The sequence below is a fragment of the Misgurnus anguillicaudatus genome, chromosome 9 (assembly GCF_027580225.2).
Source record: "Misgurnus anguillicaudatus chromosome 9, ASM2758022v2, whole genome shotgun sequence".
Lineage (NCBI taxonomy): Eukaryota > Metazoa > Chordata > Actinopteri > Cypriniformes > Cobitidae > Misgurnus > Misgurnus anguillicaudatus.
This window is the reverse complement of record NC_073345.2, coordinates 34,944,961-35,075,923: the sequence shown is the minus strand read 5'-3', so window position 1 is coordinate 35,075,923 and position 130,963 is coordinate 34,944,961. Positions and strand designations below refer to the sequence as shown.

At 37.0% G+C, this 130,963-nt stretch overlaps 1 protein-coding gene and 4 long non-coding RNA genes across 14 annotated transcripts; 3 read left to right on the top strand and 2 right to left on the bottom strand.

Annotated features, from left to right (window-relative positions):
* The first annotated feature begins 11,741 nt into the window (after window positions 1-11,741).
* LOC129424010 (uncharacterized) lies at window positions 11,742-12,281 on the top strand. The gene is made up of 2 exons (XR_008637943.2): window positions 11,742-11,875; window positions 11,955-12,281. It is a non-coding gene; the product is annotated as an uncharacterized lncRNA (long non-coding RNA).
* A 10,913-nt stretch (window positions 12,282-23,194) lies between these two features.
* LOC129424008 (uncharacterized) lies at window positions 23,195-39,609 on the bottom strand. Of its 4 annotated transcripts, none has more exons than XM_055180551.2 (9): window positions 39,471-39,609; window positions 35,599-35,698; window positions 33,754-34,110; window positions 33,160-33,441; window positions 31,281-31,388; window positions 30,051-30,122; window positions 29,526-29,579; window positions 26,614-26,746; window positions 23,195-24,125 (listed from the first exon to the last, which is right to left on the bottom strand). In XM_055180551.2, exons 2-9 carry the CDS (start codon window positions 35,678-35,680, stop codon window positions 23,645-23,647), a joined length of 1,569 nt encoding a protein of 522 aa, XP_055036526.2. In that variant the 5' UTR covers window positions 35,681-35,698; window positions 39,471-39,609; the 3' UTR covers window positions 23,195-23,644. The 4 variants fall into 4 exon arrangements, with proteins under 4 accessions (XP_055036526.2, XP_055036527.2, XP_055036528.2 ...); XM_055180552.2 differs by having other exon boundaries at window positions 35,599-35,662; XM_055180553.2 differs by having other exon boundaries at window positions 35,599-35,659; window positions 39,471-39,599.
* Window positions 39,610-39,666: 57 nt separating this feature from the next.
* On the top strand, window positions 39,667-111,267 carry LOC129424009 (uncharacterized). The gene is made up of 3 exons (XR_012371269.1): window positions 39,667-39,751; window positions 110,071-110,179; window positions 111,171-111,267. It is a non-coding gene; the product is annotated as an uncharacterized lncRNA (long non-coding RNA).
* Window positions 56,822-61,295, bottom strand: LOC129414938 (uncharacterized). Of its 7 annotated transcripts, none has more exons than XR_012371266.1 (11): window positions 60,457-61,295; window positions 59,974-60,072; window positions 59,830-59,884; window positions 59,658-59,729; window positions 59,438-59,531; window positions 59,133-59,173; window positions 58,810-58,982; window positions 58,426-58,504; window positions 58,204-58,267; window positions 57,693-57,793; window positions 56,822-57,311 (listed from the first exon to the last, which is right to left on the bottom strand). It is a non-coding gene; the product is annotated as an uncharacterized lncRNA (long non-coding RNA). The 7 variants fall into 7 exon arrangements; XR_012371262.1 differs by having other exon boundaries at window positions 59,464-59,531; XR_012371268.1 differs by having other exon boundaries at window positions 59,658-59,702.
* Window positions 72,730-73,709, top strand: LOC141366251 (uncharacterized). Its single transcript, XR_012371354.1, has 2 exons — window positions 72,730-73,052; window positions 73,425-73,709. It is a non-coding gene; the product is annotated as an uncharacterized lncRNA (long non-coding RNA).
* Window positions 111,268-130,963: the final 19,696 nt, after the last annotated feature.

The window sequence follows — 130,963 nt, the reverse complement described above, 5'->3', positions numbered from 1 at the left end:
ACCAAATACTGCGGATTTGATCTAATTTTGACGATCATAAACAAACAAGGCCAACATGAGAGCCAGGGAATCCCTGTCAGAGATGTAGCCCAGAGAGGGCGGTGGTCAGCGGGGCGAGTGAACACTGACGTCCGCTCATGCTTTGGTTCTCATTCGTACCGAATCTCACTAAGCAAACGTTCAAACAGGCGCTATCTTTACTAATCGACTGCAGATTTAAATATAATACATATACATTCTCGACTGAACTAATCTTAAAACTACACTTTGTGACCAAGAAACGGTAATATAAAGAAACAGCTTTTCCGTCCATTGAGTTAATATGAGATTCAAAGCAGCTGAAAGTGTTACCTGTCATTCTGGCCGCCCTCAAATCCGTGGCAGAAGAAGTAGTTCTCAAACAAAGAGGCTTTTAAAATAACTCCATTGTTGTTCTTAAGTTTTCGTTTTTCAAACGTGTGCCGTCGAACTGTTGTATAAAAGCAATATCGCTCTCGGAGTCATGTGATATAGCTCTTTATCATCACGGCTGTGATTGCCTCCGGTACTCAGCCTACGGCCTCGTGCCTCTGGCCTAATCACAGCCGTGATGAGCTATATCACACTCCTACTCGAGCGATATTGCTTAAATATCTTAGCTGTATAGCTACTGTAGTTATTTCTGATGAGCTTTCTCTGTTAATCTTTTACTTGGTCATAGTTATGTTTGAAATGCAATAATATCAAAATAAAGAATTATTTTATAAACTTTGTATAAAAATTTCACACATGCTGAATTGAACTTGATGTGTTCTCAGAACAGAGAAGATAAATTCCAGTAAATCAGTGTAAATGACAAACTTTAGACTTGAAATGGTCATTTGGGCGGTCTTTGATTGAGATGTGGATTAATCATTAAAGCTTTGGACTCAGTGTAATGTGGTATATAAACATGTGCTTTAATTTTAGCAGCGGTGGAGTGCGAGTACTAAACCTGAAATGTAAACTGCATCAGGAAGATAAACGTTAAAATTAGTGAAGGGAAGTTAATGTTTGAAATAATGAAAAGTAGCTAAACCAGTTGAATCTCTTTCTCCAATTACTTCATTGTCAAGAAGTTTGATTTTTCCTTTTATCCGGATGACGCAAACAATCTCTTCTGGGATTACAGGGAATCAGGTTTGAGATTTCAGTCGCTGTTGTTTGCACTGAAGTAGTTTTAGGAGCAGAAATATTAACATCTCTGTCAACTTTAAGGTGAGTTTTTATGAAAATGGAAATGCAGTTCATAAGAGTTCATTAATATAAAAACAGTTTAAGATTTGGAGAAGATGTTTGTGATTATATACAGTAAGTGATTTCTCTTATTATTCGTGTGTTTTAAGTTCTGGTGTAATGCTGTTCAGTGAGAGATGTGAAGTTAAGACATGAAGATGACGAGACACATTAAAGAGATGAAACTGAGAGAAAATCTAACAGAAGAGAAGCTGAAAAAGAAACCATTGAAAGATGGAGAGGCGGTGGAGGACCGAGCTAAATATGTCTGTGACTTCAGTGAACATTTAAAAGTGCTCCAGAAGAACAGCATTGATCAATTTCAACCAAATTGTAAGTCATTTGTTCACAGAGTTAAACACAAGTAACTTATCCTTGACCATCACCAACACTTTACTTGAATACAGAATACATAGAAAAGATTGAGACTGTTGTACAATAACACTTCTGCTCCAGTTATGTATTATTTAGGTTTACTTTTAAAATTGTGACATTGCCAACATTATTGTCTTCTTTATAGAAATTGCTTGTGATTTTCACATCAGTAAGTTGCAAAAGTTAAATCAACAAATTTAAACAAATTATTCTGCAATGCACTATAGAATATAGAAAATTTTACCTTATTGTGTTCATGTTTTTAAACGAGAGAGTTAAGAGCATTGGGTAAAATATTGTACAATAAAAAGTATATTGTTATTGTCATTAGCTGTGAAGTTATTGATGAAATGTTTGTTTCTTTAGTTTCTCTTAATGCAGACAGATCTGTGAGTCATTCTGATGACTGAAAGTCAAAGATGAGGTGAGATTATATACAGATAATATATGATGTGTTTTGTGTCTATCTGGTTTTTATTCTGAATGTTTTCTCTTAGAAATCTGAGCTTCATCTCATCTAACTGTCAGAAAGTTCATCATGAAAGTTCAATCACAGATGTTCATCTCTAAACAAGATTTTTCTCTGAAAACGCTCAGATTTAGTGATTTATAGCAACATCTATATACTGTCTACAGATGTCAGAATACTAATTTAGATTAGATTTTTTGTCGATGTAGATTATTTAAACATAATTACTATGTATCATACTCAAAACATGCAGAGTTAAAGCTAAAGTTAATGTGTCCAGTGTCATTGTCTTTTAATGTAAGAACTTACACTTAGTTTTTACAGTATGTTATAAAATGTAGGAGACAAACACTTAATAGTGTTCAAGGGCACAATGATGAAATCTCAGTGTCTATTATTCATTTCAATGAAAAGAAAAGTACAGTAAGATGTTGTGTAAGCTGATATAAGTGTCAAAGTCTATTTATGCTTCATATGTGGAGTAATAATCTATTACACTGTATTCTGTTAAACCTGAAACTGCGAATGTTGTGTAAATCTGATCATCACACATGATGTAAATGTCTTAACAAGCTTTGTTGTAAGGTTTGGACTCTTACATATTCAATAAAGTATTTTACTATCAAAACCATCAGAAATGAATGTGAGGGGTTGTAGGAGTTAAGTGAAGGTGAGAGAGTGCTTTTGTTTGGTAAGGATTACGAAATACAGGAAGTGATGTCATTAAAAAACAATCTACTGCATTATTCACTATAGAAAGAAGCAGGTGTCAAATTTCATGTTTACATTTTATATGTAGGCCCATGTAAATGCATTATTCCCTACTGTACAAGTTTTTAAAAAGTTTGTAATAAAATAGAGTCAGTAGAAGATCTTATGCTTGTTCAGGTGTCTCTTGGGGTATTTCTGGTTTAACCGCATTGATACACAGCTAAGGGAAAATTCCCTGCATTGACTCGCCTTTAAATTTATCAGACCTGATCACGTTCATACAGTAGATGACTTTGTTCAGAGTTTAATGGTGCTGTAAGAACTAAACTAACCACAAAACTTTCATCATGTGTATGATTCATTTTGTGAGCAACTGTTTTCATTAAAATTATGTGTAATAATGTTAAATAATGCATGAATAAAGTGAGGAACAAAAATTGAAAGCCAAGACAACAGTGGAAACTATCAGAAAATAAAAAGCAATACAGCCCCCCGGTCGGAGCAAATTAAAAAAAGCTGGTTCAGTCCCAACTGATGGCCTACAAAAAGTTCTCATTGCCAAGGTGTCACACAGGACACATCTCATGATGAGTAAAAGCAAAAAGATGACTCAAGACCTACCTACGCAACCTAATTGTTGCAAAACATGATGATGCCATTGGTTACAGATGCATTTCTAAGCTCCTGAATGTTCCAGTGAGCACTGTAATACGGAAGTGGAAAGACAATACCTATGCCTTTTTGCACCTTCTTTTCTTCGTGTGTTCAATACTTTTTCTCTGTATCATTTCACATTATTACACATAACTTATTTTTTTACTTATTTGTTTTGGTTTCTTTGTATGTATGGATTACTTGGGTTCTTAACAACAACTGCTGAAAATGTCATGTTAATAGCACCTGTTGGAAATATATATACTGAGAAAAATGATGATGTGTTCCATACTTATTTTACCCACTATATATTCTTCATTATAAAAAATTGCTGGGTTATTTTCACCAAAAAAGAACATGGCACGTTGGGTATTGTTGCTGGGTTGTTTCAACCAAAAATGCAGAATTGTTTTAACCCATATCTCAAATCTAAACATTTTCTCTGTTTATTTTAATCAACAGCTGGGTTCATCCCTTTTTGACCCAGCTCTGAGTTAAAAATAACCCAGCTGTTTTTAGACTGCATGCTACGATTTGACTTTGAGAAGTCTTTTGACAGTTTAGTTAACGTTAGGAATGCAAGTCAACCAGGAACTAGACTCTATAAATAAAAAACTGGACTATTTTTAACTCAGTGTTGAGTTAAAAGGGACAAACTCAGAACGTTGGGTTGTAATTCAAAATATGCTGGGATGTTTTAACTCATTATTGGGTTTAATATAAACACTTTCGGGGGACTGCTCGTCCTTTTTGACCCAATGCTGGGTTGAAAATAAGGGTGTATATACATTTTAGTTTGCAAAATTTGAATAATTAAACAAACTTTTATCCATAACACAACATTTTGCATCTATTTTTATTGTGAAGATAAACTGAATTTATTGATCAAAACAAGCAAAAACTGAACATCTGAAGAGTGACTTCAAATAAAACTAATATTAATAACAAAACATAAAATTACCAAACAAAATGGCTTTTTAAAATGCCCCAAGCGTTTTTATGTTTTGACCAAGCATAAATAATCAAAGCTTTGATTTTTATTAAAAGTTAAAGTTGATTATATAGATGATATAGTTCACTTTAAAAATGTTAAAACTATTAAAAAGCAAATATTATTTTTAGCGGTATTGATATTGGTATTTATTCTCTTGCGTCACAAAAAATGTATCTTTGTTTATTCTGTTTAGCCTGAAGAAACTATCACAACAAAACATTCCTATCATTCATTTACACTGGCGACACACCTCCATATAACTGTGACATGGGTGTAGTCTCTCTCTCATTATATAAGTTTCTGTGCTCACATTCTTGCTCTTTTATTAAGGTGTAGCATTCTCAACAAACAGCTCATGTGGATATTTCTAAACCTCATCGATTTATCGCACAGCGCAGAGATTTTAAGGTGATAAACACTTTCTCTTAAAATGCTTTATCAATATAGCACATTTAACATAGAAATATAAAACCAAATTGTTAATATAGACCTAATGTAAATCTGAGAAGTAATAAATGTGTAAATCCTTTATCTTGTTTGTGTTAACTTCAAATATTAATTCACCATTCAACTAGCAACCTGTATTTGTTCCTTTACAAACACAAAGGAGAATTGTTTGTACTTTATGGCGTTTTTAAAGCATTCAAGTTCATGGAGAACGTAAAGAAAACAGTGTAAGATATCTGTTGCAGTGAGCATCAGACGTTCAAGATGTAGGACAATTGTTAAACAATCCACTTTGATTTTGATTATGGACAGACATTGTAAAACAATAAAACATCGGTCTGTGCCATTAATCTGCATTTGACTCTCTGGTGGGACTGCTGACATGCATTCAAATCATTTGATCTCTTCAACATCACACTAAACCTTCATCTTAGCCTTCAGGTTCACATCATTGGGTATCTGCTGAATATAAGATCTTATGTATATATATGTGATTCTAAGATTGCAATTTTATAATTATGTGGGGTATCATTTTAAAGGTCATGGTGTGATGGGTAAAAAAGTCTAATTTATATTGTTCTAAGAGAAAGTGTAACAAAGTTTAGAACTTAGAGCATAATCTGCACTCCTTCTAAAAGTTTGTCCTCTTAAGGTGATCTAGTTTACAAACGGTTAACTAAGAGAACCTGATCAACCAAATCCTGATTTGAGACTTTTATGATTCTTTGTCTCATCTGTGTATAAAAGGTGACTTGGCCAAAGAGTCTGGGAGGTATTCTTTAGCAAGAAGCTCTCGCACTTTGGGTGTGTATTCAAACATTATCTTCCCACGCAACTCCTACACAAGTTTTTGTATTATAGCTAGTGGCGGCTCGTGACTGCTCATCTGAGGGCGCAAATTCAAAATAAACTAGGCAATGTACAAGCCAGAAATAAAGCTCTGTTTTTTGCACAGGTCTACTAAAGGGTTAATGGTGCCACATGGTGATCAACAGTAAAAATGACAAATTTTACCTCTTAGCAAAAGGAAAAACCACCAACAATCAAGAATGCATGATTATATAACGTCGTGGCTTTGAAATCAAAAAATGTTGTTATAATGGAAGTCAAAACAGTAAATGAGGGAGGAAAAGAATAAAAACTGATGCTGCACAAAAACTAAAAATGCATCAAAGCCAATGTTTTTACCATTCTTTTGCATGCCCAAGACTGTGAAAAAGGTTTTAAAAAATCCAGTCCACAATCACTTTTTATATTAAAAATCTGTCAATTTGTGTTTTTTCTGCCAAATCAGTGACACCACTTATGAAGTTGGCAATTAAAGAGTTAAAATCATGGACATTTTGTAAACATTTGGTAGGTTTGAGCAGTACTGAGGTTGACTAACAGATTTATGAAAAAAAATGAGAAAAAAAATGAATCTGATAAATTTTTACAGCCGTTTAATTCAGTGGCCTTTTTTTGTACACGAACAACCCGAAAGGGTTAAACACCTCTATATTTTATTCTCAATGTGAAAGAAGTTAATTTTAAATAATTAAGAGAATGAAAATATATCAATAATAATTATAGATGGTTTCATCGGACGCACGTGCGCTGACACGATACATGTCTGAATCGAAACTTTACTTCCGGTTTCGGTTTTTTAATGGTCTGACTAGTTGCTAAACTGATCTCTTGAACAAATGCCTCGTCGAAAATAACAAATGTTTTGGTTTCCTATGTAATCTTTGTGTTGTTGTTTATTGCTTGTTATATAAGTAAACTACGTTTAACTACATTTGTTGTTATTTATTCTTAGCGGAGTTTACCGGTAGTTACGTGCGGACCATGACAGCCGCTTGTTTATGTTGTTACTGCTGAAACAGTCTATAAATAATTATAAATCAGCATCAGAATAATATGAATAATTTTTAAATTGGAGTCAGATTATAATTTAAACACAAAGGTCAAATAAATAAATTGAAACAAATAAATTGACTTCTTTTTATAGAAGCGCTAAGGAAGAAAAGAACACGAGATCCCTTCACCCACACCATTGGTGTTCTGTCATTGGACCTTCATGAAAGAAAAACAGATGGATGACCAGGATGAAGACTCAGAACTAGATGAAATGTGGCTGAGAAGTCAAGTACGAAGAGAAAGCATGACACTCAAACCAGACCGTGAGTGTTTTATCATAATGGGCTTTAAGGTCCTGGATATATCATATCTTTAAAGTAAACTTCTGACATGTATCTTTTTAACTTCAGTCCCACTGGATGCAGACAGATGTTTAGACTTTCATGATGGATGTGAGGGAGCTGAGGTGAGTCTTTAATATATACAGTAAGTAAACAACAAAAATGAAAGATGATGAATCAAAACTTATGTTGAATGTTATGATGATATGAGAAAAATCTAAATATATCCTATATACCGTAAAAGTTTCTCATACTCATTCTCTGAATTTTTCAGATGTGTTCAGACAGATCGAGCATCTGTTGTTCTCCTCCTGATCTTCATGAGTCAGTACATTGTGATCTCCTCATAGACAGACTCATCTTTCTGCTGGATGTTGCTGCTAAACTACTGTATAATCATAAGCTGATGTTGTTGACCCCTGCATGAATTTAAAGTATAAAGAAAAACACTGTCATGAATGTTGAATGTGTGTGTTGGTGTGTTGAAGGAATGCTGTTCTCCTCGAATGAAAATCTCTTCAAAATGAGACTTGAGAGGAGCTAAAACCTGTTACAGTTTTATATGAAAATCGCTGTGTAATCGTTCAGTCTTAATGAAGAATGAAACACATTTTTACTGAAACAAAAACAATGAACACTACATGTGTGTTTGTGTTTGTGTTGAGTTTTTGTTATTTCTGTTACAATTTACACAAGCAATTTAACATAATGAAGGTAACAATGTAATCAGTGAAATTATGTTAAACTTATTTTCAATTCTTGTGAGAAGAGACTGCCACTGTACAAATGTTGAATAACAATACTTTTTTTCGAGCACTTGGAAACTTTATTTTTGTAATTGTTTATGACTAGTTTTATAGTCGTAAAACAATCAAATCTGTGTCATGCATTACTAACCTTATGTCTGTCGTGTTTCTGTTGCTCAGTTGAGCATTGCAATGCAATTGCAAAGGTTGTGGGTTTGTTTTAGAGACCACACATAATGGGTAAAAATATAGTTTACTGTAAATACACTGTTGTACAAATGCATAAATGTAAATGCCTTCAGTTTGTTTCATTTGAGTTACAAAATAAGAGCTTTATTTTTTCTATAGACCCTTTTACAGACCACGTGATCAAACAGTTGCGTGCCCACTTTGGCAACAGGAGTGGTGTTGTTTCCCAGTGGTTCTAACGTGTTACACTGCAAAAATTACTTTTTTTACTTAGTATTTTTGTCTTGTTTTCAGTAAAAATTCTTACATTAAGATGTTTTTTCTTGATGAGCAAAATGACCTAAGAAAATAAGTCTAGTTTTTAGACAAAAAATATCAAATTTAAGTGAATTTGTGCATAAAACAAGCAAAAAAATCTGCCAATGAGGTAAGCTAATCTTTCTTGAATTTAGTGTTTAAGAAAAAAGATCAATTTTTTGCTTACCCCATTTGCAGATTTGTTTGCTTGTTTTATTTGTCTTAAAACTACACTTATTTTCTTAGGTTATTTTGCTCATCAAGAAAATGCATCTTGACTTGAGAATTTTTAGATTTTGTGCTTAAAGCAAGACAAAAATACTAACTAAGAAAGTCATTTTTTGCAGTGTAGCAACTCAAAAAGTTTACTCAGAATTGTTACGTTTACGGTTGCATTAATATTTGTATATTTTTATTATATATTTTATATTTATATGATATACACTGCAAAAAATTATTTTCAAGAAAATGATTCTTAGTATTTTTGTCTTGTTGTCAGTAAAAATATTTTAAAATTCTTAAATTAAGATGCTTTTTCTTGATGAGCAAAATGACCCAAGAAAATAAGTCTAGTTTTTAGACCAAAAATATCAAATTTAAGTGATTGTGTGCATAAGACAAGCAAACAAATCTGCCAATGGGGTAAGCAAAAAAATATTGAACATTTTTCCTAAACACTAAATTCAAGAAAAATTCAAGAAAAAATTGCTTACCCCATTGGCAGATTTTTTTGCTTGTTTTATGCACAAAATTTTATATTTTTGGTCTAGAAACTAGACTTATTTTCTTGGGTCGTTTTTCTCATCAAGAAAAAGAATCCTAGTGTGAGAATTTTTGGATATTTTTACTGAAAACAAGACAAAAATATTAAGAATTTTTTTCTTGAAAATCATTTTTTGCAGTGTATTTGGCCATCTGCTTACATCTTCTGATACCATTTGATAAAGTCAACTTTTTAAAATAACTTGTCTGTGTTGCTTAATCCGCTCGCATAGCTTGACATTCTGCTAATTCTCGCCATACTTCCATTGCCAAAATGCGTGCGCATACGTTGCTCCGTCATTATTTTGTACAAACAGTAAAATGGTCTATAAAGTGTAATTAAATATCACCACCCTGAGCAAAACTCAACTCATAACAATAATGATGGAAAAACACAGTAAAGATGCACTCACTCGTTTCTTGAGTTGTGCTGACACCTAGTGGCACAAACCAGCATTACACAGATTTAGATTGAGCAATTAATTGTGTTATCTCAACACCCAACACCTCAGTGAGATGAAGACACAGTCCATCTTTTAACACATGTACATCTTTAATCAGAAAGGTTATTCTTTTCTTAAAGTGATATTCTTTCCTTAAAGTATGAAAATGCATAAATAAAAATGCATAGATGCGCAAATTGCTCTAAAGCTGCAGAGAATCTACATACTACTTTCTAAAGGGATTCAGGTTTCGTGGCTTGTTTGAATATGACCGAACGACCACCCCTTTATATTTTACATATAGCATAAACATGACGTGATATGCTGCTTTAATTTGTTGAATGAGCCCGCTGAGATCCACTGCATGCAGCAGGATTATAAAATCATTCATGTTGAGTTAATTATTAAAAGAAAAACCCATGACTGTCATATAATTGGCAGATTAAAGTATTTAATTTTTCTTCATCACAGTCTAAAGGTTAAAATTCTTCAGCTCACGTCTCTCTAGGAGTTTCTGTGTGATCAGATTCTTGTGCTTTTATTAAATCATTGTGGTGATATCTCGGGATTCTCAACACAAAGACATCACAGACAGCTAATGTGGATGTTTCTAAACTTCATCGATTCTGCTTTCACGGTCACTATAAGATAATGAAACATTTAAATCTTTGAATATTATATAAAGTTCCTGTTTATCTAAATGAAGGTGAATTTTGACCCTGTCTGTAAAAAGTTGAAATCTTATAATCTAATGGATCATCAAAGTTTGATTTTACATTGATTCAATCTTTGACATGATCTTACTCTTTATATTTTGATGGAATGATCTTTACTTTATGATTTTATGTAGAAGACAGTAAATCTACAAACAAATACTTTAGCTAGGTTTTCACAGCCAGGGGCATACATATTTATTTAATCTATCTAGGCCGTAACGCATTGTAATAAAATGTCAAACATTTTCACATAACAATCAAGGGATGTTTGTATAAAAGGGGTTATGGTGACTCTTTTAAAGTAATCATAAATGATCTCTGCTTATATATTACATTAATACAGACTTGATTTACTATCAAATTTTCAAATTTACTATCCTTTCATGTTGTTTGTGAATAAAAATATCCATTACATTAAATGGCTGTTGATGTATCAGATGATGATTTTATTTTTTCCTCATTTACTGTTCGTGGCTGTTTTTTCCCCATTGACTTCCATTATAACAAAATTTTTTGATTGCAAAGCCTTGACAGTGACACCATATAAAATAAAATCTGATGCTTGCACAAAAACTTAAAATGCACCAAAGCATCAGCTAAATCTGTCATTTTGGGTTTTTCTTTTTACCCCAAATCAGTGGCATCACTTATGAACTTGGCATTTAAAGAGTTAAAGTCATATAATTTTTTTATACATTTATGGGGGGGTTTCCCGGACAGAGATTAGATTAGTACTAGACTAGAAAACAAGTTGCACTGACATATCTAAAAATACATCAGTGCCCTTTGTTTGGCCTTCAAATGCACAAGTAATGTTTTTAGTAAGTTTGTTAAAACACGCCTTATATATCCTAGTTATATAAAGTTATATATTCTAATTAATATAATAAAAGGTTTAAGCTAATCCCTGTCCGGGAAACCACCCCTTGGTAGTTTTGATCAGGACTGAGGTTGATTAACAAAAATGTAAAAATTAGTTATTTTTGAAAATATAATTAATCTGATACATTTTTACAGCAGTTTAATTTAGTTTAATTTAGTGGATGTTTCATCCATGAACAAAATGTGTATTGTATTGTTGAGATTTTGAAAAATGTCAAAGCATTTTCCCAAAATATGTGTCAATATACAATTTGTCACTAAAATCATTTAATTTGCTGAAACACAGAGAAAATTGTGGCCAAATTAAGACTCAAAGAAACCCCAAAGTGGATGAAAACATCCCCAACAACACATCAGTGTTAAAGCTAATGAGTGTGGCCTTGTTGAAATAATTTACGTGTTAATCTTTATCCAACACTTTACTACAGTATAAAACACAATCAACAGTGAACAAATAAACCCTGCACACATAATCATCACACATGACGTCCGTATTTATTGAGTCACCTGCACTTACTGTAAAACTGACTGTAGAAGACTGAACATAAAACAAAAATGATTTGCTCTTCAAATGTCATTTTTTTCTAGAAATGAAAGTAAACAGACACTCTTTGTTAACAGATACAATAATGCCTGACATAACACATCAAACTATACAGAACATCAAACATCAGATAATAGGCCCACAACAAACCAACACGAAAATATCTCAGAAGATTTTTAAACAGGAAAGCATGGAGCACAAACCAAACTGTAAGTGTTCATCATCATCAGTGTTGAGGTCTTAATTCATACAGACATTTATTCATCATATATTTATTTTCATTTTCAGTTGCTCATGATGCAAACAGATCAGAAGAGAGTCACTCTTATCAGATATAAGGACAAAACAATGTGTGAAGCTGGAATAAATCAAGATGAAGCAGAAACAAATCAATGACACAAGAACAAATCTCAAATGACACTGACAACAGCAGTACGATGAAAGACAATCATTTAATATCCAGCTCTATTTCTATTTAATAAACAAATTAACAATACGTTTTATTTTTGTACATATTTAAATGGGTAGATAATGTTGGAGATTTCAAATGTTGTTTTGTAATTCTGTGTAACACTCAAGAAATTAAAAATAAAAATGTTTCTTTCTTGTATTTAACTATTGAGTAACTATAATTACGGCATGACATATAACCATAAAAACACAGATGAAAACTGTAAGAAACTCAAACCTCAAAAAATACACAGGAACATAACATAAAAATAAATAGGAACATACATCAAATATAATGGTAATGAAAGGAAACACTGAACTAATATTCAGACTAAAATATATATTATATAACTTTACTGTAAATGATGTAAATTACATTTCTTCTCTGTGTTCACTGTTCATGTCACTCAGTAAATTATTTTTATGTTGTTTTTTTATTTGTCATAATTTTATGATGAACAACAAGTACATGATATACAGTCAAGCACATGGACATATTAGCAATATTCTCTATTTAAAAATCTTTTTTTCTGTTGTACTTCAACTAATGTAAACCTAACGAGTGACAAAGTCATCCAACAAAAGAGTCTTTCAAAACACATGAAAGCAGTGGTTTTAAAAAAATCCAAAATATCAAGATTATTACAACAAATAAACTTTTCAACTCTAATGTTACTTAAATGCAGGTAAAACAGTAGTGTGTTTTTATCAATATGAACTCTATGCGGTATTTGAAAGGATTTGCAACCTTTCGCAATTTTGACCATCATACAGTAAACAATCTACTTTTATCTCTGCTCTTACATTGTTTGTTATTATTTGTTTCAACTTTAGAGGGTATTCAGCTACGGCCAAATCACGAGATTATGGCCGTAGCTGTATCCCTTCTAGCCGGAACTTCTTCTTCTTGAGATGTTTTATGTCGCTGTGTTTTATTTTCGCCCCCTACTGGACTGAAGTGTGAATGACATAAAAAAATATGAAAACGAAAATGACTTAATAATCCAAAAAAGTAATCAGATATAAATGGATATGTAAAGTTACTTCATTAATCCACATATATGAATACATATCCATAAATTTAAAATCAAACAATTTCTGTATTTTCTACATTTATTTCTACATATATTTTGATATATCTGTATTTCTCGATGTATCTATTCATTAATTCGATCAATTATTCATTAAGTGTTTTATCCCTTATGCCGCACTATCAGATGGTAAAGAGGGAAACACTGCTGTTTACATAGGATAAACTACATTTCTCATTGGGTCATTATTTATTTGTGTTGGCTAGTGCTGTCCCTCTCCTTTACAAATAACCTTTAAATACCAATAAGTAATCAAATGTTTCCATGTTTGTACTGATAAACACAATTCGTGCACTATTAATAGGCCTAAATGCATTTTTTAAATACATATTTAATTGAGTTTGAGAGATTGCATTTGTATCAAAATATGCATTTCATTACCATATCTCAGAGAGGTATCAGGGATTGTAATTATAGATTTTTATTTAACATGTAAAATTGTATCAAATTGCTTATATATATATATATATATATATATATATATATATATATATATATATATATATATATATATATATATATATATATATATATATATTAGGAATATTTAAGAAAAAGTCTAAGAAAAAAAGTAGTGTCTCCGCCAAATTAATGTCTGTGGTGTTACAACAATGGATGTCGCACCTTTAAGAAAAGTGGGAAATCTATTTGGACTACTTCCTGTGTGTAAAGGTCATTGCAGGTGCTGGTTGATCTGTCTTTGTCTGAGGGGTGCATGGTAAGTGAAATCTTTCTTATTCATTTATTTTCTTAAAGTTAGCTAAGTTTCTGACAATTTCATGTGTCACACTTGAAACATATTTTAAATTAAAAATGTTATTAAGCATCAATTTTAATGGATAACACTAATTTAATTAAACTAATTTTAAATGCATAACAATACATTTTATTAAATGAACACAAATAAGCTTTTTACAATTTCTGCCTCTCATTTGCCACCCCAATTGAAGAATGACCCCATTGTTGGTTCATGTTAGCTAATGCAGTTACTAATGTTAACAAATGGAACATTATTATGTAAACGTGTTATTATTCTCTGTTAATTGCAATGATGGACTCTGTCTCGTTCCATATCAATACACATTTTTTATTATTATAAAGTATAATATTTGCCTACCAGTTATTAATTTAAAACCTTTGCACGTTATATGTGAGCTTTTATTAGTCCATCTAAAGTCCAACTTGTGGAGTTTATAATGTTGCTTCATCATGATCGACACTGAAGTAGATGTCAGTTTACACCGCCAGATGGCAGCATCGGACAGAATTTATATCATTATAATAAAGCATCAAACTTGCATACTACTGATTGGTATAAAACGTTTGCAGGAGAAAGGTGAGCTTTGTAAGCATTCTTGTTCAATCATTTTATTGAAATGGATATCAGTTTTAACCGCTAGATGGCAGCAGCGGACAGAATTGACAGCACGAGCTCGCGCGCACACTCACGGATGAAAACGGTTTCAGTGCATGACAGATAACAGACATAAATTAATATAAATAACTAAACTTGCATAATTGTGTTTGGCATGAAACGTTTGAACATGTAACATGAGCTTTGTGACCAATCTGGTCCAATCATTTTATTGAAGTAGACGTCAGTTTTATACCGTTAGATGGCAGCAGCGGACAGAAGTGACAGCACCAGCTCGCGCGCACACTCACAGATGAAAACAGTTTCAGTGCATAACAGATAACAGACATTCATTCAAATAAATAATTAAACTTGCATAATAGTGATTGTTATAAAACGTTTGCAGAAAAAACGTGAGCTTTGTGTCCAATCTTTTCTAATCACTTTATTTAAGTAGATGTAAATTTACACCGCTAGATGGCAGCAACAGCATAAGCGAGTGCACTCACGCAGGTGCGCGTTCACACTGGCCCTCGGAAGGCAGCATCCTCCAGAGGTCACATTTTAGGCTGCATACGTCACAAAGATCTTATTTAAGTGTATTAACAATTATAGAGTTGACTATTATTCTTAGTTAATCTTAAATTGTTTAATGTGCTTATGACTTGCAAATGTAATAGTCGCCCCAACATAAACTGAGCTGCAAGGTGGCAGACAGTAGCTGGTTTAAGGTGGTCCTCCCCGCCTTTCAAAACGAATCAAGCTGGTGGGTCAGCTGGACTTCCAGCCTGACCAGCTCAGCCCAAATGGAAAAAAGTGTTTTAAATATATATAAAAATATACAAAAAAAGTTAAAAAAAATTTGCTGAACTATATTTTGGAATGTTTAAAAAAATATACTTTCAACAATATATTTTTGGTTATTTTTTGTATATTTTAAAATCTATTTTAAAAAAAATAAACATTTTAAAGCAAGGAAATATATTCATGTCGCATTGGAAGAAAAACTTTGTTTATATTACTAACATGTAAACATAACAGGTTTGAAAAGGTTAAAATTAAATATATATTAAACTTTTGAAATATATTTAGATTTAATCTCCATATCAACATCAAATTAAAAAATATATTTAGCATATATTTAAAATATATTTTTGGCCAGAGATTTTTTTTTTTTTTTGCTGTAAAAAAAACAGCTTGACCAGCTTAAAAAGGGACCAAACACAGCTAAACTAGTTTGCTACACCAGCTAAAAGAAATCTGGGAGACCAGCAAAAACCAGCTCAGCATGCAGTTTTAGCAGTTTTTTCTGTAGGCAGTTAACGAAAATAAATCAGGCTTGATGATGACGTATGCAGTCTGCATATGCGACCTCAACAGGATACACTGTGTCAAAGTAACTGAGCATTCACGTGATTTAATATTTCATGTAGACTATTTTAAAACAGGGTGACTTCCATGTAAATTCCTTTTAAATATTTTGTTGTTATCTACATTACGACTGATTTTAGCTGCGTGATAAAGCAGCAAACAGGGAAACTCAAAATAATTTTAGTTTCATTTTATAATTGTATCTCAAGCTTTAATGTTGTAATGTAAAATACAGTGGAAATACACAGCAGTTGGTGAATGAATGTTTGTAGGGAAAGATGATCTGGGATTGTGAAGCTATACATCATCTACCAGCAGAGGAACCAGTCAAGCCATTGGTTTTGATTTATGATCAGATGATTATTAAGTCTTTAGACACTTTATAAACTGATACAAACTTTCCACATGGCTGCAAATACAGACGCGGTTTTCTTATCTAAGATAACACAAAAGTAAAATAATAAACTTGTGCACTTTTAGTTTTGTTTTTAGTGTTGTGCTTCTCAAGTTCTTCATGAAATTTGGTCCTGCAGTGCTTTGCTTTATTCTTCTTTCTTATTTTCATTTTAAATTAGTTTGGGGAAAATAATCTGTTTAATAAGTCTTTTTTAAGGAGTTATATGTGTATCATTTAGTATTTTCCCTGAGGTCCACTAATATTGTTGAGTTAAGCCAACCAAAACCACAATGTACTTTTTTGTTTATTTATTTATTTTCCATCCGACCTCCAGATGACCCTAATATTACACGAGACCAGTCAATAAATGCTTGGAAAGTTTTTTTGAAATCATCCCATGCTTCTTGAATCTAAAAGTGAAGATGAAAGATGTCTCCAAAAGCGTCGTGCAGGTCTGTGCAGGAATGAGACGACTGGATTTCCTCCTCTGACTCTGTTAGTGAACGCTGTTGATAATTATACACATAAAAACAAATGAACCACATCACCTTTCTGTTTCTATTTACTACATCAGTCTTATGTCTGTATGTTTTTGGTTACATTATATTGGTTAATGTATAGCTAATATTTTAACAAGTGGAAACAGGAAAACCCCAATTCATTATATATTGATGTGTTTGTGTGAAAGTACTTCCTTGTTGCTTGCTTATACAAAGGTTGCTGTATTCTAAAGAGTAATATTTGATTTATGCCTAGGGGTCAATTTTGGGCTCTCTTCTTTTTAAAATGTATGTTTATCCTCTTGGCCAACTTTTGAGATCACTTGGTGTAAAATGACACTTCTTTGCAGATGATACCCAGATCTACCTTCATTTTAGACCTAATGAAATTGTTAATTTTCTTTCTGAGTGTATTTTTAAGATGAAGGAATGGATGAAGATCATTTTCTTTGTATTAGCAGTGAAAAGACTGAGATTATGCTTGTTGGTTAACCCAACCAATTACTCAAAGCAGAACGCTTGATGGTTCAAATATGGAGTTTCAAACAAAATTGAGGAATCTAGGAGTAATTTTTTAAATATAAAAAATGCGCTTTCTTAACCTTTCCATCGTTGAGCATCACGTCTCAAATTTGCACGTGCAGTTGTTGTTTAAAAGCTTGACTTCATGCGGCGGTGCAACAACCGACAGCGGATGACGTCAATGTCCCAAGAGAATGATCCGAGACAGAGGAAGTCGAACAAGCTTAACGTGTGTGACGTCGTTGCCGTAAAGCAAGTCGTGATTCTCGCGAGATTTGTCCGGGTCGCTCCTCTCAAGCTTGCATTGCTGGTTTTGTTAGCGGCGTCCTCCCCGAGCTTCAACAGGAGGATGATTCGCCCTACTATGACTTTGTTTACCACCGAAATAACTTTGAAGCTGTTATATTAAGGTAAAATAACTGTATAGTGTGTCTTTAAGAAATAATTTCATTTTAAATACTTATTGTCATTTAAAAAGTGGAGTTGCACTGATGTTTATGTTGTCATGTTGTGTATTGGCCACCAGTTGTGTGATTGCAGTACCAGTTTTAGCCACAATCCTACATACTGTTCCTTTAAAAGGCATTACATGGGTTGGCAGCACCTCAATATTTGACTGAGCTTTTAATCCCATAATATACTCCAAAACGTGATCTTCGGAAACTGGTCTTTTAACGGTTCCCTCAACTCGTTTAAAGGGGCCATAGGGTGAAAATCTGACTTTATCCATGTTTACGGGCTATAATTGTCTCCCCAGTGCTTCTATCAACCTAGAAAATGTGAAAAAGATCAAACCAGTACATTTGTTTTGGTAAGCCATTTTTTGCAAGCATGTGAGGTAGGTAACAAGGCCAATCACAATAATACCAACCTTTAATCTGCATTTTCCAACCACAGCTCTGTATATTTAGTACAGAGAGAAAATAATTGACAGAACAATTGAGTTTTAATTTTAACAAACCACCATTATGGTGATCAATGTTTTCTTTATCATCAGCTCATTTGCATTTTAAAGAACAAATCCCAAAAATTGCACATTTTTGCTCTGACCTAAAAAAAATAGGAATTTTAACATGCTATAATTAATTATTTGTGCGATATTTTGAGGTTAAAATTCACATAAACACTCTAGGGACACCAAAGACTTATTTTATATCTTTAAAAAAAACTTATGACTCCTATAAAGGGATAGTTCACCCAAAAATAAAAATTCTGTCATCATTTACTTATCCTCATGTTGTAGAAATGTTTTGGGTTTGATGAACACAAAGGAAGATATTTTAAGAACAATTGTGACCAAACCGTTTGTGGACCCCATTTACTTCCACAATATTATTTTTTATTAAGTGAATGGGGTCCACACGGTTTGGTTACAAAATATCTTACATATCTTCCTTTGTTCATCAAACCCAAAACATTTCTACAGGTTTGTAACAACATTGGGGTGAATAAATGATGACACAATGTTTTTATTTTTGGGTGAACTATCCCTTTAAAGGCTGTGAGGTGACAAAACTTGGATGTATATACAAGACAAACTGGCAAAAACTCACACTGATTACAAAACAAACTGGCGTGGGACAGTAAACCATAAACAAGGCATAAAAATCAAAGGGGAACAGGTGACACACATCAAACAATAACAAGGAGATTAATGAGGGGGCGGGGTCAGTGACGAGACAGGGAAAGCACATGGCCAGATAAACAAAGCCACATGTTCCCACACAAAACATGGTCCTGTGACTATGAACTAGAAAACATAAAAACAGGACCATGCCACTATTTTATTACACATAGCTCATAGTTGTAGCTTAATTCATAGAGAATTTGTTTATGTATTAGCACCATTCCAGTATCCACGGCTATACTCATGGCAAGAACTGGTTAATCTATACACAATGCAATTTGTCATCTCCAGTTCCCCTAACCTGCATGTTTTTGTGTGGGAGGAAACTGGAGTTCCCAAAATAAACCCAAGTTGACACCAGAAGAACATGCAAACTCAAGACAGAAAGACCTCCTGACCCAGACAAAGCTCGAACCGATGACCTTCTTACTGTGAAGCAACAATGCAACCCATTGAGTAACTGTGCGACCTGATTGAGAAACTCAAAGGTCATGGTTTTAATTCCCCAAAAAAATGTGTCTGCAAAAAGCAAATATGTATGAGATACAATTGCTACTTTGCTAATAGCGTTACTAGTATAACTTTACTAATAGTATAAAACTTTAAATAATAGTTTTTTGTCCACCAGTAAGGGTTAAGTGAGGTCAGATAGTTTGGAAAGCACCTTTGAGTCCCATTTCACTGTTAAGTGGCTTGAGGTTATGTGTGTGTGGTCCACTCTTATCACAAAAAGTTATTTCAACACAGCCTGCTGGGTCACATACAAGAATCTGAAATGTTTCGCATGAATTTCTGAACAACACTGAATTACTAAATAACTAAGATGTTTTATATTTCATCATAGAAATAAATAAATCATGCATCAGGACCTTTTGAGATCTTCAGATGATGATGAAATCTAAGTTTGGAAAGGGAGCAGTGGTGGCTTGTGACTGCTCATCCAAGGTGTGCTAATTCAAAATATGTGTTTGTTGCATCATGTGAACCATGTGCATCATGTGTTTTGTCAAAACAAGTGCCTGCTGCACACGCGTCAAAACCGTTTATGATAAAAAAGCGCTCACATTCGCAAAATAAACGCAAGACACTCCCTGAACACTAAACTGTAATTATGCATGAGATTATGTGAGTATCTGGCAAACGTGAGCGTCTCTTTTATCATAAACTCTTTAGACGCGTCTGCAGCAGACACTTATTTTGACAAGACAAGTGATGCACACAGGATCTCTCCAGGCGCAGAACACATATTTTGAAAAAAAGAACCACACACATGACGGGCTACATACATGTTGTGCAAACTTCGCATCGAGCGCCCTCAAAAAAAGAAGTCGCCGCCACTGCTAAAGAAACCACAATTTACATTTTCTCTTAGTAAAACTGTTTGAAACGTCTCTCATAGCCACACAACACTAGAATGTTAATATGATTTTGACTCAGTCATGGTGAGTTTTGGTCTGACTGGATACAGTTCATATTCACATGTGACCGTAAACCACAAAACCAGTCATAAGTAGCAGATGCAGGTTTATCTGCAGCAATAGCCAACAATACATTGTATGGGTTAACATGATCCATTTCTCTTTTATGCCCATTAGGATATTAAGTAAAGATCATTTCTCCCTGTGTCAGCGTGGGTTTACTCCGGGTACTCCGGTTTCCTCCCACAGGAAACAAAAACATGCAAGTTAGGCAGATTGGAGATGCCTAATTGTCCCTCCCCAACCTGTGAATGGATCAACTTGTCTGAATAAAACTTGTGTATGGATTAACTTGTTCTCGCCATGAATATAGCCGTAGATGCTAGAATGGCGTTAAGAAATAAAGGAAGAAGAAGAAGTAAAGATCATGTTATACAAAGATATTTTGTAAATCTTTCTATTGTAAATATATAAAAAATATATTTATCATTAGTAATATGTGATGCTAAGGACTTCTTTTGGACAACTTTTCTCAATATTTAGATTTTTTGCACACTCAGATTTTCAAATAGTTCACTGTAAAAAAAAATCCAACTTAGATAGATAATTAGGTAACTAAATAAGGGGGTCAAATTCATTATTTTGTGTTCACTGAATGAAAATAATAATCATCCAGCTAACAAATATAATTTTTTTGACTGTACTTAGATATATACGTTTCTGTCCAATTCGTTTACGCAACTGAGTAATCTGATCAAACAATTAAAAAAATTCTGGGTCTGAATGTTTCCCAGCATGCATTGCGACATGTTCACCTCTTTGGTTAATATTTACTAAAAAATATGACTGTTTTAATGTTTGCTGGATTTATTGATGATGTTATGTTGTTAACTTTATGGATACATGCTGGAATGGTGTTTATACAGTCCCAATCTTAGTTAAGAACAGGGTTGGGGGTAACGCATTACAAGTAACATGCATAACATAATAATATTACTTTTCTGAAGTAACGAGTAAAGGAACGCATTACTTTATAATGTACACAATAATATTTGATTTACTTTTTTTTACAAAAGTAATCCAAGTTTCTTTTCAATTTCATTAATTTGATAAAAAAATAATGTACTGAATTAAACTAAATGTAGTGAGATAGTGTGTGTAATTCTATGCGCGCGCGCCAGTTTGAATAAGAAACGAGATGGCAGGCCAGTGCTTGACATTTTTGTTATGGAATATATCCAATAATTTAAGAAAGGAAATCGCCATTAGACGCTACAGAAGGGCGTTTAGCACCAAACGTTCGTTGTTGGCAATTAAAATACTATTTTGCAAGTAAACTGTGAGTGCTGTCCTTTCTTACACTATTGAATATCAGTACATATTGAGGGATTCAGCACCCAGTTCAAGTTATGCGATTTATTTATTAGTAAGTGTGAGCGTGTTGTTTCATACAAGTGTAATGGAAATATGCAATATCTGAATACAAAACTGCATAAAAAACACCTGCAAGGCCTGAAAGAGATCAAGCCTCAGCCAAGTAAGAAAAAGTAACGCAAAAGTAACTTAAAAGTAACTTAAGTATTACTTTCCATGAAAAGTAACTAAGTTATATAATTAGTTACTTTTTTGGTAAGTAACTTAATGTTGTAATGCATTACTTTTAAAAGTAACTTTCCCTAACACTGGTTGAGAAGACTAAAGTCACTTGAGTAAACACAGAAATTTGTTATTGCCTAATCAGTTTGGTTCAACAAGTTGGCATTACTCAGTAAATTAGGTTGGGTGAACTACAACATTCAAGAGTTGAGTAAACTCAAAAAAGCTGTGCAGCAAGTTGCCTTAAAAGTTGACTTAACTTAAGTTTTCTATTTTTTACGTTGTTGTATCTCGGCCAAATATTGTACTATCCTAACAATTCATACATTAATGGAAAGCTTATTTATTCATATAGCTTTAATTTCAAAAAGTGGTCCGACTGGTTTGTAGTCCAGGGTTCAATTTAGCATTGAATTGAATATGAATTCAATGCAGTATGTAAGAATGGTTTTGCTTATCTGTCAGGATTGTGGTAATGAGGGTTAATTTTGGGGAATCACTGAATGCCATTTTCACTTCCAAAACACTGAAGTTAAAGCAAGAGAACAAACAACACATTTCTTCCTTTTTTTCTTGTTTGGCCGGTTGCTTTGTTATTATCAGTTATTAATGAAGTAGGAAATGTCAGTCTTTAGAAATCATGGGGAATCCCTTTAGAACCAGATAGCTTGTCCTAACTAGTTTGGTTTCATTATATTTTAGTAAGTCATGATTACATAGTCCACAACATTTAGGCTATGATGTTACATTTAACCAACCATAGCTAATGTTTAAAGGATTTACCAGAAACTGAGTATTTCTGGTGTAGTCAACAATATAATCCCTGTTAATCTTTCATCTTTGACTTTGAGTCACTGATTCATAATGCTATGACTGTCCTCTGTCTTTGTTGTATTTAAATAATGACAACAAAAACTGAATTCAATTTCATCTGTTTTCCAGGCTTTTGTTATTATGAAAGGATTTGTCTTCTTTCTCTTCACGATGTTGTAATAGTTCAAAATCACCCACTTCCTGCACCAAACACATCCAGAAGATGAAGGGTTATCCTCTCTTTGCGGGAAACACACACTTCCTCTTTCACTGCCAGTTAAAGCTGGGTGTCATATCACAGAAATGAAAGTTAAATGATAACAGCTAGAGAATTAAAGTTAAAGTAACTTCAGAAAAAGAGAGAGAGAGAAAAAGAAACACAAAAGAAAGATTATCAAAAATAACATTTTAATAAAACAAGTACGTTTAGTTTTTAAACAAAACAAAAACTACAAAACTGATCTTTAGTTATAGACGGTTTGCATAACATCAGGCTGTTGCCAATAAAATCATTTACGAGTAGCTACAACATGCTTTTTCCTGTAACAGTAAAACCAAAACTATGTGTTACTCCCATAAGAAGTACTTTGTATCGCAATAATGAATTATCACATTATTATCTTCTCTACTGGGAATACAAAACAAACAACATTGTGAAATGACTTTGACTGGCAGCCAGATATACAGTTTATCTCAGTTCATACCACAATTTCATAGAAAAGAGCGCTGTAAGAGTTTAAGATCGATCCTTAAGATTAAGTACAGGAATCTGAATCTTCCTGGATGATGTCTTTCCTGCAATAAAATGTTTCTTTTTCTATTTCTCCATCAACTGAAGTTCATGTTTCAGACTTGTCATCTGATTTGTGGATAAGATTCAATACCGTCCCAACTTTGTTCTCCAGACTCGGACATTCTCCCGGATGTGACATCACTAAAATCCTGCACGTCTGACGCTCCTTTAGAAACATCCCGAGTGTTTCGTCCAAGTCTCTGTTTCCCTCCTTATATCCATCCAGGATCACTAAACAGTCTGTTGAACCCAGTAGCGTCTCTCTGATGTCAGACACATCTAATGGTGTTTCGTTGGGAATGTTGGATTTGACCAACTGGAAAAAATCCCCATTAGTTCCTCGGCAGTTTACCGAAACAACCAGCTGGAGGTCTTTGATGTTCCAGGGGTCTATAGTGAGACTCTGTGCCCAGCACGATGACAGAATTTGGGCTGTGGTGGTTTTTCCGCTTCCTGGTTTTCCCAGCAAGAGAATTGTTTGTCTTTTCTCAGGAAAAATAGAGCTGACGTTCACAGCCTGGCCTTCCCTGAAATGGAGATGGTTATTGAGTTTAATGTGTGCATATTGTTAATCCAGCTGCACTGTGAAAACTTTCGGTAGAAATTACTGTCAGCTGTTACTTACTGTAAAATTAAATGTATGTTATTTACTGGCAAGAGTTTGTTCAAAGTTAAATGAGCATTAAACATTAACAAGTCTTAAATAACAGCCTCATGCAAAGCATTCTGGGAACCAAATCTGGAGGAAAAAACGGAAAAAAGTGATGCTTGCCAAACTGTTGCAGGTAAAATAACATCAACTTAAATCTAGAGTAAATTATTGATATGCTAAACACAAATGAAGATATTTTGAAAAATGTTTATAACCAAACAGATCTGGGGCACCATTCACTTCCCTAGTATTATCTTTTCCTACTAGTCGGTGGTGCTCCAGATCTGCATGATTAACATTCCTCAAAATATTTCCTTTGTATTTAGCAGAAAAAAGACATTTATACAACTTAAGTAAATGATGAAAACATTTTCAGTTTTCAGTTAACTATTTCTTCTCACGGAAATTCGTGTTATAGTCACAACATTTTTTATTAATGTATGTGTGCTATTGACACACATTTCTGCAGTTTTTCGTGCCCCTGGAGCACAAATGTCTTTTTTATGGCGCACAGTACGAAATTCTAGAAACCTTTGGCACTGCTTTCTGTATTGTGTCATTTTATATTTTGTTTTCTCATTGTTTTGTCCTATATTTTTTACCATTTTTGCTTGGGGTTAGGGTTAGAATTACTTTCTGCAACATCCTAACCCAAACCCCAACTCCAGGAGAGAATAGTTTTAAAAGCGGACGAAAAACATGTAGAAACCAATCCGTAAAATTACATCCTAACATAAACCCCAAATCTAATATGATAATGATTTAAAAATAGGAAAAACAATGAGGAAAAAAATAAAATGACACGATACAGAAACTGTTTGTAGAAATTCGTCCAAAGTAACACAATTAGTTACTTTTTTGGTGAGTAACTTAATATTGTAATGCATTACTTTTAAAAGTAACTTTCCCCAACACTGGTTGAGAAGACTTAGGCCACTAGTTGAGAAAAAAACAGAAATTTGCTTATTGCCTAATCAGTTTGGTTGAACTTGTTGGATTAAGTTGACATTACTCAGTAAATTAGGTAAGGTGAACTACATCATTCAAGAGTTGCGTAAACTCAAAAAAGCTGTGCAGCAAGTTGCCTTAAAAGTTGACTTAAGTTTTCTATTTTCTACGGTGTTGTATCTTGGCCAAGTATTGTACTGTCTTAACAATCTATATATTAATGGAAAGCTTATTTATTCCTATAGCTTCAATTTCAAAAAGTGGGCCTTTATAACTGGTTTGTAGTCCAGGGTTCATCATTCATTACTGTGTTTTCATTTGATATATGGCATTAAATTGAATATAAATTCAGTGCATTAATTTATGTAAGAATGGTTACACGAATTACTCAAAAACCTGTGGGCAACTTTCTGTATCGTGTCCTTTTATATTTTGTATCCTCATTGTTATGTCCTATATTTTTTACCATTTTTGCTTGGGGTTAGGGATAGAATTACTTTCTGCGACATCCTAATCCAAACCCCAACACCAGGCGAGAATAGTTTTAAAAGCAGGTGAAAAACATGTAGAAACCAATCCGTAAAATTACATCCTAACGCAAACCCTGAATCTAACCATAAGCGACAATGATTTAAAAATAGGAAAAACAATGAGGAAAAATATAAAAGACACGATACAGAAAGTCATGCCACATGCACAAAAAAGACATTCGTACTCCAGGGGACTGAAGCTGTGTCCGAAAGAGCCCCCATAACCTCATTCAGTATTTCCTATTAGTCCACACTAATATAGTTTACTTGGAGAAATGAATAAAAACGAGTGATAGGCTACTTGAGCCCGCTAATAATCGCCACTATGATTTCGATCAACAGTAATAAAGTGCACTATTTAAGAGTTTAGGGGGCTATATCGGACACGGCCTTGGATTTCTACATTTGTGAAATGAAAACAAATTGGGGAACTGATATACTGTGAAGAGGACTGAACTATAAATGAATGTAAACAAGTGCTCAGATCATTTGATCTTGGGAAAATTGAATGAGAAATGTTAAAGTTCATTCTGACATTTCTGACTTTGGCTAGAATACTTTACAACGTGAATACATTTTGAGATTTCTCTGGAAAATGCAGAAGAGAGCCTCATGAGATTACTGGACTAACTTTAGGTTAGTCAGACAGAGTCCTCTCAATGTCCTCTATGAAACACCCCTGAGATATTAAAGAGATCCTTTATATTGTGTTTCTGTGGTAGTCTTGAATAAGATATCAAACATCTTTGTCAACTTCTTAAGAATATTCACTGATTTTGAAGGAAGTTGTTTGTCTCTTTGTGTGTTCCACAGAAACATGAGTAACACCATTGATGTTTTATGATGTGTGTGTTGGTGATTCACACTCATTCACATTCAGTCTACCTGAGGTGAAGCACGTGTGGCAGCACATTACTGCAGTATGACATCAATCTGGTGTTCATTTCTGTATCTGTGATGGGTTGTGAATATCGCTGTATCAGGGCGTCTCTAAGAGTCTGAAGTTTTTCCGCATGCTCTGCAAAAATCCAAGAAAAACAAAGTGTCAAATGTCAAAAAGCAGCTTAAAAGAGAACATGTGTCTTATGACAAGCATCCAGCTATCAACCATCTGCTCAGTGATTCACAATCATATGAGACTTCCAGATGTGCTTAAAAGCATTCTCTAGCAATTTACACGGGACACATGACAGAAAATTGTATATACTCAACATTTTTGAAAGTGATCTTACTGTATAACCCTCGCAAAACTTTACAAAACCAAGTGGTAACAGCAGGGTCACTGTGAAATGGGCCCAAACGTTTTTGATGACGGAGATCCTATGGATTAATGCATCAGACTGCACTCTTAAAAATATATAGCATTTAATAGACATCCAAACACAGCCCAGGTGTCTAAAATTTTGGCTATAAGTGAAAATATAATGGCCCAAAACTAAAATAAATTAATAAGTAAAACCTTGTAATCATGAACACAAAATCTAGAATTCGAGGGTGCAAAAAAATCTAAATATTGAGAAAATTGCCTTTTAATGTTGTCCAAATTAAGCCCTTAGCAACACACATTACTAATGATAAATGTATTTTTTTAAGTAGAAAATTTACAAAATATCTCCAATGAACATGATCTTCGCTTAATATCCTAATGATTTTATGGGGCAATAATTTTGACCTATATAATGTATTGTTGGCTATTGCTACAAATAGATGGCGAAATGACAGTAATTACTTGCTAGGGAGAACCGAAAATGGTTCTTCTGTAGCATCGCTGTGAGTTCTAGCACCTTTATTTTTAGAAGTGCATATTTAGATTTTACTGTAAGTGACATTTGAATGGATTTACATAAGGAAACTGGTACAAATTAATTATACAGTTGTGGACAAAATACTGCCCCTCTTGGTAAATATGGGCAAGGAAAACTGTAAAATCTGCATTGTTTCTCCTTTATATATTGTCTATATAATCCAATGTTTCATCAATTAAAAATATTTGAAAGTGTGTGTGGGCGATCACATTATAAAAAAATATTTCCTTAAATACACATTGGCCACAACTATTGGCCATTTGCAAGGATAATAGCTCAGAGTCCTGTATCATTATATCTGATGAGATTGAAGAATTCATGTCAAGTGATCTTAGATTATTTCACCAAACCCTTCACATATTGCTGTTCTCTACTCTTCAGTAATTTTTTGTATGGTTCAGGTCAGAAAACTAGGATGGCTCTGGCAGAACCTTGATTTGGGCTCAGTGACCCATTTTTTTTATTATTATTATTTTTGTTTGTTTTAAACCAATGTCATGATGTGATGATTTAACCAAGACCTATTATAAGATTTCTAGCAGAACAAATCAGTTTTGAATTCTTTTTCTGTTGGTATTTGATAAAATCCATGACGCCATGTATCTGAATAAGATGTCCTAGACCTCTGGCATAAAATTAGGTTCAAAACGATGAAGGTCTGGCAGTATATTTACATTTAGCAGACACTTTTGTCCAAAGTGACTTACAAATGAGGTAGCAGTGGTAGGAAAAGCCATGTTTCTGAATGACAGAACCCAGGGGTGTCATGTATATAGAAAAGAGAAGTGGTCCAAGCACTGAGCCTTGAGGTACCCCGGTACTGAGACGCTGGGTTTCAGAGACGTCACCTGTCAAGGATACTCTAAATCAGTGTTCTCAATTCCAGTCCTCTGCCCCCCCCCCAGAACATTTTAGATGTCTCTATATATAAAAACACCTGATTCAGTTCATCAGCTTGTTAGTGTGTTAATACAGGAGCCTGATGAGTGAAATCAGGTATTTCATATAAGGAGACATCTAAAACATTCTGGGAGGGGGCAGAGGACTGGAATTGGGAACCACAGCTCTAAATGACCTTCCTGAGAGATAAGACCTGAACCATAATAGTGCCATTCATTTAACTGTAGACATGGAAAAGTCTTTAATCCCTGTGTGCACCAAAGCCATCTTTTCGTTTCTTATGGCCGCAGAACTCCGTTTAAAGTTCCAGTATGGCAAATAAATATGCTAAAGTTTGTTTTTGCATGAGAGTAGAGGATTTCCCAAATTTGTCCCAAACAACTTGTGGTGATGGAGGTACTGTTTTCCTTTATTTTTTTTTAAAAAGTTTTCTGACCCCAAGATTCAACTGATCTGACCGCATTTCTTTCTGTTCTTCTTTTCTTTTTTTTTCAGTGTTTGTAAGGTTTATGGTTCAAAAAACACATTATTTTCCATATACCATAAGTCTTCCTGAAACGCACAGATTTTGTACAAAGCTCATCGATTTGAAAAGCTCAAATATATACATTGTAATTGGCCTGAATACATCTGACGTCACCTGGAAATATGACGCTCATTACTATGTTTAAAAGATTCGGTCACAATGCAATGCTAACAGGAGTTAACTTACAGACTAAGTTTAGAGTCCAGTGGGAGTTACCAACAGGGCCAATATGTTTGTCCACAACTGTATATAATTTGATTAAAATCTGATTGGGGCTAATAACAGTACTGTTGTATTCACAATACTTCCCTTCAGAGAATACTGTGGTAATACCAGAATTTTGGCAGGAGTACCATGATATAACATGAGTACATATCTCCACCCCGGCCTGGAGCAAAATGTCTCAATGACACATGAAGAGCGGGAATTCATTTTATTCTTAGAATATTTCCTGTTTTGACTTCTATAACAAGCTTTACCATTAGATCACTTCCAGTGCATAAAACATCACAGATACAGTTGCCAATAAAAACACAAATGTATTCATAATAAGGAACATGCTTTACCTTCCCGTGTGATGTCACATGGATGTGGTGTATTCTCATATATTGTCAGTAAACCTGGAAAAGAAGCACCGAATATCCTTGTAAAAAATGTCTGTAGAAATTACAGTAACTTACTGTAGATTTTACATTTATGTCATTACTGGCAACAGTTTGTTCAAAGTTAAATGAACATGAAAGATTTTCAGTCTTTATCTTCTACAGTAAGTTACTGGCAACCAGCTGCATAATTACAGCAATTTTTTACAGTGTAGGTCTTTTGTAATACATGAGTAAATAATGACAAAATTATTATTTTGTTTTAAACTGTTCCTTAATATACACTATTAGTTGTTCTTGTAGCTCAATGGGTAAAGCGTTGCATTAGTAGCGCAGAGGTCATGGGTTTGATTTACAGGAAGGAAATGCATTGTTAATAGTGTTTGGCAAGTACATAAATGTAATGTCGATGATGCCTGCTTTATAATAATGATCATAACAAACATTGAATCAGCAAATATCAGCTGTGTGAGAAGTAAAGAAACTCACAGTCATTGTTTGCAGCGGTTTGTGGGAACGGAGGTGGACATTTCGATGATTTACTTCTTTTGTCTTTCTGGCCTGTGTACAGAACACATACAGATGTTTGGGAATTCATGCATGATCACTTATTGAAAAGAGGAAGTGAAAGAGTTTTTTGCATGGTAATCACTTTATAATCTTATTATCAGTATTATCTCTTGAGGAAAGGCATCATAAGGTTATTTTATTTATTACGGTCAGCGACTCCGTGCATTCCTGTTTCTGCACATTACACTGTAGAAAATATTTGGCCACAAATCAACGGGTCAGAAAAACAGCATTTTAAAAAACTACTCGAGCCGTCAACGAGCATGATTTGTTGTTAAATTAAAAACGTATTAAAACCACACAATTATAATCACATTAGTGTAGCAAAGTGAAGCACTGAATAAAAAATATAGACACAAATATTATTGAAGCCAAAAATATATCGTTTGTTTCTGTATGAAAGGGCAACACAGTTAAACTCTGTAAACATTAACTGAACTGAAAATTTTGTGTACATATTGTGTAACATTAAAAAACATGTCTTGTGATTTCTCTGTTCTTTCTTGTATCTGTTCTTCATGAATGCATGAGCGAGCTCATATGTGCGATGTAATGCATGAATGATGTTATTCACATGTGTCAGCTTATATAGCCTGCTTTCTGTTTATTGTAGATTAATAGATGTTTACTCTCATATAGTGTTAATAAAACATTGTTGCTCTCGGTTATAAGCCTATAACGTATGGGAGTAGTTGTTATGGTATGACGATTATGGGTCAATAAAAGGTTTCTTCCTGTTCCTACATCTTCATTCTCTGGATGTGCAAAGTGTTTTATGAAGGTAACTGAAACCATCTAATGAAATGTCCCGCTTTAAAAATGTTAAGAGTTGGCACGTGAGATGAAATTACGTGAAAGTGACTCACAGTCACCTGACATTATGCAGATACTGATGTCTCATGATGCTAACTCATAAGATTGCAAAGGTAAATTCTACCATATGTGTACAGATACTTAAATAATCAGGTTTTGGATCATTTATAAAATTTAAACAATCATCTGTTATGATGAATGATTATTATTATTATTTTCAAGTAAAACTTAAAGTATCACTGTAATGTTATACTTTTAAAATAAAAAGCACTTTTTCAGTAGTGAAATGAGCTCAGTAAACAGGTGATGGTATAATTGGGAATATAATTCAAGTACCGTTTTTTCTTTTGCTGTAAATGATGGAGATGAAGATGATGACCAGTAAGACCACTATAACAGATCCGATCCAAACATAATGATGAGAAGAACTGGCAGGAATTTCATCTGAAAACACACAAGATCTGCTGTTATACAAAGATGTCTGATCCTACTATTCAACTTCCTTCAATGAAATAAAGTGAATGTAAAGCTTCTGTGGGAACAATTGTGTTTTTATTCCCTGGAACTACAGTATACCAAAAATAAAACGCTGGATGAGAGGAAATTTGTAGTGTGTGATTGCGTTGTTGTTAGTTACTGGAATAAACTGGAATGATCCGTTTTATGAATCATGAATATTTAGGTTTACTTTCAGGAAATATGGTCAAAAATGGTCCCACGCTTTCATGGGGCAGTAATTTGGTACCCATATGTACCCCTGTCTGAGGTACTAATATGAACTCTTTAGAATGTAAAGGTGTCCTTTTTAAAAGGGTACTGCAGCAGTGACTGATCAGACTGATCTCACGGAAAGTCTCGTTTTAGTCACGCAAAATTTTATTAATTTATTTGTGTCCATGGCGCGACACTCGTGACACTCAAACGAATTTCTATGGTTTTTTGTGTCTGTGGCACAACTTTCTTTTTCGTTTCATTTTATGTTTGTTTTCTCTTAGTTTTTTTTCTATTTTCTTACCATTGTAGCTTGGGGTTTTTAGACATCCTTACCCAAACCCCAACTCTAACTCCAGACAAGAATACTTTTAGAAGCCAAAGAAAAACATGTAGAAACCAACACATAAAAGTATATCCTAACGCAAACCCCAAGCGACAATGATTTAAATGACGGTACCCAAGTTTTGTGTGGTAGCACATGGCCTTTGTTTGGGCCGTTAGAGTCAGTCCTGTCTAGTCTGTTTTTTGTAGTACTGTTTTCCCATCATGGGAATGGTTTTGCTTTATGGTTGTATTAAAGTAAAAGTCTTGTTTCGTGTTTCTCAACCCTCGTGATAGAGCGACTGGACGGGCAGTTCATGACAGCGATAGCTAGGGACCATTTTTCCTGACAGCGTATTGGTGCTGTAAAATATTTCAAGCTCAAGCTAAAACTACAATATCAAAATGTAAAGATTATGGGGGTGGTTTCTCAGACAGGGCTTATCATAGTCCCAGACTAAAATGCATGTTTGAGGTGCTTTGCATTGAAATATCTTAAGATATATGCTGTTGTTTTGTCTCAAGATGCATACTACTGTAGTATTGTTTTTTGTAAGGTTTGCTAGACTCTGCCAGAACTAGGCCTTAGTTGTTTTGGGACATTTAAGTAGTTTTTACAAGCAAACCTTGCAAAAAAAAAAACAATACTGGTGTGCACCTTGAGAAAAATCATGGTGCTGATATATGTTAAGATGTCAGAGCAAGTATTGTTAAATTAAGACAGATCAAACATGCATTTTAGTCTGGGACTAGGATAAGCCCGGTCTGGGAAACCGACCCTTACATGTTTTGTAAGCACATTTCTTTATGGTTTATCCCCACCACAAGTTTGGCAGATAAACCCTTGCTTTAGAGTAAAACATCATGCATTAAACAACTTGAAATATATTCACACTGTCTGATTTGAAACCTGTTGAAAAACCAAAGTAATAGGAATCTTAACATCTGATTTATCTTAGCATGTCGTATTTTACGCCCTCTCACCTGGGGGAAATCCATCAATGTGTTGTCAAGGAAAATCTGGCTCGCACAAAACATATAAGCATCGGAAAACAAAGGCGACTTTCATATAAGTAGGCAGATACTCGCTGCTAGATTTCCTGTAACTCGCTACTCCTACACATCTCATTTCTAGTATAACTTTGACTTGATTTATGGCAAGTTTTATATAAAAACTCACGTGGGATAATGAAGGTGGTCGTCTGTCTGACTTTCCCCTCGGTGAGAAACGAGCAGGTGTAGTTTCTCACCAGGTCTCGTCTCACCGTCAGTCTGCTGGTGATGTTGATGAGATCTTCATCTGTGACGCGTGTCCTTTTGCTGGATTTCTCTGTGAGGTTTACGGTTTGTCCATCGCTCCAGAGAACCTCTGCCAGCGGGTATCCCGCAAACTCGCAGGACAATTCCACCTCATCTTCAACTTCTGTTTTTCTCACACTTTTCTTTATTGGAGTATTAAGCGCTAGAAACAGAGAACAAGATGATTTTGCTTTAGAAAAACACACATTTCTAAATCCTCATGGGTTGATCCCTGGACTTTGGATAAAACTGTCTGCCAAATGCATGCATGCATGAAATCAAAGCACAAAGCACTTATATTTTAATAAAGTAGTATGCAGATAATTTGCAATATAAAAATGAGCAGTATCCCATAATTCATTGCAGCAGTTAACGACATATCACTCATTATTTGCAGTCAATCTGTTCTTAAAAATGCTGCATGTTAAACAAATCAAGTTCTTTAATCTTCATTTGAGCAAGTGTTTAATCTCACCTGTAACACTGAGCGTGATGTGTTTGTAGTCGACATCATCTTGCTGATATTTCACCACACATTGATATGTGCCCGAATCTTTAATCCTGAGCTTTTTCAGGTGTAATACAGCTCGACTTTGACTCAGCTGCTCGTGGATGAGCTGAGCTCGATCTCCAAACACAACGTTTGTGTAGTTCTGCTTTTCTTTGCCTCTCTCATATCGATAGACATTTATTTCAGGCAGAGGTTCAATTCTGTGCCATATAACCAAGAGGTCAGACAGACTTTTGACTTGTGAGAACAAGCAGACAAGTTTGACGTCACCGTGTAGCTCCGACTCGTACGACTTCTGCTCTACATCCACTGTGAACAGACCTGAAGAGAGAGATATCACCCAATAGTTAAACGTATAGGGGTGGTTTCCTGGACAGGGATTAGACTAGTCCTAGACTAAAATAAATGAGCTGTCCAAACTGAAAACAACTTGTACTGACATATCTTAAAATACATCAGTGCCCTTTGTTTGCCTTGAAATGCACATAAGTAATGTTTTTAGTAAGGCATGTTTGTTAAAACTAGTTATATTTCCTAATTAATCTAAGGTCTAGTCCTGGTCTACATCCAGAGACATGAGGGCAGTGTTGGGTAAGTTACTCAAAAAAGTAATGAATTACTAGTTACTAATTACATCTTCAATCATGTAATTAGATTACTTATTATGACTACTTTCTAAATCCTATTTAGTAAATGATACAAAGATAGGCTTGAAACGGCTCGAATACATCATATAAAAGTACATCAATTAATCTGGCCAAACTTTTTAAGGTCCAATTTTCACTATTAACTCATTTTGCCTCAATATTCTCCTGTTATACTGCTTGTTAATACTGAGTAATTGGTAGGATTGTAAACTAATTGTAAACTACACAAGAGTGTTACCATTATTCTTATTAACTCACCAAACTATTTGAAGTGAGAAGTATACATAAAAAACATTAATGCATAATAATGCATTGACGTAAATTCATTTTAACGACAATAATTTTATTAACGTGCGATTAACGCAACCCAAAATTTCTCAATTTTAAATTGAGTAAACGTCATCAAATGTCTAATCCTAAATGCTTAACTAATGCACAAAGGATGCGTGTCCAGTCACTTGCGTGTCTTAAATTTTGGTTTGGGTTTTAAAACTAGAATTAGATAAATAAAGTGCACGACTTGCTTGATGTTAAAATAGTTGTTAAGAGAGATAAAAATCAGGACACGATTGATGTGAAAAGAGCGACAAGACTCGAAAACGATCTTTCACTAATAATTAAACATACATTTGCATAAAGTATCCATATTTGTCCATGCTTATGTTGATTAAAGTCTTAAAAACTTGAAAAGTGTTAAATTAAGGTAAATATAGATAAAAATGTGCAATTAAGTTGTGATTAATCACAAGTTAACTCATGACAACCGTGCAATAAATCTAGATTAAACATTTTAAATAGTTTACAGCCCTGATTTTAACCTTAGACTTTAGTAATCCCTTACTTTACTTTTCAAGGAAAAAGTAATTCAATTACAGTAACTAATTACTTAGTAACTAGTTACACCCAAAATTGCATAAGAGTTATTCCCATAAAAAACCTATCATGATTTTAAACTACTACAAATGATAAGTAACCTTAGGTAGCTTGGTGAAAATGACAGTTTTTCTTTTATAGATCACAAGAAGTCTCATTAATATGTAATTTACATCATATATACTCTGTCTTAAATGTTTCTTTTATGCAAATAATTGCATAACAAAAAGAAAGCATTGAAATGAATGTGCATACTGTAGCGCATGTCAGATATAAAAAACAGACAAACCTGAGACAGCCGAACAGAGGAGAGCCCGACAAATCAGCACCAGCAGTCCCTTCATCACCTCCTGCTGAATAAACATCATCATTCAGACATCACAGAAGATCTGATCTGACAGACAATAAACAAGTGTCTTGTGTTAGTGAATCTGTGGGCTGACTGTTCGTGAGTCAGCAGTTAATAAAAAACCTCTCACTTCCTTATTTACAAATGCCAAAAAAACACCATCATCAATAAGAGTGACAAAGCAAGTTCTGTTACTGGTAAATTTACGTGCACCACTTATGAATTGGTTTTGGTGTTATACACGATGATTCATCAAATTAACCGATTCATTCTTGTGAAAATCATCAGACAGCTTAGGGGAGATAAAACTTAACAACTTAAACTATTTGTATAAGTACATGTGTGTACCCTGGGTTTAAACCCATGAGATCTTGAACTATGAATGCAATGCAGTACCACTGAGCTGTATCTGAACCCCTAACATTTACATTCATAATAATGGCATGCATGATACACAGAAACATTTAGCATCATCTCATACAGAGACAGAAATACATAAACACAATAGTACCAAATGAGAATTTTGTTTAAATTAAATGTCTTATAATCTTTACAGGTTTGATCTAAAGGCTTTTTCAGACACATTTCTTTACCAAACTTTATTTAAAGAAATTAAAGGATAATAAAGGAAAAAGTATACATATAAAAGTCCTTGACACTGTTTAAAAGCATCCCTGAAGTGTGTAAAGATGACCAAGCGTGCAGAAAGACAGGCAACACAAATCTGACTATAATCTGAAATCCTAAATATATGGACTATTGAAGGAATTAAAGAATGAGAAAATATGTCGTTGTCCAAACCTTTGACTGTTTCTGCATGCATTAAAGGGGCCATGACACAAACCTTTTTTAAGATGTCAAATAAATCTTTGGTGTCCCCAGAGCACATATGTTAAGTTTCAGCTCAAAATACCCAATAGATAATTTATTATAACATGTTAAAGTTGCCATTTTGTAAGTACAAGCAAAAATGTGCGGTTTTTGGTGTGTCCTTTAAAATGCAAATGAGCTGATGATAAAGCACACACTGATCACAATGATGGTGGTTTGTTGCAATTAAAACTCAATTGTGCTTTTTTCTGCACTAAATGGCAGTGCTGTGATTGGATGGTGCAGATTAAGGGGTGGTATTATTATAATAAGAGCTCCTTATGACATCATAAGGAGAGACAAATTTCAACAACCTATTTTTTCATGTGCTTGTAGAGAATGATTTACCAAAACTAAGTTACTGAGTGGATCTTTCTAGGGACCCAATCATAGCACTTAAACATGAAAAAAGTCAGATTTTCATGCCATGGCCCCTTTAATCTGTGTGATTTTCTTAATTTTCTCCCTATGATCAGACAGCTATTAAAACACACACGCTATCTGTAGTCTATTACTAAGAAGAATAGTGTGTGACACAATTTCTTTCCCATGATAGAGACGATTGTATCTTCACTCATACTGATCTAATGACATCACAAACAGTAATGATGCCGGAAACTACTAACTTTGAAGATTCCCCCCTCAGGTTGCTTTAGGTTATGTTGAAGGAAATAAATAAAGTTTTGCGCGAGTTTAAAAAAAACCCTTAAGTAACACCCACATCCTTACTACATAAACACACTCTTTTTCCAAAAATAACATCACCACACACGCACCCACGCACGCAGGCACACACATGCGCCCACACACTCACACAATCATCTTGGTTTTCGGTTACAGGTGTATATTATAACTCGGTCACAAAGATCCGACTTCAAGTCTCTTATGATGATAATAATGCTTACGTTTCAATATGACTTCCAGTAACTCTTGAGTAACTCGGGGTTTAGTGCGTTCATGACTCACTTCAGGACAGTATGGGGAAAGTTAACTGCGACTATATCAATCTCATCTTATCTGGGGGTTTGTGATGAACCCACATTACCCATCAATTAACCAAACCACCACTCAACTATACAGTTAAACATACCCAATTGAAATACTCAAAAAGGGAAGAGTCTAGTTGTCAAATATTTTCCTCGCGTGAAAATTTCTCAGGTTTATTTTTGAAAGTCGGTTTCTATATAGATGCATAGCTAAAGTCCTAACCACTAACACAACACAAAAACACACACACACACACACATTTAAAGGGATAGCTCAACCAAAATTGAAATTTATGTCATCTTTAACTTACACAAACCTGTTTGTAACCAAACCGTTTGTGAGCCACACTGACTACAATAGTAGGGGAAAAGAATACTATGGAAGTGAATGGGGCTCATGAACGGTTTGATTTATCCCTTTAAAGGTGCAGTGTGCCATTTTTAAAAGGATCTCTTGACAGAAATGCAAAATAATATACAAAACTACATTATCAGTGGTGTATAAAGATACCGTTATGTTTTTATTAACTTAGAATGAGACATTTTTATCTACATACACCGAGGGTCCCCTTGGAAGTCACCATTTTGTGCCACCATGTTTTTACAGAAGCCCTTAATGGACAAACATTTTTCCTACGTTGTCTCCGTCGATGACATGTTTTTCCGGTGGCAGCTAATGTAGCTTCTCTATGCGTTTCAAAAGCGAAGGCTGAGCAGTGGACTGAGCCGTTGGTTGCAATTCGCAACCTCACCACTAGATGCTGCTAAAATTTACACACTGCACCTTTAAGAGTTCTTCTGTCAGACTTACATGTAAAGTTAGTTTAAGAAATTGCTAGAATTTTACTGTGTAACTATTCCAGGCAACTGTGAGTGTACAGTGATGGTATCAGACTGTATAAACATTACACTTTTACACAATACATTTACACAATAATCTCTCAGAAATAAAGTCACAAAGTCATTGGGTGGTACCCTTTGAAAAAGGACACATGTGTACCTAAAGAGTGTATAAAACTACATCACTGATAAATATCTGTACCTAAATGATACATATGAACAGGGTGTGATTTGCTGGGAGGGATGGGAGGATTATACCCCCTCGGGTCTTTATAACCCTGCCTTTGATTAATTATTTTTTATCCTTATTAGAGCATCCGACTCTCATGATGGACCGGAGATGTTCGAATCTCTCTCAGGGCAGGTGCGAGTATGACTGGAAGTTATTTCTATACATGTTTTATTTCAACAGTCACAAGAAATAGCTTAATACACTAAATAATCAATATAAGCACATCAGGTATATAATAAAATATTTGAAAAACATACCTCCCCATCCTGATTTTTTTCACAAATCACACCCTGCACATATAGACTTTTTAAAGAGCATCGTCCCAGTGACAACTTTTGTGCCATTTTTTTCTGAGTACTGTATGTCCTCTAATGCATTTTAAAGAATATTATATAATGACACATGCCTAAAAATATCAATGAACCATGTCCACGGTTATATGGTATAATATGGTAATACCAGCCTCCAGGGTATGTTTTATAAGTTGCATCTACTTCAGACCACAAACATTTTAAAATAAAATCAGTGCTTACAAAAAATAGCAATGTGATGAATATAAACCTTGCTTACAGATCAAATAAAATGCTGAAATGTCAAAAATCAATCTGATTCCATGCAATAATTCACAAACTTACTGAATATAAACATTGTTTCTGTGCATCATTACGCAACATTGTAAATGTCAACAGTTGGATTTCAACAGAAAATGGTGTAGAAATGTAGCTGACATGAAAACCACATTAAAATAAACCACACAGTAGAAATAAGCCTTACAACCAAATCCGGTGTGTTACAAAAGAATAAAAATAACACAAATAAACATAATAGATCTGATTTATATTTCAATATGATTAAAGATTAAGATGATGAAGTTGTTTACTTACTAAATTGAATGTCTGTCAGCTTTGCGTCTTGTTTATGTGACTCTTGAGATAAAGAGAGTTTGAATCCTGTGTTTGATCTGCACTGCAGTGTTTCTCCTCATAAATGCGCTATTAGTTTGCGCTGCTTCTCGTGCTCATTGGTGTGACGTCATGCACGTGCTAGGCGGCGCGTTTGAAATGTTGCCTTGCGGGAAAAGTGTACGCGGATTTGTTTCATTCACACGCGCGTGTTCAGATCACACCGAGAGTTTCCTCACTGGACTTGAAATGATCAGACTCCGGTAATCTTCTCAGGAAAACACAATGACATCTTTGAGATTTTATCTCGTTTCGTCTGTCTTTATTTTAAACTAAATGGGATGAAAACGGGGAATTTATTCATGAAACGCTGAAATAAGTTTGTTGACGTTTGCCAGCAGGGCTACTTCTTTATACTTTATTTTTGATATGATAATGGATCTTACACAAAACATATTTTATATTTGTATAGTTTTGAATGCTTTTGTCCTAAGAGAGTCCTTAGTTTTGAATCATGTCTCTACACTTGAGTTTTTCTTCCTCGTTTGTTTTCTTTGGGTGCTTTTCAAAATCAAATGGTTTCGTTTTGACCAAAAGATATTTAAGAGGAAAATAGTATCACTTTTCCTTGCTCCATGCAGGACAGTCACACACAAAAAATCTGCCTGATTCAGATGTGAAGTCCATACTGTAGTCTAAAATTGATCATTCACCCAAATAAAAAATTTTCATATTTTCTCTAAAGGAAAAATTCTTCCCTACTGAAAAAAATAATAGCTGAAACCAGCATAAACTGGTGAGCTGGTTTTAGTTGGTCTCCCTGTCTAGCTGTGTTTTGGTCACTTTTTAAGTTGGTAGCTGGACTTAGCTGGTCAGGTTGGAAGACCAGCTGACCCACCAGCTTTGCCAGGATGGGAGGACCAGCTTAAACCAGCTAAAACCAGCTTATCCTGGTCTTAGCTGGATTTTTCACTGTAAATATGACAGGTGTATGTTGGGAACCAAACAAGATTGATTTTTTTGAAGCATGATCACCACCTGAAACATCTCCTAATGCATTTCACAGTAAAGAAAGAAAGAAAGCAATATTAATATGAAAACATTAAATAGGCATACATAATTTATATTTTTGGGCGAACTACTAGAAATTCAATTAGTACAACAATTAGCACTACTGAGTAATGAATCTGTTTATCTTTGTAGTTTTGACTTATTGTAATAGTAATATTTATAGTTAAGATTGAGAGTCGCGTGACAGTAAATAACATCAGGGAATTTTGTTTATTTGCTTGTGGTGAAAACATAACACATCACCTCATTTCAATAGGCTTTAAGGCACATGTGTCATTCTGGATGTTATGTAGGTGGAATATTTTGGATTTGATCATCATCATCTTCCTACCTAGAGCCTATGGATTTCCATTATCAGATCTCTGGGATTCCCATCTTTATCTGGGAGAGACTCGTTCAGGTTTGCAGGAATTTCCACATTCATTTGAATAGTGTTATAATTTGTTTTTGTGTGTTGTGGTGTAGTTTATTGTTTATTTTTTCCTCCAGGAAGACTTTATGGTAAATATTCCCATGGGGTTTTTATGCTGTTTGAAAAAACAACACATAAAATAGCTATAGAGAAAACAAGCATTTTATTTTGATTTTATGTTTAAATAAAAATGTTATTTTCAGCCCACGTGACTTCCCTGTTTGACAACTAGCCCCGGTCTCCCTGCATACTTCTGATCTGACTCTGTGTTGTAAAGTCATTTCAGTTCAAGTATTTTGTAATCGTTACTTTACATGAGCGAGTCAGTGTCCGGTTCTCAGAGATGAGCTAAGCACTTTGATGGGAAGTTTTATACATGCTGTGAATTTATACTCTCTGAATAAGATTTACTTGTAAAGAAACAAGAATGTATTTTGAATACGCTGACTGTATTTTATTGTAAAGGTTTTCTAGGAACATTTTTATTAGATGATAGTAAAAAATAATGCAGGCAACTCAGCAAAAAACCTTTCACATTCAACTGCTTTAAATTCCTTCAGATTTCTCCATGTGTATTTGTATTATCATAAAACCAATCCACATTTGAGACACAAAATAGACGTGACAATATTTTCTACCTGACAGGATGATTTAAAACCTGAATGATTTCAGTAAATGTTTGGTTAGTTGTGTGTTAAGCGTGACTCTGTCATTTGATTCTGTTGAGTGTCATTTACCATAAAAACTAAACAACTTTATCATCTGTCTTGTGTTTAGCTGACATAGTGTTGAACTTAATCAGTCATCAGGACTGTTTTTCAATGTGATAATCTTTCAAAATGCAACATCTTCATCTTTAACCTTCAGCTTTAAAGGGATAGTTCACTCAAAAACGAAAATTCTGTCATCATTTACTTACTCTCATGTTGTTACAAAACTGTATACATTTCTTTGTTCCTGTGAACACAAAGGAAGATATTTTGAAAAATGTTTGTAACCAAACCATTTGTGGACCCTATTTATTTCCATAGTATTATTTTTCCTACTATGGAAGTAAATGGGGTCCATGAATGGTTTGGTTACAAACATTCCTCAAAATATCTTCCTTTGTGTTCATCGGAACAAAGACATTTATACAGGTTTGTAACAACATGAGAGTAAGTAAATGATGACAGAATTTTCATTTTTGAGTGAACTATCCCTTTAAAGCCTCATGGATTATGGCTGCAGTGGCCTCTGCTGGTAGATGATGTAACTACACCATTATAGGTGTAAAAGCATTTTTCTAATTTGGTATCCATTTATAAACTGCTTGGGCTCATCCTCGTGCCTGTAAACTATAAAAAAAGATGTCATATCAACATACATTTTATGTTACTTTAAATTAAGAAATTAAGTTTGAAATTAAGTATAATTTCAACTTGTTTTTCTAAATTATGTCAACTTATCACAAGAAAAAAAAATTGGCTTGCATAATTAAGTTGTTTATGCTGCAATTTGTTTCCAGTGTATGTAAAACACTTATACTGTTGATAATCTGCCCTCCTATCAAACCCACAGTGAAAAGCTTGGGAGACATTTTGAACTCAAACACAGTAGTTAAGACAAGCCATTTTCACATTACTGTAATTCTCTGTATGCCATATGCCTGGAACATGACTTCAAATGGTTTAAAACGCTGCAGTCTGGAGTTAAGGAAATATTTTTTTTAAATATTAGTTAATAAATTGTTAAATGTCTTTGAGTAACAGAGAAAGTAATTTTCTGATAAAGTAGGACCAGTGAGACAAAGTGCAAAAACTTAATAATGAACCCAAGATCTTTACATTGAGTACACTGTACACAGCTTTTGTTTTACCCTTTTCATACCGTACAATCTCAGGAAAAGGGTACAACAAAAGCTGTCAATGGGGCAATAACATTTCAAAAAGGATGGATTTTTACCTAAGGAGTGCATACCCCAAAAATAGCTACATGTTGATACTTCAAAAGTACGTATAAATGGTACATAATGGGACCTTTATAAACGGTATTGCCCCAGTGACAGCTTTTTTCATGTAACATTTTTGGCATAGTGGTTGAATCTTTAAAATCTGGTGTAGTTCAACAGTAAAAATAATGTTCATCTTATTAAAGTTTTAAAAGTTTCTGGTTTCATTTCTGTTCCTTGCAAAACATCAAAAGTTTCTGATTTTTCGGAAGGGGGAAGGGGAATCTAAAATGACTCTCTCTCTCTCTCTCTCTCTCTCTCTCTCTCTCTCTCTCTCTCTCTCTCTCTCTCTCCTCCAGGAGACAACGGGGATCCAGAGAGTGGGGAAGGGAAGCCAGCCAGGTAAGTGTTCCCAGGGAAAGGACAGGACGGACCTCCTTCGTCCCTGTCCACCTCCTGTGGTGTAATTTGATCCTGTGATAGGGGGAAAACAGAAAGCAACTACCTGAGCCTCGCAGAGACACGTTCACTCAGATCCAGTCTGCGGAGACTTCCAGCAGACCCTTGACTCCAATGGCCTCCGCCGCAGGGCTGCACGTTGCACCGGACTCCTACCGGGGCAAGTACTCAGCTGAGGTGAGTATGGCTGGAATACAAGGTATAGGTGAGTACAGCTTTCCTTCAAACTACGGGTAGGTGTCCCTGTTGATCACAGACTCTTTGTTCCCCTTACAGATTTCTCAAGATGATTATAGTTTTAGCTGAGGGAGCAGGTAAGTATCTCTGACAATCACAAGTTCGTAATTCGGCGTATGAGTTCTTCGAGGTGAGTATAGCTTTAGCTAGGGGTGCGGTAAGTATCTCAGACAATCACAGGCTCTCAATTCAGCGTACAGGTTCTTCAAGGTGAGTATAACTTTGCTAAGAGTGCAGGTAAGTATTGCAGACTATGGTAAAGACTCTAGACTCTACGACACAGGTGGAGGGGCGGGGTTTACTTCCGGCGTCACGACGGTGGCTAGAGAGGTCCAATAGGGCTGGTGGTTCCTCGATGGCTAGATGTAGGGGAGAAGCAGCCGTCCCGCATCCCTCCTCATAGCGGACACGTCCTCTTCTCTTCCTCCTAGAGGCTGGCGAAGATCTAGACCGTGGGGGTGGGCAGCTCGGTTCACACAGTCACCGTGGGGTATACACACAGCAATTAGTCCTTCATACAACACTCGCAACGTCCCTTCTGGCAGTATATTATTATCTGCAATGCTTAGCACAGTACCTTACTTGACGACACAATCCACGTTCGTTGGACCGGGGTTATAGTGGGCAGTGATAGAAGTTGGGGGACCACCGTTGCAGTAGCTCATGTTCGCCTCCACAGGGCCTTCTGTACCTGGGGGTAAGTGCAGACAACAAGAGACACGGCATGACACTGCAAAGCTTCAGGTGCACACACGTCACAGACAGACTCACCCACGGCACGACACACACTTCTGTGAATTGAATAAGGTCCGCACTCTTCACCCAGTCGAGACTCACCCCAGGGGGAGACTTAGATGCGTTGCTCCAACAATAACCTACCCAGGTCGTAATAGTCCCGCAATTAACGCCAGCTAGTTCGGCTTCGGCTCGCCCGCCCACTTCAGCATGAACGGCGGGGCTGTGTAAACAACAGATGATTACTCCACAATCGTATTTATATCCAACGTCAGTGATGCAAAGGTTTCGGTACTCACTGTGCCCGTGTTAATACTCTTTCTCCTTCCTTTCCCCACAGGTCCTCACCACATGTAGAGATACAGCAGGAGCTTTGCCTAAGCGTGTGCTTCAGTCAATCCTTCGGTGCAACACACACACAAACGGTAAGTATTATTTCTTCCACATATAATTTCTCTCACCCCTGTGACGTTCGTCGTCGTCCTCTTCCTTCGTGCACTACACGTATCCACAAGAGCTTCAACCTGCTTTCGATCTACTTCCGAGTTCCGACTCACCACTCGCTCGTAGCAATTCTTCCCCCAAATCGCGCTCCTCTTCCTGCATTTCCACACTCCTTTTATACTCCTCCTCACCTTCTAACTCATCCAATCAGCGATCGCTGCGTCATTTCCCGCACCTGTCGTGGATTTCGGTGATTTGGGGCTTCCCTCGGGGATACCCGGAAGTGCCGGTGTTTGTCGAATTTGGCCCGGGCGGAACCTCTTCTCCCACTTTTGGTTCTGCCCAAAGTCACTCCGTGACACATGTCTACTAAATTACATAGTTGCCTGTGTTAGCAATGCTGTGTTTAACTGGGTATCGCCACTGGCCAATCTCTTCCATTAAAAAGAGGTGCAGAATCCAGAGTATCAAACAGAACTTTAATCCAGTATGCAATATTGTGATGTTGATGAGTGTTTTAGTTTTCTATACAAAATACAGAAATAAACATATATAAATGTCATGCAATTACAATCCTTATAAATAAAGAGGTGACATGAATGTACAATGAATACAAATATAACCGTAATCATGTTGTTATGAATAAAAATAAGTTGCATTCTAAATAATCATTACTGACCTACTTAAAGAACACAAAATGGCGGACAAACGCTCATTATATGTACCAGTAAAGATAGCAAATTAAATAAACAAGTCAAACAGTCCTTTAAATATATACCAAACAGATTAATGTAGTTTTAGTGTAAGATACAATGATATTCATTTACAAATAAACTATATTATCATCACGACTGAATATTGATCGCTATGGTAAGCTGCTACGTCATGCATCGATTTAAATGAACACAAACTTAACAAGAAACTCTGCTATAAACATTCATGAGCATTAATAGCAATTCAATCATTGATTATTATTGTTACTTACTTGGTCAATAACTCAAAACAGTGTTCAAATAACCAACAATCACAACGGGATATTTGGCACATATTCAACGCGTGCTTGCAGCAGAACTGAATGACCTAGATTCTTTTAAGCACGTATATAATGCGTCCTGCTGACCTATGACTTCGCAATACTGCCATCTACTGGTAAAAGCATGTATCGTAGAAAACTTTGTACAGCCGCCCCACAAATATACTTGTTATATTTGTAATTACACAAAGGGCTCAATCATTTTTCACAATTTGTCACCATCATTACTCAGTTCAGGTAATACCACCAATTTGGCGACCGGCCGTGTGTAAGTACGCCCTTTAATGTCCACTTCTGCTGAACGTACATTACCATCATCACTGACAATGATTTTATTTACACGTCCTATAGGCCACAATGCTCTGGGAAGTTGTGGGTCTACAACCATGACTACTTGCCCTGTTGCAAGGTTAGGAGTAGGACTTTGCCATTTGCCACGTGTCTGCAAAGTAGGTAGATATCTCCTTATGAACTGTCTCCAGAAATGATCAGATATCACTTGACTGTGCCGGTAATGCCGGCGTCCCAACAGTTCACTTGGTCCGTATACTGCCTGTGGAAGGGATGCGTCTCGCCGCCCCATGAGCAGCAAGTTAGGAGTGATGGGATCAGGGTCAGATACATCTGAAGATGCATATCCAAGAGGTTTCGAGTTCATAATCCCCTCAACTTCGATGAGTACTGTTCTTAATACTTCTTCAGGAAGTATCAAATCCTTAAGAACTACTTGGAGAGAAGCTTTGATGGATTTTATCTCCCGTTCCCATGTCCCACCAAAGTGAGGAGCTTGTGGTGGGTTGAACTTGAAATTAATATTTTGCTTTGCTAGTTGTTCTTGCAATGCAGGCTCTAGATCAGCAAATGCCTCATGCAGTTCTCTCTTTCCTCCCCGAAAGTTTGTACCCTGATCACAAAGGATTTCGTAAGGTTTCCCTCGCCTTGCCACAAATCGTCGGAGTGCTAATAAGAAGGAGTCAGTATCCATACTACAAAGAAGGTCCAAATGTACACATCTCGTAGTTAGGCACTTGAAAACGATTCCCCATCGTTTTTCATGTCGTCTCCCAATTTTCACATTGTATGGACCAAAACAGTCCACGCCAGTTGACCAGAAGGGGGGTTTGAACAGACGTAGTCGTGCACTAGGCAGATCAGCCATTTTAGGCACAGTAGGCTTGTTGCGCCATTTGACACAGTCTACACAACTGCGTTGGTGTTTCTTGACAGCCTGTCTACCTCTTAGAATCCAGTAGATCCTTCTTAATTCAGAAAATACCCTATCGGGACCAGCATGAAGAAGGCGGTTGTCAAAGTCCTTGATTATTAATTTTGTGACTGGATGGCTGGGTTCAAGTACCATAGGGTGGATTTCATCCTCCTCTAGTATCTCCGCTTTACGAAGCCGGCCACCAACACGGATTACACCAAGGGACTGATCATAAACTGGAGACAGGGGTCTCAGGCGACTGTTGGTAGAGACTAGTTTTTGATTCTGAAGGGCTTTGAGTTCGTCAGGAAAACTATCTCCTTGAACTATACGCAAAAGGGCAGTTTCAGCCTTTATGCGTGCTTCTGCAGACATGGATGGTGCATCTACTCCATAAATTTGCTGGTACATTGCATCAACTAACTCATCCCAAGTTTCATACTTTGTTGGATCAAATTTTGGGTCATCACTAACTGAGAGATTGCCACAGAAGGTAGTCTTGCGTAACTCCTCTTTTCCTGCCAAGTTAAGTGAAGGGCAAGTGGGCCACTGATTTGGAGGTTGAAGCAAGAAAGGAGGACCATCTCTCCAACGACAGGGAACAGACAACTCCAACAATGTCCTTCCTCTCGTTATGTCATCTGCTGGATTGTTGTTAGAATCAACGTATCTCTAATTTTCAGCTCCTACAAGATCTTGAATCTCTGAGATTCGGGTGCCTACAAAGACTTTATACTGACAGGACTCTGATTTTATCCAACTCAGTACTATTGTGGAGTCTGACCACATGGTTATTTGCTTGAGATTAATGTTGAGTTCTGTGTGCAGTACTTTGGCTAGTTGAGCTCCCTTCAATGCAGCACAAAGTTCTAAACGAGGCATAGATAACTGTTTCTTTGGGGCAACTCTGGACCTGGCCATTACAAAAGACACATGAACATGACTCTGCTCATCCTCTAAACGAAGGTATGCTACAGACCCGTATGCCTTTTCTGATGCATCACAAAAGATGTGAAGATCAGCAACAATGGATGGTAAGTCAGCACATATGGGAAAATAACATCTTGGCAGAGATATTTTCTGTAGAGTGGGCAGTTCGTTTTGCCATGTTTGCCATACTGAGAGAAGACCATCCTCAATAGGATTATCCCATCCTCTATCCTTTTTCCAAAGAGACTGAATGAGAACTTTGGCACGAGTCGTATATGGAATAAGGAACCCAAGAGGGTCGTATTGGCTTGCCAGTGTTTTGTACACATTTCTCATGGTGGGTTTCATGTCAGGCAGGGTTCGGTGTTTATAACCAATAGTGTCAGAGAGACAATGCCACTTCAACCCTAATGTAGATTCTTGGGGGTCATCTTTGTCATCCATTAGCCAAAGTTCACACTCAGGTGATCTTGCTTCAGTTGGAAGATGAGCTATAACATCTGGGACGTTGCTCGCCCATTGCCGTATCTCAAAGCCTCCATTAGCGAGTAAATTCCTGAGCTTATTGATGAATTCTTTGGCTTGGTTTGGAGTATGGAACGACTGCAAGCAATTGTCTACATAGAAAGAATGTAGTATGGACTCCATCACATCCTCGTTGCCAGTTAAATGATCTCGAACGTACCGCTGGAGAGCATAGACAGCACAGCACGGGCTGCAAGTTGTTCCGAAGGGTAAAACTCTCCATTCGTATATGTCTGGGCTGCGTTCTCTTTCCATGTTTCTCCACACAAAACGAAGCAGGGGTTGGTCTTCAGGTAGAAGTCTCACCTGATGAAACATAGCTTTAATGTCTCCACTAATAGCTACTGCATGTTCTCTGAATCGTAGGAGTACACCAAGTAATGAAGGCCCAAGAGTAGGTCCTGGTAGCAGGTTGTTATTCAGACATGCTTGCTGATATTGATACGAGCAATTAAAAACAACTCTGGCCTTTCCATTGTGATATACCATGTGATGTGGTATATACCACGACTCAGAGGATTGGTTGGCATCATCGGTAGAGACTTTTACAGTGTAACCAGCCTTCTCTAGTTTTTCAATTTCAGCATTGTAAAGTGTCGCTTGCTCAGGATCACAACTAAGCCTGCGTTCCGTAGATCTGAGGAGAGACATCACAGCAGTCGGAGGAGCCTGGAGAGGTACAGCATTCTTGCGGCGGAGAAGAGGTGTAGCATACCGTTCTACTCCATCCACCAAAACTGGTAAGGTTTTCTCTTCCAGAATTTCCAAAGCCATTTGGTCCTGTTTAGAACGAGTCACATCCTTGGTATTCTGAAATGGTAATGTGTCAAGCTGCCAGAGCTTCTCAATGTGCTGACGCAGAGTTTGAGCAGGGGAAAGAAACATGGTGTGCAGACAAGAACTTGGACTTATTGGATGGTTCAGGAAGCTGGTAGGACCTTGAACTGTCCATCCCAACATTGTATGGGCAGCAACAGGAGTCCCTGATGGACCCAAACGAACAGGGCTGATAGGAGTTATCAGATGTGGATGATCAGATCCGATAAGAACCATGGGCTGCACTTTACTGAAAGTATTCAATGGGATTCCTTTCAGATGGTCATACCTTTGTTGTAGGGTATATGCTGGGCATGACTGTTGAGCCAGGTTAAACTCATTTGCTGTGAAAGCATGTAGAATCTGATGTTTTAGCCTTGGGTTGGAAATAGCAGACACTTCAAATGAAACAGCAGTCCCTTTTAGTTGCACAATGTCCTGTCTAATTGTTCTTAGTGTCAAGACCTCATCTGTACCGTTCAGGCCAAGATGCTTAGCAGCTGCTTCCAGTAAGATTGTCCTCTCGGATCCATCATCCAATACTGCATATGTGTTAAGTGTTATCTTGCCATTTCGTAGCTGAACAGGTACTACCTTTAGCATTACCTTTCCTGAATGGCTGACTTTATCCATGTAGATGTTACGGGAGGATGTACTAAGTGTGAGAACACTGGGGGTTTCTGCTGTTGCGATCTCATGTAAAACATCAAGATGTTGCCCGCCGCAAGCAGAGCAAGGTTTCTTAAGTGTGCACTTTTCAGGTTTGTGCCCGCGACCACACCGCCAACACCGTTCCTTATCCTTTATCCAGTTTGTCCTTTCTGATCGGTTCAATTTGGCAAATTCAGTACAAGCATTTAGATAATGGTCCTGATTACTACAGTAAGGACAAAATGGCTTGAATCGCTCCCTTCTTTTCATTGTTACTGGAACTGTAGGGCCAGGAGGTGTGAGAGAAGGGTTTGATGCATCACTAGTTTCGTGCTTGTTTCCAAGAAGAATAGTGGTGGTCTTGAATCTTTGAGGCTTTGGCTGTCTTGTTTCTCGGCGTGTGGGCTCTACATGTGTTGTCTCTGAAACTCTACGAGAAATCTGGATAGCTTGAGATTTCTTGTCTAGCCATTGAGCTAAGTGACACAATGTGTAGGTGCGAGTAGTACCACTTAGTAAAATTCCTTGAGCAAGACAATGTTCAATAAATGAGTCTCTGTAATTAACAGGCAACTTAGTGAGAAGAGTGTCCACATGAGACCCACTCTGTAGTTCAGCTCTAGCAGGGCCATCTAGTGTGCTTAGCATACCGACTAAAGTGTTCACTGCAGCGGCGAAATCTTCAAACCCTTGAGCGTCACCTGGTTTAATGTTTGAAGCATTAAGTATCTCCTTAAGTTCACTTTGAACCAACAGTCTGGGTTGACCATAACGTTGCTGTAAGGCTTGCATTGCACAGGTGTATGGCATTGGACTGTTAACAAATCGTTTTGCAACCTGATAGGCCGTCGGAAATTTAAGATGATCCAAAAGAACATGGTATTTGTAATCTTCAGTTAAATGGGGGTGTGGACCAAGTATGCTATCAAGGCCCTTTCTCAGTATGAGAAAATCACTTTCTTTTCCTGAAGTGAAAGGCAACAGCCTAGGTTTTGGTATGCCATAAGAAGCAGCGATGGCCATCTCCATTAGACCTGGTGCTACATAATGGTTTGTGTAGTTAGTAGGTATAGCTGCTTGCATGGGAGGTGGATAGCCAGCAGCTTGAGCTGAAGCATAAGGAGGAAGAAAATGAGAAGGATAGTTATGTTGCAAAGGAGCAAAAGACATCTGTGGTGGAGGAGAGTAATAAGTACTTTGAGTCATGTGATGACTTTGAGAGCCTGGCATCTGTACAGTTTGTTGCATATGCTGTACAGAAGGTTGCAGAGTAGTTGGAACTGCCGATGGCCAAAGTAATGATTGTGTTGCATGTAACTGTGACTGCGGTTGAGTTACACCCTGAGATGGCAGCTGAGGCACTGATTGTGACCGGGAAATTTGCCGCGGCAGCACAGTGTGTGCAAGCTGGTTGGGTGGTAAGGCACTAGAAATCACAGAGTTTTGAACAGTCTTTGCATGTACGGCAGGCTGAATCAAATCAGATGGCTCATTATGTTTCATTTCTACATCAGGATTCAGGCGATGCACAACTGAAACTGGTGATTGAGTAAGTTCACCTTTAAGATGACTAGTTGGGTGAAAAGGCAACGGAGAGGGACTCTCATAGTGCATAGGAGGACTCTTTGTACATGAAATACGTCTCACACTGTCCATCTCTATTTGCAAGTCTCTCATATCATCAGCCAGTTTCTTCCACCGTGTCTCTAGATGCTGCAATCCTAATTCACTTTCACTGTGGACAGCTATTGCTGGTGTGGAGGATGCACGCATTACTTGATATGGAACATGATGCTCTGTTCTACCTTGACTGGATTCCATCATTTCAGGAGGGATGTTCTGCTGAGGTAGATGGCTGTACACAAAGTCCTCCAGATAGGCTGGTACCCTCCGTGTGCGGGCTGGCCGAGGACTAAGTGGTTGCTGACCATCATAGTAGTCTCTAGATGTTGCCATGACGCAGTTGGCGATCCGGCTCGAAGGACCATTTGTTAGCAATGCTGTGTTTAACTGGGTATCGCCACTGGCCAATCTCTTCCATTAAAAAGAGGTGCAGAATCCAGAGTATCAAACAGAACTTTAATCCAGTATGCAATATTGTGATGTTGATGAGTGTTTTAGTTTTCTATACAAAATACAGAAATAAACATATATAAATGTCATGCAATTACAATCCTTATAAATAAAGAGGTGACATGAATGTACAATGAATACAAATATAACCGTAATCATGTTGTTATGAATAAAAATAAGTTGCATTCTAAATAATCATTACTGACCTACTTAAAGAACACAAAATGGCGGACAAACGCTCATTATATGTACCAGTAAAGATAGCAAATTAAATAAACAAGTCAAACAGTCCTTTAAATATATACCAAACAGATTAATGTAGTTTTAGTGTAAGATACAATGATATTCATTTACAAATAAACTATATTATCATCACGACTGAATATTGATCGCTATGGTAAGCTGCTACGTCATGCATCGATTTAAATGAACACAAACTTAACAAGAAACTCTGCTATAAACATTCATGAGCATTAATAGCAATTCAATCATTGATTATTATTGTTACTTACTTGGTCAATAACTCAAAACAGTGTTCAAATAACCAACAATCACAACGGGATATTTGGCACATATTCAACGCGTGCTTGCAGCAGAACTGAATGACCTAGATTCTTTTAAGCACGTATATAATGCGTCCTGCTGACCTATGACTTCGCAATACTGCCATCTACTGGTAAAAGCATGTATCGTAGAAAACTTTGTACAGCCTGGGTTGTGTATTTGTGGGGCGTCTATCAAAGAAGGTCCTGGGGCCGGATTCACGAAACATTCTTAAGAAGAAAAATCTTCTGAACTGCCATTTTTATCTTAAATTCAAGCTTAAGAAAAAAGTTAAGAATATTTTGTATTCTCAAAAAAGCTTCTTAAGAAAGTTCTTATTTTTTTCCATAAGTATGTTCTTAAGAATAAACTTAAGAAGAATTCCAATTCTCGAAAAATAAACTGTCTTAAATAACATCTTAAAGTTAGGATAACCTTACAGTAGTCTTAAATCTCAAAATGTAAGATGTTTTATGAGTTAATGTGATTGTTTTAAATGTGACAAGTTGTATTTTGTAGTCTGAAATGGCAATTTAATCAGTTTAATTCACATAGATTAGTTTAAAGAGGAATTCCACACTCATATAATGAAGTTTAATGGCTTAATATGTCATGAAACACAAATAAGTATTAGTGATAATATTAGCAAACATTTAACTTCCTCCGTAGTAGCCTAAATTTATTGTGAAATTACTTAACAGCTAAAACTCGCTCTAAGCGGGAGGCGAACCGGTAATCGCTCCATCATGTGAGTCGAGGGCTCCGAAACCGCGGGCACGCTTCACCCTCCGCGTCCGTCTCTTGACGCGTGAGCGCGGGAGACGAAGCCGTGGGCACGGAGAGTGAAGCACGCACACCCAGAGCGCTCGACCCGCATGACGAACCGATTGAGACATTATTAAATTATATTTACGCACCGCACCGCCTTAATGCAAGCTGACCTCTGTTAAAACAGCGAATAACATCCTGTTGATGCATCACTCGTTTGTATCGTGTTAATGATCGCAAGGTAGTCAAAAGATTAATGGATACGTGTATTGTTACCTCATTAGCAAGGTATCTTAATTCATTTAAAAGTGTGTCATTTTATTCTTAAGACACAAATTTAAGATATTCTTAAGAAAAAAATTGAGAACTTCTTAAGAAATGTTTGAGAATTGCACTTAGGAACATTCTTACGCACTTCTTATAATTTATCTTAAGAACTTTCTTATTTTTTGTCTTAAGAATGTTTTCGTGAATCCGGCCCCTGATTCTTTTGGGGTAGAGGCGTGTGATTTCAATTGTCAACATTGGCTTTCTTTCTTGAAAAATGCTAACGTCCCTTACAAAAAAGTCCAGTGGTAATCCTGTGGTATATCATGTGATAAAACATCCAAGGTACCACACAAAACTGGTGTGGTAATTGTGTAGTGTTTTGTAGTTCTTTGGGTAACTTTACCACAGGATTTTGTTGTAACGTATGTAATATTCCTGCAGTATTCTTGTGGGATTGTGTGGTATTCATTTCATATTTCTGTGGTATTTACCACAGGATTTTGTTGTCAAGTATGTAAGATTACTGCAGTATTCCTGTAATATTCTTGTGTTATTACTTACATATTTCTGTAGTATTTACCACAGGATTTTGTTGTAACGTCTGTTATATTCCTGCAGTAATCTTGTGATATTAATTTCATAATTCTGTAGTATTAACCACATGATTTTGTTGTAAAGTATGTAATATTCTTGTGGGATTGTGTGGTATTACTTTCATATTTCTGTGGAAATTACCACAGGATTCTGCTATATCTTGCAGTATTCCTGTAATATTCTTGTGGTATGACTTTCATATTTCTATAGTATTTACCACAGGTATCATGTTGTTTTTTGGGACACTTTACCACAGGATTTTGTTGTACTGTCTGTAATATTCTTATGGTATTACTTTCATATTTCTATAGTATTTACCACAGGATTTTGCTATATAATATTCTTGTGGTATTCCTGTAATATTCTTGTGGTATGACTTTCATATTTCTGTAGTATTTACCACAGGTATTATGTTGTTTTTTGGGACACTTTACCACAGGATTTTGTTGTACTGTCTGTAATATTCTTATGGTATTACGTTCATATTTCTATAGTATTTACCACAGGATTTTGTTGAAAAGTGTATAATATTCCTGCAGTATTCCTGTAATATTCTTGTGGTATTACTTTCATATTTCTATAGTATTTACCACAGGATTTTGTTATATAATATTCTTGCGGTATTCCTGTAATATTCTTATGGTATTACTTTCATATTTCTATTTACCACAGCATTTTGTTTTAATGTAATATTCCTGCAGTATTCTTGTGGGATTGCATGGCCGCGGGAAGTGGGGGTGCTGCAGGGGCTGCAGCACCCCTGTTGGCGAGAGGGAGTTTTTTTTAAGTAAAAATATTTTGCACAATTTATATAGTAGGCTACTGATGAATATTTTAGGAAATTATTTTTGACACACGTAGGTTATTACGTGTTTTTTGGATTTTAGTTTCATTACTGTCTGTGCCTACCCATCTCCGTGGCCTCATCCGAGCGCACTTTCTCCGACTTGCGTCTTTTGAAGACATGGGTAGCCTACGCAGCACCATGACCCAGAATAGACTCACACACCTTTGGCTAATGCATGCCCACACCGAAATTCTGAACTCCCTGTGCATTCGTCCCCTAGCTCATGAGAGACTTTGGATTTATTATACAACCGTCGCAATGCGCGACGCGTGTGTTTTTTTGCTAGAGTAAAGAGCGCGTTGATAAAATGCGCATACAGTATTAGGGATTAATCACATACATGGATGCGAAGCAGCACAAAAACACTTTTTAATATGAAAAATTAAAGGATTAAAATGTAAAAGATTATTAATGAGTCTCTTGGACAGAAATGAGGACTGATAATGAGACGTTAGAAGGCGCAAAGAGCTGCTTCATCTGTAGCTAAGTAAACAAATGCATCTATTTTTAAATGTTTTTTTTTAAATGCTACCCCACGAATTTATTGTATATAATCTGTGGATTTGGTGCGATGAAAACTCATCTCTTGTTTGTAACAAATAGTATTTTTAGAGTACAAACCTTATATAAAGCCTAATATATTCTAAAAATGTAATTATACACCATGTATATCTTTATAAAAGTATACAATATCAGAACTAAACCCATTATTATTTTTGTTCAATTTATGAATTATTTATAAGTTTAAAAAAAGACAGTAATAGTGCTATTTAGTAAAAAAAAGATCTATATAAAAACATGTTATTGTGAGAATATTTTACCACTGTTAATCGACGTGTGATCCTAATTTAAAAACGAAAGTAAAATATGTTCGTCCGCATAAATTGTTAAGTTTAATTAATATTATATGTTGTTTTAATATTATATGTTCTATGTAAATATGTTGTATGTATATCTGAAGTTGTAACGAAAGTAATCTCCCCTGGGATTATTAAAAGTATTTCTGCTTCTTATTAATAGCGCATATTCAGCTGAGAACTGATGTCTGTGTGTTTCAGACCCTGGCTGTGTGCACTGAAGTGTATGTGTCAATAAAGTAGTGAAACTCAATGCATTTATTTTTTAAATGTGTTTTAAATAGGCCTATACCCAACAAACATTTGGACGTGTGATGACCGTTGAAAAGACGTCCGTTCGTCACGTCCCGTCCGCGTTGAAAAATATATCCAAAATGAAAGTTGAGCCGACGTCTTTGACGTCATCTGGCCGTGAATTACACGTCTTTTCTGCACGTCCCTGGACGTTTAAATGCGCCGTCTTCTGGATGTTTAAATGTGTTCCTGCATAGTTTAAATATATGTTTTAAGCCCCCATATAGCAAACATGTGGACGTTTTATGACCGTTGAAAAGATGGCCCTTCGTCACGTCCCATCACGGTTGAAAAATATCCTGAATTAAAGTTGAGCGGACGTCTTTGACGTCATTTGGCCGTGAATTACACGTCTTTTCTGCCCGTCCCTGGACGTCTAAATGTGCCGTCTTCTGGATGTTTAAATGTGTTGCTGCATAGTTTAAATGTATGCATATAAAATGAATATAAACCCATTGTGTAACATCGTGAAAGGCAATCAATTGTATTGAGGTTTAACACATATTCACAAAGGTTCAAAATCGGTTCAAAATTGGTCCAGTCAGACCTGAACGTCCATAAAACGTTTTAACCACGTGTACTACACAAACACATTAAAGAACACAATATTTGTGGCCATAACCAAAAAAGAAGCATGTTCTGATTTAGCACTTTTTATTTTTTTAACCATTTAACTATAATAACAATTTCAAAACACTTTCTATAAAGGGATAGTTCACCCAAAAATTTATATTTAGTCTTTTATTCCCTCTCATGTTTCAAACCTGTACACCTTTCCATGTTCTGCTGAACACAAAGATATTTGAAAGAATGTTTTTAACAAAGCAGATCTCACAACCCATTACTACAATTGTAAAAAAAATTGACAGTTAATGGGTTGTGAAGTTACAAACATTCTTCAATCTTTGTGTTCAGCAGAAAATAGAAAGGTATACATGTTTGAAACATGTGGATAAGAAAATTATAAGAATTTTCATTTTTTGGTGAACTCTCTCTAACACATCACAGCTGTTTGGCTTTTTTGTATCCACCACCCCCAGCTCTTCCTGGAGCGTGCTTGAGGTGGTCTGCCATAGCTGCATCTATTTCCGAGTCTCTGGCATTTTGGCTCCACCTCTTCACAGCATCTGAAGGAAGAGAAGAATGTTTCTTTTTAAAATAAATTAAAATTTGGAGGTAAATGACATGCACTTACTTTCAAAATCTTTATGGTCTACAGCTAAACTGATATATTAATATTATATATATTTTTGTACAAAATATGTTCTGCTTTAAATAAGTGTTAGATCAGTTGTGGGGGAAACAGCATTTGTCCCCTCCCTTTACAAAACCACTGTGGTGCCCTTGAGAAAGACCCTTAACTAGGTGTGTAATTGTCAAAAAATGAACAGGATATTTCTGATAAAGACAGGTGAGCTGTGATGTCCCCTGAATAGATCAAGCATAACAATAAAAATTACATCAATATACAAGAACAAGTTTTTTAAGATCAACATTCCCCAAATTACCTTGAATAACATAATACAAAGGTGTGCCTTTAAAAGACTTCTTTTCTAGATGTCCACCACCCCTCATATTGAACTTTGCCATAAGACAATTTGACATCATTCTGTGAAAGAAATGTAAGATTACTTCACCTTAGACAAAAAACCTAAAAGGTCAATAAATCACAATTAACAGTAATGAGCAATTGTATACAATGTCCAAACATACACTATGTGTTAACACTTCACAACTTCACTTGTTTCATCTACCATTTAACAAGTGCTATGAACTATATCCTCATCCATAAGTTTGGGTGACAAGTAACGGCTTACACTGAAATTATGTTTTGATTTCTTGTTTTCAGTATGGCTAACTGTTTAAATCACTACGAACATAAAAACTTCTGAACAAGTGATGTGTGACAGATTAAATCCTGAATTGAAGTAATATAAATAGCTGGGTTAATTATGGTGGTAATCAATATATATTCCTTAAATATTATGCAGGATTACACAAATCAAGAGAAATACATACCTGTTCATAACGTTGTTCACGCAGTCTCTGACAGAATATCCACCAACTCAGACAGTTGCTGGACCTACATGTGAAAACAATGGAAATAATGTTATAGAAAGATAGATGGAAATATAAATACATATTCTTTATGTCAAAATTTACGCAGATCAACTTGTTATCAACATCTTTGATGTTTTCATTATCATAATGCAAAATACACAGTCATATAGCATTTCTTACTTCTTGCATTTGAAGCTGAGGCCATAGGTGAAGAATCAAATAGTCTCCATCTGGTAATTTTTTCGTTGTGTTACCTCACCTGTACAAATAGAGTTAATTATATGGTAGTGTAAAATATGAACAGTAAATCACTTCACAGTGTAATACTGCATTAGTTATGAAATCAGCTGGCTGTACTTTTAGGTCTTTGTGGTTGAGCAATGACAGATATTATAAGCTCTGTATTTGTAACTATTAACTCAGATTCAGAGAAATGTAAATGTTTATACTCTTAGCTGTGTTGTCACTAATGTAAAATCTTGTGATGCACGATAAATCGCATGTGATATCATGCGCATCTCGTCAGTAAAGCCGGTTCCTTGATTAGTAGTAAATCACCATCACCTGGTTTCAGATGGATGCTCTCTGGGATTGGGGTGCCCTCTGGGATTGGGGTGCCCTCTGGGATTGGGGTGCCCTCTGGGATTGGGGTGCCCTCTGGGATTGGGGTGCCCTCTGGGATTGGGGTGCCCTCTGGGATTGGGGCGTCAATCCAGAATTTGGGATTGTAGACAATACTATATAGACATTAAAAACAAAAGTAGTGAAAACGATAAGTTATTTAAGGTAGGACACATTAATGAATGAATAACACCATAATTGTACGATTACAAAAATCCTCTTTAGGTGTATGACAATAGACAAGAAACAAGAAAAGAATACTATGCCTCTTTCGATTGTCTGTAAGATGGCTGTTCATTATGTGACCCTGCGACAAAAATGACACCTTGCATGTAATTTCATTAAGTACAATAAACATACACATGCACAATGTATTTTAAAAAATACATAGTAGTGTAAAATATTAAAATAAATCACTTTTATATCAAAGTTTTTGGATATTATGTTGACATTCAGGCAAAACCCTGACTCATGGAATACATTTTTACCTAAAAATGAGAATGACATTATAAAGGCAAAAGTGTATGCACTTAGGAGCCAAGCAATGTGTTTGTATAGTGTGGGAATTCACCGAAAAAAAGCATCAGTAGCACGTACGTCTCATAGTGTCACTGCTAGATCAATCACACCATTGTGATACCGATGTTTACTGTCATGAAGTGTGCCTGTGTAAGCAAAATACACCAAAACAATGTATTTACATTTTTGAGTTTCATATCAAAATATATAAAAGTCATTTTTGAAAGAATCATGTTTTTTCGTAGTATTAAGCAAAGCAGTCAAAAACTTACAACTTAATGTAGGGTAGACAAAGTCAGGGGTCGGGCACGCCTCATCTAAGTGTGGTGGACACAAAACTTGATCTTTAGCACAAACAAGGACATATGAAACATTAGAACATTAACAAATGTGTAGACTGTTTAAGCCATATCTACAAAAATTCATATCTACAGTTTTCCATACTTTTTTTATTGTTTGTAGAATGCACATCTTTATTTGGTTTTTTGTTGACCTTCAACTGTAAATAAAACGAAATTGTAATTTATGATATTAACTCCACAATAACAACTCCAATTTGTTAATGTATTTTCAAACTGAGGCATTTACCTGACTTGGGTTTTGGATGGTTATATTTTGGAGGGTCTGTGTAGGACACAGTGCCTTTAACAGCTTGTTTATTTTTATTTGGATGAGGTTTTGCTTTTCCTTTGTACAAAACAAAAGCAAAGGAAGTTAATCAAACAAACACTTCTGCTAAACTTTTAATGCAAAACAGTATTTAATATTTTGCATGTGCAATGTTTAGGCAATCAAATCATTGTAAATTCCATTAATGCCAAATAACTTTTATTTTTCAGATAATTTACTTTCTGAAAGAGACTTTCAAGAGGCTACATAAATAAGTTACTTTGACTGTATCCTTAAACATACTTTATACCATGTATAAGTTCAAAGTACGTTAGCTTTTAGCCTTCTAGCTAATTTTTGCAATGATCAGTGTGGACAATTCTGGCAACGTTTATTTCGGAGCCTTCGTGTCAAACAAGTAAATGTTAAGCACGTTAATCAAATAATACACAATGTACTTACCCAACAGTAGATTTTGAATGATATATAGACAAAACTCCATCGTAATCGCTCCTCGTGTTTGAATGTGAACTTCCGGAAGAACGCGTGACGTGACCACTATCTCGCGAGATCTGTCCTATCGCGGGATTTTGTAATATATTTCTTAAAATAATATTGGAAGCACAGTTTTTGAAATTACATCCAACTCAGACCTAAATGGTGACCAGATATGTATCTGTTTTACATTTATATGCATAATAAAACAGGTTGAAATAATGACTAAAATGCAGTGTGGCTTTGCAATCACACTGGGCACTTTGTGATTATAATTTATTTAAACAAGATAAAGTTAATATATTTACTTTGTATACAAATCGTGTATTTCATAACGATTATCCTGTTTTTTTCCTACTAGTCTAGTCTAGACGTGTAAAAGACGTCAGTGGACGTCTATTCACAACCTCTTAAAAACCAACTTTTTGCACTTAAATTAATTATTGCAGTATTAACCAAGGTGTAAGCACATATTTGCATATTTCACAATGACTTTATAGAAGGTTTATGATTTTTTATAGAGGGTCATGATGGACTATAAATGCACGTGTAAAAGACGTCACCTAGTGACGTCCTCTTAGAACCGATTCACAACAGGGTATAAATATTGAAGCACGCGTAGTAAAAGTCAAAGTAACAATTATACATGCAACCCCATAGAACTATAGACATGTACAAATGTATCTGAATGCATTTTTATGAAATGTTCTGTGTTACATATTTTCACCGATTTGTGCCGTCATACCGCGACTATTTTTGGCCAGGGACACGACGTTGCGGTCGGACCAATGTTTGCTGGGTAGGCTCAAAGGTTTTTTGTTAAAAAAAAATTCACAGCACCCCCTGTTCAAAATGACTTCCAGCGGCCATGTGGGATTGTGTGGTATTACTTTCATATTTCTGCTGTAATTACCACAGGATTCTGTTATATAATATTCTTGCAGTATTCCTGTAATATTCTTATGGTATTACTTTCATATTTCTATTTACCACAGCATTTTGTTTTAATGTAATATTCCTGCAGTATTCTTGTGGGATTGTGTGGTATTACTTTCAAATTTCTGCGGTAATTACCACAGGATTCTGTTATATAATATTCTTGCAGTATTCCTGTAATATTCTTGTCGTATTACTTTGATTTTTCTGTAGTATTTACCACAGGATTTTGTTGAAAAGTGTATAATATTCCTGCAGTATTCCTGTAATATTCTTATGGTATTACTTTCATATTTCTATAGTATTTCATCTTTTACCCTGGCTGTGAATTAATGTAAGAAAAATGCAAGAATTAGTGCAAAACGTCTGTGGATTTTATTAAACAAACCCCGTAAAATCACTTATTAGAAAATAGAGGCAACGGTTTCTTTAGTGAATATCTGGTCCTTCTGCTTTCCCCATTCATGCCCTCGGTCATTGCAGATGCTGTGTCCTGGTTCCTTTTGTCACAGCATCTGTGAAAAAGTACACAATCAAAATGCTAACAATAAAAAATGATGATTGTCTTAACAAAACTTAAATCACAATTAATCAAAGTGTCTATACTAATATTAAAAGGAATGTTTTTATTTTAACCTTGATTTATCTTTAGTCCCAATTACTTAATGCCCAACTAAAATAAAGTCCCAAAGTCTTTAATGTAGTGATATCTTTCATTGCAGGATAACAGTTTTTAAAGCATTTAAGTAAAACGTACTTGCATGCACTTTTATCCAAAGGGACTTAATGAAGTGAGAAAAACAATGAAGCATTTCATCCTATAAAGACAATATGAGAAGTGCTAAGATATCACAATATGTATACTGCACTGTAGCTGTATTGTTCTTACCATATAATAATTATATATCTTTTTAAATGTTCAAGGTGAAGACAAGTAAATTAAGATCACTACTCATAGTGTTATACAGGCTCCGCCACGAGCTCGTGAAACGCTCAAACGGTCAAACTGCCAGCGCTCGAGCTACACCAAATCAACGGATAACATTAAAGTTTACCATATATTAGTCATATCAAATTATACTAACAACTGAATTAACATCACTGTAAATTAATTTCAATAAATTAACCCAAGAATTTAGGGAAACTTAACTCAGAATCTACCAAAGTAACATCTCGCCTGAAGAGAAATTCCGTTATCCAGAACGCGCGTCGTCAGTGTTTGAAATGAATCACGTGATGACGCAAGTCACGCAACAGTCGCGAAACGGACGTGCGCGTTCGCGAGAAAGCGCGGCTCCACGAGGCAGACGTTTATTGCTATCAGGTGTTCGTATTTAACTGAATGAAAAGAGAACCTTAGGATACTTAATTATAGTTGTATTACTTTTAATTGAATTGATCACTGTATAACTGAACAGACGGACCCTAATGAAAAATTATATATTTTTTCATAATTCTTTTCAATATTTGTATAACCATGATTTGAGGAATAATTGTTTCTGACAGGTAATTAAATAATACTACCACACGAAAACAATAGAAAAACCACACATGGCATCTAATGGTAAATTCGTGTGATACAGCACAACAAAAAGTGCTGTGGTATTCCTGTAATATTTAGCTATGTCCAAACGCTATGGTTTTATCACACAAAAACAACAGAAAAAACCACACATGGCATCTAATGGTAAATTCGTGTGATACAGTACAACAAAAAGTGCTGTGGTATTCCTGTCATATTTAGCTCTGTCCAAACGCTATGGTTTTATCACACAAAAACAACAGAAAAAACCACATATGGCATATAATGGTAAATTCGTGTGATACAGTACAACAAAAAGTGCTGTGGTATTCCTGTCATATTTAGCTCTGTCCAAACGCTATGGTTTTATCACACAAAAACAACAGAAAAACACACATATGGCATCTAATGGTAAATTCGTGTGATACAGTACAACAAAAAGTGCTGTGGTATTCCTGTAATATTTAGCTATGTCCAAACGCTATGGTTTTATCACACAAAAACAACAAAAAAACACACACATGGCATCTAATGGTAAATTCGTGTGATACAGTACAACAAAAAGTGCTGTGGTATTCCTGTCATATTTAGCTACACTCATTTGTTGTGTGGTAGTTTCCTGTTGTACCGAAGCAGGACTTTTTTGTAAGGGGTAGCCGCCTAGCAATCGTAAAAGTAACTATATTATTGTTACGCTAATCCATAAACGAACACAAATTTCATAAGCAAGACAATGTTTCATCAAAGTAGAATATCTATGATTGGTTGAACATTTTTTGGTCCTACGTCTTTCACAGATGACATAAATTTCTACAAATACATTTAAACAACTTAACCGTATTTGCTATCAGGATGTGAGGAGACTTTTAACTAGCATAACTAAAAATGTTTCAGGAACAAATGTGATACCCTGCCTTTAACTAAAAGAGCATATTCAAATTTTAAAAAAAGAATTTCAAGACACTTGAATGGTGTAGAAAAAGTTAAAAAGACTTTATTAACACCTACATGTTGCAGCTAACAAGCCTTCATCAGGGTGTGATTATAAAACAAAATCTCAAGTTTATTTTGAGCAGCGATTACTGTAATTAGTCATATAAAAATCACCTGTTTGCGTTGTACAAGGCAGCCTAAAGAGAGAAAGTCCAAGGAATACATAAAGAACTGTCAGGATCCTGCCTAGAAGTCATGTGTTGTATTTATATCAGCGTCATGGTGGCAGGGTTCTGGCAGTCCCAGGCTTTATGTGGAGGCTCATGCCTTGTTTATTGGGTCATGTGCCTCCGGTATCTTGTCTTTGTCCTCGCCCCCTCGTTCTCCTGCTTATTAGTAATCATTGGTTTTCTCCCATCACCTGTTCCCGCTCGTTATCTTGTTTGTTTTTTTCTATAAAATGTTATTGTGTCCTTAGTTCTGTGCAGGTTCATTTGTCTTCGTTCTCGTGTTCGTGTGGTTTCTTGCCTAGTGATCTTGTCTACGTTTTAGTGTTATCTGTCAGAGTTTCGTGTTTCATGTTGTGTACCCCCTCGTGGGTTTTTGTTTTGTCAAATAAAGTGTTGTCTGTTTTTCCCCGACATTGTTTGCATTTGGGTTCATTCGTCCTTCAGTTCCTCATAAGAACTTGTCTAATATGATATAAGGTTAAATCAAACACAATAGTAGTGTAAGAGAAATAATATATATTTTTTAAATAATGTAAAATATTGTTTAAACTCTTTCCAGTAAACATAAGCTTACACTACATTCATCTCAACACCAGACAATGATCTGGTGCAGAATTTCTTATCCTATCATCTCTATTCATGAGCTCTGCTAATGAGGTTGAAATCGGTTTGTTTGTTTTTCCTGGTTTATTACAAGACACAAGTAGTCTGTTCAAGATGATAAAGTAACTGATAATACACAAAAACTTACAGCTGTTAAGATTAGTTTTATATCTTTAATCATACTAACAGACTGAATCAATGATAAATCTTCTTTGAACCACAAACTGATTCCATGGGAGTGTAAAACTTCAATGTGAAGCGCACTGTTGTGATCAACATGTGATCAGTAAAACACTTCTATTTCACAGAAATATTCACATTGTATAGAGCTATAACAACATAGAAATTTCACATTTTTTTCTTTTGTCTGCATATGACACTTTGATATTTTATATGTAATGCAGTTACATTCAGACATTTTAAGTTTGGTTGTAGTATCCAAAGACTTTTATGGCTGCTGTTCTTCATTAGAACAAAATTTATATTAACCCTCTGTTTGCCAGCAGTCAGATAAGAATCAAGAATACTGTTTGACTCCCAGTAGTCAGAGAGGTCCTGCATTTGATCCTGCACTAGTTGATCTTCACATATCAACACTTATTAATCTCTAAAATACTGGCACATGTGAACACCAAATGCAACACTAGCTAGTGTCACACTTCTGTCTGTCAGGGTCCAGGACAAAGCTGCATCTGTTTAGAACTGAAATTGTCCTGCATACGTGTGCACAAATAACCCTGTTAGTATATTTACTAAGAAACAATGTAATAATATTCATGAACTGTTTATATACAGCAAGTGCAGATTTTTTCGTTTTGGTGAATTAATCCAATAAACATTCTTAAACTCACCTCAGTGCTCAGGTTGTTTACAAATTATGTAGAGGTCCATGTTCACTTTACTGCACTGTTGAAAAAACAGACAGACACACATTTACTATGTATCTCTCAAAGAAAGCTTTGCTAAATATAGTTTAAAATACTTTTATTTTTTCAATAATCTATCATAGACTTCTTACTAAATGGTGGCTCTAATTCTTTGCTGTTTCGTCTCACAGGTTTTAATCCTACAGTCACATCTGATCCTGAGGCTTGTGATGCTTCATCTCTGCCTTCTGCTCTGTCTCCTTCATCTGCAGCTCTGGTCTTGTCTTTAGACATTATAAAACATATCAAAACTTAATCTATAATGTTTTCTTAAAGCAAGACTACTGGGCATTTACATGTAAAACCTTACACAGACATACGAGGGCTGACTAGAAATGTGATAACCAGCCATGTAATATAAAAAATTCCCTTAGTAGGCACCTTCCAGTCCACTTCCCTTGACTGGCAAGTAACACTGATGCACTAATGCATACTGTATGCACACCATTCATATTATATTAAAAAAATGGCTGGATACTTTTCTTGTACATTGGTTTACTTGTAATGTAGCAGATAACAAGTGGGGAAAATATTTACCACCAGATGCAGGAACTGCTGTGCTGCTGTACTGCTCAGGTTCTGATCCACTTGACACGGCAGATTTCTCTCTGGTCTCCAGTTCAGTTTTTCTTTTATCCACATCTCTGTGTCTCTCAAACATTTCTTTATCTATGAATTTGAGCTTCTCTCTGTTACTTTTAAGTTTATTTTTGTCAGCCTTTAGCTGATTCTCTTTTTCTTTTGAATCACCCAAATCTTTTCTTAGCTGACTCTCCCTGAATTTTGAATCATCCAAATCTTTTCCAAGTTGATTTTCTCTGACTTTTGAATCATCCAAATCTTTTCTTAGCTGATTCTCTCTGAATTTTGAATCACCCAAATCTTTTCAAAGTTGATTATCTCTGACTTTTGAATCATCCACATCTTTTCTTAGTTGATTCTCTCTGACTTTTGAATCATCCACATCGTTTCTTAGTTGATTCTCTCTGACTTTTGAATTATCCAAATATTTTTTAAACTGATTCTCTCTGATTTTTGAATCATCCACATCTTTTCTTAGTTGATTCTCTCTGACTTTTGAATCATCCAAATATTTTATAAACTGATTCTCTCTGACTTTTGAATCATCCACATCTTTTCTTAGTTGATTCTCTCTGACTTTTGAATCATCCAAATATTTTTTAAACTGATTCTCTCTGACTTTTGAATCATCCACATCTTTTCTTAGTTGATTCTCTCTGACTTTTGAATCATCCAAATCTTTTCTTAGTTGATTCTCTCTGACTTTTGAATATTCCAAATATTTTTTAAACTGATTCTCTCTGACTTTTGAATCATTCACATCTTTTCTTAGTTGATTCTCTCTGACTTTTGAATCATCCAAATATTTTTTAAACTGATTCTCTCTGACTTTTGAATCATCCACATCTTTTCTTAGTTGATTCTCTCTGACTTTTGAATCATCCAAATCTTTTCTTAGCTGATTCTCTCTGAATTTTGAATCCTCAACATCTTTTCTAAGTTGATTCTCTCTGACTTTTGAATCATTCAAATCTTTTTTTAGCTTATTCTCTTTTTCTTTTGAATCATCCAAATCTTTTCTTAGTTGATTCTCTCTGACTTTTGAATCATCCAAATCTTTTCTTTGTTGATTCTCTCTGACTTTTGAATCATCCAAATATTTTTTAAACTGATTCTCTCTGACTTTTGAATCGTCCAAATCTTTTCTTAGGTGATTCTCTCTAACTTTTGAATCATCCAAATATTTTTTAAACTGATTCTCTCTGACTTTTGAATCATCCAAATCTTTTCTTAGTTGATTCTCTCTGACTTTTGAATCATCCACATCTTTTCTTAGTTGATTCTCTCTGACTTTTAAATTATCCAAATCTTTTCTTAGCTGATTCTCTCTGACTTTTAAATTATCCAAATCTTTTCTTAGCTGATTCTCTCTGACTTTTAAATCATCCAAATCTTTTCTTAGCTGATCCTCTCTGACTTTTGAATCATCCAAATCTTTTCTTATCTGATTCTCACTTACTTTTAAATCATCCAAATCTTTTCTTATCTGATTCTCTCTGACTTTTGAATCATCGAGATCTTTTTTTAGCTGATTCTCTCTGGCGTTTGAATAGTCCAAATCTTTTCTTAGCTGATTCTCTCTGACTTTTGAATCATCCAAATCTTTTCTTAGCTGATTCTCTCTGACTTTTGAATCATCCAAATCTTTTCTTTGCTGATTCTCACTGGCTTTTAAATCATCCAAACCTTTTCTTTTTCCACTTGACATGGCAGATTTCTCTCTGGTCTCCAGTTCAATCTTTCTTTTATCCACATCTCTGTGTCTCTCACACATTTCTTTTTCTTTGAGAAACTCTATTTCACTTTTAAGTTTCTTATTGTCGGCCTTTAGTTGATTCTCTCTGACTTTTAAATCATCCAAATCTTTTCTTAGTTGATTCTCTCTGACTTTTGAATCATCCAAATCTTTTCTTAACTGATTCTCTCTGACTTTTGAATCATCCAAATCTTTTCTTAGCTGATTCTCTCTGACTTTTGAATCATCCAAATCTTTTCTTAACTGATTATCTCTGTCTTTTGAATCATCCAAATATTTTCTTACTTGATTCTCTCTGACACTTGAATCATCCAAATATTTTCTTAGTTGATTCTCTCTGACTTTTGAATCATCCACATCTTTTCTTAGTTGATTCTCTCTGACTTTTGAATCGTCCAAATCTTTTCTTAGCTGATTCTTTTTGACTTTTAAATCATCCAAATCTTTTCTTAGCTGATTCTCGCTTGCGTTTGAATCGTCCAAATCTTTTCTTAGCTGATTCTCTTTGACTTTTAAATCATCCAAATATTTTCTTAGCTGATTCTCTCTGGCGTTTGAATCATCCAAATCTTTTCTTAGCTGATTCTCTTTAACTTTTAAATCATCCAAATCTTTTCTTAGCTGATCCTCTCTGGCGTTTGAATCGTCCAAATCTTTTCTTAGCTGATTCTCTCTAACTTTTGAATCATCCACATCTTTTCTTAGCTGATTCTCTCTGACTTTTGAATCATCCACATCTTTTCTTAATTGATTCTCCCTGACTTTTGAATCATCCAAATCCTTTCTTAGCTGATTCTCCCTGACTTTTGAATCATCCAAATCTTTTCTAAGCTGATTCTCCCTGGATTTTAAATCATCCAAATCTTTTCTAAGCTGATTCTCTCTGACTTTTGAATCATACAAATCCTTTCTTAGCTGATTCTCTCTGGTGTTTGAATTCTCCAAATCTTTTCTTATCTGATTCTCTTTGACTTTTGAATCGTCCAAATCTTTTCTTAGCTGATTCTCTCTGGCGTTTGAATCGTCCAAATCTTTTCTTAGCTGATTCTCTCTGGCGTTTGAATCGTCCAAATCTTTTCTTAGCTGATTCTCTCTGGCGTTTGAATCGTCCAAATCCTTTCTTAGCTGATTCTCTCTGACTTTTGAATCATCCAAATCTTTTCTTAGCTGATTCTCTTTGACTTTTAAATCATCCAAATCTTTTCTTAGCTGATCCTCTCTGGCGTTTGATTCGTCCAAATCTTTTCTTAGCTGATTCTCTCTGGCGTTTGATTCGTCCAAATCTTTTCTTAGCTGATTCTCTCTGGCGTTTGAATCGTCCAAATCTTTTCTTAGTTGATTCTCTCTGACTTTTGAATCATCCAAATCTTTTCTTTGCTGATTCTCTCTGACTTTTAAATCAAACAAATCTTTTCTTAGCTGATCCTCTCTGGCGTTTGATTCGTCCAAATCTTTTATTAGCTGATTCTCTCTGGCGTTTGAATTGTCCAAATCTTTTCTTAGTTGATTATCTCTGACTTTTGAATCGTCCAAATCTTTTCTTTGCTGATTCTCTCTGGTGCTTGAATCGTCCAAATCTTTTCTTAGTTGATTCTCTCTGACTTTTGAATCATCCAAATCTTTTCTTTGCTGATTCTCTCTGGTGCTTGAATCGTCCAAATCTTTTCTTAGCTGATTCTCTCTGACTTTGGAATCATCCAAATCTTTTTGTAGCTTATTATTGTCTTTATTTAATTTTTCAATTTCATTGCTTTTATCTTGCAATGTCAATTCCATTTGCGCAAATTCTATATGGAATTTCTTTTCAGTATTTCCCAGGAACTTAAAATGTTTTATAAAATACCTATTGGTTTTACTTTTTGTCATTGACTCAATGCTCTCCAGTAGCTTTAAAACACTGTCCTCTGTGTTCTCTAAAATGTGAAACCTGTCTCCGCATTTTTTAACACAACGGTTCTTTAGAATGTCACGTCTCCCATCATTACGCATAAATAACACCATAGTGTAGTCTAAAGCATCCTCTCCATAGACATCACTCAGAGCTTGTAAAAGCAGATGCTCTTTATCAGAGTTTTGCACGTCACCAAGCACCAGTAGAAAAGCATGAGGCCCAGGAAAGAGCAAAGATTCACAAGTCTCCGTGTCATTTCTAATAGATTTGACACCTCTGCTGAAAAACAGATTTGATTTCAAGCGTTTCAGCCAATAAGATGGAGTTTCTAAAACAGAGACCTTTTGTCCATTAATATCACTCCTCTCAATCCTGAGTTCTTTGTTTTTTTCTCTTTGTGGTAACCCAAGGATGGCAGCACAAGCTTCATTCATAAGATCATCATCACGTCCAAGCACCATAAATCTGAATGATTTAATGTTGTCTCTAGATGGTCTTTCTTTATGTGAGATTGTTTCATCTGCTATAAAGAGCATAAATCAGGTCAGATTATAAATGTATAATAGAAAGAACAGATGCCTGTTTTACACATACTCCGTATGTGCTGCGATCGTTTTCGCACGAGTCTATTTTTGCTGTACTGCATGCAAGCTGCACCCGTTGATTTAAAATGAGAGCACATGTTTAGTCTTCAAAATGACCATGCTTGACACGAAAATGTAGCAGTTTCACAATAAATGCATATACATAATAGGCGGGGAGCCAAAGTCTCAACAATCTGTTGAACCTGACATGGTCTGCCATACTTTTTATTTGTGTTTTCTCTGTTAACTTTGACCCCAAGAACCAATAATTGGAGGTTTTGCTTTGCTGGAAATATCGCAAACCCTTCATTTTAATCAGAATTCCGTGTCTCATTTACCGAGTCTGTGCACTCTTTACTCTCCCTCACAGCCAATGCGTGCTTTGCATTGTTTTTTGGCAACCAGTAAAATCATGTCCAGTGTGTTCATCGATGCATGCTGCACTGCGCTCGTGGTGGGAGGCGTCTACGTCTAGATGCATGTCAAACGAACAGAGAACTTAGTAGCGCATGAGTGCGACTGACACACAGATTACACAGATATAAAATAATAACATTGTAAGGAACCACCCACTGGTCCAACGACGGATACAAGTGAAGTGGGTGAAGGGGTCTCATGTTCGTTCCTTCCTCAGCGCTTCTAGAAGAATAATTTCATATCAGGATTAAATTAATTTCTTTGATCTCTGTGTTTAAATTATAATCTGACTCCAATTTAATATAGTAAGAATTTAGTACATTATTCCAATTATCTGTTGATCATAATTTAGATGTTTGATTATTTATTAATTCCCATAGTCTTACTTATTCGTTCATTAGGAACCGATATCGCACAGGATATACGCCGGCCGTTGCGTACATCTCACGGACACAAAATTGTAAGTCTGATTCTTGCTAAAGAATGCTTTCCCGAGTCTCTTGCCAAGCCACCTTATATAGACAGAATGAGACAAAGAATAATAACATCTCAAATCAGGATTTGGTTGGTCGGTTCTCGTGACCTGAAGAGGAGCACCAAATGGGACTGTTAACCATCTGTAATCTAGATCTCCTCATGAGGTGACACCCATCACAGGAGTACAGATTATGTCTTTAAGTTTTAAACTTTGATACACTTTCTCTTAGAATTATAGAAATTAGACCTTTTTAACCATCGCACCATCACCTTTAAAACAAAACCAAACATTAAGATGAAACCTTTGTAGCATCACAACATATGATATACCTAGGGTTGCCAACCGTTCCGTATAATACGGAATCGTCCCGTATTTGACACATAAAATTCTTGTTCCGTATTGAACTGATACGGAACGCAGTTTGTTCCGTATTTTATGAAAATTAATTCAGTGCAAATACATGACAGACACATAGCTTATATGTCAGCCATGAACGAAGACCGCGTCATTTGTATAAGAAAACCCTGACGGTGCGGTAATTTCTCCCTCTGTTTGTCTATGATCAGCGTAGAGTTTTTAACATCTTGCAGCCCCATTGGTCGTTTCAGTCATTGTGATGTCACGTATCATAGCAACGATGACGACAACTGACGCGACAACAGCGGGAAATGTAAAAATGACTGCATCCGAGCAGCCGGCGAAAAAGAAACGAGCACAAAAATATAGAATTGAATGAGAAAATGAATACCCGTGGATGGAATGCGTGAGGGACAATGACTACAAGGCCAAATGTACCATATGCCGTCGCGTTTTTTCTGTTTGTCACGGCGGACTCGGAGTGTGTGATATTAAGCAGCACGCATGAGGAGATAATCACAAGACAAGCGAGAGCATGGCCGCGGGAAGTGGGGGTGCTGCGGGTGCTGCAGCACCCCCTATTGGCGAGAGGGAGATTTTTAAAAAATTTTAGATGGGTTGCTCGGCGACGTCATTAACTGGTTGCGAGAGGCAAAAAGAAAAGACGTGCCTTGTGTTGTAGGCTAGCTGTGTCTGTAAGTCAAAATGCAAAGGAGTTGTTGTGTGGATAATAGTACCAACAGTGCTGGGTGCCTGACATACCAGTGAATGCGACTATTACGTTAGCCCAACATTATAATTCATACATGTATCACAGTAACACTGCAAAAATAAAGACAGAATAACAGTTCCAACTAAAATCAAGTTTTATTTATATACAAACAATAAAGAACGCTTCAATAATTAAAGTTGTTGCAGTAGCGGATCAGCTCACCAATCGGGCTTCTGCCTCCTGGATGCTCGCGCACCCTGTAATGTTTGTAAACCGGCAACCCCGTATATATTATATTACTTATGACTATTTTATAGGGATGTAACGGTATTATAAATTTCGTGGTATTGCGGTAGAAGATTTTCCCGGTACCACCGTGGTCACATGATCGGTAAAACGTTAGGTCTTCCGGGCAACACGTGTAGTTTTTTTCCGGTCAAGTAAAGCGAGTGGAGGGACGCGGGAACTACAATTCCCATAATCCCATGCGTGCTACTCTGACGCCTCTCTACAAGTGGAGCGGCAATGGCGGAAGCAAAAGAAACACGGATTTTAAATCTGATGTGTCGAAAAAGTTCGCGTTCGCTGTGACAAGAAACGAGGAAGGACAAAATGTGATGGACATTCAAAAAACGAGTGAGTAAATCCGTGAATGAGCAGAGTGTGTATGCCGTTTCTCAAGGTTGCAGCCTCCTTAGGTCGCATATGCAGGCTGCATCCGTCATTAAACGCCTGGTGTATTTAAGTTTACTGAGTATTACATTCGCAAGTCATCAGCGTGTTACAATAATATACGATTAAATAAGAATAATAGTCAACTTGAAAAATGTTAATATTTTGAAATAAGACGGTCTTCATTACGTATGCAGCCTACAAATGCGACCCATAGAGGCTGCAGACTTCTGATTGGGAAACGCGCCCCTGTATTAAGTGAGCTGACCTCAGCTCTAAGTCCAGCTACAATAAGTAAGCAATTTTCATTTTTTACTGGGTTGTTTTTGTTTTCAGGAATTGACCCATCTTAAAACCCATCATCTTTTCTTGATTCTACAATCACAACCGTTGCTTTCATAGGAGTACCAAGCATTAGCATTAATATTAATAATAATAAAAACTAGGTCAATTGAGGGAGTCACTCAATTCTTAAAACCTGACTGATTGGGAGTTGTTTAAAGTCGACAAACTAAAATGAAACTTAATTTTTTTGTCCTTTTTATGAAAATTGTAAACACTTCACTACACTTTGTACATTGTAATGTTCAGTCTTGTTTAATAAACACTTATGGGAGTTTTTCTAAGTCTTCATTTGTTTTTTTTTCTTCCTGCAAATGGTTCAATAATTACCGTACCGTGGGGATCATACCGAAATACTACCGTACCGTGAATTTTTTGATACCGTTACATCCCTACTATTTTAGGAAATTATTTTTGACACACGTAGGTTATTATGTGTATTTTGGATTTTAATTTCATTAGGCTACTGTCTGTGCCTACCCATCTCCGTGGCCTCATCCGAGCGCACTTCTCCGCCTTGCGTCTTTTGAAGACATCGGTACGCACTCACCAGAACCCAGAAAAGACTCACACACCTTTGGCTGATGCATGCCCACACAGAAATTCTGAACTCTCTGGGCATTCGTCCCCTCATGAGAGACTTTGGACTTTATTATACAACCGGCGCAATGCGCAACGCGAGTGTCTTTTGCTCGAGTAAAGAGCGCGTTGATAATATGCGCATATTAACGGGATGACAACGCGGGTTTGTTATCACATACATGGATGCGAAGCATCACAAACACGCCTTTTTAAAGGATTAAAATGTAAAAGATTATTATAAATGATGACCGATTATGAGACGTTAGAAGGCGCAAAGAGCTGCTTCATCTGTAGCTAAGTAAATAAATGATTTACTTTTAAACAAATGAATCTATTTTTAAATGCTTCCCCACGAATTTATTATACCTGTGGATATGGTGAAATGAGAACGTTTGTAAATTCTTCTTTATCTCTTGTTTGTAACAAATAAAGTATTTTTAGAGTACAAACCTTATATAAAGCCTATATATTCTAAACTTCTAAAAATGTATAAAAGTATACAATATCAGAACTAAACCCATTATTTAGCAATGCTGACATCGCGGGCACGCGCATCGAAATTCTTAGGCATAAAATCTGCTTCCGCCCGCGCGGGACTTCTACAATCCGTCTCATGCCATATCCAATTCTCGTCGCAAGGTTGTAGTGTGTTTTCACTAAATACCAGGGGCGTCGGACTGGGGGTAAAACCAGTACTGATTACCAGGGCCCCAAAGGAAGAGAGGGCCCTTGAAAGTCTGGAATATATTATGGGGGTGGGGCATTGGGGCCCATCAGGACTGCCTATGCATAGGGCCCGAGATCTTGTGCAACGCCCCTGCTAAATACACCAATAAATACGTCAAGTCCGACCACCGGAAGCGTTTGATATTTTGAGTTTTCAACTCGGAGGTGTTTTTAGTTCACAGCAACGGTTTAAAAATGTGTGTCACTTTCAACCGGTCGGTGTGCTTCCACTAAACTCTGGACACTAATGAAACGTAGATGGACCACAATATATATCTTTTATCTTGGTGCTGAACCATTTTAATCTAAATCTATGGAGGAGATTGTATTTAAATAAATCGCGGAAATTTGCATACTACGTTTCTTGTAATAGACTACAGTGAAAGTCATGTCAGAACGTCCTCTGCAGGCATCGTTCTAAAAATCATGGTTACCATGGGTCCGATGCCCATTCCAACTAAAGTCTGATGCCCATTCTGACTAAAACAGTAAATGTTTATAATTTAATTTGAAAGTACTAACAAAATTCTACCTTCTGTTAAAATTTCATAAAAATATCTGAGAATGAGAAAGTTATAAGCAAAAACATGTGAATAAGCAGCATTTTGGTCACACACACATTCCATAGACATCCATATATCTTTTTCCTCTGATTTCTAATATTAAAAATATCATAAATTTCTCAATCCTTAACGGATTTCTACAATCCTGGTATCTTTGTAAATGGGAATATCTGCTCTGTCTAGCCATGTGATAGATTTTGAGCTTTGGGGTTTTTGAAAATTTTGTCATCATACCTACATTATTATTTTTGTTCAATGTATGAATTATTTATAAGTTAAAAAAGCCAGCGATAGTAGGCTACTATTTAGTTAAAAAAGGTCTATATAAGGTAGGCTATGTAATTGTGAGAATATTTTACCACTGTTAATCGACGTGTGATCCTAACTTAAAAACGAAAGTAAAATATGTTCGTCTGAACATTGAAAATTTTGAAGTTTATTTAATATTATATGTTGTTATAATATTATATGTTGTATGTAAATATATATGTAATGTATGTCTGAAGTTGTAACGAAAGTAATTTCCCCTCGAATTGTTATAAGTATTTCTGCTTCTGATTAATAGCGCATATATTAATCTGATGTCTGCACTGTAAAAAATACTTTGCTGCCTTAAAATTTTTTGTTGAATCAACTCAGATTTACAAGTCATCTCAACTTACTGTTATTTATCTTGAGTAGAGATGAGTTGTTATAACTACAAGTGAGTTGTTATAACTTAAAAAATTAAGTTGACTTTTCTCAACTATATTTTATAAGTTGTGACAACTCATCTTTGTTGACAAGACTTGTAAATCTGAGTTGATTCAACAAAAAATTTTAAGGCAGCAAAGTATTTTTTACAGTGTGTGTGTTTCAGACTCTGCTGTGTGCACTAAAGTGTATATGACAATAAAGTAGTGTGAAACTCAATGTATTTATTTTTAAAATGTATTTTAAATGGGCCTATAGGCTCATAGGTTTTTTGTAAAAAAAAAAAAAAATTCACAGCACCCCCTGTTCAAAATGACTTCCAGCGGCCCTGAGCGAGAGGCTGCGGGCACAGGATGGAGCAATGTCAAGGTTCATTGTCCGTCAGTCGTCTCCAAAGGCTCATATGGTATGTAATTATGTGGATTTTTAAAACTCAAATATAGTTGATAAGAAAGTCATTATATTAAAAAAGATAATACAGGTTTAGCTTAACAATCCACATATATATCTCTCCAGTGCTCTCCCTCTGTTCCTGTGTCCCGCTCCCTCCCGCCTCATAATGTGTCAATCATTTCTGATGGGTTTCTTATTAAATAATTATGGATTTAGATAGCTCAAGGTTTAAAAACGGGTGGGGTCTTTGAAGAGGGTGTATTATAAACTTAACAAAACCATGGTTCATTGTTGGCAAAATGATCATGATTTTACATTTCACATCTACGTGGTTCAGTCTTATTAGGCATACTTTGCTATTCATTATTCATCAGGCCTAAGAAGTTGTATGAAATATATTTATCTAAATGTATTAATTAGTTTCCACTATTTTCACCAGAAGTTCAAAATTCTCTCCCGTAGGGGCATGTCACCGGACCACAACCCCCCCCCCCCCCCCCCCCGTTCCTTATTTCCATTTCAGAAAGTTGGCAACCCTAGATATACCCAATGTTACATGTGTTTAGTATATTTCCAGTAACCAAAACCTTAAGGGAGAAGAGAGAGGGGGTGAAATACAGATCAGGTCCTGGGTATCCGTGACCCCTGTGGATAGAGACAACAGGTCTCTCAAAAATAGACACAGAATGTGGTTTTTGTTGTTTTATGGTCCAACTCCAAAAACAAAACTTGTCCACCTGTCCTACAATATTAATAATAATTATTATAAAATGATCGTTGAGGGCCCCTCACATGCAAGGGCCCTATGTATTCAGTCACCCTTTTCCCCCCACTTACGACGCCCCTGTTGTCAGTTCTTGCAATGCTGCATAAAGTCAAAAAACCATTGTCAAAAATGATTGAGATGGCCGATCAGATAAAAAAGGCAGGTTCCCTTTCAGTTGGTCACTACGACGTCACGTCGTGACCGACGAATTGGGAACCGCTCCACGGCGACCTACTTCGAGAAACTATGAAAACGCCAATGAATTTGGCATGCAGGTATTTGCATAATGCCGGCACCGCCTCGCCAGGTGCGTATATAAGCCGCAGGTGCACAATACCAAATTAGCTTTTATTGCTTTGAAGCCGGCAGACATCAGCTCACGAGAAGCGAAACTGATCTTCGTAGATCCTGTGCTTTAAAGAGAAAAAAGATCTCAGCTTGCCGAAGTTGGTTGGACCAAGGCACCTCAGCAGAGGCTCGCAGTGTTTTTTCTCCACCCTTTCTCTCTTTCTCTCTTTCTCTCTCTCTCTTTCTCTCTTTCTCTCTCTCTCTCTCTCTCTCTCTCTTTCTCTCTCAACTTTAGGATTTGCGTTTGAGTGAGTGTGTTGCCTCTCCGTGTGCGCTTCACCAGCTTGGACAAAAGAGTGATTTCTCTAAAAGAGCAGCAAGTTTGAGCTTTGTGTCTTTTTAAAGACAGCCACTCATTCGTGTCACGGTCGGGTTCGTCTTTTTAAAGATGGAATTCCTTCCGTGCTCCGTTGCTGGATGCGGTGTGTTCATCGCCCCCCGGGATGGCCAAGAGCGTTGTCTTTCGTGTCTGGGGCTCCAGCACGCTGAGGCTGAGGCTTCTGTGATAGCTCATGTTCCGTCTGTGAGGGCATGTCTATGGCGGAATGCGGAGACGGGTGTCGTTCCTCCGGCAACGGCCCCCGCCTTCCAAGCCTAGTGCTGCTAAGGGCGCAGTTACTAGGCTTGCGAAGGTTGACTTCCATATAACGGTGCTGGGTCGGTCCGCTGGTTTGTCCAGTTGCTCCCAGCGCCCTGATCTGTTGCCAGCGGAGGTCCCGATGGAGACGAGCGGCCCGTGTTGTACGGCGTCCTCGTGCTCTGTCGAGCTTCCAACGGGGACAATGTCCACCGTAACGTCAGAGAGGAGGTTGTCAGCCTCGAACGTTGATCCAGACCCGCTCCCTCCTTCGGGTAGGGTCGCGGGACCTGCGTTTGTCCCTGAGATGGCAGCCATGCTTGCTCTAGCGGTGGTAGGGGTCGGCTTGGAGTGGACTGAACCTCCCCCACCCGAACCTCCCGCCTCGATGATTGGTAATTGGGGGGTGCCAGGGCTTCTCAGTCCTCGCCCCCGGTGCCCTTCTTCCCCGATTTGCATGAAGAGCTGAGGCGGTCGTGGAAAAAACGTTATCAGCCTTCACCTCTCACCTCTCTCGAGGGTGTCATGACTTTGGTCTTTCGACTGTTCTGTTTCTTTTGTTTCGGTTCTGTGTGTGTGTGTTTTGTGTTTTGACAGTTCTCACGTGCGCGTCTGCCACCGGAGCGATCTCATCATCACTGATTTCATTCACCTGCGTCAACCACCTGTTTCTCATTTGTCTCCCCATTCGTTTGGTATTTAAGCTCTCTGTGTGTTGTTGCTCCTTGCGAGTTCGTCATTGTTATGTTTGCCTTAGTCCTGTCATGTCGTGTTCGCCGTTTTTGTTGGATTAATCTATTTTTTTACCTTTTTGTCTTTTTGTCATCTTTTTGCTCTGCCTGCTCTGTCTGCTTTCTCTCACTAGTATTACAGCACCTCCGTTTCTCTCCGCTTCTGTGGATTATTAGTTCTCTCTCTGCCCTGCCGGTCTTATGCTCTACTGTCTCCCGTGTGTGGCCGCTGCCCTGTAGCACTGAGTGAGCTCCTCTCCGCCGGTCTGCGGTTTCATCTGACTTTATGCTGTGCGCTGTCCAGAGTTCTGGTTTCTCCGCTGTCCAGCAGCACTGTGACGGATCGTTTGGTGTCCACCCCTCAGCCGGCTATACTGCCGGGTTGTCATCTCTCTTCTCACCGATTCGAATCGGTGGTATCTCTACGTCGAGCTGGGCACGTGATCTCCAGTGCACGTCTGTGACTTCTATCATCTATGCATTACGGCGGCAGCGAACATTGGACTGTATACAAGGACTATTATTGACCGGCAGAGCGGTAGTTTGATCTCCTGTGTGATATCCAGTTTTGCTCCCTGGCTAGCCCAGTGGTTTTTCTATGTCTATTATTTGATCTTTATTAAACATTTGAGTTATCTGCAATTGGATCCTTGCCCCTGTGTGTTTTCTACCAGTCCTGACAGAGGAGGGGGGGGGATTCCAGGGGGTATACTGGTATCTCGTCAGTGGAGCGGCCGGTCGCGATGCAGTTGTGTCCGGCCGGTGTCGCTTCCTCCTGGCGGGACCAGCCTACTCTCCCCTCACGGGCCTGTAAGCCATCTTCCGCGCTAACCGGTGCTGCTTACAAAGCCTGTGGGGAGGCAGCTTCAGCCCTGCATGCCATGGCATTGCTGCAGGTTCACCAAGCTAAGGCTCTGAGGGACCTGCAGGTGGGAGGTCACAATTCGGCTGAGTTCTCCGAGAGGCTACTGATCTTGCGCTTCGTGCGACCAAGGTCACCGCACGTGCCGTCTGTCGTGCGATGTCTACCCTGGTAGTCCAGGAACGCCATCTCTGGCTGTGCCTGGCGGATATGAAGGATGCTGATAAGACCCGGCTCCTGAATGCTCCGGTTTCCCAGGCCGGCCTGTTCGGCGAGACGGTCGAGGAGTTTGCCCAGCAATTCTCCGCAGCCAAGAAGCAGACTGAGGCCATTGCTCAGATCATTGCAAGTTGGAAGCATTCTGCGCCTGCCCCGTCCATGTTGGCGCCTCAGTCTGCCCCTGTGGCGGCCGCCCCCGTTCCTCCCTGGGGCCCTTCTAGGAAGCGAGGAACCAGTCGTCAGCAGTCCGCCCCGTCCGCTCAGCCTGCTCCAAAGGGTGGAAAACGAAAGTCGAAGCGGCCCTGAGACGGGCGACCTGGAGATGAAGGGGATCGCTCTTCGGGAGATGGTGAAGGCTCCACCACCCCCCCCCCCCCCCAGAGGAGGGCCGGTTGGGGAATCCTTGGTTTCATTTTGTTTCTGTTCCGCCGACTTTTCAGTCGGCACCCACTCAGACACAGAAAGAGCGAATTCCACTTTCATCTCCAGGTCTTCAGATGAGTTCCGGAGAAACGAGCAGGCTCATAACCCCCCCTCGTTCTCCGACTCGTCGGAGGAGCGCGAGATTGACGCACGGGCTCATAACCCCTTCACGCTCTCCGACTTCTCAGAGGTACGTAGGAGACGGTTACGGGCTCATAACCCATTGTCCTCCTCCTCCTTCACCAGAGGGTGCATCGAGTGGCTTGAGGTGTCTTCAACAGAGCCTCTCCTGCTCAACTACCCCCCAGCGGACTCAGGTGAGCGTTACCACACACAACACTGCTGTCGGTGCGGCTGAAGTGCACACACCGGCGATCACCTCCGCTGCGCGCACCACGGGTACACCGGCCCGTCGCGTTGGATTTTACGCACGATTCGTCTCTGTGTCCCCCCAAATTCTCCGGCGTTCATTTCACTGCGGTGAGAGCTGCCGATGCACACGTCCTTTGTGCGGAGATCGCTGTTCTATTGGCGAAGGACGCGATCGAGCCGGTCCCTCCAGCCAAGATGAGGTCGGGGTTTTACTGCCCTTACTTTATTGTACCCAAGAAAAGCGGCGGCTTGCGACCGATCCTGGACCTGCGTTCGCTGAACCGTGCACTTCACAGAATGCTGTTAAAGGTGCTGACGCCCAAACACATATTTCCATGCATTCGTCCAAATGATTGGTTCGCATCTGTCGACCTGAAAGACGTGTACTTCCACGTATTGATTCTCCCCCGGCACAGGCCATTTCTCCGCTTTGTGTTTGAGGGGCGAGCGTATCAGTACAAAGTCCTCCCATTCGAGCTCTCTCTCACCTTGTGTATTCACCAAAGTAGTGGGTGGGGCTTTAAAACCCCTGAGAGAGAAAGGTGTGCGCATTCTCGCGTATCTAGACGATTGGCTCATAATAGCTCAGACACGTCCGATGCTCTGCGATCACAGAGATTTAACTCGTTTGGGTCTTCCGTTTGGGTCTTCAGGTCAACTGGGAGAAGAGCAAGCTTTACACCGTGCAGAGAATCTCTTTTCTCGGGATGGAACTGGACTCGGTCAATTTGACAGCTCGTCTAACAGAAGCGTGTGTACAGTCGATTCTGACTTGCCTGAATACGTACAAGAGCAAGAGCGCAGTCCCGCTGAAAAAATTTCAGAAGCTCCTGGGGCATATGGCAGCTGCTTCCACAGAAACAACCCATTGTCGCCTGTTTTATTCACTAGCCGACAACTCGCTCGGCGCCGTCTACGAGACAGGCTTACGCACTTAAATGGAACCTGTTTGTCGACTGGTGTTCTTCCCAACGTGAAAACCCCCGAGAATGCCCGATCAGTGTTGTGCTTTCGTATCTCCAGCGTCGTTTGGAGAATAGGTTGTCACCATCCATTATTAAGGTGGATATCGCTGCGATATCAGCTCCCTATTCACACATAAACGGTAGGACAGTGGGTCAGCACGACCTGGTCATTAGATTTCTCAGAGGCGCTTGAAGGCTTAATCCTTCGCGGCCTCCCTCTATTCCTCATTGGGACCTGTCTTTGGTGCTGAAGTCACTCCAGGAAGCTCCCTTTGAGCCTCTGCATAATGTGAGTGTTAAATTTCTCACTATGAAGACTCTGGTTGAATCCGAAACTGCATACTGCCATACTATGTAGCAGGCAAAAAGCAGTAGGCGAACAAATAGTATGTCCGAAACCTCAGTATACGTAAAATGGTAGGCGAGAATTAGCGGGATTTTGGACTATTTCTCGCGAGATTCAGAGGCACGTGTACTTAAGTATCGTCCGAAACCGCCAACTTACTGAAAATGTTGTAGGGGAAACAGCACGTGAACAGAGTAGTACGTCCAAATCCTCAGTCTCCATAAAGTCAGTAGGCGGGAAATCCCCGGATGCCCTACTGAGTCTGCCCAGATTCTGAAGCGTGCATCGGATGGACACTTCTATCCCAGCTTTCCCATGATGCCACGGGAAAGCAAAGCAATCGACCGGAGACCAGCCAATCGGGTGTTTTTGATACGTTACTTAGGGCTGTTCCTCAGCAGTGTTAGGAACGTTACTTTAAAAAAGTAATTAGTTATAGTTACTAATTACTTCTCACAAATAGTAACTGAGTTAGTAACTGCGTTACATTATTATAAAAGTAATTAATTACCAGCAAAAGTAATTACTGCGTTACTAAAAATCTAATATTTCAAATAACTTGAATGCCCCTTACAAAATGAAATATGTTAAATAACTAAAATGGATACTAAAGAGAAATCACTCATTTTGTGGCAGCATGTGAAGATGTGAGGTGCTTTATTAGATCAGAATTACTTGCCACAGACGTGGAGAGACTTTCTCTTCATGGGCATAAGTTACACATTACACAAACATTCTTGCCTTTCACCTCAACAATGGAAAAGTAGTGCTTTATACTTCGTGTTTGCGACCGCTACCTTTGAGCTTGTTGTACTTGCCATCGCCCTGTCGCCAGTGTTTTCGGAGTGATTGATGCGCGATGACCGGGCTGCGTGTCAGTGCTTTGAGATGGGGCACAGCAGCAGCACCGTCCGCTGCTCGTTGAGAAGAGAAAACGATGCGTATTTTCATGTCAGTCTACAAAAGTATCCAACCACGCCAGGAAAGGTAGCTAGATTTGTCCTATAAAGTCGCTAAAGTGATAGAAAGTTGCTAAATCTAGTGACAAAGTGACAAAGTTGCTCAGACTTTTTACACTGCTCGCTCGCTCAGACTGGACTGTGCGAGTGTGCGTGCCTGTTTGTGAACTCTGCCTCTGGTTGGCTAACGATGGAAACTAAGCCAATCACCATCAGCTATGTGGTTCTCCCACCCCCTCTAACACACAGACACACCAATCAGCATCAGTTATGTTTCTCCCAACACACACACAAGAGAACAACAGTGTTTGGCTGAGAGAGTGAGCATACGCGGGTGAAAATCACTTCAGTGAGATCAATTTTAGTAACGCGCAGCATTTTAAAGTCAGTAACAATAACGGCGTTATAACGGGGGAAACAGTAATTTAGTTGATTACTCGTTACTGAAAAAAATAACGCAGTTACTAATGCCAATTACTTATAACGCCGTTATTCCCATCACTGTTCCTCAGCACCCTGAGTTCACGCACAGATATACTACAAAGTGCTCAGCTGATTCATCAAAAAATAAAGCTGTAGATGTCAGGGTCCGGCCATTGCCTGTTTAATATTGTGTCTTGTCATTATGGCTGGGTTCTGACAGTCCCATGTCTTTATGTGAAGGCTCATGATCTTGTGTTTAGAGTCATGTGCCTTCGGTGTCTCGTCTCTTGACCCCGCCCCCTTGTTCTCCCTGTTAATTGTTTAATCATTAGTTTATTCCCATCACCTGTTCCTCCCTTGTTATCTTGTTTAGTTTTTGCTATTTAAATCCCTTTGTGTCCATGGTCCTGTGCTGATTCATTTTGTACTATTCATGTCAGTTCTAGTCTTGTCAATCTAGTGTTTAAATTAGTCCAGTTAGTGTCAAGTCTTTGTCTAGTGTAGTTTGTCCATTAGTGAAGTGTCTTGTTCAGTGTTATTTTGCCCCCACGTGGGCTTTATTTTTCTGTGAATTTATTAAAGTGTTTTCTGTTTACCCCAACACCGTCTGCAATTGGGTTCTTCTGTCTCCTGCTCCTCACAGTAGAATTATCACAGCTGTGTTGAGATGACAGTAAATATTTGATGGTTTGTTAGAAAAATACATTTGAATAAAGTTTTGTTTCATATGGGATTCACTTCTATACGTTTTCATTTATTGTGATGGTTTTATTCATTCATTTTTTTCATGTTTCCTGTTGTTTAAGTAAATACAAGAGATTGCTTCACTAAAATGTATATAATCACATTGCCTGCATTGTCTAGTTTGTATTCAAGCACAGCTGTCATCTGACAATAGATATTAAATTACAATCTGCTTGTTTTACTTGTTTTTGTCCACTACAAAATTATGTAATATATCTGTAACACTGACAGAGACCGTAGTAGAATTGTCAAGTTACTGATGCAATCAGGTGTTAGTGCACCTGTCCCTCATACACACGCATACGTTTTCATGTCCAGTGTTGGGAACGTTACTTTTAAAAAGTAATTAGTTATAGTTACTAATTACTTCTCACAAATAGTAACTGAGTTAGTAACTGCGTTACATTATTATAAAAGTAATTAATTACCAGCGAAAGTAATTACTGCGTTACTTAAAAATTTTAATATTAAATATGTTAAATGACTAAAATGGATACTAAAGAGAAACCACTTATTTTGTGGCAGCATGTGACGATGTGAGGTGCTTTATTAGATCAGAATTACTTGCCACAGACGTGGAGAGACTTTTTCTTCCTGGACATAAGTTGCACATTACACAAACATTCTTGCCTTTCACCTCAACAATGGAAAAGTAGTGCTTTATACTTCGTGTTTGCGACCACTACCTTTGAGCTTGTTGTACTTGCCATCACCCTGTCGCCGGTGTTGTTCGATTTTATGCACCGCTGTAAAAACCAACAGGATGACATCAAAGTTCCGTGAGAGCGATTCCCGAAATCATATGGAGAAGTCTGATTTCGTGTTGCTCTCGCGGTATTGTGTTGTCAAACACCTGTCGATTCTTGTGGTTCCGCATGAACTCAAACAAGTCTACTAGGTCATATGTCACATGATAACGTCAACATGGGAATGCTGTCCATACTTAACGCGAACGTAGGTACTGTCTTAGCGCACGTTAAGTAGGTACCCAGTGAAATTCAGTACCTACACAGTAAGTATGCGATTTCGGATTCAGCCTCTAACTCTCCTTGCATTGGCTTCTGTCAAGAGGGATAGGGGATATGCATGCATTTTCAGTCGATGATTCTGCCTTCAGTTCGGGCCTGCTGCATCCAGCGTAACACTGAGACCCCGGCCCGGCTTCGTGCCCAAAGTTCCCACCACTCCTTTCAGAGATCAGGTGGTGAACCTGCAAGCGCTGCCTTTGGAGGAGGCAGACCCAGCTATGGCTTTATTATGCCCTGTCTGTGCACTACGTGTGTATATAGACAGAACGCAAAGCTTTATGACTTCAGATCAGCTCTTTGTCTGTTACGGTGGTCAGCAGAAAGGGAAAGCTGTCACCAAGCAGAGGATGTCCCATTGGATTGTGGATACAATAGCCCTTGCATACCAAAAGCAAGACGTGCCTTGTCCATTTAATTTACGTGCTCACTCTACACGTAGTGTAGCATCATCTTGGGCACTGGCTCGCGGTTCCTCGCTTAACGGACATTTGTAGAGCTGCAGGCTGGGCGACACCTAATACGTTCATGAGATTCTTAAGTGTTCATGTCGAGCCGGTATCCACTCGGGTTCTCTCTTCAATTCAGTAAAGAACACAGAGGGTCAGCTCGTGTGTCGGCTTGGAGCCTCTATTTTGGTGCTGCACATTTGCACTGTTATGGAAGGCCGTTGAGGCAAAAACGTCACAAAACTGTTTTTTGCTCTCCTCCACCGCCCTGATGGCCGATGTTGTGGTGCATACGCTGTCAGCCTATCACAGATATATTCTCTGTAAACCTGTGTAGGCTAGGCTCCCGCATTTGTCCCCTAAATGTGGTTCATATGTGTGTATAGTCCGTGGGGTTTAATCCTCCATGTTTTTCCCTTAGCAGAGCCTGCTCTGCTCTCTCTGCATACCATGTACTGTTCAGAGACTTCTATATGAGCAACCCATCGGTTGTTTCATTTTTTATGTCATCCAGTCAACCTTCTTAGGGGATGGCTTCCACAGTGTTCCTAGCTCCACCCAGTTTAGGTCGATTTCCCAGTTCGCTGGTTCACTATCGTGGGTTAGGAACAGGTACTGACCGGCCTTCTGCACTTCGCCTCAGGTTCCGCACCCTACGTGGAGGGCAGAGGGCTTTTGCAGGCACTGGAAGGGTTCAGCTGCAGTGGCGTTTTGGTAGGGATTCCCAATTCGTCGGTCACGACGTGACGTCGTAGTGACCGACTGAAAGGGAACGTCTCGTTTACATATGTAAGCCTCGTTCCCTGAATGAAGGGAACGGAGATGTCACGTCCCATCGCTACAGCTTGCTGTTCCATTGCTGTTTCCAGGCCGGGCACTGCTGCTCGGCTTTCTCAGCAATAATTTTGCTAATTTGGTATTGTGCACCTGCGGCTTATATACGCACCTGGCGAGGCGGCGCCGGCATTATGCAAATACCTACATGCCAAGTTCATTGGCGTTTTCATAGTTTCTCGAAGTAGATCCTTCAGGGAACGAGGGTTACATACGTAACCGAGACGTTCTACTGGCCTATCAAATAACAGAAGGCAAACTTTCCTGTTAACGCCAAGCGATGGCCAATCAAATAAAATTAGGTAGGGTTACCATTTACCGGGCTGCATTTAGCCCTGACAAATGTTTATTAAACAGAAACAGTGAAGTGTTGAACACCCTGTTGTGATGACGCAAAAGTTGCAACTACGGTAGCTGAGAGGCCATTCTTTGTGTTCTTTTTTAAATGTTTCTGGAGCCTGATGAAATCTTTATAAATGTGTGTTTAATACTGTAAAATACCCTCTATATTACAGTCACTGCGCTCGCTGTCCAGAATGAAAGACAACATTCCAACTGAAACCCATTGTAATAACTTTCTCTTTAGCACCACTGGTTTATTTACATGTTGTTGCTGATTGGACTGCAGTTCTGACACACCCACCAAACAAGAAAAAATGTATCTCAAACCCCGTTGCACACCGCTCCACACCGTTTCCAGGAAACATGTCGTTCAACCCGAAAACCGTAGCAAAATGTTGCGCACCGCTTTGATATTGAACGGAGAGCAGGGTCACGTTCAAATTCAAAACAGCTTCAAGCCACAGGTTTCCATAATATCTAAAGTATATTGTTATGTGAAAAGAAACAGTAAGCTATGTTATATTGTTTATTGAGGGGACGCGTTCCTAAAGAAAGTGTCAATCAATCATTTGATAGCAGCGGTCAGTAATGCACTGCAAACGCATTGTGTGTGTGAAAGCACAACGGATGCTTGAAGGATCCTACCGCATACGTACTGCAAAATGCACCGCACTGCATACAGAGTATTTGAAATAATTTAAAAATGCCAAGAAGTCATTATAAAGCTGGGCTCTTAAAAAAGACAAAAATATATGATGTAATATATTATTTTTTATTAAATATGACTCTTTTTTATGATTTTTTTATGATTTTTTATGATGTTCCCTACTCCCCTAGAATCACACACTCATACTGTACTTGAACGATCCGAGCCTGTGCGTGCTTTCTTTATTAGGATGTAAAAAGGGTCGTTTGAAATGAGCAAATTCTGGGCAGAATCAATCACCGGTGATCGCAACAAGATGCATTCCGGTTAGAAAAGTGTCAGTTACGTCCGACTTGCTCTGGTGTCAATAACTTTTATATTCGTGCTTAATTATTTGTACTGTTGGCTGTTTATATTTTACACATCAGAAAATAATTTGTATAAACACTAGCAGGGGCATAGCCAGGACATTATTTTTGGGGGTGCCAGCTTTGGTCAGTCTTTTATTTGGGGTGGCATTGTCAAAAATTACTATTTAACTCATTTTATTTAAAATTAGTTAGATTTGATTTAACTTACGCACCGCATCACTCAAAACCACCAAGGTGCCATCTGCCATAGCAACAATCTACATCTCCAAGCAAACGCTCCCCATACATTTATTAAAAAAACAGCTACGTATATGTTCAGAAAGTAATGTTACTAAAACTTAAATGCTGTTGCTATGTTGTGTGAGGGTGGCATAGGCTACAAAATTTATTTTCCCCCTCCTCAGACTAGGGTGGGCCATGAGGTTGGGGGCTGGCAGGGGGGCCGAGCCTTGACCAGTGGTGGTCGTGGCCCCCCCTGGCCATGTAGCTCCGCCTCTGAACACTAGATTTAGATTTATACATCACAACATTAACTAAGTAGCCTTTTTCAGTAACGAACATTTCACCTTCATTGATTCTCCTTATAAACATCTTCATGTAAATGCATTTATTGGTATTTCAGTTGCATCTATTTCATCCTCAATAAAATACTTGAACCCAATCTCTGCATCTGCTGACATTTGTGGTTGCGATTGGTGAAGTGTCCGACTGAAGCGTCTCTTTTCCTCCACTCACTGCAGCCTTCTGCTCTCATCTAAATTTCAGGCTATGCGAGACACATCTCAAACAACAATTTTGTTTTGAAGAAAACAGGAAGTAAAGCGGTGGTGCCCATCTTAATTTTTAGTCTGTGTTATTCTGAGTCGTTTGATGCGCGTTGACACACAGCCCTCTCATCATGTTGCTTAGTTGATCTGTCGTGTGTGCAGTTTAGACATTTAAGTAACCCTACTAAGCACATCAGAAGATTTTTACGAAGGCAGATAAAGGTGAGTGATCATGCAATTGATGTCTCTTCTTTTGAACCGTGCTTTGGTGCAATTTGCGATCACACTGCACATTCCGTGCTTGAGCCCAAGTGAATCGTGCTCCAGCCATTTCTGCAAGTCGGCCAGGGCACAATTAACCAAACCGCGCCCGGGCATGGTACAGAGCGATCACACTAGTTAAATGAACCATGTGTTTTGGTTTGGAAAGTGTGAGTGTGCCCTGAGTAAGGTCATGTCAAGATTGAAATCAACTAGTGAAAGACAACTTTAATGCTCCTAATCTTATCATTAGATTATGAGATAGGCAGGATCACAAATGCTGATGTATACAAACAAATCCAAATAACAAAGCAAAGAAGAGTAACAACAAAAAATTTATAAATATTAACTTACGATCATTTAGGTCCTCATGTACTTCTGCAAATATAAACACTTAGAGTCAATTCACATTCAAACTGAACTTATGTACACAGTCTTAAGTCCAATTTATAGTAGGGGATCCATAGCCTGAGCGTAGCTCTGCGTAGCCTGACGTGCACCTTGGAAAATTTTTTGCAGCGCGTCAGTTCTATGTGGACCGCAAGCGCTGTGATTGGTCCATTAGAACACCTCCCGTCAGGTAAAAAAATTAATCATAGGTATTTCCGTTTGCGACGGTGAAAACAAAGATGGGCCAAGTTGAGGATTGATTTAACTCAAAAGTGAAACAAAAGTCGCTGTTTATTTACTTTCATAATTGCTGGTCTTCTCAAATCATAAACAACAAGTTGCTGTTTCTTCTTTGTTTGTGGGTTAAGCTGCTTCTACATTGATGGTCACGCTGCTACTTTGGTTACACGCATAGATACTGCCAGTGGTGGCTGGTCAATAAGTAAGGGGCTCTGGGGTGCCGCCCCCTAAAGTTGGCCAGAAAAGAAAGCTACTTTAACATGTTACAAAAAAATTGAATATATAATGTAAATTAATACAAAATAAAATTGTTTAGTTGACTGTTAGTCATGTTATCATTTATTTAAAAAATTAAAAATCAAAACTCAGTTGTTTGTGTGTGTGTCATGTTTGTGTGTCTGGGGCGCACCCCTAATGAGTGTCTATGTAGGTCAGTAAAATGGATAAAAACATGTGACCTGAGGTTGAGCTCTAAGTGGCTGGTTTTGGATCCACTCTGGGGCGCAGGACTGTGTGCCCAAACCCTCCCACTTATGTTGTAAGCGAAATCAGTAATGTGATTGGCTCATTCTCAGAGTCCCAAAACAGCGTTTAACATGTAACTGCTAGCTACAGCACTGAACAGTGAAAGCAGGTGAAATATCTTGAGATGAAGGAAAATATGATTTTATGCTTTCAAAATCACCGTTTACAAGATGTTTAGTTTAAGAATAAATAAAGGAGTTTGGACCACATTGAGCAGCAAGAAGTGATTGCGGATGAGCTTACACCCCAGCTAACAGGGAACGTTCTTATAACTTTGGCTAACGTTCTGTTAAGGTTCTCCCAAAGATATCCAAAAACGTTCTTGCAATAACATTAGTAGGATGTTTCCCTAACGTTATCTGCAATTAATAAACGTTCTTAAAAAGTTAGCATTAGAAACATTTTTATTGTATTGTTAGTGGAACGTTCTACACACCCAAGCATTGCAAATGTTACCATTGTGTATGTAATGTAACGTTCTTAAAACGGTAGCATTGCAAACGTTATAATTGCATTGTTGGCGGAACGTTCTACATACCCTAGCATTGGAAACGTTACCATTGTGTATGTAATCTAACGTCCTTAAAACGGCAACATTGAAAACATTACCATTTTGTATGTAATATAACGTTCTTAAAACGGTAGCATTGCAAATGTTATAAATGCATTGTTAGCAGAACGTTTTACATACCCTAGCATTGAAAACGTTACCATTGTGTATGTAATGTAACGTTCTTAAAACAGCCACATTGAAAACGTTACCATTTTGTATGTAATGTAACGTTCTTAAAACAGCAACATTGAAAACGTTACCATTTTGTATGTAATGTAACATTCTTAAAACGGTAGTATTGCAAACGTTATATTTGCTTTGTTATCAGAACATTCTGCACACCCTAGCATTAAAAACGTTACCATTGTGTATGTAATATAACGTTCTTAAAACGGTAGCATTGCAAATGTTAAAATTGCTTTGTTAGCAGAACATTCTGCACACCCTAGCCTTGAAAACGTTACCATTGTGTATGTAATATAACGTTCTTAAAACGGTAACATTGAAAACGTTAGCATTGTGTATGTAATGTAACGTTCTTAAAACATCAACATTGAAAACATTACCATTTTGTATGTCATGTAACGTTCTTAAAACGGTAGCATTGCAAACGTTTTAATTGCTTTGTTATCAGAACATTCTGCACACTCTAGCATGGAAAACATTACCATTGTGTATGTAATGTAACGTTCTTAAAACTGTAACATTGAAAACGTTACTATTGTGTATGTAATGTAACGTTCTTAAAACAGTAGCATTGAAAACGTTATAATTGCATTGTAAGCAGAACGTTCTACACACCCTAGCATTGAAAACGTTACTATTGTGTATGTAATGTAACGTTCTTTAAACGGTAGCATTGCAAACATTATTTTTGCATAGTTAGCAGAACGTTCTTCATACCCTAGTATTGAAAACGTTACTATTGTGTATGTAATGTACTGTTCTTAAAACTGTAGCATTGAAAACGTTACTATTGTGTATGTAATGTAACGTTCTTCAAACGGTAGCATTGCAAACATTACATTTGCATAGTTAGCAGAACGTTCTTCATACCCTAGTATTGAAACGTTACTATTGTGTATGTAATGTACTGTTCTTAAAACTGTAGCATTGAAACGTTACTGTTGTGTATGTAATGTAACGTTCTTAAAACAGTAAAATTAAAAACATTATAATTGCATAGTTAACAGAAAGTTCTTCATACCCTAGCATTTAAAATGTTACTATTGTGTATGCAATGTAAGGTTCTTAAAATGGTAGCATTGAAAACGTTATAATTGTATTGTTAGCATTACAACATTACCATTGCATAGTGGAATATTCTAAAAATGTTAGCATAAAAATGTATCTTCTGGGGATTTAAATTGGGGTGAGCCGATCCGATATGCAGTATCCCAGCTAACAATTTTACGTTATAAAAACGTTCCCGGAATGTCTTACGAAAGTTTGGAAAACGTTTATTTTTTAACGTTCTTACAATGTTAAAAGCGTCCAGTTTTTTAGACGTGGTATTAACGTTAATGTGTGGTTATAAGCGTTATTCAAAACGTTTTTAGAAAGGTTCAGTCTGTTGTTATATTAATGGTCTAATAACGTTTTTAAAAACGTTATTGAAACATTCCATTCACCATTATATTCATGTTCTCAGAATGTTTTTCTAACGTTCGTAACAGGTTATAAAAACATTGTTTAAACGTTCTTACACAGTACAAACGTCAAGTTTTTTAGACGTAGTATTAACGTTATTGTTTGGTTACAAGAACGTTTTTTAAAACATTTCTAGAATGGTTCGGTTTGTTGTTATGTTAATGTTCTAAGAACGTGTTTCAAAACGTTATTAAAACATTACAATCACCATGATATTACTGTTCTAAGGACGTTTTTAAAACCGTTCTTGAAACGTCCCATTTGCCATTATATTAATGTTCTAGGAACATTTTTCTAACGTTTGTAACAGGTTATAAAAACATTGTTTAAACGTTCTTACACAGTACAAACGTCAAGTTTTTTAGACGTAGTATTAACGTTATTGTTTGGTTACAAGAACGTTTTTAAAAACGTTTCTAGAATGGTTCGGTTTGTTGTTATGTTAATGTTCTAAGAACGTGTTTCAAAACGTTATTAAAACATTCCAATCACCATGATATTACTGTTCTAAGGACGTTTTTAAAACCGTTCTTGAAACCTTCCATTTGCCATTATATTAATGTTCTAGGAACGTTTTTCTAACGTTTGTTACTGGTTACATAAACATTAGGTTTAAACGTTCTTAAAAAGTTAAAAGCGTCCAGTTTTTTAGACGTAGTATTAACGTTATTGTTTGGTTACAAGAACGTTTTTAAAAACGTTTCTAGAATGGTTCGGTTTGTTGTTATGTTAATGTTCTAAGAACGTGTTTCAAAACGTTATTAAAACATTCCAATCACCATGATATTACTGTTCTAAGGACGTTTTTAAAACCGTTCTTGAAACCTTCCATTTGCCATTATATTAATGTTCTAGGAACGTTTTTCTAACGTTTGTTACTGGTTACATAAACATTAGGTTTAAACGTTCTTAAAAAGTTAAAAGCGTCCAGTTTTTTAGACGTAGTATTAACGTTATTGTTTGGTTACAAGAACGTTTTTAAAAACGTTTCTAGAATGGTTCGGTTTGTTGTTATGTTAATGTTCTAAGAACGTGTTTCAAAACGTTATTAAAACATTCCAATCACCATGATATTACTGTTCTAAGGACGTTTTTAAAACCGTTCTTGAAACCTTCCATTTGCCATTATATTAATGTTCTAGGAACGTTTTTCTAACGTTTGTTACTGGTTACATAAACATTAGGTTTAAACGTTCTTAAAAAGTTAAAAGCGTCCAGTTTTTTAGACGTAGTATTAACATTATTGTTTGGTTACAAGAACGTTTTAAAAAACGTTTCTAGAATGGTTCGGTTTACTGTTATATTACTGTTCTAAGAACGTGTTTCAAAACGTTATTAAAACATTCCATTCACCATGATATTAATGTTCTAAGGACGTTTTTAAAACCGTTCTTGAAACCTTCAATTTGTCATTATATTAACGTTTTAAGAACGTTTTTCTAACGTTTGTAACTGGTTAGGTTTAGGTATCAACAAATACTCAAGGTTATGGTATCGACATCGGTATCAGACATGAAAAAGTTGTATCGGCCCAGCCCTAGATTTAAAAAATTTTAAGTAAATGTAAGGATGAGAAAAATAAAAATGCCTAGTCCTGGATTAATATCCTAATGCTTTTTGGCATAAATAAAAATCTAAAATTTTGAGATATAAAATGAATTGTTGGCTATTGCTACAAATATACCTGTGCTACTTATGACTGGTTTTTGTGATTCAGTCACATTTTATTTTAATCTAATTGATTATTTCAATGTTCCAGTCTTTACTCAACTGTGGGGTGGGAAGGCTAATGAATAATCTTTTAGCTTTCCATTTTATAATTTCTATATTTTATTTTAGAGACAAATATAATTGCAATAACATTTACATACAAAAACTTTGAGAATATTTAAGTGAAAGGAATGTTATTTTTTAAAATATATATAAAAAAAAAACATTGTTTATATGAGTGATGAAACGGATTTGCCAGGTTTTTTCCTCACTCAGTTCACCAGATCAAAATCACCCAATTACTAATCACGATCACCTGACACACCTTATCATCTCTGCACCATTTAAGACTCTCACACACAAACACACTGTCCAGTGCTAGCTATGTTTGTATGCTGCATGGAGTAATCTGACTCTATCTACCAGAGGCTTCCAGTCATTGTCATCATCTGTGTTGGATATTTGGATACTCTGGAATACACCTGTGAATGGGTGGTGTGTTTGTGCCTGCTCTTCACATGGACTTTCATTTTTTACCATTACAATTTACCACAACTTTTAATAAACTGTTTGATTTTACTCTCTGCTCTGTTGTCTTCTGTCCCTTACAAGTGACTTGAATGTTCCTCTAAAAATGTTTTGAATAATGTTCTTATAACCAAAAAAACCTTCAGCAAAGTTTTTATAATTTAATGCAAACGTTAGGAAAACGTTAATATAATGGGGATGAAACATTATAATGTTATAAAGTTATCGGAACATTTTTATAACAAGACTGGAACGTTCTAAAAAAACTTTCTAATAACGTTATAACCAAACAAAGTTTATAAAAATGTCAAAACGTAGTTTTTCACGTTCTAAGAACGTTTAGAACATAATGTTTTTGTAACCTGTTACAAACGTTAGAAAAACGTTCTGAGAACATTAATATAATGGTGAATGGAACATTTTAATAACGTTTTTAAAAATGTTCTTAGAACATTATTACAACAACAGACTGAACCTTTCTAAAAACGTTTTAAATAACGTTCTTATAACCAAACAGTAACGTTAATACTACGTCTAAAAAACTGGATGCTTTTAACGTTGTAAGAATGTTTAAAACATAATGGTTTTATAACCTGTCACAAATGTTAGAAAAACGTTTTGAGAACATTAATATAATGGTGAATAGAATGTTTCAAGAACGGTTTTAAAAACGTCCTTAGAACAGTAATATCATTGTGATTGGAATGTTTTAATAACGTTTTGAAACACGTTCTTAGAACATTAACATAACAACAAACCGAACCATTCTAGAAACGTTTTTAAAAACGTTCTTGTAACCAAACAATAACGTTAATACTACGTCTAAAAAACTGGACGTTTTTAACGTTCCTAGAACGTTTCAACCGAATGTTTTTGGAACCAGTTACAAACGTTACAAAAACGTTCCTAGAACATTAATATAATGGCAAATGGGACGTTTCAATAACGTTTTTAAAAACGTTATTAGACCATTAATATAACAACAAACTGAACCTTTCTAAAAACGTTTTGAATAACGTTCTTATAACCACACATTAACGTTAATACCACGTCTAAAAAACTGGACGCTTTTAACGTTGTAAGAACGTTAAAAAATAAACGTTTTCCAAACTTTCGTAAGACGTTCCGGGAACGTTTTTATAACGTAAAATTGTTAGCTGGGACTATGTGCTTTTCCAGCAAACAGAGTTGGCTAACATTAGCTGGATGCTATGTAAGTTATATTTGTTGTTTTCCCTGTTTGCTGTTTGAAAGTCTTCATGATATTTTGTGCCGCATTTGAGCTGGCTTTGCATGGACATGATGCTCAAATAATCCGGTATTTTCGGTGGCTGGGTCAACTTTGTTGCAACACACTGGTCTGTGATAAGGCATCTTTACTGTGTGTGTGTGTGTGTGTGTGTGTGTGTGTGTGTGTGTGTGTGTGTGTGTGTGTGTGTGCGTGCGCGTGCGCGTGCGCGTGCGCGTGCGCGTGCGTGTGTGTGTGTGTGTGTGTGTGTGTGAAAAAATCCATCCTTTCATTGGAGAATAATAATTTTAATATAGGGGAAAATCTCATTATGAGAGAAATATTTTTCTCTAATACACACTGCTCACAATTAATCATACCCTTTTATTCAATTGTTTTTGCAACCTCGTTTTCCTATAGAGAACAGCTCTGAGTCTTCAACTATAATGCCTGATGAGTTTGGAGAACACCTGACAAGAGTTTAAAGACCATTCATCATGCAGAATCTCTCCAGATCCTTCAGATTCCACCTACATGTTGGTGCTTCTTCTCTTCAGTTCATCCCATTCATTTTCTTTAGGGTTCAGGTCAGGGGACTGGGATTGTCATGGCAGAAGCTTCATTTTGTGCTCAGTGACTCATTTTTGTGTTAGTTTTGATATTTGTTTTGGATCATTGACCTGAAGGAAGATCCAACCATGGCCCATTATATGATTTCTAACAGGGACAGGCAGGTTTAGATTTTTTATCTGTTGGTATTTCATAGAGTCCATGATGCCATGTATCCGATCAAGATGTTCAGGACCTCCAGCAGAAAAATAGGCCCACAACATTAAAGATACAGCATATTTCACTGTACACATGGGGTACATTTTAACCCTGTGTGCATCAAACTAATGTTGAGTGTTTGCTGCTAAAAAAGCTATTTTGTTGCTTAATCTGACCATAAAACATTTGAAAAGACACTACTGGAACTTTAAACGGGATGGGTTCTATGGTCAGATGAAACAAAAAATAGCTTTTCTAGTGGACAAATCATTGTGCTTACAGGCTGCGTATACAGATGCGCTGTTAAAAATTTTGGTTAGGTGCGCGTCAGGCTACACACAGCATAGCTATGGTGTAGCTACGGCGTAGACCTAATTTTTAAACAGGATGATAGCAGGATAGAATAGTAAATATTATCATTACCAATGTAGATACTTCCACAAAAAAACATTCATATTACCGTAATGTGCACTAAATAACCTTAAAAGAAACACAACACTCTTTGGAATTGCATCAAGAACAATATCCCTGGATGTAATCAGAACTTTACATCAAACATCCATTGTAATTTTTTGAAAATCCCCACACAATCAAGTTTGGTAGAATAGTGATTTGTTTATAAATTGTGTGTCCTTGTTATCCGAAATGCAATAATGTGCGGTAAGAAATTGTTTGTTTATATTTAATATCTGGAACGCCAGCTTTACAGGAATTTTATCAACTGAAAAATTACACTTCAACAAACATATGCCCCTAAGAGTTGGCATGGGGCAGTTTCATGGACAGCACTTATTCCTTTCCCAGACTAAAATTCATGTTTGAGCTGTCTTAATTAAAAACATCTTACACTAACACATCTTTGCATATAACAGTGCCATTGTTTTGTCTCAAGATGAACACCAGCATTGTTTTTTGTAAGGTATGTTTGTAAAAACGAATTAAATAATATAACTAAGGCATAATATTGCGGCATAGATTTAATCAAAATAAATAACCAAACCATACCAAACCGCAGCAGGCTGAACACATGAGGATACACATTGAAGACGCGTCACGCCAAACCATTGCACATGATGGGATGTCTTTATTTCTCTCTTTCACGAGTTTAGAAAACACAAGCACTTACTTTGATTGATGTACTTCATAAAATGTGCAAAGATACTTTAGACAGACAGTGCAAACACGATGAAGACGAAGACGATGAAGATGATGACGACGGTCAACAAAAGGTTTCTCCCCATGCTCACCCCGCGGCCATGATCCATAAACACAGGTGAGCGCACACACACACACACTAATACAAACACCACACCCCCGAGTGCCACCCACAGTAAGCAATGACGTCACGAATGCAGGTGCACATACACGACAGAATAAGAAGAAATGAATAATAATAATAATAGAAATATCAAACCCAATGTATGGCTCCTACATTCCGGCCCCAAATTATTTCATAGTAATAATTGACCACCACTAACACCTTGTGGGAGACAGACACCAGTATGACATGCAAAGTGAACTGATCAGTCCTTTTAAAGTCCAATGATGTCAAAATTTATGACTGCTTCATCCAAAGATCTTCACTGCCCCTCTGCTTCCTGCAGAAGGCAGACTTTGGTTATTGGCCTGTTCAAAAGGCTAGTTTTAGTTTTGATCCGTGCACTTCGTACCAGTCCATTTTTGTCCGTAACGGTATCCAAAATCCTTCCTATAATCCAAGTATTACGAGGTGCCATATCATCCACCAACACCACAAGATCTCCTGGAACAAAGTTTCTTTTGGCAGTATTCCACTTCTGGCACTCCTGAAGTCCAGGAAGATACTCCTTTACCCAGCGCTTCCAGAACAAATCCGACATATACTGAACTTGTTTCCAGCGACGACGAGCATAAACATCCTCCTTCTCAAACAACCCTGGGGGCAACAATGGCTTTGTCTTAAGCAGAAGTAGATGATTGGGGGTCAATGCCTCCAAATCTTGAGGATCCGTTGATGCCTTTGTCAATGGACGGCTATTAACAATCACTTCAGCCTTACAAAACACTGTCACCAAGCTTTCTTCATCCAGAGTCTGAGTCTTCAAAACAGAGTTTAGCACTTTACGGGCTGACTAAATTAACCTTTCCCAAGCACCTCCATGGTGTGATGCTGCTGGGGGATTAAAAACCCATTTCACACTCTTTTGTAACAATGTGTCATTTATGAGGTTGTGATTCAGATTCTCAATGGCCTTCCTCAATTCTCGTTCAGCGCCTACGAAGTTAGTACCATTATCTGAATGGATTTCCAAGACTTGACCATGTCTTGCCACAAACCTTCTGAAACCATTGATTAAACAGTCTGTGTCCAAAGATGAAAGAACTTCAAGGTGTATGGCTCGCATCGCCAAGCATGTAAAGATTAGCCCATACCTCTTGACCACAGGTCTTCCATGTTTAACATCAAACGGTCCAAAGCAGTCCAAACCAACTCGACTGAAAGGAGGCTGATCAGGAGTTATTCTGCTGCAAGGAAGGTCAGCCATTTTCTGACATCCAGGTGAAGCAGACAATCTACGACAGACGACACATTTACTCAAAACCTTTCTGATGGCAGCACAAGCACCAGGAATCCAATACTTCTGACGTAGATGAGAAAGCATATGGTTGCGTCCACCATGGCCTGTTTCTTGGTGCACATGATGAAGAATAAGTGTGGAGATGTGTTGATCTTTAGCCAGGATAAATGGATGTTTTGCTTCAACTGGCATTGCTGCTCTACTAAGCCGTCCTCCAACCCTAATGAGATCACCATCCAGAATGGGGTTCAGCTGGTAGAGGTGACTTGTTCTTTTCACACACTCTCCTTTCTTCAAGTTAGCCAGTTCTTCCGAAAACCTCGTTTTCTGACAAAAACGAATAATATCGGACTCTGCTACAACCATATCCTCCACGGACAGAATACTCTTTGGTACTTGAGCCTTAACCGCTTTCATCTGGACCTGTAGCTCTTTCTCCAACTGCTCAGCACTTTGGTCCAATTTAGAAAGGGTTTTTCTCAGCAGCTTTCGATGTCTCACCAGAAACAGAAGCAAGGTCTTAAACTTAAGAAACCAACCGACAGCTCTTTTAAGATGGAGCCAAGAGGAAAAGTGATCAATGAGCCTTTTCACTGGACTGACCTGCTCAACTTGAACAGCATTTACCATCACAACCTTAACTTCTGGGTCTTCAACAAAAGGGTTATCCAAGGTCTCAGGATTTTCAGGCCACCTGCTCTCAGGCTCATGAAGAAAGTCAGGACCACAGAGCCATGCACTAGTCTTAAGCAATGACTGAACTTTCACACCTCTGGAGGCTAGATCTGCAGGGTTGATTAATGTATTGACATACCTCCATTGGGATACGTTAGACATTTTCAATATCTCAGACACTCTGTTTGCTACGAAGACCTTAAATCTGGATGTTTCATTTTTGATATATTTCAAGACAGAAGTGCTGTCTGTCCAAAAGACCGACTGTTGAAGGTCCATTTGCAGCTCCTTTCTCCACAACTTGTCCATTCTGCTAGCAACCACCGCGGCAGTCAGCTCCATACGTGGAATAGAGACGAGTTTTAGTGGAGCTACTCGTGCCTTTCCCATTACAAAAGCAATATGAGTCCGCCCTCTATCGTCATGAAGCAACAGGTAAGTCACAGTTCCAAACCCTTCCTCACTAGCATCTGCAAAGTGGTGGAGCTGAGCAGAGACAAGACAGCCACAATCCACAGGCTTTAAACACCTACTGACCTCCCAATTTTCAAGGTCATGAAGGTCTTCCAACCAAGTCATCCATTCTCCAGCAACAGAAGATGGCAAAGGATCATCCCATCCTAAACGTTTCCTACAAAGATCTTGTAGGATTTTCTTCGCAGACAAAACAACAGGTGCCAAGAAACCAAGAGGGTCATAGATCGAACTGGTCACAGACAAGATTCCTCTTCTTGTGAGTGGATGGTTTTTAAGTGTGATTTTAAACTTGAATGAATCAGATTGGACACACCACTGTACACCCAAGGCATGCTCTACTGGCAAAGCATCACTATTCAGATTCAGATCTTTCACCTCCTTGGCTCGGTCCTCCTGAGGAATGGTAGCAAGAACATTGCGTCGGTTACTGATCCATTTTGTGAGCTTAACACCACCTTTAGCACACAAAGCACTAAGCTCTTGACATAAAGATATTGCTTCCTCCTCAGAGTCGACAGACACCAAACAGTCATCAACATAGAAATGGTGCAGGACAGTGTTAACTGCCATAGGACTGAAGCACCTTTGATTGTCTTCAGCACACTTCCTCAGGGCGAAACAGGCACAACTAGGTGAGGAAGTAGCGCCGAACAAATGAGCCAGCATTCTGTATTCCATTAGCTCCCGACTGCAATCTCCATCAGGCCACCAGAGAAATCTCAACAAGTCAGAGTCTTCAGCCGGCACCCTGACCTGATGATACATGGCCTCAATGTCTGCCATGAGCACCACAGGCTCTTTGCGGAATCTTGTGAGGACTCCTACTAACAAATTTGTGAGATCTGGTCCTTGAAGAAGCTGTAAGTTTAAAGATGTCCCTTGAAACGTTGCCCCACAATCAAAGACTACTCGTAGTTTTTTCTTTTTATGATGATACACTCCATGATGGGGTATATACCACACCCTTCCATCGCAACGAGTCAGCTGATCAGATGGAACTCTCTCTGCATAGCCATTAGCCAGCATATTGGACATAAATGTGATGTAATCAGAACGAAAAGATAGATCTTTACTCAAACGTTTTTTGAGACTCAATGCACGCTGTTCTACAACGGTCTTGTTATTTGGCATTTTAAGGTATCTTTGTCTTACTGGCAAACCAATACTGTAATGTCCATTGATGAGTTTGGTAGACTCAGAGACTAACTCAAGGAACAATTTATCCTCCCTTGACAAACCAAGTTGTTCATCCTGCAGAGTTTCAGGAAAATCCACCTTCAGCTGCTTCTCCCAAAGCTCATCAAGCCTTGCCACTGATATCCGATTGACTGTGATGTCAGGCTGCAAACACTTTTGATCACTGATATGACAATCTTCATGGAGCGGGCCATTCACTGTCCAACCCAGGATGGTCTTAATCGCATATGGACCCCCATTCACTGAACGGACAACCTGCCATGGCTCCAGAGCTTGAGGGACATTAGTACCAATCAGAAGGTCAACATCAGCATCGATCTCTGGTATTTTTATGTGTCTCAGGTGCGGCCATCTTTGGATGTCCTTTGATTGCGGAATGTTACCTCGATGCACAGGCATGCTCTGTTGAGTAAAAATCTCAGGCAGGCCACAAAAGTTGTTGGAATCCAGCCCAGCGACTTCTAAGTCTGACAACTTGTAACTGTTCACGACTTTCTCTTGTCCCATAGTTCTAAGGAGGATTCCCAACTTCGTCCCTGTAAGATTAAGTCGGGTCATAAGTCGCTCCGTACAAAATGAGGCGGTACTCCCCGGATCCAAAAACGCATACGTGACCAAGGTCTTTTGACCCCTTTTGGATTTCACCTGAACAGGCAGAATAGACAGCGTACAGTTCTGCTTACCGGCCCCAGTCAAACCACTGGACTGAACAGACACCACAGCACCATCTCTGACCATTTCCAAGTCACCATTTGCCTGAGTCAAAACCTTTTCTTTTGCTTTGGGGTAAATATGCAACAACGTGGGATGCCTATAGCTGCATACAATACATATCAGACGTTTTTTGCAGTCTTTACTCATGTGCCCAGTGCACAGACATCCAAAGCACAGACGATTTTCCTTCAAAAAAGACATTTTTTCATTTTGTGTTTGTTTCTGCAAAAGGCGGCAAACATCCAATGAATGCCCAGCACCACAAAACAAACAAACTTTCACCAGTAAGTCCTTCTGCCTTTTATACCCAGACTCCACTTTCTTCTCAGCAGGTGTTACAGTAGTGGCAAAACTACTGCCTCTAACCTTTGAGCTAGTTTGAGACTTGACCATGTTTAATTCTTTTCTTCCTGAAACAGATGTATCCTGTATATTTCCGAAAAGAGGGTCACTTGCAATCTTAACTTGCCTCTCAACAAACTCCACAATGTCCAAAAACGTAACTCTACGACCAAACTTCTGCTGAATATCACAGGCCACACTTCTCCAATGTTCCCGCAACTTATAAGGCAGTTTCTTCACAATAATTTGCATATTTGTAGGCACGTTCAGATCTGTCACAGCAACTCCCATAGAGTTACAACATTCCTGCAAAAGCAAACTATATGCTTGTAAAGCCTTGATATCTTCAGCTTTAATTACCGGCCATGAGAGCACCTTATCCATGTATGCAGAGGCTACTTTGAATGGATCACCAAAATGCTCCTGGAGCAAAGACTTTGCCTTAGTGTATCCATGGGATGGAGGCAGATGTTGACAGCTTTGGACCAAATCCCTGGGTTGACCTCTCGTATATTGCTCGAGGTAATACAAACAATCCTTCTGACTTTGTGTTCTCCCTTCGATGTTATGTTCGAATCCTTTTATAAAGGTTTGATATTGCAGTGGATTACCATCAAAAACTTGTAGGTCTCGCTTAGGTAAGAGAAAAAGTGACTGCTGTTCAACCAACAAAGATGTAATTTGATTTTGCCTTTCCAAAACTGTGAGAAAACGCTGATCAGAATTATTCACTGATACAGGTGCAGCATCATACTGAAGGTGAGTAACTGGTGGATTAGAGACACCTTTTAACAATGCGGATGGATCGTCCCAGGTCACAACAGCAGGCAGCTCACGTTTATCGTATGTCTTGGACCTCACATTAGAACAACCTGAAAGCGAAGTTTCCCCTACAGCCTCAGCAGCCAACGGTTGAGGATTAAACTCAGGCACGAATGTTGCAGCATCATGGTTTAACGGTGTTCTTTTCCTTCTTTCCAAATAAGAATTCATTCCATCTGATTTTGCAGAAGCATGAGACATACGAGATCCTTCAGAAGCCTTAAATACACTCACTTTAGCCATAGACGCTGCCAGCTCCATGTCCAGGTCCAGCTCCTCCTGCTTTCTCCTCAACAGTTCTTGCTGTTCCTCCAGGGCATGCTTCTGACTCAGCAACCTTTGACGAGCCATTAGAGCGGCTGTCTCAGCCTCAGCCCTTATTCTGGCTGATGATGTAGTGGACATAGATTTACTCATTACTGTACTGCATCTCTTCGACCTCACTGACACATTAGAGACACTATCACTTGGCCTAATGTCATCGTCCACCACATTTTCCACAATTTTAATTATGCATGCCTCATTATCATTAGGAACAGTAGATCCTAAATGTGGAGAAACAACGCCCTCTACTGGTGCGTCTGGCGCCTCCAGCAGCCATTTATTTGTCTCCTCCACAAAAGCAGTTTTATGTTTCTCAACACTATCAAACCAAGCATTTTGTTTTTCTTGTTCTTCATGTGGAAGCATAGGTATCACAACACTATGAAGATGACTTGCCTCATTAAACAAGCTTGATACATTTTCAAGATATGACCACATTTTTTCAGCATTATCAGCAGTACCATTACGCATTAGGTCTTTCATTTCTTTTATTACACCTTTAATCTTTCTTATTTTTGCTTGGCGTTCTTCTTGGAGTCGCTCCAATTTATATTCAAAAGCTTTGGGTGTAAGTATTGTTCGTCTTTTTTCATCTGACTTGTTACCATTGAACTCCATTTTATTCACAAATAATCAAATAAATCACAAAAGTATTGTAACACTAAACACAGCACCCCTTTAACACTTATGTTTCCACTTAAACAAGGTACAACGCATCGTCTTTGATTCCCCCTAACTTATCCATCAAAGCTAAGCTAAACTCAACCCTAGTCTTCTGTGCATACTAGCGGTGGGTATGTGTACCTCAATACCGATAGTCTTGAACCAGACAAACCGTCTTAGAACCAGAACTACGGCGGCACTCCCAAGCACAATGCTTCACCCGCTTGACACACAAAACCAAAACACTACCAAAAAACCCAAAATAAACATAACAGAACGATCACCTTATGTGAAAGTACCGCTAAGCCTAACGGGGAATACAATATTTTCTTTGACAGACAATGCACAATGTTTATGAATATAAACGTTTCAATAGAGGCGACTGTGATGACTGAATAAACATCGTAACAGCCAATTTGTGAATGAATGGGCTTTACGCGAGTCAAATGCGCGTTCACGTATACCGTTTACAAAGTTGAAAGCGATCTCAAAAATCCAGCGTTGTCCCGATAATACGTTCAAAACAATCCGTTCAACAACGAAAGCTTTTGTTGACATAATATTGCGGCATAGATTTAATCAAAATAAATAACCAAACCATACCAAACCGCAGCAGGCTGAACACATGAGGATACACATTGAAGACGCGTCACGCCAAACCATTGCACATGATGGGATGTCTTTATTTCTCTCTTTCACGAGTTTAGAAAACACAAGCACTTACTTTGATTGATGTACTTCATAAAATGTGCAAAGATACTTTAGACAGACAGTGCAAACACGATGAAGACGAAGACGATGACGATGACGGTCAACAAAAGGTTTCTCCCCATGCTCACCCCGCGGCCATGATCCATAAACACAGGTGAGCGCACACACACACACACTAATACAAACACCACACCCCCGAGTGCCACCCACAGTAAGCAATGACGTCACGAATGCAGGTGCACATACACGACAGAATAAGAAGAAATGAATAATAATAATAATAGAAATATCAAACCCAATGTATGGCTCCTACACTTAATCTAATTAAAATCCTGTCCGAAGCCATTTCCAAGTGGAAATACTGTGATTAACCATTAGGTGGCAGTGTTTGTTCTAGAGTGAGGCTCAATCAATGACAATCATGATTTCATCAAAATGGTAAATAATTATTATAAAGCTGTATTCATTACAGAATCACTGCTTGTGACACAATTAACATAAATGTCTCATTGTATTTGACCTGGTAGCTCAGTAAATCTGTAAAAGTGGTTGTGGTGTCACTTACCATTCTGTGTAAGTGGTGCTGTGAGACATGACAGAGACAGAAGCATATGTAAATGTTAATACTATGATACTGTAATTAATCAATTGGTTTTAAATCAGTAACTCTTCACACTCACATTTACTGGAAATCATGATTTTTCTGTGCCTCAGTGAATTTATTTTATTATGTTCAATTCTGTGTGTTGTGTTGTTGTTTAAACAAATAATGTAGGATTTGGGGACTGAAGCAAAATAACTTAAATAATATTAAAGATTTTAACATACCCATTTCAATATCATCCTTGTGTCCTGTAGAGATGCAAAAATATTTTTTGTTACTCTTTATAATGGACTACTATTTTGTATCCAGTCCACAACAACAATACCAATGAGAACAAGACAGTCACATTCTCAAAGAAAATTAAATACTGACCTCTGAATCTTGCCATGCTGCAGACAGTAAAAGGCTATAATTAGAAAAAGCAAATAAACTCAAACAAATTACAGTGATAAATGTTTTACACACATCTCAAGTCTGAAACATGATTTAGCAAAATCCCAAAAGTGAAAGAGAATTCCTTCCGCATACGACAGACAGATTTATCATACAGATTGTGTCTAGTGACGAACAATAAATATTTTTACCACTCTCAAGTCTTTACATGTCTGCAGTGGTGTGTTTACCATTTTGGGGGCCCTAAGCAAAGTCCAAGGACCTGGGCCTCCCATGCCCCAACACTGCCTAAGGTTTAAAAAAATTCTTGGTTTAAAATAAAACGGGTGCATTGTCTTAAAAGGAACATGCTGACTTTTGGGGATTTTAGCTTATTCACAGTATCCCCCAGAGTTAGATAAGTCCATACATACCTTTCATCTCCGTGCATCCCGTAACTCTGTCTGACGCACCCACTGCTAGCCTAGCTTAGCACAAAGACTGGAAGTAAATGACTCCAGCTATTATACTGCTCCCGATAAGTGACAAAATAACGGCAACATTTTCCTATTAATATGTTGTGATTTGTATCACAGTGTACAATTAACAAGGACATATAAGTAGTTATAGCTACCCAGCTTCTGTCAAAATATGATTTATGACCCCCTGTCAATCATGTTTTGACAGGTAGTGTCCTACACCTATCAATCAAAAGTGTACATGCTGTCCAGTTTTGAGTGATGTTTTTATGGTTTTTAGCAGCGATTCGGCCGAGCGTCATTTTACGACTTTGTCAATCAAAGGGTTGTTTTTTTCTTTTGCGTCTGTTTGTCGTCACGCGAATGTTTGTCATATTTATTGATGTGTCAATCAAAAAAAGTTTAAAACGCGTTATAGGTTTTTCAGTGTATGAAAAGACTTTGACTCTGCTGAACAATGGCTGGTTCATTTAATACTCCTATGGGTGTTGGTTTGGAAATGGATGAAAATCTGACTTATGCACCTAAGAGGGGTGTGGGACATCATATTCATATGACTGAGTTTTTACACAACTCTGTAGAAATGGCGAAACAGGAGTTTCCAATGGCTGACAAGGCTGTGGGGTGCTACGAGTTTGACAAGACATTGAGCACTGTGAAGCTTTACAGTGTGGATTCTATCGAGAAACATGCATACAGTGACCCATACCTTTTTCTCCCTGCTATAGACTGGTCCTTGTTCTACAAATTTATCTGGAGAGATGTGCAAGGATGTCGTGATGTGCCATTGTACGTTGGAGAGTGGAATGGCGTGACACAGAATATGCGCTTATGCAAATATATCTTGTGGTCACCAACCAATGTAAAAAGAATCTTGATGAGTATGTATACATTTTCTCCTGTGGGGACACATCAAAGATTTGTGAGCATACATGGCCTATCCCTGGGGATGAGCACAACAACCACTACGATCTGCAATTCATATTCCAGTGTTGTGTTGTTCGTGTGCTTAGGAATGTTTTTTCACACATTTCAAGATGTTTAGATGGTGCAAGATGCGTGAACAATACAAATCCGTAAGGGTTAAATTGTTTGACCCCCGGGGAAGTATGACGGGAACAGGTGACCTACCGGCTCCGCCCATATACTACAAATATTAAATACCCAGCAGAAGCTGAAGACACCCTGCCAATGGATAACAGCTTTTATTACAAAAAAATATAGGCAAATTGTCTTTATCGTTTCTTTTTCCCCTGAATACCGCATATAAAATAAATAGACTCAGGCAGGCAGTAAAACATGTTTTGCACCAAGGACTTCCATAAGTGCGAAGCAGTGTTTGAAATAGCAGTAGAGATTTTAACTCATGCAGTTCAACTTCATCCCAGTTTCCTATTAGACCAAAAATATATAATTTTGTCACTCATAATATTATTCTGCATCTATTTCAGAACAACAACACCAATTCCAATATGACACTTACAAAATTTAATCACTTTGATGGATGTTGTTTTCTCAAAGAAAGATAATACTTAATGAGAAAGAATTAAAGTTACTGACCTCTGGATGTTGCCATTTAGACACAAAAAGGCTATAAGAAGAAACTCACAAAGAACAAAAATTACAGCGGTAAAAAGATTGAATTTATTTTAGTCATGAAACCAACTTCTGCAAAAATCCCTAAGTAAACATAAAATAGGATTGTTTTAATTTGAATGTGTGATATGCAGTACAGGTCTGGAAAAGCAGTGAACAAGTGTACCAAGGACTGCAGTCAAAGAACCCTTATACCTGCAATGCATATCTACATCCAAACTAAGCTTTTCTGTGGATATTTTTCCATAACAAAATTAAAATAGTAAGTCAATTGCAAACATTTTGTCATGACCTTGAGACCAAAACCATACTTCTGAAGACAATGCAGCACACAACATAAGGTTAAACAGTAATAAATAATAAGAATACGAATAATAAATGAGCAAATTTAGAAATGCATAAATTAAAATTATAAAGAAAAGTTAATGCATAGACAGTGTAAGGCTAAGAAAATGAATGTATTACTCTGTCACAACCCCACATTGCTTTCACTGTACCATCTGGCATTCCTGTGCTCACTGATAGTTATCAAAGACTGTTGAGTCGTTTATCCAGTACAGTGGGGGTGAAAGGTGGTTTTTGATTGTTCAGTTTGAATCTGTCATGTTGGGTTTGGTCAAATGATCAAGGAAGGGATAAAAGACAATGTCCCTTCTTCTTCTTCTTCTTCTTCTTCTTCTCCTTCATCTTTCTTTTGGCTGTTCTCCATAAGCTCTGCTCTTGGACTCGGATCATTCTCTGTGCTTCTTCTTTCCATTGAGCCAAGATTCCAGTTCTCAATTCTGACTCTCTTTATTGTACACTTTTTTTCTCTGTTCTCTGTACTTTAAGGTAATATCTCAGATATTAATTGTAACTTTATGTCAGTCATTTTAATTGTAACTTTAAGTCAGTATTGGTTATATATTCTATATGGATGTGGTGTTAAAGTTTAGTTTAGTAGGACTACTTTAATACTTTATTTTTGATACAATAGCAGATCTTATTATATATATTTTATATTTATATAGTTTTTAATGCTTTGTCCTAAGAGAGTCCTTAGTTTTGGATCATGTCTTTCTTCTACATTTTGTATTTTCCTTCCTTGTTTGTTTTTTTGGGTGCTTTACAAAATCAAATAGTTTCATTTTGACCAAAAGATATTTAAGATATTCATGCAATACAGTTACACAGAAAAATGATCCCATTCAGATGTGAAGTCTCTGTGTTTATTGTAGTCTTAAATTGATACTTCACCCAAATATGAAATTGTCATATTTACTATGAAGGAAGCAATTTCATCCTTATTTTAGTGTCAAAATTCTTCCCTACTGAAAAAATAGCATAAACTGGTGTTTTGGTCACTTTTTAAGTTGGTAGCTGGACTTAGCTGGTCAGGTTGGAAGAGCTAACCCACCAGCTTTGCCAGGATGGGAGGACCAGCTTAAACCAGCTAAAACCAGCTACCAGCTTATCCTGGTCTTAGCTGGATTTTTTACTGTACTGTACTGTACACTCTAAAAATTGCTGGGTTATTTTTGACCCATAATGGGTAAATATTGGACAGAACACGTGCTGGGTTAAAAATGGACCCAATGGGTTATTTTAACCCAACTGCTGGGTTTTATACCCTATGGTTGCATAACAACAACCCAACATTGAGTCATTTTTGACCCAGCATGGGGTAATTTTTAACCCAGCACGTGTTCTGTCCAATATTTACCCATTATGGGTCAAAAATAACCCAGCCATTTTTAGAGTGTATGACAGGTGTATGTTGGGAACCAAACAAGATAGATTTTTTGAAGGATGATCACCATCTGAAACATCTCTTAATGCATTTCACAGTAAAGAAAGGAAGAAAGAAAGCAATATTAATATGAAAACATTAAATAGGCCTACACAATTTATATTTTTGGGCGAACTACTAGAAATTCAATTAGAACAACAATTAGCACTATTGAGTATGAATCTGTTTATCTTTGAAGTTTTGACTTATTGTAATAGTAATATTTATAGTTTAGATTGAGAGTCGCGTGACAGTAAATAACATCAGGGAATTTTGTTTATATTGCTTGTGGTAAAAATAACACATCACCTCATTTCAATAGGCTTTAAGGCACATGTGTCATTCTGGATGTTATGTAGGTGGAATATTTTGGATATGATCATCATCATCTTCCTACCTAGCAGATGAATGGATTTCCATTAACAGATCTCTGGGATTCCCATCTTTATCCGGGAGAGACTCGTTTAGGTGTGCAGGAATTTCCACATTCATTTGAATAGTGTTATAATTTGTTTTTGTGTGTTGTGTTGTGTTGTGGTGTACAGTAAAACTTCAAATAATAGCCGAGTCCCAAATAGACGCCTGTCTCTTTTAGACATCTGGTGTGACGACAGGTTTGGGTAAATAAACGCCTGTCTCAAATAAAGGCCTGGTCTGTTTTTTAGTTTCGGGTTGTATTTAATCTTCTAAAACCCGTCAGATAGTTTGTTTAAGACAGTTCTATGGTGCAGATTGAACACACTAAAGTTTTTTTTGCTTACCGGTAGATGTCACGTGACAGACGCAGTCGTTCCTTTACTCATCACTATGACAACACAACAAGCTTCGTGGCCAGGATTGAGGTGATGATGACAGTAGCGAAGTGGCAATCGGGAGAGTCTGGACTTTTCCCGGTGAGCCGGTAGTGTTTTGAGGCCACTGATAATAGCCGGGCTTTCAGTCTTTTGTCATGCATGCACTCCCACCACACATTGTATTTCTCGCGCGGAAACACTATTTATCATATTTAATATGCTGCAGCGCCAAAAATGTATCTGGCCGCACTGCTCTCTCTCTCTATCAAGCCCATCTTCCCTAGAGTTCTAGTCGAGCGAGCCAATACAAAAAAAGAGAAAGAGGCTACACAATAGCCAATCAGAAAATAGCACTGTTGTATCTGGGTAAGATTTCACGCAACAACCAATAAAAAAACATACCCTTGTTTGCTTTATTTATACTGCCAATAATTTAAGACTGTTGTTATTACACGAACTAATTTGTTAAACACATTCAAATTAAAAATAAAACGTAATATGTGGTAACCTCCTGCTGTCATGCTGGAACAATTAAATTAAAAGCCTGTCTCTTATAGACGCCTGTCTCTTTTAGACGCCTGGTGTGATGATAGGTTTGGGAAAATAAAAGCCCGGGCTATTATTTGAAGTTTTACGGTAGTTTATTATTTATTTTTTTCCTCCAGGAAGACTTTATGGTAAATATTCCCATGTCTTGGGGTTTTTATGCTGTTTGAAAAACAACACATCAAAGGACTGCTATAGAGAAAACAAGCATTTTATGTTTAAATAAAATTTTAATTTTTAGCCCACGTGACTTCCCTGTGTGACAACTAGCCCCGGTCTCACTGCATACTTCTGATCTGACTCTGTGTTGTAAAGTCATTTCAATTCAAGTATTTTGTAATCGTTACTTTACATGAGCGAGTCAGTGTCCGCTTCTCAGAGATGAGCTCAGCACTTTGATGGGAAGTTTTATGCTGTGTATTTATACTCTCTGATTAAGATTTACTTGTAAAAATCAAGAATTTATTTTGAATGCGCTGACTGTATTTTATTGTAAAGGTTTTCTAGGAACATTTTTATTAGATGATAGTAAAAAATCAGCTAACCTTTCACATTCAACTGCTTTAAATTCCTTCAGATTTCTTCATGTGTATATACATATTTGTATTATCATAAAATCAATCCACACTTGAGACACAAACAAGTAAATAGACGTGACAAATATTTTTTACATGACAGGATGATTTATAACCTGACTGATTTCAGTAAATGTTTGGTTAGTTGTGTGTTAAGCGTGACTCTGTCATTTGATTCTGTTGAAAGCAATTGTAGCAAAAAAAACGTGAGTGTATGAGTTTCTTAATCTGTGATTCATAAAATAGGATTTGTGTAGCTGCACTGAAGAATTCATGAAGGTTTAACAGTTCTGTTGTATTTGTGGTAAAGAAAAAAATACAAATCTTCATATGTGACATAAAATTTACTGATACACCTGTGTGGATAATCTCTACAACTACAAATTACACTGTCACGGGTGTACAGGTGTTATGCCTGTTGGACTTTAAGGCGTCCAATGCATGTTCATAATTTGAGAAAGACACAAATATCTAAATTGAATATTTATTGATCAGATATGAAAAAGTTACAGCATGCTGGGCCGTCTCAAGTCCTAACAGCAGGATTCGACGGACTACCCGCTTAGGACAAAAAACATGAGTATTTATCGTCGTTCTTTCTTCACAATTCCTCCTCCCCCAATGGGCTGTTCTCGTTCATCTGACTCCATCTCCACATACCTTTGTAACCTGTGGGGGTTGCATATCACACAGACAGAAAGACATACACAGACCATTCTGTTCCCTAAGGCATTATGTCCTTATCTGGACATCTTTGTAACTTTAACACTTATAGCAATCATCATGAAATGTAGGCAGTAAATATGTAAAACATAATTATTCAACAACACAACAATACTCCATTGTTCATAAATTGGTTAAATGCATTCATTAGTTAAACATACTAATTTTCACTTTCTCTAAATGTAACATAGTTATAAAGCAAGCAACTTGTTTATTGAAACCATCTGTTTTGGGTGTTTTCCCTTCAGGGCTTTTTTACAGCCCCCCGGCTCCCACACACACACACACACACACACACACACACACACACACACACACACACACACACACACTTTGTGCCCTCGAGCATTTCATCCCTATATGGCAATGTCTTATTACAGGGCAATCTTCTACATTAGTCATGGGCACAAAGGCATAATCATTTATATATTTTAACACATTAATATTAATAGCAACATGTAATTTTATAAATCCAAACACCTCTACATGTAACAATCTGGAAATGAATGATTGCCAGTGAACTAATATCAAAAGCATGCACTTCTTTGTCTGTGTGTTTTCTCCTTCAAGCTTTGCTCTTATCTCGGCCATCACCAGCTGGACATTCCTTCACTCAAGCTACCTCCCCCCAGCAACCCTCCACACACAGACAGCTCCCATATCCTCAGCACAGGAATCAATCCCGCAAAAGCATACATAAGCTGAATTATAACGATACGATTAGTAGAATACATTTAAACAACATCAAATTCCACATGCCCCAAAAATACCTTAATAGTGTCTAACACTTTTGCCATAGTGGTTGGGTCTTTCATTTCTGGTGTAGTTCAACAGTAGTAAATCTAGACCTGTCATTATGTTTATTGTAAATATACTCTATTAGATAACAGTAAAATAATGTTGATCTTATTGCAGTCAGTGTTAATCAGTCTAGTTCAGTTGTATTGTGTTTTTTAAAGTCAGAAAAAGAAGAAAAGAAAAAACACTCTCCCACATTCATCTGCTTTATTTTCAGCAAACGTGTACATACTTAACGTGTACATATTTATATTAATAAAAAAGGTTCAATAACTAAGACATATACTGAACAATTTGCAAAAACATTTGACAAGCAGAAATTTAATAATGAGTTTCTGTCTATAAAAAAAACTGTTGTGTGTCCAGCAGTGCATCTCATACACTGTATGATTTGTCAGTTCTTGCTGTGACATGTTAGCCAACTAATCCACCAATGCATTTGTAAGATCTCAATCATGTCTAAGTAGACAATCAGCTGTATTACATGTCTCACAGTAGATGGACATTACAGTTGATTTCTTTCACCACATCTGCTGTCCCTGGGCGCTGGAGTGATAGCTGCGCACTGATCCAGGTGTGGGTGTGTTCACTACTCATTAGGATGGGTTAAATGTAGATGTCACATTCCAAGTATAAGTTACAATACATCAGTCCCTGCATCAATTTCACTTCCCTTTTTTACCAATCTTCTTTGAACCACAAACTGATTCCAGGGAGTGTAAAAACTGCAATGTGAAGCACATTGTTGTGATTAACATGTGATCAGTATAACACTTCCTCTATTTCAAAAAAATATTCACATTGTAGAGCTAATAAAAACATAGAAATACATTTCACAAATTTCTCTTCTGTCTGCATATGACAATTGTTTTGACAATTACATTCAGACATTATTAAGTTTAGTTTAAGTGACCAATGACTTTTATTGGTGCTGTTCTCCATTGAAATTAAATTTATATTAACCCCTGTGTTAGTGTTCACTAGCAGTCAGATCAGAATCAAGAATACTGTTCTCATCCTGCACTATTGATCTTAACACATCAGCCCTTATTAATCTGTAAAATACTGGCACTATACGGTTAAATATGGTGTACCGCAGGGATCAGTTCTAGGTCCTAACCTTTTCTCATTATATGTTTGTAAGGGTTTTGTGTTGTTATGTTCGTGTCTTTTATTTTGAAGTTCTTGTTTCATGTTCAGGTATTTTATTTTTATATTAATTGCCATGTTTGTCTCTAGTTTCCCTATTCCCTGATGTGTCATGTTCTGATTGGTTCCTTGTTTGTATATATTGCCCTCATGTTCCCATTGTCTTTGTCAAGCTTTGTTTAAATGTATGAAGTGTTCGCTGGAGGTTCTTCTCATGCCACGCCATGTTTTGTGTTTGTTCATGTTTTGTTTAATTAAAGCTGCACTTGGGTTCTACAATCGTCTCCTCTCAGTGAATGTACCGTTACAATGTTACCTCTAGGAGACATTATCAGGAAACATAACATAAGTATTCACTGCTATGCAGATGATACCCAGCTTTACATCTCCTCACATCCTAGTGAAACCAAACAGTTTTGTAAGCTAACTGACCGTATTAGCGATATTAGTGACTGAATGGAAAATAACTTTCTATGCTAAACTCCAATAAGACAGAGATACTTATTATTAAACCGAATCACTCCACACAAAATATGCCAGACTACGAGTTGCACATAGACGGCTGCACTGTGGTGGCATCTTCCACAGTCAAGAACCTAGGTGTGATGTTCGAAATGATTTACCCAACAATGTTCGAGAGTCAGACACAGTCGATCACTTTACGTATAAACTAAAGACATATCTCTTTAACATTAAAGAATTTATATTTTTTCTAGTAAATGTACTTGTACCGCAATAGTTAACTTGTCTGGCACAAAGCATTTACATAACTCGTCTGGGTAATATACTTATTCCGCAATAGTTAGGCTGTCTGGAACCAAGCGGACATTCAACCATTATGATTTTTTTGTGTTTTCTCCTGCTTTTTGTGTAAAGCTGATTTGAAACAATTAAACAATTGTAAGAAGCGCTATAAAAATAAAATTGAATTGAACTGGATTATGTCACCTCCATAAATATTGGAACGGAAGCAAATTTTGTGTTATTTTAGCTGTTTATCAAAATATATTCCAGCTACAGACATATACATGTAAAAGCTTGTATTGCCCTCTCTCAGCTTTACTTAGAGGGTATTCACATCAATTTGGAGGAATGGTTTAAGAATTACGGCCATTTAAAAAGTAACTCCCTCTTTTTAAAAAAGGCCAAAAGTAATGGAACGGTTGACTTAAAAACAGGTATGGGCTATTTGTTAAATCATTTGAAGAATATTAAAGGTCTGGGGTTAATATTAAATGTGGCATTTGTATTTGGAAGCTGTGGCTGTGACCCCAAATCCTGCGGTTCAGGGAGATGCAAATTATACAGACCAAAAACACAACAAATCCATCAGAGAGATAGCAGGAACATTAAGCTAATATCCACTATATGACTGTAAATGGAATACATTTAAGTAAACAACTAAAATAACACAAAATGTGCTTCTATTCCAATATTTATGGAGGTGACTGTACAGTAACTTCAGAATTATTCTAATACGCTTTTATACCTAAAACTCACCTAAGTTAATTCACAGAAAGGTTCATGTTTGCTTTGACACTGTTGAAAAAGCAGACAGACAAACAATTACTTTATCTTTCGGAAAAAGCTTCACTAAATATAATTTAAAAGAGTTTAAATATATCTTTTAGTAATTGATAATAGATTTCTTACTATATGGTGGCTCTGCTTTGCTGTTTCGTCTCACAGGTTTTAATCCTTCAGTCACATCTGATCCTGAGGCTTCATCTTGGCTTTCTGTTTTGTCTCTTTCATCTGCAGGTCTGGCATTGTCTTTAGACATCATATAACATATCAAAACTTAATCTATAGCTTTTTCTTATAGCAAGACCCCTGGGCATTTAAATCATCTGTAGGTAATATACCAGGACTGACTGGAAAGTATCCAGCCATATAATATAAAAAAGACATGAAGTACATATACAAGAAAATATACAAGAAGCATTGTACATATAAATATTGTACGTACAGAAAATGGCTGTGTCCAAAACAGTTCTTTATACCCATAAATTGTGCCGTACAAAATTTTTCTGGACATTATCAAGTGCATTTATTTGTCAGCACTTCTCACTCGTTTTCATTCACTCACAAGTGGACTATATTAGTGATCTAATTTTCGGAATAGTGAAGGAGGGTAAAGGGGGCTTTTTCTGACATAGCAAGCCATGCCTCAATCCTCTTCAAAGTAGGTAGGCACCTTTCAGTCTTAACTCTTCTTTAAGTTATATCAATTTCACACAAACCATTCTCATTTAATGAACAACTGGCTGGATAGTTTCCAGACAGTCCTCGTATATTGGTTTAATTGTAAAAAGTAACGATAAGTGTTGAAAATATTTACCAGCAGGAGGAGGAACTGTTGTGATGCTGCTGTGCTGCTCAGGTTCTGATTCACTGGACGGGGCTGATTCTTTCTCTCTGGTCTCCAGTTCAATCTTTCTTTTATCCACATCTCTTTGTCTCTCACACATTTCTTTTTCTTTGAGTAACTCTATTTCACTTTTAAGTTTCTTATTGTCAGCCTTTAGCTGATTCTCTCTGACTTTTGAATCATCCAAATCTTTTCTTAGCTGATTCTCTCTGACTTTTGAATCATCCAAATCTTTTCTTAGCTGATTCTCTCTGACTTTTGAATCATCCAAATCTTTTCTTAGCTGATTCTCTCTGACTTTTGAATCATCCAAATCTTTTCTAAGCTGATTCTCACTGACTTTGAATTCATGTATTACTTTATGTAGATCATCACTGTGTTTTTTCTGTAATTCTGTAATTTCATTGCTTTTCTCTTTCACTGTCAATTTCATTTGCTTTAATTCTCCTTTCAATTCTTCACACTTTTCACATTCTTTCTGAAAGTATTTTTTAGCTTTTTGCAGTAACTCAAAATGTTTTGTGAAATAGCTATTTTGTTTCCATTGTGTCATTGCCTCGATGTCTTCCAACAGATTTAAAACACTGTCTTCATTGTCCTCTAAAACGTAATATCTCTCCCTGCACCTCTTGACACAACGGTTCTTTAAAATGTCACGTCTCCCATCATTACGCATAAATAACACCATAGTGTAGTCTAAAGCTTCCTCTCCATAGACATCACTCAGAGCTTGTAAAAGCAGATGCTCTTTATCAGAGTTTTGCACGTCACCAAGTACCAGTAAAAAAGCATGAGGCCCAGGAAAGAGCTGAGATTCACAAAACTCCATCTCATTTCTAATAGATTTGACTCCATTGCTGAAAAACATGTTTGACTTCAAGTTTTCCAGCCAATATGATGGTGTTTTTAACACAGAGATCTGTCGTCCACTAATGTCACCCTCCTTTACCACACATGCTGAAATATTTCTGTCATTCTCATCTTGTGGCAATCCAAGGATGGCAGCACAAGCTTTATTCATAAGAGCATCATTACGTCCAAGGACCATAAATCTAAACATTTTATTGTTGTCTCTGGTTTGTCTTTCTTCATGTGAGACTGTTTCATCTGTTAAAAGGAGCATAAATCAGATAATAAATGGACCAAAAGAACAAAAAAATAACTAAGTTTCAATGTTTGACAACCATGCTCTAAATTTTAAATGATTAATTTCTGTCATTTGGATAAAAAATGTAATTTTTGAAAGTCCCATTTATAAAGTCAAGAGGAGTAACTATAATCTTATCACTTACGATCGGTGTCCTCATCTTCACCTGTAATTAATGTAAGCAGTATTCAGTGAAATAGCAGATTTCTATAGACTTTACTTTAGAGAGTTAAATGAGTCTAAGGTGTAATGTTATGTTACATTTCCAGACCCAGAATCATCATTACAGTGTTGACAATCATGATTGCATGAAAATATTTTTATCATTAAAATTTTTTAAAAACTAATCTTTCTTTTTGATGTGTCACAAAAATCATTTATATGTGCATAAATCTTAATTTTACACTTAATTTTTTTTTAAATGTTAGGTTATTTTCAACCCAGCGTTGAGTTAAAAGCTGATTGGGTTGAACATAACAGCACAGTAATATTATGAAGATTTGTCTGCTCTTAACTTTGTTGCAAAGTTTGTGAAAAATCATCAATGTAAATACAGGAAATGAAAGAATGCTTAGGTTATCTATCACGTGAGCATGCGATTAAAAAATGCTAACTCTGAAAAATAGATTATGGAGCGTTCCACATTTGTGTACTTTCAATTATCTGTCATTGTCTACAGTAAATTATAAAACTGTGATCATTACACTGCTCGTGACACAATTAACAACATTAATTTCTTTTTTTTTATTTGACCTGGTAGCTCAGTAAATCTGTAAAAATTGGTGTAGTGTCACTTACCATTCTGTACAAGCAGTTCTTTGAGACATGACCGAGACAGAAGCATATGTTAATGTAAATACTATGACTAATCATTTGTTTTATATAAGTGACTGGTCAGAATCACATCAGAAAATCAGAAAAGGTAAGAAATGTATTGTGCCTCCAATTAATTTGTTTTATTATATTCAATGCTTTGTGATGTGTTGCTGTTTAATAAACACACTTTAATAAAATAAATAATGTAGGATTCAGGGAGGCACATCAGTTTTATTTTATTTGTCCTGTGAAGCAATGACTTAAATAACTTTAAAGATGTTAACTTACTCATTTCAGTTTCATCCTTGTGTCCTGCAAAGATCCAAAAATATTTTGTCACTCATTATAGTAGGCTACTATTTTGTATCCAACAAGGAAACTAATGAGAATATAGCAGTAACTACAATGACACTGAGGGACATTCACCTTTTCAAAGAAAAAGAAAATGATATTGAGTAATTTAAGCTTTACTGACCTCTGAATATTTCCATGCTTCAGACAATAAAGAGCTATAATAAGAAAATGCAAATAAACTTAAATAAATTACAGTGATAAATCTGTTACATGCATCTCAACCCTGAAATCTATTCTGTAAAATCCCGAAAGTGAAAGAGAATTACTTCTGTGTGACAGAAGTATCATGTGATTGTAATCCTGCATCAGGGGAAATGTCTGCACTGCCCTCAGTAAAAAATTATAATGATATATTTTTTGTAAATATAGATTGACTAAAAATTTTAATTGAATGATATTACAATTATATTATTTTAACTGTATTAAAGTGTTAAGCTGTCTATTTCAGTTATCTTCTTTACTTTATTTATGCTGCCTGTTATTATAGGGTTAGGTTGATGTACTGCACATTTTGTCATTAAATGTTTAGTACAGATTTAAGAATTAAACAACAATGATTGGAAACTCTTGAATCCCTTGTATGGACTCCAACATGGGATCTAAATTTGCTCTGATCAAGAGCACACAAGCAGCCTTGTTAAGATATTTATCAAGGAATATCGTAATGATATGCAGGAACTTTTTAGCACTCAATTAACATAAGACACAGCTTGGTAACTGATTGTTGAGTGAATAAAGATGAATTATTCTTCTTTGCTTCTCTTAAATATATTTGATTGGTGAATTATTCCAATACCCTTGCAATCCTAATCTCAATTCAGTACTCAGTTCATTTACAGAGGATGTGGAGGTCCATGTTCACTTTCAGAAACTGTTGATACACTACAGACAGACAAACAGTATATCTAGCATTTAGCTTTTTGCTAAATATTGTAGCAGTATATTTAAATTGTGTCTTTCAAGATTTTTATTGTTATGTGGTGGCTTTTCCATGCTCTCAGATTTCGGTCCTTCAGTCACATATAATCCTGTGGCTTGTGAAAATTCATCACTGCTCTCTGCTTCCTCTTTTACATCTACATGTCTGACTTTGTCTTTAGACAATATAAAACATAGCAAAACATGTGCTCTAGTGTTTTTTTTTTTTTTATGAAATTCAGAACACTGCATGTTTTAAATTCTCTCTGTGTGTGCTCAAAGATATATTAGTCTGTTTGTAAAAAGATAATGAGTGGTGAACATTTTTACCAACAGCTGATTCACTGGACTGAGGAAATGTCACTTTGAGTTGATCAATTTTATGAATCTCCTTTTCATTGTTGCCAGTTCAGTTTGCAGTGATTTTTCCTTTTCTTTATACTTATTCACTATTTTATCAAATTCTTTATGAATTTTTTTTTTTGCTTTTTCCAGTAACTCAATGGGCCCTATTTTAACGATCTAAGCCCATTGTCTAAAGCGCACAGCGCAACGTCTAAATGGGCGTGTCCGAATCCACTTTTGCTAATTTAACGACGGGAGAAATGGTTTGTGCGCCGAGCGCATGGTCGAAAAGGGTTGGTCCTATTGTAATGAGAGTATTTTGGGTGTAACGTGCAGTAAACCAATGAAAGTCACAGCTCTCATCCCCTTTAAAAGCAAGTTGCGCTGGCGCTATGTCTAATCCCTATTTAGATGACGGACTTTGTAAACTGAAAAACTAAGCGGAGGAAGAAACTTGTTTGACTCTGTGGACCCTGTACCGGGTCCAGAATTATCTTATTTTGACTTAATATAAAATATTCCTTTAATTTTTAATGGTCTGTCATGGAACCAGTACCACATATGACATACTGTTTGAAAGCTTAGACTCTCTACTTTCTGCAGATATGCATCACTTTGAGATATGTTTTACTGTAAGAAAGTTATTTACACGTAATTTACACTAATTTACACTATCACCCCCCCCCCCCCCCCCATAATTTACTGTGATGTTATATCTGTGATATTACAATGCATTGATGTAAAAGCTCAACTGTATACTGTAACTTCCCAGCTTCAATGGCAAAGCAATTACTGTGATATTACAATACATTACTGGGGAATTACAATCTTTTGCTGTTCATCATTACAACAAGGCCATGTACTATTACAGTGTGTACTGTGTAAGTAATGTACATGTTGACAATAATTTACTGTGAAAAGAAACGTTTGATTAGTAAATGAATTAGGTGATGATTTTTTACCATTGTGTACCAACCACCACAGAATTACAATATTAACTTTACGTTAATGTTCATAACAAATGTGGTGTATTAACATGAAGTTAACACAACCAGGGAAAAAATAGCAAGCAAAGAGTCAAGGGTCAAGAGACCAACTAAAACAACCACTAATCACAATAATGGTGACTTAAAATGAAACAAAACATCTAAACCTAATAAGTGAATTGTGTTTTCTACAGCAATATTACTGAACATTCATGTTTTATAAAATAATAAAATGCAATGTTTCTATATCATTTACATAACAATCAAACAAGTCAATATAAATAAACAGTTGTTGTTTTAAACATTGTGTGAACATTAAAACATGACATTGTCATAACGTTTAAAAATGGTAAAATGTAGCATTCCTCTAACGTTCAAACAACACAAAAACATTTTTAGAACGTCAAGAAAACTGGACACTTTTTACGTTGGCAGAAAGTTTTTGGGAACCTTGGGAACTTTCAGGGAACGTTCTTAGAACTTTTTTCTGTTAGCTGGGTTAATCTACATTAACGTGACATATTTTTTAAAAATAAATTTATATTTTTCTGATTCCATATTTATTGTAATAAGTCAGACTACGTCCATGTTTTTATACAGTCTATGGTTCAAAACAGTTTGGTTATGTCATGTGACTTCCAGGACCCTGTCCCGGGTCCAAAATTTCTTATTTTGACTTAATATAAAATATTCTTTTAATTTTTAATGGTCTGTCATGGACCCCAGTAACACATATGAGATACTGTTTGAAAGCTTAGACTGTCTATTTCTGCAGATATGCATCACTTTGAGATATCTTTGACTGTAAGTTTTTTTATCTTTGGACTCATTTTTTAGAGTAGGACCTTTCACAGCATTTTCTTTGGTTGTGTGCATGAATAATCCCTTGCTATTTATTATATGTGCAAAACAAAAAATTAATATTTATATGAAACATTTATTTTCACACCCTTCAGTAAAATGAGAATAACTTTTGAATGCGACATGCTAAAGAGATCATTCTTTTTTTGGGTGTTTACTGTCTGCTGCTGCTAACAACCAGAACTGTCTGCTAGAGCAACCAGAACCAGAGTTATACACTATCAAAGGCAGTGTTCACAACATAAAAAAAGACATTTTTGTGTTTCATCATATGAAAAACAACATAAATAACTAAATTTGTCACAAACAGCCAGGGACGGATTATGGCGATGATGTGCCCTGGGCACGGATGTCTCAAAGGCCCCCCTTTACCAATTTTTTGGGCAACAGCGTTGCACCTGTATGCACAGGGCTCAAGTGTTGGTTCGCCTCTGCCTGTATGCCCCATTTTATAGGATTAACAATGGAACTAATACGCGGGGAGAGAATGCACACAATATTCTGTACTTTAACACCACAAATTGGTTTATTTATATCTCACCAGTATCTGACAACATACTGTACAACATACTCAATCAAAAAGCCCGGTTGCATGAAAGTCCTTAAGATAAGAAATCCCTTAAATATAAGGTTAAGGGTGTTCTTAATAAAAAATGGGTTGCAAGAAAAAACCTTAAGTGAACCTTAGTGCTGTCAATAAGTATTTACCCTTAAATGCTAAAGTATTACCTTAAGTTCTGTTATGCGTTGCTACAAAGTCCTTAAGTCCCATTTTTCCCTTAAAACTTAAGGGACTATAACAGGTCCCTTAACCTCACACGCGATGGCTGATTTTATGGTTATTTAAGAAAATGAAGTACCAACGCGCATTTCTAACGTTTGAAACAATCCCTTAGAGAAAAGTGATGCGCATTTATTAGGAGAATAGCGGTTTGATCGTCCGTCAATCTGAACAGTTTCCAGTTTGAATTACTTTCAGGTTTTAAACATGCGGCACTTTACAGTCTGTTATTTGCGATGTTTCATTGTACACAAATCCGCCGTCTGTTGAGCTGCGTGTGTTAATTTGTTTATGCTGTGAGATTTTGTAATTATAGCAACCGCTCCTCCTCTGCTGTCTTTTGGCACAGACTATTGTAAAATACTTAGAATAGACACTTAGGTAAGGGTGACAGTTAAGACTTTTGTTGCAACGCTCTTAAATAAATGCCTTACCTCAGAGATTTTTTTCTCCCTCAGGGAAACCCTCACTTAAGGAGTTTCATGCAACCGGGCAGGCACACCTCTACAAATCATATCTCAGGAGAAAATTCTTATTTGAAAAACGCAGAGTTTCCATTGGAATCAATTGAAAACATGCGCTGGCCGCGAGTGTAAAAGCTTTGTGTGTCCAGCCCCTTAAATCTTAGAATAAAAAGTTGGTTTAAATTTACCTTAGCTTCCACAACATCATCAAAATCCAGTTCCCTCACAAGATCGCATTCAATGGCCATTAAAGACAGTGAATTTAGACGTCCTTGACACATTTTGCTTCTTAGTTCGTTTTTTACTCTTGCCATTAGAGAAAATGAACGTTCTACTTCACAGTTGCTGACTGGCAAGGTGATGAAAAGCTGTCCTTTTTGTGCTTTCTTATCACTCATCCACTTGGTTGTGGTTTTAAACTCATTTTTGTTTTGGTTTTTGAGTAACCGTCTTCTACGCGTGACTTTTATATTACGCAATGCTTTTCACTCGCCTCTAGATGTCCCTCTCAACAGCGCAGAAATACATAAAAATTATTTATTTGATTTATTTACATGTTAATACTTTGCAACTGCAAAAAACACATTATTCCTCAATATTTAACACAATTTTACTGAAAATAAAATAAAAATAAAAATATTTATTTGAAAAGAATAGACACAGTAAATTTGACAGGGCCCCCTGGTGGCCAGTGCCCTGGGCAAGTGCCCAGTAGGCCCGTGCGTTAATCCGTGCCTGCAAACAGCAGCTTTTTATGTAACTTCAAAGAGTTTTCTTTAAAATGATATAAAGATATTGCATTTATTCCACTGTATGTGGTTATGGGGACACTTCAAATGTTTTTAGGCAGAAATCAGTTGGAGTAAAATAACTTTTGAAAAAAAAAACATTTTTCCTCTGTAAGCTGACAATTGCTGGAATCAAACAAAACTGTCTGCAGGTAGCTGGAGCACCCAGGTCCAGAGTTATACACTTTATACACAAAAAACATCAAAAAGCGCCTATTTATTTTTGTGTTTATTAGAGGACTGACAACACATTCAACCATGTTTAGCACTTTCAACAGTGTTTTATGTATTTCAAAGGGTTTCCTGTAAAATGATACCCAACTTTTGTATGTAAACCTCTGCATGTGGGTATGGGAAGCTTTTGAAATTGGGTAGGCCAAAACCTGGCGAAAATCCCCAAAATAGCTTCAGGGTGGAAGAGGTTAAATACAATATTTCACTGTAATAATACAGTTTAATGCTGTGAAATCCTTAATTTTTTTACTGTGTTGCTGTGATATTACAGACCTTTTTGTGATATAACAGCAGGTTTTAGATTGCAAGATTTTACTGTAAAATAAGAGTTAAATGCTGTAAAATCCAAGGATACTACAGTATAGTTTTCACAGGTATTAATTGGGATATTACAGGGAAACTTAATTACAACAAGTTATGGTAAAATAACACTGTAAATGATTGTAAAATGCTGGTAATTTCTAACAGTGCAGGAATAAGACAGCATTATTTATGTTTTATTATCAACACATATCAAACAATCGTCAAATGAATAATGAGGTAAAAAATGGTCTTTTGTAAACATATGGGAAACTTGAGTGTGGACTGCCTCAGATAGCACAGATATCCACAAATGATACACCATCTTTTCTCTTAGGTCCTACTCTAAAAAATGAGTCCATTCACAGCATTTTCTTTGGTAGTGTGCATGAATAATCCCTTGCTATTTATTATATGTGCAAAACAAAAAATTAATATTTATTTGAAAAATGTATTTGCGCACCCGTCAGTAAAATAAGAATATATTTTCAATGCGACATGCTAAATAGATCATTCTTTTTTGGGGTGTTTACTGTCTGCTGCTGCTAACAACCAGGGCCGGGTTTCCCAAAAGCATCGTAAGGCTAAGTAGATCGTAAAAACGATCGTACGAATCATGTTAGAATTACGGGCTGTTTCCCAAAAGCTTCGTAACTTAAGTTGCACTTGAAAATCATCGTAGATCTACGAGTGCTCTGGAGTAATCGTTCATTCATAAGTGCATCGTAAGACAACAAAGTTACAAGGTCACCTGCAGGACAACCAGCAAATTGCACTCCTGCAATGACGATAATGTAATGTTTTAAATGTTTATTTATTTATTGGGTTCTTCTTTGTTTATTTTATATTAAATATATAATATAATATATTTAAAATTCAAATGAGAAATCAAATTTAAATGACTAAACATAAATTTATAAAGAAGGAAAACGTATTTTGTACAAGTTGGTAAAAGTTTTTTGTATTTTGGTAAAAGTTGGTATAGCAAATTGATAAATGGTTGATACCGATTGCTGCTATAATTCATCTAAACATTGTTTTGAAGGGAAATGGCATCTAATTAAACCAAATAAATATTTACGGTACAATGCAATAATCCATAATAATAAATAAACATATAATAAACAACAAATAATAATAATAATCTAAACTATAATAGAAACGCAGAAGGCATTTCGCAGTGGGATGAGTCCTAACTAAATACGGAAAATAATATTTAATAAATTATTAAAACATTTAAAAAGTCATTGAACAATAATGAAAATATATTATTAAAAATATTAGTGCACATCAGCTGAAGATCATTAGCCTAAACAAGCTTCTGCTACAAATTCGAGTCATTTTATTGGTGACATTTCAGCACTTGACAAATGGATAGTGACTCGTAAGTAGCACTTAAAACACAGCTGCGAGCGATCGTTTCACGTGCATCTTTGGGAAACGCACGTAAATGAACAACGAATGTTCGTTAAGTAGCTCGTAGAAAGCGCTCTTAAGTGCTAAGTTCAATCGTTGTCGGGAAACCCAGCCCTGAACTGTCTGCAGTCTGCTAGATCACACAGAACCAGAGTAATACATATAAAAGACAGCATTTACAACATAAAAAAAGAAAATTTGGAGTTTTATCATATGAAAAACAACATAAATAACAATATTTGTCACAAACAGCAGCTTTTTATGTAACTTCAAAGGGTTTTCTGCAAAATGATATAAAGATATTGCATTTATTCTACTGTATGTGGGTATGGGAGCACTTCAAATACACTGTAAAAAGTTTTTCAAGCAGTACTTCATCCAATTAATAATTTGTCTTTTAATTAGGGGTCAAGCCCAGAATGGGCGAAGACCCCTATTGTATCCGTTAGTTTTCTTCTTTTTCTTTTTCTTTTTTTTCTTATATATTATTCTTCTTCCTGTTCCATTGCGGTCTATGGCAGCCCATAGAACCGTACGTAGGAAAGTTATGAAATTTGGCACACTGACAGAGGACAGTCCAAATAATATCCATAGCAATTTTGGAGTCTCTATCTCAAACCCGCTAGCGCCACCAACAGTCCAAAGTTGCACTTACGTTTTTGCTTATAACTTCTGATCCGTAAGTCCTAGAAACGAAATTCTTGTTTCCTCTGATTCCTTGGCTCAAGACGATTCGATTAGACTATATGATGTCATTTTCAGTCATGAAAATTTTTCCGCCATTTTGAATTATTCGTAAAACCTACTTTTGCGAACTCGTCCTAGAGTTTTTTTCCGATTGCCACGAAAATCGGTATGCGGCATCTAGAGACACTCAAGGCAAAAAGTTATTAAAAGAATTTCGATAAAACAATCCGTTGTCGTATAGCGCGTCAACGAATTTTACGTAGAGCGCAAAAAAAACGGATTTGAGGCTGTATCTTCGCCAAACTTAAGCCTATTGACACGATACTTTGTATTTGTGATGCCAGACAGGAACTAAGGGTGCATGCCGAGTTTCGTCACAGCGCCACCTAGTGGCCAGATGAATGCTTTACACGCCTATAACTTTGGCTCCCATTGACGTATTTTCACGGGACTTGTTTCTTTGGAGTTCTGAATAGTTGCCGAGTCCAACGATACCAAATATGCCAGAATTCGCCTTACGGTTAACCCTGCGCAGCAAAATAGCACTTAAAAAACACGCATAAATATCTCCGCGAGCGTTTTTCCGATCGACTCGAAAACACCATAGGAAGAAACTAACCTGACCTTCTGAACAAAAAGTTCTATTGGCTTTATATTAAGATTTTCATCAGAAATGGCCGAAAATTGCAAAAAACGAAAAATTACCTTCAAATTTTGTGTTTTTTACACATAAATGATTGTAACTTCGTAACGAAAAGAGATTTTTTCACCAGATTTGATACGCTGATGTATGAGCACATTCTGAGGCCACACACAAAAAATTGTATGCTTGCACCACTAGATGGCCTTATAATTGAACAAAACCTTTGATATCAAGCCAGCCCTATGGCCATACAACTGTTTCTTCACTAAATTAAAGTTTATAGTCATAAAACTAGCTAGATGTAACACAATCATGACCTAATGCTGCATGCACAATTTTGTCATTGCGCCACCTACTGGTTTTGAGATAGAATATGGCATTTTTTGCCTAAAACTACTGCAACAACACATCTAAAACCATGAGTCATCACGGATTATTCCTTTCATGGCTTTGACTATATTCACTGGTGGTTGCCAATTCACTCCCTAGCAACCATTGAGAATACCTTATCAACCGTGTTTGCAAAAGCTATATCTCTGCATCAGAACAAGGTAGAGACACTGGGATTGTCTCTTTTGACTCATTAACACTACTGTAACATCTTGTGAGCTGAGTATTGCCACTGCAAGCACCACTCACATTTCCTTCAGTGTTCTAGTTTTCAATGATATTCGAGAAGAGAGGGAGTGATTTCACTGAATGAGAACGCAGCTTTTTTGCTGGAAACTGTTATATTATTTTGTCTGAAATCAAGAGATTTTCCTAGGTTCTTTAAACTGCTCATCCAAACTCAACTTTACTTTCTTCTGTGCCCTTTTTGGCTTGACCCCGGTAATTGCTGCTTGCAGCTATATTTCAGTTTAATATTATTTGTTTTCTTTTTCAAGTAATATTTTTTTAGTTCAAAACATTGTTAAACATAAATATTTTTAATCAAAAGCTCAACTAAGATATTTTTGTTTTGACGAATGTAGAATTTTAAGGTTACACGCCGGCCAGCGCATGCGCACTTTACACAAACTCGACCAGTCACTCACCACCTGTTTGCGGCCCGTTCAGTCGTATTTTTCTCCTGCACCTGAGGAAACGGTTGCATCGCGGATAAAACAAGTAAGTGAAACAACTATTTACTCCTGCATTTAGTATTATGCCTGATATTATGTCGCTCTGCTGACCTTTTCTGATAGATAACGTTAGTTTAAAAACGTTAACTTGGTATTCGCTCGTGTACACCGTAACGGTGCATGTTGACGTTAATCAATGCCTGACCGATTTCAAAGGGGAACATAAGTACAAATACCTGTGGCGTATTTTAGGATGGTTAGTTAGTTTAACGTGAACTTTTATTTGAGCATCTCGAGTCAGCGTACACATTAAGTAACGTTAACGGTACCGTTAAAACTGTAGAACAACCTAAGTAAAGGAGCTAGTTAACGTAACTTAAAGGGACTGGGTAACATGTGTGACTAACACGCAGTTTTTTTAACATTTAACGCAGTTTTGACTTGCCACGCCGACAATGTGGTCATTTTGTTTATACTTTTTAAGTAGAATTATTGCTGTATTGGCGCCAATCGGGCGACGACGGTTGCTTTTCAAAATAACGTTAGTTTAATAAGCGCCAATACAGCTAATTTACATTACATTTTCGTTCATTTGTTTCACTCTGTCGACTGAGGCAGCAGTCACTCATTTTAATTACATTTATTATAATTGGTGTGTTTATTAGGAAAATTATAAACTTTTTCTCTCTGTCTCATCCTATCTAACTTGCTCACTTCTCTAACTCTTTTGCAGGATATTGGAGTTGGGATAGCACGTGGAAACGATCTCAAGTTACATTACCATAGCTGCTGTTATGGTGGGAAAAATGAGTCTAACCATTACCTATTTCTACCTCTCATTGAGATCACAGAGTCCCTTTAGCAATAGAGAATTGCACTTTTGTCTGAGGTAAAGATTGGGATCAATGCCAAAACAACAAGAGAGAAGAGGGTTAAGACGTTGGCAAGAAATTGTTAAAAAGAAAAAAATATTTGCTCCGTATTATTGCAAGATGGCCAGCACTCTTCACTTCAAAGATCAAGAGGTACAATACCATCATTCATATAATATGGATTAAGCAATGTTATCAAATATATGTTAAATCACATGCTGTGCTTTTAAACACATCACCTATCTTTATTTGACATATGTTCCCCAGGTGAATGCAGAGTCCTTGAAAGCAACCACAATACCCCTTGAAGCCAGATTAATGCAGGAACGCAATAAAAAGTGCAGTGAACTGATCCTACACAGCGGGGTCACCGGTGTTGGATGTGCACTGCTGGTGTATATATAGGTATCATCAGGTCTGGTGGTACTCCTATGGACACCAGCAGTGAACTTTTGGCACTGGTGATTTTGCTGTGTAGTTGTCAGAAAGAAGGATGGAGCCATCTGGGAGAAGACAATTGTAGAAAAGGTATAGATGTGTTAACTTTCTTTCTCACACTCATGTCCTATTAAGTAGGGCTGTGTATCACCAACAATTTTCTGCTACGACACGTGTCACGATACAGGCAAATTTTGAATTACTTTTTGTTTACTAACTTTGTTTATTGTACATTAAATAAGTTGTAAGTTAATTGTATTAAGAGGTCAATCTGGGGGAAACCCAAGCTCTATTAATTTCTGATTTGTTTTCCAGGTGTCTGATGAAAAAAGAGGCTGAACAAATTCCTCAACAGGAAACCATGGCAATCTTCATCATTAGAGCTGCGCAAGGTGAACCCATAGACATTGGCATCATACTTGAGGGACAAGAGGTTCTGAATGAGTGCTGTTGCCATTCTCCTGGGCCTTCTTTATGCTCCTAAATCTGGAATATCCCAAGACATTTGCATGTATCCAGAAAAGTGATCATGAAGCTGGACCAAAAAGGCATGACCAACAAAGTTAAGAGGCCCTACGGCCAGCTCTACCATAGAGCTTAATTAAGAGTTCCTATACATCCCAGTTTACATGTTTGAGTGGTGTCTATGTTTGGCATTCTAAAGTAGGTTCAGTATTTCAGTAATAGAAGCTGTCAAGCCCAGTTCAGATGAAATTGTGATGTGACTACTACCTGCAACTCGTTCCAATGGTAGTTTACACCAATGTGTTGAGATGGGATTGTGTGTCATAATAAACTTAAGAAAACAACAGCCTTAATCGAGAACAATGCAGTAAATTATGGAAATGCATCAATTTCTCAATTTCATCACTACTAGAAATGCAGCTGTAGTGTATTTATCACTCTTTCTCTGTCCTCATTGTATTTTCTGATGCTGCAAATTATATACAACTGTAAAAAAAACATTGTTGAAAAGTCAGTTAGTACAGAATTGTTGCTATACACTAGGGGCTGATTTCCCAGACAGGGATTAGTTTAAGCTAGGACTAGGCCTTAGTTTAATTGGGAAATATAACTAGTTTTAACAAACATGCCTTACTAAAAACATTACTTTTGTGCATGTTGTATGTCAGTATGAGTTGTTTTCAGTTTGGATAGTTCTTACATTTATTTTAGTCTAGG

What these genes read in the sequence shown, in the direction of transcription:
- LOC129424008 (XM_055180551.2), bottom strand. Translation starts at nt 35,680, where the DNA reads ATGATGATGTTTATTCAGCAGGAGGTGATGAAGGGACTGCTGGTGCTG. An exon ending in AACCGCTGCAAACAATGACT is followed by an intron (nt 29,580 to 30,050) that starts GTGAGTTTCTTT and finishes CTTCTTTTCCAG; the next exon opens with GTTTACTGACAATATATGAG. An exon ending in CCACACGTGCTTCACCTCAG is followed by an intron (nt 24,126 to 26,613) that starts GTAGACTGAATG and finishes TCTCCATTTCAG; the next exon opens with GGAAGGCCAGGCTGTGAACG.